This window comes from Capsicum annuum, chromosome 4 (genome assembly GCF_002878395.1).
Source record: "Capsicum annuum cultivar UCD-10X-F1 chromosome 4, UCD10Xv1.1, whole genome shotgun sequence".
Lineage (NCBI taxonomy): Eukaryota > Viridiplantae > Streptophyta > Magnoliopsida > Solanales > Solanaceae > Capsicum > Capsicum annuum.
In genome coordinates this window covers 32,038,564-32,182,742 of record NC_061114.1, presented here as the reverse complement: position 1 = coordinate 32,182,742, position 144,179 = coordinate 32,038,564, and the positions used below count along the sequence as shown (strand labels likewise).

General features: G+C 34.3%; 1 long non-coding RNA gene across 1 annotated transcript; it reads left to right on the top strand.

The window, feature by feature from the left end:
- Positions 1-64,959: 64,959 nt before the first annotated feature.
- On the top strand, positions 64,960-66,194 carry LOC124897656. Its single transcript, XR_007054457.1, has 2 exons — positions 64,960-65,715; positions 65,816-66,194. It is a non-coding gene; the product is annotated as an uncharacterized LOC124897656 (long non-coding RNA).
- The last annotated feature ends 77,985 nt before the right edge of the window (positions 66,195-144,179 follow it).

The window sequence follows — 144,179 nt, the reverse complement described above, 5'->3', positions numbered from 1 at the left end:
CATAACTTCATTTATTATTCAAATTGGTATAACAACAAAACAAAACATCCAATAAAAGAAACAAAATATATTTAGACATTAATCATGCCTACATCAGATCATCTGGTAGTGAGGAACATACGGGATCCTGATTAGGCATTCCCATAATCAGGGGCGGATCTAAGATTTTTAGTGAGGGGGTTTAGTAGTACATATACGGATTAGTTGAAGGGGGTTCAACCTCTACTATTTATATATCAATTTTTTTTTTACAATGTAAAAATAGTATAATTTTCTGACGAAGGGGGTTCTGATGAACCCTCTGGACCCTATGTAGATCCGCCACTGCCCATAATGGACTTCAACATTTTTTCAAGCCCAGTAGTAACACCCTCCAAACACAATGACATTAGCTCCTGATGGTGGTCAAATTTTTTGACACAACGAGTTAAAGCAAAAATTGTCATCGTCAGTTCATGAACCTAGCTAACTACCGCATAAATTGAACTGTTCGCCGAAACAAACTGAAATTAATGTTGGGGAACGTAAGAGTTACTTTTGTGATTACTTATCCTCAACTGAATTTCAGAAAAAAAAAAATGGCAAGTAGAATCAAAATTTTCAGTAAATATGGAAAGAATGTACACAAAGAGCAACGTTTACATACTTTTGAAAGTCTAGACTCTTGACTAATTGTATTTGAGTGTACTGTAGGTTCTTTTGTGTCATTTAAATAGTAACTGATTTTTGACAAAAAAAAATTAATTAGAAAAATAAACTGTTTAGTAATTCAAAAAGAATACTAAAGGCCAAACATATTTCTCCAAACCAATTAGAATGAGATATTTTTCTTGAAAAATGAAAGACCTGCTCTTTTTCTGAATCAGTAGGAATTGATATGAGATAATTAATTCTACTGCTATTCTACTATCACCGCCTATACGCTTGCTTTGTCCACTCCTTTGGGCAAGTTGAAAGATCAAATTTTATCATTTTCCTAGAGAAAATCTCTCTTTCTTCTTTCTTACCTATTAAAAAGGAGTTTTTTCCAGAAAAATTATAAAACAATGGTTTATTTATCTGCAGAATAAACATTGCAAAACAGTATTTATTTGAGGACATAGTGATATTTGGCCATAATTCAATTACAATGTATTTTTTACACCAAAATAGTGGTTAAGAAAAGAGTATTAATGAGTACATTATAGTTATTTCTTAGGTATTCAAGTTTACACACCAAATCATTTAGACATTCAACAGTTTGTACCCAAGAAGAAAAAAACCAGATAAATAAGAGAATAAAAAATAACTTTCAACTAGAATTTTTCTAAATTTTGACAACCACATAATACATTCCTATTATATATAAGAGAGAATAAGGTGTTTTGGTAGTCCTCACATGATTTTTTTGTTCTCTTTCATCCTTAATTGAAGTTTTTACTACTTTGTAAGTTAACACACATTTTAGTAAATTTTAAAAACTTTAAGGTTTTTTACAAGCTACTAAAAATGAAAAAGGTCATAGTGGGCCCCATAAAGCATACTCATACATATTTGAGTCTTTATTTTTTTTTAAAAAATGTTATTGAATTTGTTTCAAATTATATTGAGCTATTATCCTTGAACTATACCCAATACGACTATGACACACCTCAACTTAAAGAGAGTCTTATTACCCCCGAACTAAATAAAAGTGTAATTTTGGAACCTTTAATGCATACGTGACACATACATGGCACATGCCTATGTGGGCACTTTAGTGTGTTGTGCCACGTAGGCACTAAGGGTGTCAAAATTATACTTCTAATTAGTTCAGGGGGTAATAGAACCCCCTTTAAATTGAGGTGTGCCTTTGCTGTTTTGGGTATAGTTCAAGGGGTAATAGGATATTATCTCAATTATATTTGATCTTAACAATTAATTATAAACACATAAATTATTATTCTATTGTTCTATTTCTATCCTGATATACGCTTAATTATTGAACTAAAATATTTTTCTTATAATATTATTTGTTGATGTTATTTATAATGTTTAATTTGCAATTTAAATTTTTAGTTATCGATTAATAATTATAGTTTATTTTATTTTAATTTTACCTGTAATTTTATATTGTACATGACGACAACATAAGTAATCAACAAAGATTTCATTTATATAAAATTATATTTTATACTAAAGAATAATCATAATTAAATTTATATTGTTAAATACTTTTAAAACGTGTCAAAAATGTTATTTATAATCCTTTTTGTTAAATACTTTTAAAACATGTCAAAAATGTTAGTTATAATCCTTTCATTTCAGTCAAAAAATAAATTTCATAAAGGATAGTTAGTTAATCTAATTTTATGTGCACATATTTTTAATAGAGAATTTACCTGATAAATGATTATTTTAAAAATAAATAAGAAGTATTATTTTTGTATATATTCTGAAAATGCTGAGAGAAAAGGTAGTTAAAGAAATTATAATTTGATCTCCTAATAATTTATGATAAAAGCTCAATTTGAATAATCAGAGATTAGAAACTCAAAAAATTTCAGTAAAATAGAAATTAGGACTTTAATACACACATTTATTTTGATTTTTTTTAAAGTCTAATATTTAAATTAAGAAAAATATTATCCTTTAATTTTTCAATTCCATTTTGTACTGTACTATTTTAAAACTACTTAAAAACTATCACATTGATGTCACAAAAAAATAAAAAAATAAGAACGAGAAAAAATTTAAAATATCTATATTTTTTTAATGTTAGTTTGGGCTCGGGCTTAGCACTGACTAAATGAAACTAGTACATACATAAAATAAAAACAATCCTCAAATTAAACTAAGACAAATCAAACCCTATCAAAAAAATTCACATGCAGGATAGGGGTGGTGGATTGTTAGGGTCATTGACGATCCCTAAGATTCTAGTAGTGGAGGGGAGGGGGGAGGTGAGGGGGTATAGCATCATCCTTTTGTAGGACAACGACAGTCACCACCGCCTTCGTAATCATCTCTAAGAGGTCCTGCTTCTGTAATGTCCCGAGATTCCATCCCGAGACGTCGCACGGTTCTTATGGACCTGAAGGACCACAGGCTAACCCTTTTCTGATATCTGTACCTGTACACTGCATAATATCTGAAATAAATGCAGAAACTTTCCATAACGTTCAACACATATATACATACTCAAAACTGAAAATTAAATAATAATACATCCGTCTGAAAAGCCTCTAAACTGTCTGAACTGTGGAGTTGATTGGACAGGTCCCCAACTAACTTCATCAACTGAAAATAAACAAAATCTGAAACAATAATAGTAAACTGAGATTCGTCCTCGAAAGAAGAGGACTCACTGCTACTGCTGCTGATGGGGACTGAACTACTGAGGATAATCTGGATCCTGTGCCTCTGAACCTATGGTGTCAAATAAAACACCATAGCACAAATGCGTCAGTACAAAAATGTACCGAGTATGTAGACGAGGTAGGCTAATGCAAGGGCTCATGCATGCACAATATCTAAACTGAATAATCATGAAAAATACCGCATGAGAACACATACATGAATGCACAGAACATGAATACAATCACCGTAACTCTAGATACTAAAAATCGCATACCACTTTACTGCAGACGGAACTCACTGCTGATACCGAGATACTGAATCACTGACTTCTCTGATACTGACAACCAAGGATCTAGATGTGCTTACATCAAGGACTGTACTCTGAGCTTACTGCTTTCGACTGATAGAATTAGAGATCAACTTTGCTAACAGATTATTTTGGAAGTGATTATCAATGATAAGAAGTATGATTATATCTGAATCTGAAGAAAAAAATATTCAATAAAAATCTGATACTGTGATCAAGCCTGTCTGGCGGCATATCTCTGAATATGATATCAATCAACTGTATATGTGACCAAGCCTATTGGTCTATGAATGAACAGAACTATCTGAGTTCCTCATAAAGATAGATGACTATATCTGACAGGCCTAATTTTTGAAGATTCATTCTGAAACTGAGACTGAATCTAAAACTAAAACTGTGGGAAGTAGTCACTTAACCGACATACCCCAACCTACCACAGATGGAGTCCAACCTCTACCCCCAGTTGGGAGGGTGCCAATACCGTGCCATGGATAAAGACATTATCTTTATGTGCATTATCTTTATGTGACCCTCATCTATCAGGTGCTAAAATGAGAACGGTGGAACCCTCATCTAACAGGTCAAGCCACCTTATCTACCCTCATCTAACAGGTATGATGTCTCTCATCTACCCTTAACTAGTAGGTATGATGTCTCAACCTACGCTGGCTACGTAATTTTGGAGCACAAAAATTGTATCTAAGAATCACTCCCTCTACTAGTAGGTGAGTTCCCATCCTTGAGCTCGCTCGGTGCTAGTTTTTACTCCCAACTGAAAGACTTTGACTGAATTCTTAACTGAGCACAACTGAACTGAATCTGATACTGATCATGTTTCTCAAAAGATCTAACTAAGTTACGCGTGATTACTTAGTTCTATATTTGATGAAAAAGACATCGAATCATAGTATCTGACTGATGATACAAAGCTTGAATAGATTAGTCAAATCACTTTTGAGATTAGAATTGAATCACTTGAATACTATTAGATCTAAGCTGATTATAGGACTAAGGCTAGATTACTAGCGATACAGAGATTACAGAGATTTCGGAGATTACTGAGCTTTCTTAAGTTTCGCACTTGTCTGAGGATACAGAGTTCTATAATTCACTGAGTTCTAAGAATCATGGCTCAACTGGAATTATCGAGAAACTGACATGGGCTCTAGACAACAACTCTATTTTTGGGTATAAATACCGCCAGGACTCGATAACATAAAAGTGAGTATCATCATCCATTCATCATCACAAGCATTCATGCATCATCACAATCATTCAAGCATCTTCACAAGTAATTTAGGAATTATGCCATATGTTCATTTCCACAGTCATTAAACATCACCTTAAGCATTTAAGAATCTCAAACGTCTATTCATCATCGCAGTCGCCAAGGAGTCACTTTAAGCATCTTGGAATCATAATTATATAATAACGTAGGGGAAATATGCTACTAGATTGTACTCCCTTCAACAAGGTTTTACCTCAGCTATTTCAAACCTATATCGATCTTGACATGTATTTGGATATCCCATGGCTTGGGGAGACTTCATATTATCACGTCATAACTTACTTGCTAACCACTTGGCATATATTAAAAGCTTAACATATATCAAGAGCATATAATTAGGGGAATTTACAACCATCATATCTTGACTTGTTTACTAGGGTCTTTTAACAACCACTAGACATGACCGATTTTACACCTACTTGGGAATCTCATGCTATCTTGGCACATTTCATTCACTAAGGCATTTTATCAAACACTAGGCATGCATGGACTAGCTCACAATTTGGGGTTTCCTATTCAACATACTATAGCGGCCCTTATGCTTCAGCTAAGATCTTTATCAAATCTATGGGTAACGTTTTTTACTTATTCAACCATTTCTACACCCAAAAGTCATGAACACATCACATGGAAAAACAACTTCAAGAGGGTCTATCACAAACATCACATGAATTCGACATACTAGGGTCAAAGCTCATAAATTTTGTAGGCAAACATAAATCAAAACTCAACAACACATTAAACATCTATTTCAACTCATACAAATCATTAACAATTCATAAACATAAAAATCTTTTAGTTTTAAAAAGGGTTCTTGAGCTTCTTGGATGAAAGGGACCCAAGAATCAACATCTACATACCTTAACCTTTGAAATTGGATGAACTTTAGTGCTTGAAACTTTATCCACACTTGAAATAAATAAATTCTTGAAGCCCACACTATGAGAAACTTGATTCTTGAAGAAACCTTGAAGAATTTATGGATGAATTTTGGAAGATTAGGATTCTTGAATGAAACCTTAGATATTCTTGAGAGAATTGAAAAATAAAATGATTGAATTAGGGTTTGAATAAGGGTTGCTCATATTTATAGAGGCTCAAAAAGGTGGAAAATGACCAAAATACCCTTGCAAAAATGCCCTTGAATTGCTGGAAAAATATACTTGACGCCATCCGTGACAGGATGTCTGGTTGTGATAGGCCGTCACGAATGGTCGTCACAAAAGAGGTCCAAATTCTTATTTTTCTGCCCAGGTATGATGACGTCATCAGAAATGTCATTAAAATGTGACGACGTCGTCAAAAAGGTCGTCAGAAATGTGATAGCCCGTCAGAAACGTCGTCACTATTTTTCAACTTGACATGCTGGAATAAAATGAGGATAACTCTTTGCTCTGATATGGATTTAGGCAAAATTAGTATCGTTGGAAAGCTAATTTAAAGATCTTTTATTTGATATACAGCAAGACACCCAGTTCTCCATATATAACGAGTTATGATCGATTGAAGTTGACCTAAATTTTTACGATCACTAAAACTTGAACGATATGAAAGTTTTCAACTCGACCATGAGTTAGGGGACCTCTATGCTCTTAATTCATGCTCAAATAGATTCCTACACGATTCAAAGTATTTCATACTTGGAAGGATATTTCTGAAACATTTTGACTCGGATTTTTGCTTTACCAAATACGCTCTAAGGCTTAGATTGGAAGATGATTTTGCGGGGAATTACATTATCTCCCCTTGAGAACATTCGTCCTTGAATGTCACTTAATCGACTGAGATTACAGATCAATAGAACTTACTCAAGAAATGGAAACATCTTAGATCAGGACTACGTAACTGGAACAACTGACATATAGAGTTCTCACACTGGGCATGCATATCTGATGCATGGAATACTCGACTAATGATACTCATAGCTGAATTCTCATAATACACATGCATATCTAATGCATGGATGTCCAACTAAGCTGACTTTTGAAAGCACGGCTTGATAATGCAGTAATGACTAATGCTAACTTCATAAAGAAAATCTGAACATGCATCAGGATGAATCTAATGGAATGCAACATCATAATACCATGGGGTATCTCCCCCTTGGGATTCTATGTTCCTCTAAACACACTTCGCTAAAATACTGGAGCGGTGAGCGGGGCACCTACAGACTAGGTCATAATTGATCGATCAAGATCTGAAACTTATGCATGACTCATGCTAACACATAAGCTCAAAATAGGATAAAAGGATCTAAAAATGCATATCACAAAGATGAAGGGCTCATAACATACCCGTGTCTATATAAGGGAATCCTTCCCAATCAAAGCGAGCCTGAAGTGCATTCAATCTATTATGAGCTGAAGAATGACTACGCTGACTTCAGGGACCTGGCTTAGGATAGTCTCAAACTTTATGACTGGTCTTGCCACATCTAAACCACACATTACTACCGGCTCTACATTCACCCTTATGATTCTTACCACATTCTTCACACAATGGGCAGGTACGAGCACCACTAGTACTACTCTGGGTTTGGAGCTTGGCGCTTCCTCAAATCTGACACCCCCAAATGCAGGTGTGAGTACACTAGCTGAAGATGGAGCTAGAACTAAAAATCTCTGACCATACTGAGAACTACTACCACCTTGAGACCCAGACTGCGAGAAACTATGACTACCTGTATTGGTTCTCTTACTCACTCTTCCTCTCTCCTTTATCTTATCTGCCACAATCTATTATGCATGAATCATTATCCTAGAAAGATCCATATCTCTATTGAGCATGGCAGCTCTACACTCTTTCAACACATCACTTGATACCCTAGTTAAAAACTTACTCATACTCACTTTAGGGTCATCTATCAAGTCGGGATCATACTTAGCTAATTGGTTAAACTTAAGCCAATACTCTTTCACTATCATGGAACCTTGTCTTAGTTCATGAACTCTTCTACCTTAGCTTCTCTCATCTCTAGAGGGAAAAACTTATCTAGAAAGGAAATTTAAAACTCTAGCCAAGTCACGGGAGCTACATTTTCCCCTCTACTCTTCTCCTACATCACTACCTAATCAAGAGCAATATCTTTCAACCTATAAGATGCTAACTCAACACTCTCTTCCTCAGAAATATGCATAATCTGGGTGATCTTCTTTACCTCCTCTAGAAACAACTGCGGGTCCTCACCTACTACTGACTCAAAGAATTCGAGTGGGTTTATTTTCACAAAGCTTCTAATCCTAGCTGCGGCAGAATTCCCATCTTGCTGAGGTGGGACTTTAGCCTAATGGTTGCCATGAACATTAGTCACCGCCTGGGCTAATGCTTAGAAAGCTACCCGAAACTCTGCATGTGACACATTCTTATTTTCAGGATCTACTAGCGGAGGGGGCTGATCATCAACCCTATGGACAAAGTCTCTTCGAGGAGGCATACACTGAAATTGGAAGAAAGAAGTGGATTAGACTGAGGATCAACTTGAGCTCATGCTCACTCGCACAAAATGATCACTGAAAGAAGAGAAAATGCTCCTAAGAACATCTTGTAGCCTCTTGTACATAAATATGGTGCGCTACACACCCATGCACAAGACTCTACTAGATGCGGCTTTCAGACTCCCTAGGACACTCTTGAACCTTAGGCTCTGATACTAACTTTGTAACGCCCTGAGATAACATCCCGAGATGTCACACGATGCTTATAGACCCGAAGAACCACAAGCTAACCCTTTTTTGATATCTGTACTTGTACACTGCATAATATTTGAAATAAATACGGAAACTTGCCATAAGGTTCAACATATCTATACATACTCAAAACTGAAAACTAAATACTAATACATCCGTCTGAAAAACCTCTAAACTGTCTAAACTGTGGAGTTGATGGGACAGGTCCCCAACTAACTCAGTCAACTGAAAATAAATAAAATTTGAAACAATAATAGTAAACTAAGATTCATCCTCGAAAGAAGAGGACTGGCTGCTACTGCTGATGATGGGGACTGAACTACTGAGGATAATTTGAATCCTGTGCCTCTGAACCTATGGTGTCAAATAAAACACCATAGCGCAAATGCGTCAGTACAGAAATGTACCAAGTATGTAGATGAGGTAGGCTAATGTAAGGGCTCATGCATGCACAATATCTAAACTGAATAATTATGAAAGATGCCATATGAGAACACATACATGAATGCATAGAATATGAACACAATCATCGCAACTCCAGATACTGAAACTCGCATTCCACTTTACTGCAGACAGAACTCACAACTGTTATTGAGATATTGAATCACTGACTCCTCTGATACTGATAACTGAGGATCTAAATATGCTTACATCAAGGACTGTACTCTAAGCTTACTGCTTTCAACTGATAGAATTAGAGATCAACTTTGCTAATAGATTATTTTGGAAGGGATTATCAATGATAAGAAGTGTGATTATATTTAAATCTGACGACAAGAATATTCAATAGAAATTTGATACTCTGATCAAGCCTGTCTGGCAGCATACCTTTGAATATGATATTAATCAACTGTATATGTGACCAAGACTATCTATCAGGATGGTCCATGAATCAGCGGAACTATCTGAGTTCCTCATAAAGATCGATGATTGTATCTGACAATCCTGATTTCTGAAGATTGATTCTGAAACTGACTGAATTTGAAACTGAAACTGTGAGAAATAGTTACTTAACCGATATGCCCCAACCTACAACAGGAGAGGTCCAACCTTTACCCCCGATTGGGAGAGTACCAATACTGTGCCATGGGTAAAGATATTATCTTTATATGACCCTCATCTATCAGGTGCTAAAATAAGAACGGTGGAGCCCTCATCTAACAGGTCAAGCCACCTCATCTACCCTCATCTAACAGGTATGATGTCTCTCATCTACCCTCAACTAGTAGGTGTGATATCTCAACCTACGCTGGCTATGTAGTTCTAGAGCACAAAGATTACATTTAAGAATCACACCCTCTACTAGTATGTAAATTTCCATCCTTGAGCTCATTCGGTGCTAGTTTCTACTCCCAACTGAAAAACTCTAACTGAATTCTTAACTGAGCATAACTAAACTAAATCTAATACTGATCATGTTTCTCAAAAGATCTAACTAAGTTACGCGTGATTACTTAGTTCCGTATCTGATGGAAAAGACATCGAATCATAGTATCTGACTGACGATACAAAGCTTGAATAGATTACTCAAATCACTTTTGAGATTAGAATTGAATCACTTGAATACTATTAGATTTGAGTTGATTACAGGACTAAGGCTAGATTACTAGCGATACAGAGATTACAGAGATTTCGGAGATTACTGAGCTTTGTTCAGTTTCATACTTTTCTGAGGATACAGAGTTCTATAGTTCACTGAGTTTTGAGAATCATCGCTCAACTGGAATTATCAAGAAATTAAAACGGGCTCTAGACAACAACTCTATTTTTGGGTATAAATACCCCCAGGACTCGATAGCATAAAAGTAAACATCATCATTCATTCATAATTATAAGCATTCATGCATCATCACAATCATTCAATCATCTTCACAAGTAATTCAGGAATCATGCCATATGTTCATTTCCACAGTCATTAAACATCACCTCAAAACATTTAAGGATCTCTAATGTCTATTCATCATCATAGTCGCTAAGAAGTCACTTTAAGTATCTCAGAATCATAATCATATAATGACCTAGGGGAAATGTACTACTAGATTGTACTCCATTCAACAAGGTTTTACCTCAGCTATTTCATACCTATATCGATCTTGACATGTGTTTGGATATCCCATGGCTTGGGGAGACTTTATATTATCACGTCATAACTTACTTGCTAACCACTTGGCATGTATTAAAAGCTTAACATATATCAAGAGCACATAATTGAGGGAATTTACAACCATCATATCTCGACTTGTTCACTAGGGTCTTTCAACAACCACTAGACATGACCGATTTTACACCTACTTGGGAATCTCATGCTATCTTGGCATATTTCATTCACTAAGGCATTTTATCAAACACTAGGCATGCATGGACTATCTCACAATTTGGGGTTTCCTATTCAACATACTATAGTGGCCCTTATGCTTCACCTAAGCTCTTTATCAAACCTATGGGGAATGTTCTTCACTTATTCAACTATTTCTACACCCAAAAGTCATGAACACATCACATGGAAGAATAACTTCAAGAGGGTCTATCACAAACATCACATGAATTCGACATACTAGGGTCAAAGCTCATAAATTTTGTAGGCAAACATAAATCAAAACTAAACAACGCATTAAACATCCATTTCAACTCATACAAATCATTAATAACTCATAAACATAAAAATCTTTTAGTTTTAAAAAGGGTTCTTGAGCTTCTTGGATGAAAGGGACCCAAGAATCATCATCTACTTTTCTTAACCTTTGAAATTAGATGAACTTTAGTTCTGAAACTTTATCCACACTTGAAATAAATAAATTCTTGAAGCCCACACTATGAGGAACTTGATTCTTGAAGAAACCTTGGAGAATTTATGGATGAATTTTGGAAGATTAGGGTTCTTGAATGAAATTCTAGATATTCTTGAGAGAATTGAAAAAGAAAATGATTGAATTAGGGTTTGAATAAGGGTTCCTCATACTTATAGAGGCTCAAAAAAGGTGGGAAATGACCAAAATACCCTTGCAAAAATGCCCTTGAATTGCTGAAAAAATATACTTGACGCCATCCGTGACAGGCTGTCAGGTCCGTGATAGGTCGTCATGAATGGTCGTCACAAAAGGGGTCCAATCTATCCAGGGATGATGGCGTCATTATAAATGTCATCATAATATGATGACATTGTCAAAAAGGTCGTCAGAAACGTGATAGCTCGTCAGAAACCTTATCACCGTTTTCCAGCTTGACATGCTGGAATAAAATGGGGATAAGTCTTTGCTCTGATATCAGATTTAGGCGAAATTGGTATAGTTGGAAAGATAATTCAAAGATATTTCATTTGATATATATAAATCCACCCATTTATTAATATACAATGAGTTATGATCAATTAAAGTTGACCCAAATTTTTATGGTTACTAAAACTTGAATGATAGGAAAGCTTTCAATCGACCATGAGTTAGGTGACCTCTATGATCTTAATTCATGATCAAATAGATTCACACATGATTCAAAGTATTTAATACTTGGGAGGATATTTATAAAACATTTTGACTCGGATTTTTGCTTTACCAAATACGCTCTAAGGCTCAGACTGGAAGAGGATTTTGCAAGACATTACAGCTTCGCTCTCGTCTCCACCTGTTCTGTCAAAATCCTATCAATCTTCTCCATCACATCAATTAATAGAAAATAAATGTCAATCAAATGATCACTAATATTTTTGTCTGGCATGTCATTTTTTCACTTCAGTGACCACCTTTCTTTCATGTTTGTTCAAAATAAAGATATTAAGAAGAATAACATTTGACAAAAATAAGAAAGAAGATGAACATTACCTTGTTTCTCTCTTGCATAAGTTTGTCACTGCAACTGTTGTAAATTATTGGGGTAAAGGATGAGACAACTGTCTATTTAGGCACAATGATGAATGATTTCACTCTTACATATTTTAAAGTTTTAAATTTTAAATTGTATGAAAGTTTTTTAGGTTATATAAAGTTGAGTTAATCAGATATGCAAATGATGATATTCCACGTGATATGGTGAGGCATCGAGTGTGTAGTCACGAGGTCTCTAGTCTGAGACTCTACAACCTTATTTTATTTTTTTATCATTATTTTAGTTTTGTACTAAGTCCAACTGGGTCAGCATTTGTGTTGACTATAGTTGTAGTATTGAAGCCTCGTTTTAATTTTATACTATTTTTCAGTTAAATCCTACAATTACAAATGAAGTCGATTCTATTACTGTGTTGACTATATATAATCTTAATACCTATATCTACAATTGAAGTCAATTCTATTACCGTGTGGACTATATATAGTTTAACAGATACAATTACAATTGAAGTAGATTCTATTGCCATGTTGACTATATATAGTCGTAATACCTACAACTAAAATTGAAGTCGACCCTATTACTGTGTTGACAATATATAGTCGAAACAACTATAATTACAATTGAAGTCGATTCTATTATCGTGTTGACTATATATAGTCCTAATACCTACATCTATAATTGAATTCGATCCTATTACTGTATTGATAATGTATAATTGTAACACCTACATCTATAATTGAAGTCGATCCTATTACTGTATTAACTATATATATATATAGTGTAACATCTACAAATACAATTGAAGTCCATCCTATTACCGTATTGACTATATATAGTGGTAACACCTACAATTACAATTGAATTCGATCTTATTACCTTATTGTCTATATATAGTGTAACGCCCCGAATCTGGTACCCAGAATGCTACACGGTGCTCATGACCCCAAAGGACCACAAGCTAACCCATTACTAATATATGTACCTGTATACTATGTAACATCATGTAAAGTACGGAAATAATAGACTGAAACATGCCATAAGGTTCAAAATGGATAAAACATACTATCTAAGAGTACGGTATATCAATACCAAAATATGAACTGAAATAAACTATCTGAACATACTGTAGTCTAAAAAGCCTCTAGCTGACTGAACTGTCTGAATAAAGAGTTAATGGGACATGTCCCCAACTAACTCTATCTACTGAAATAAACTGAGTAATGAAATAATAAAGTATTGATCATGTCCTTGAAGGATGAGGACTCACTGCTAACTCTGAATGCTGATACTGAAATGCTACTGATGCTCTGGAGCTTGTGCTTCTAAACCTATGGTATAAAACACCATAGCGCAAATGCATTAGTATGATTAAATGTACTGTTATGCAAGTGAGGTAGGCTGAATTTAAGGGTTTATATGCATGAACTATGCTAATCGACTGTATAAATGAATGTGAGAATACATGTATGAATAAATGACTGTAACTGAATTCGTGATGATACTGACTACTGATAACATGAGTATTATAACTGATACTGAGCGACTGTATCTAACAGTCTAGGTTCTGATGGAACTAGTTGAGTTTTGTACTATTTTGACTTGATTGTATCTGACAGTCCTGAATTTTGTAGAACTATCTGAGTTCTATTACTGAGACTGAAACTGAAACTACAACTGTGGGAAGTAGTCATCTAATCGACATGCCACAATTAAAGCAATATAGCTGAGTTGGGGTCCAATCTGTAACCCTAATTAGAAGGGTGTCAATATCACGCCACTGGTAAGGACAAGCTGTGAGTGATCCCTCATCTAACAGGTATTCTAAGAAGAATGGTGGGACCCTAATCTAATAGGTTAAGCCACCTCATCTAACAGGTTAGATGTCTCAACTTATGCTGGCTACATTGTTCTAGAGCACAAGGATTTCTTCTAAGAATCACACCCTCTACTCGCAGGTGAGTTCCCATCCTTAGGCTCACTCGGTGCTGAATCCTACTCCCATCTGATTAGACATTAAATTAATCATACTGAACTGACTGTACTGAGTTTTCCTGAGTTATGAGACTAGCTAAATTCTACTGAACGTAGCTTGACTGAGAGTATCTTGAAAACATGACACTGGATCTAGGCACACAGTTAAATTATCGGGTACAAGTACCCTCAGGACTCGATAGCATAAAACTGAAAAGACATGACACTTCTTGACACATAACCATAGTCAAAAATTCATAGTACAATCATTGGAGATTTTCATGAAGTATTCACATGCTATAAGCTTACACATGAATAGGAATGCATGTAAACATATCAAAATTTCATAAGCCTAATCTCATGAGCATTACGTCAATCCATTACAAAGAATGACAATAACGTGGGGGTCATATCGAACATAAGGGTGGAACATAGGTTTATCATTTTGATCCTAACTGAGTCGTAAGGCATGTTTTCTATTCTCTTAGGCATTTTATCAAACACCTTGCATGCATAAATATAAGCTTAGGCATGGACATTAACTTAATTCTTCATGGTTACATAAATCAACACTATTTAGTAGATTTCAATCTCCATGCTAGCATAAATTAATGAAAACATATTTAACGATTCCAACTTGGGTATCATACACAACATCAACATGATCATAATTATTCCACAACATAAACATCATAATTTATAATTTAAAATTGGATTGTTGGGCTTCATGGACGAAAGAAATCCATGAATGAACACTTGACATACCTGGGTGGATGATTTCTTGAAGATTGGTGGGGAAAAACTTGAGTTCTTGACTTGATATTAAGAACCTAGGGTTTCTTGTTCTCGGGGATGGATCTTTGAGAGGAACCCTAATTGGGTGTTGTGAATAAATAATGAAGTTATGAGCTATTATCTGGTATAATTAGGGGTTACAACGGGTAGAAAAAACCCAAATAGTCTTTTAAAAATACCATAAAAATTGCTGAACTGGATCTACGATGGTTCATCACTGGCTCGACGGTCTGTCAGCCTGACCGTTGCACTTTGACCAGAATAGGGATGTAATGCCTTAGTATCGACGGCTTGGGCGACGGTCTATCGTAAGTTCGACGGTCCGTTAACCTTTCTGTCGCACCTTAGCCAGAAGATTGACTTACTACCTCACTTGCGACGGTTTGGGCGATGATCCATCGCTAGCTCAACGGTCCGATGGCCTGACCGTCGCTTCTAAGCAGTTCTAACAATCCTCTGTAAAACATCCATAACTTTTTACTCTGATATCAGATTTGGATGAAATTTGTATCGTTGCAACACTAATTCAATTTTTCACATGATAAAAAGTCAAAATTAGGGAAATTCTATCTGATTAAATATTAATTATTTAGGAAGTCAGCACTAACTCTTCTGGAGACTAGATTTGACTTAAAGAAAGTTCGGGATATTACATATAGTCATAGCATTTACAATTATAATTGAAGTCGATTATGTTACCTGTTGACTATATATAGTCGTAACACCTACATCTACAATTGAAGTCGATCTTATTACTGTATTGACTATATATAGTCGTAACACCTACAATTTTAATTGAAGTCGATCTTTGTTTACTATATATTGTCTTAATATTTACAATTACAATTGAAGTCGTCCCTATTACCGTGTTGACTATATATAGTCGTAACACCTACATCAACAATTGAAGTAGATTCTATCATCATTTTGACTATATGTTGTCGTAACACCTACAATTACACTTGAAGTCGATGCTATCATCCTTTGACTATACATAGTCGTAACATCTACAATTACAATTGAAGTTGATCCTATAATTGTATTGACTTTATATAATCGTAACATCTATAATTGCAATTGAAGTCGATCCTATCATCATTTTGACTATATATAGTCGTAACACCTACAATTGAAGTCGATCTTATTACTCTATTACCATGTTGACTATATATAGTAGTAACATACATGTATAATTGAAATCATTCCTATTACCGTACTGACTATATATAGTCATAACACTTATATCTATAATTTAAGTCGATCCTATTACTGTATTGACAAAATCAACATTTCCCCTTTAATCTTAACAATTAAAAAAATAAAATAAAATTCAATCATAATATGAATTAACAATTACTATGTTCCGAGTTCAACTCTAAGCAAACACATTTAATATAGAAATTTATATTTTTTTAGGAAATCTATATTTCAAACTCATTTTCTAGTCAAAGCTAATTTAATGAAGGGAAAATCATAAGTTTTTTTCCTTAGGATTTTTTTATCTCTTTCTTATCTCTTATCAAAAAAAATAAATTATCGACGTTCACTAGGATTGCCCCATACAGGTGTCCCCATCCACATTTTAGGATTACTCTCACAGATTCATACATGATACTTGATGATGTGGTAATTTTTTTACTATCACTTAAATATTTATATTTATTAATTTTAGATCGATATCTTAATAAGCTTCTTTTTTCACAATGGCTGTCACATTTTGTTGCACAATATATCCCACCAGAGTTAGTGACTGCTTTCATCCATTATTTCTCTGACAAGTTACTTTATATATACAATGTTTATGAAGTACGAATTACTCTCTGTGCCAATCGGAGGAGGATAAGAAATAGTTGGAGCTTTTTTATCCAAGAGTCGAATTTCTAGGTTGGAGATGTTGTAAAATTTATTATTTTTTGCACCAATAAAAATTGTGTTAAAATTATTGTTGTTAATGGAGATCCATGTATAGCTCAATTTGTGGTTGAGTGTCTTGTGTAATAATTTTAATTTTTATTATGTATGAATGTTAATCAAAGTTTAATGTTGCACATGCTTTTATTATATGTGTACTTGAATTTTATTTTTTATTACCTATGCACATAATGGTAATCTTTTCACATTCAAAAACTATCAAATTTTTGAATTTCAAATTGACGGTCGAAAATACAAGAAGAAAAAAATAATTGGTGTAATTTTTTCTTTATTTTTGTGGTTATTCGGCGTGACTTTTGAAATAACCAAGGTGACATTTTGGCAACCAAAATATTTTGTTAATCTATTTATTGGTTGGGTTGACCAAGATAGCTCTATAAATACGTTGGTAATTATTAGAAGAGTCATGTCACTCATCTCATCACTCCACTCATCTCTTTTTTGAATTCACAACAAAAAAAATGAATTCAAATGGGACACCTGCCCCTTCCCATAGAGAACCTGCTTCTTCACTTTTTAGAAGACAGTTTAATATTGTGTGGGATCTTGAAATACTTAAGGATGAAGTGAGAAACCTTTGTGAATTAATGAATCTGTAATGACTTGATTCTGTGAACTTTATTTTTTTTGTACTTTGATCATTTTACCCCTCTCTGTACTTGTTACGTGTATTCCATGACTCGATTTACGAGTCATGAGGCTCCTACTCTATCCTGCCAGTAGGTACGCAGAACCATAGCATGGAGCTCGATGCAATCGGCTAATTTGGTGGAAAATGGCCTAAAGTATGAACATTTACAATTAAAGATTTAAATAGCAATAATATAATTGTAAGAGTCTAATAAATAGATAGAAACACATAATATCCCAAGACTCGGTAATGTCGATACAAGAGCTGCTACAAAAGAACTACGATTACTGAATAGTCAAATGCAATTCATCTCGGAGGTGAAAGATTAGACATAATAAATAGAAGGAAAAAGGATAACTCGACTCTAAGAGCTCACCCAATATCCAAAATCAACTCTGCACGAATGTCGAATCAGCGGCGAAAACTAGTATTCGGATCTACACCAAAAAAGTATAGAAGTGTAGTATGAGTACCAAAATCATGGGTACTCAGTAGGCATCATCGGCCGACTGAGCTAAATCATGATACAAAAATAATAAGATAAAAGATAGAATAAACTAAGTTAACAAAAAAGGTAAAAACCTAAAAATACGCTCTGATACCATTTTACATAAATAAGTAAATGCATACAGAAAAATAACATAAGGATTACACAGTTAAAGCTACACGATTGGCTCCCATAAGACAATGAGTGAGAAAAGTAAATAACCCAATCCAGACATCCATAATCCTGGAGGGTACAATCGAGGAACTACGCAACTGAAAACATAAATCATCAATTTGGCATGTCATGGCCCAATATCTATCCGATGTTCAGCCCGTTATATAACAATCCTGAGTTGTCAGACTTGAATCAGAGCTCATATCATCAATATCAAAATAAATTGTCGAATTGAACTAGTGCTTATGCCATCAATTTCATAATCAGTTAAATCGGTGGTCATACCATCTATGTTATAATTAATTGCCGGAATTGAACCGGTGATCATACCATCAATAGTCAGGATCATAAGTTAGTTCAATACTCATAGTTATAAGTCAAAAAATTAAGTTGGTAAGAATTACCTATATCTATAAGCGACATCTTGGCTAGGAGCCATTAACCATATGTATGGACCGAACCATATCTATACACCACATTATATCGGTAAGCTATACTATATCCACAAGCTATATTATATTCACAAGTCATATTATATCACTAATCTTTAATTATAACTATTACCCATAACACATCTATATGGCATATTATTATTATATTCAGAGGCCATATCAATGATCATGCATGTATATAAGTCAGCAAATTATTAATCATACCCGAAATTAGCATCAATCTTACAATATACAACTAAAGCACTAAATGAATATATTCAAACTCTTTGAGTGTCAAACCTATTGATAGTGAGAGTACAATATACACAACCAAGCCCACAAGGCTAATTCAAGTCTTGGCCTAAGGTGGTCCGGAGGGCCCACACTTAATCCCTAAAGGCCCATTTGAGTAACTTCTATCCCAGATTAGGCTAAGGTATATAAGTTTAATCCTAGATGTCATGTATGCCATAGTTTGTCCTAATATAGTGATCCTTCCCACACATGAGCAACTAAGACAATTCTACACAAATGGTGGCACTAAGGCATTTTTATTAACTTAAACCACTAAGGACAATGTTAATCTAACAAGATTAACTAAGATAATTTTACCAACATTAGTAATTAAGGCATTTTAATCCTAAATATACATCAAAAGGGCTCAATTCACCTAAGCCATAATTAACTATGCTAACTACTCCTGGTCTATGATTTAATGATAGCCTAGCAGTCCAATTAAACCAAATATTCTCATTCAAACTTCCAACACCTAAATTCCACCCCATATCTAGCATGTATCATAATCATACTACGAAATAAATCAATCATGAAGAAGTTAAACCTACCCTACTTGGGCGCCGAAAAAAGCCCAAAGAATTCGCTAAATCTTTGATTTCCCCTCCCAAAAAGCTTTCACAAGGTACCAAGCTATCAAATTCATAATCTACTACTGTAACGCCCCGAGTCTGCACCCCGAACGTCACACGGTGCTCACAATCTCAAAGGACCACAAGCTAACCCATGACTGATACCTGCTGCAATTACTGAATAAAATAACTCTATAATAAATATTGAAATTAGGCTAAATCTACCATAAGGTTCACAATTGAAATCAAATACTGATAACAATAATATCTAACAATCATATCTAAAAAACTAAAAAACTGTCTGAAATAATCTAGTCTGAAGAGCCTCTAACTGAACTGTCTGAATGTAGAGTTGATGGGACAAGTCCCCAACTAACTCCGACTACTGATGTACTAATAAACTAAAATAATACTCTGTCTTCGAACTATGAGGACTCACCACTAAATCTGCTGCTGATAATCTGGGCTTCTAAGTATAGTCAGTATCCCGTGCGTCTGAACCTATGAAATAAGACATTATAGCGCAAAAGAAAAGTATGCGTCAGTACTTTAAATGTACTAGTATGCTAGGTGAGGTAAGGATGAATGCATGGGTTCATATGCATGAACAATAACTGAATGAATGGCATAAATATAAGTGAGTACGAGTATATATATATTTGAAACTGCTGCAAAATGCTGATTATGCAATGCTATGTACATAACTATGTATACTGTAACCGAGATTTCATTAACACTGGATAATGAGTTCTGAGAATTGAATGACTGATATCTGAGTTTACTGATACTAAATTATTGTTAACTGGGTGACTATTTCTGACATTCCTAATTTTGTAGAACTGAACTAAGTTCTATCTAGCTGGGTGACTGTATCTGACAATCCTGATTCTGAAACTGAACTGAGGTTTTATACTGAGTTTTAAACTGAAACTGTGGGAGTATTCATCTAACTGACATACCCCAATTCTGAATTGAGTAGGAGTCTAACCTGTGACCCCAGTTGGAAGGGTGTTAGCACTTTGCCAAGGGATAATAACAATGGCTATGAGTTAACCCTCTCTAACACAAAGCCCTTTTGTTAACCCTTATTGGTAGGAAAACTCATACAAGATGTATCAACCCTAGACTGGCAAGAAGACATCTCAACCTACGCTGGCTACGTAGTTCTATAACACAAGGATTGCTACTAAGGGTCAAACTCTTTACTGATAGGAATGTCCCCATCCCTGGGTTCACTCGGAGCTGATTCCTACTCCCAACTGAATAGACACTGAACTGATTTCTAGACTGTACTAGACTTGACTTAACTATTACTGATCGTGCAGTCTAACTGAACTGAACTGAACTAAACTAAGTTCACTGAATTCTGTTAACTGACTGAATACATTGAGTTTTGTAACTGACTGAATACTACTATACGTGACATCATTGAGACTATTCTGAAACTACTATAAATCTAGGTAAATAGCTAGATTATCGAGTATTAGATACTGCCAGGACTCGATAACATAGATAGTAACTACATAGCAAAATCTTGAAAGCATAATAAGTAGTCACTTTATCACAATCATTCTTCGAGGCATTTTATCAAGCACTTGCATGGTACATAACTTGTAAACGTGCTGACATAATATGATTGCACTATCCAACTCACATGAACATTTTATCAACATGTAAGCCTCATGATCATAATTCCAAACTCACAAATTCAAGGGTTTTTAACATGAAACCATATGAAAACACACACATGCTATTTATTTCTCATGAAACTTGTAATTAATCATGGATTAAAAATCCAACTAGTATCATAATCATGAAGACTATCAATTTCAACATGAAATTCATGAAAGAAATGAACTTGTAATTTATAAAGGGTTCTTGAACTCCAAGAGTGGAAGGAAACCCTTGGATAAATACCTAACATACCTTGATTGTAAATTCTCTAAAAGTTGTGGTGAATTCCTCGAGACTTGGGTCGTGAATTTGATGGCTTAGGGTTTGTTCTTGAGAAGATTTGAGAGAAAGTGAGTGTATTTTTCTTATTCAGGGCTGAATTGTGTATTTTTTGGGCTGATTAAGGGTGATAAAATAACCCTAATACCCCTCTGAACGCGGATTTTTAATGACTGAAAACGTGCTCAGTGACGCGGTGAGCGCCGCGTTGCGTCGATGACCAACGCGCCGCATCAAGTTTGTATTGGTTCACTAGAATTGCACTGAAAGCTGGGGAAAAATTCTTTGTCGATGCGATGGGTGACGCGATGCGTTGAGATCACGTCGACCCACTATTTTGGTCACCTAAATATAATTCAAATGAGGTTAAAAAAATCTGAAACTCACCCTAAGTGGCCTATTAACACATCTGATCATGATTCAATCCAAGGATCGATATTTTAAGGTCATAAGGATCGTAAAATAGGATCACCAACTTATGAAGGCTAAAATAATTCTAAGTATAACCACTTAGCTGATATTTCTAAGTCTAGGACCTCTTTTTAAGCTTTAACGGACTGAGTTAAGCTTAGAATTTTGCGGGTTCTTACAGATACCCATATTGCACTATTGTGCCTTGAGTCTAAGATTTACGTAAAAGTCCCATGTGGGGACCATTTATGGAAATCATATTTTCAAAACCAACGCAACGTCCCCTTATGCTCTAGGAATATTTACCCTCAAGAATGGGTGAATTTCGAGATATATTGGTGCAAAAATTGAGCCACCAAGATTTTGGAGATTTTCACAAAACATAGAGAATTCAACTATGGAAATGATGAAATCTTACTTCCAATTCAAAGAAAAATCACGTAAATGAATGATACTAAGGCTCCACAATCACCCACAATTGGTTCTCTTAAGAACTCCAACTTTTTAGGATTTTAGATTCTAAAGAATGGATAAGGGTGATGAAAAATTAGGCTAAGTGGGTATTTATAACCTTGCCAGGCACGTGGGTGCCTCTAAAGCTGTCACCACTAAAGCTCCTAGTACTACTAAATCGGTACCCGCCCCCCACAGATAGGCCGCTAAAGTGGTACCTACTGACTGGACAGGGATGCTTAAGTGATCCAAGGGCCACTAAAGCGCCCTTTTCTAAAGCACCCAAAGGGCCGATTTAGTGGTCGTACCAGATTTCAGGCACCAACTAAAACTTGGAGAATTTCCAAGTCCCCACCAACCCCTCAGGATTCATCCAAAATCCCATACGCTTAAAGAAACTATGCTACCCTATCAAATTTGATGTTTTGAATTTAATGGCGCAGTTGAAATTTCCATCCGAAGTTATTTTGATAAAAAGTGGGTCCCACACCCACTTACCATTTTCTTAATTTTTGACCAATAACTCGAAATGAGCCCGGGTGCCTCAAAATCCATACCAAGTGTCCATCTAGGCTAAAATTTACAATTTTTAAAGATGTCAGAATAGTCAGATTTAGCATAAAAGATTGTTTGACTGAAGTATTTGGTTGGTAGCTAATTTGAACCAACGAACACTTTAAAATAAGGAATTGACTCTAAAAACTAAACGAATTGCCTAGTAACCGAATTTTCAATCCCACTAAGTCGTAAATGACTTAGAGTAGTTATAGAAAAGGTCCAAATTATAAAAATAAATGGAAATATAAAAGATGACTTGGAGGATCATTACAATATCCACTACCAAAACAACTTTTGTCTGTGAAAGTAAAGGACTAGGATGAACCTGATGCCTCAAACACGTGAGGATATTGGGTCCGCATGTCGCTCTCAATCTCCTAAGTAGCCTCCTCTACTGGGCGGTGCCTCTACTGAACTTTAACTACTAGAATCTTCCTAGTGTGCAACCGCCTGACATGACTAGCCAAAACGAGCATAAGCCTCTCCATGTGGGTCAACTGCTCATCCAACTACATTGAGTCCCATCTAAGCATGAGAGATGGATCAAAAGTATATCGCCGCAATATTGATACATGGAAAATCGGAAGGTTAACCACAAAATCTGGGGGTACGGCTAACTTATAATCCACCTCACCCACTGTACGAAGAATCTCGAAGGGCCCAATATATCTGGAGTTGAGCTCGCCCTTCCTTCCAAACCTCATCACACCCTTCATGAGCAATATCCAGACGAATACCTGATCATAAATTTCAAATCTCAAGGCATGAAGTCTACGATCTTCATAAGCCTTCTACCTACTCTGAGCTTCTTTCAACCTGTCCTGAATAACCCTAACTCTATCCAACGAATCCTGGAGTAAGTCAGTACCACAAGGTCTAATCTTGATGTCTCAAACTATCCAATCGTAGAATGAGATCATCTACCATACAAAGCCTCAAAAGGCTCTATCTCAATACTCGAATGATAACTATTATTATATGCAAACTCTTCTAAGCCTAAGTGATTCTCCCACTGATCTCCAAAATCCATAACACAGGCTCAGAGCATATCTTCAAGAACCTGAATAGTTCGCTCCGACTGACCCTTGGTCTGAGTATGAAAGGTTATACTAAGGCCCACCTGAGTACCCATCTTTTCCTGAAAAGCTCTCCAAAAGCTAGAAGTTAACATGAAATCTCTATCTAAAATGATGGATATAGTAACACCATGCAAATAGACTATTTTACAAACATAAATAAGGGCTAACCTCTCGACACTGAAGGACATTTGAATAGGGATGAAATATTCCGACTTGGTTAACTGATCCATAAAAACCCAAATGTCATTTGAAACATGGGAAGTATAAGGCAAACCACTAACAAAGTCTATGGTAATCCGCTCCCACTCCCACCGGGAATGGGCAAGCTCTCAGTCAATTCACTAGGTCATGGATGCTCGACCTTCACCTGCTGACAATATACGCAATGAGCTACAAAGTCTGCCACATCTCTATTCATGCCACTCCATTAGTAATATTGTATCAAGTCTCTATATATCTTAGCTGTCCCTGGATAAATAAAATACTTGGAGTTGTGTGCCTCGTGCAAAATAAACTAAATAACATCATTAATTCTCGAAACATAATTGTGACTATTAAATCTCAAGATGCCCTCAGAATCTATGGTAGCCCTCTTAGACTCACCACTCAACACCTAATCACAAATGTTGCAAAATCTCTTATCCTAAAATTGGCAATCTCGAATCTACTCAAATAACGAGGCCTCACCTTAACACTATCCAAAATCCTCCTAGTGTGTGAAATATCAAGTAACACAATCAAGTTGGCTAATTACTAAATGTACCGTGCCAACGACATTTAACAAACTGAAATACAAGCCAAGATACCCATACACACTGCCTTATGGCTCAAGGCATCTGCTACCACATTTACCTTGCCCGAATGATACAAGATAGATATATCATAATCCTTAAGCAACTCCATCCATGTATGCTACCTAGCATTAAGCTCTCTCTAGATCATAAGGTGCTTAAGACTATGATGATCTATGAAAATATCACAATGCACACCTGACACAACCAAAATTAGGCCCTAGTCGTGTCGGGTGCCTCAAGCCCAATTGGGAATGGAGACCAACCCCAATGCCCAACCATAAGCGCCCTGCACCCTATGTCGGATGAATTTTAAACATATAAAAGATAGAACAATAATGAACCAAAGACATTAATAAAAGTCTATAAATCAAATCCAACAACATCAATCAAATATCCAACTGGTGCCAACCCTAATGTCAATATCAATACCAAGGATGACACCAATACCGACATCGCCCATGCCTATAGTAGTTCCAAAAATCCTCTAACCAAAAATAAAAAACATTCGGTCGGGACATGCCCCGACCATAGCCAAACCAAAGTCCAAGAAACACAAGTAATGTAAAGAAGTCCATATCATTAAATGCATTCTTTCGGATTATGGAAGCTCACCACTTCAATCTAACTCTAAGATGTACCCGAATCTAAGTCATTGAGCAGAAGGAGTAGTATGGTCGGTTCTTACATCACGTAGAGATACAATGCCCGAAGACGGTTAGAGTGATGATTGCTAACCTGTACTCAGGATTACTGAAAACCAAAGTAAATAACCATATGTAATCAAATACATATATACATATATACCATCTCAGGAAAGGGAACCAGGTTTAGCATGCATTTAAAATCATTACCTGAGTTGTGTAAATTTATCGTCATAATCTGTCCTGCCTCTCTCCTATCTCAGCCTACTTGTTCTTCTCTTTCTCCACCTGTTGCATGTACACAACTAACCTAGAGATATCCATGTCCTTGATTAAGAAAATACCTTTCTCTCCAATATCAAATCTCTGGACAATCCGAAAGCAAACTTGCTCATTTTATCTCTCATGCTAGAAACCACCTCCAAAGCATACCGATATAACTAGTTAAACTTCAAGGCATACTACTTAACTGATATTTTATCTTGCTTTATATTGACAAACTCTTCCGCTTTGGCTTTCCTCAACTCATGAGGAAAGAAGCAATCCAGGAAAGTATTAGAGAAATCTTCCCATAAGGCTGAGTCAACATCATTACCCCTTGACTGATCCCATTCCTTGTACCACTAGTACACCACATCTTTACCCATTCCTTGTACCACTAGTACACCACATCTTTACACTGGTAGGCGGCAAACACCATGCCTTCCTCATTATTGGAATACATAACATAAAAGATCTTTTCCATCTCATCTAGAAAACCTTGAGGATCCTCCTCCTCATTAACACCAGTAAAGGTCGAAGGGCTCAACCTTATAAATTGGCCCACCTTTGTGGCCTTAAAAGATAGAGTAATAGATGCACCACGCTCAACCCGAGAAGCTACCAACTGAGCCATCATATGGATAGACTGACGAAACTTAATATTCATCACATCAACCTAAGGAGCTAGAGGAGGGCTGGAGGGAACTGGTGGAAATCCATAATAGAAATCAGGAACTGGACCCTTAGACTGAGTCTAGACCCCATAAGTAGAACGGGTCCCATCAACATTATCCTTGGGTAGGCCAAAAGAGTTTTCATGTGCTTTAGATCATCGAGGAGGCATGATCTGAAAAAGCAAACAAACGAGGATTAGAGAAGAATTCAGGACCTCAGGCTCTACAACTCAAAATTAGAACACAATAAAGAGAAACATTCCTAAATGCCTCATAGCCTCTCTTTTATGAGTGTGGCCCATTACATACCCTTAAAAGAGACTCTACTCGACATGGTTTTATTGGCTCCCAATTGACCATGAACCTAGGGCTCTGATACTAATTTGACAAGACCTAAACTAGGGCCTAGTCGTGTCAGGTACCTCAAGCCCAATTTGGATCGAAGACCACCCCCAATTCTTAACTATAACCACCCTGCACCATATGTCGAATGAATTTCAAACATATAACAAGATAGAACAATAATGAACCAAACATATTAATTAAAGTCTATAACCAAAATCCACCAAACTCAATCAAATATCCAACTAGTGCCAACTCTAGTTCTAATACCAATACAAAGGTTGACACTAATACCGACACCGCCCATGCCCATAGTAGTTTCACAAAGCCTCTAACAAAAAATAAAGAACATCCGATCGGGACATGCCCTCGACCATAGCCAAAACCAAAGTCCAAGAAACATAAACTATGTAAAGAAGTCTATAACATGAAATGGATCTTCCTGAGTATGGAAGCTCACCACTTCAATCTGACACCAAGCTATCCCTGAATCTAAGTCACTGAGCAGGACAAGTAGTATGGTCGATTCTTGCATCACGTGCGGATACAACGCCTAAAGTCGGTTAACGTGATGAACGCCAATAAGTACTTAGGAATAAGGAAAAAAATAAAGTCATTATTCAAAATCAAAGTAAATAACCATATGCAATTACATACATACACACACACATACACACACACACATATATATACCATGCCAAGAAAGGGAAACGGGTTTAGTATGCATTCAAAACCATTACTTGGGTTGTGTAACTTTATCGTCATAATCCATTCACGGGCTATATGGGTAAAGTATTACCCCCTGAATGGGCCTTAATACGTGTAGCCACATGAACCGTAGATATCTTAGGGGCCAGGGATTCCTTTGTACCCTTCGCCCTCCATGATTAATATATACAACTGTAAACTTAAGGGATTCCCATGTACCACAGAAGTATATGGTCACCATAACCAATCCTCATGTCAAAAAACATAAGTTTCTAGCGTCTGTCCATCAGACTTCCACCTTCACAGTTAGCTATCACAACCCGCCATTATTGCCCAATTAAAACCTTTAGCACATAACTAAAATCACCAATTCCAGAAGTTATTTACCAAGGCATTATGAAGTTGTATCGTCATACCGACTATAGCTTGCAAGTAATGTCATACCCAATACTTGGGGGATTCCCATGTACCCCACAAGATTTCTAATTAAACCAAAACCACAGCTACTAAGGCCTTTCCAAACCATTCAAAAACAACCAAACCAATTTAAGTTACATTACCATACTATGTAATGGAATGATTTCAATTAAAAGTTAGTCTATGTGACAAAACTATTCTCATTAGCATTTTAACAAACATGTTGAAGGCATATAGTTGCCAAAACCAAAACCAAGTATCAATTGACCATTCCCATACAACCACATGTTCAAACCATATTAATACCATGAAAATCCATAAGAAAATATGGGAAAACATTAACCAAGTAAGAACAACCAAAACCCCCAACATCTATTTCAAAACCAAAACAATGCCATTATTATACAATGAAAAAACATTCCTTAAAATGTTCTTTTAGTTGAACTAACAATGAGGGAGGAGTAACATGCCTTATACACCAAGGAAGACGGAGAGAAACTACCCTTGAAAGCTCTTAATTGGTCACCTTAAAGAAACCCTAGCCATTTCTTGAACCAAGATCTTAAGATAGATTTAAGAGTGTTTGATTGACAATAATAGGTTAATGAAGCCTCCAAAGGTTTTTTATGTCATGGGGTCAAAAGGGTTTACGAGGGAAAATGTCCAGAATACCTCCAACTTAAACTGCAAAAATTTTCGCCGGTGGGTACGATTGGATCCCTAAACTCATAGCCACATTATACGAGTGGTACCTTCCAATCATATCCAAGACAAAAAATAGACTCCATATTCTGTCCAACATATGACTCCCTTGCCTAACACGTATCATCACCATACGAGGAGTATCACTAAGTTGTATCCTTCATAGAACATTGAAGGCAAAACACTAGACAATATACGATTGGATCTCATCTCACTAATCACATCAACATATGACTCGTATGGAGTCTTCTCATACCTTGGATAGAACTTGGCCAATATCACACTGACAAACCTATGACTAGGGTCCCTAGACTCGAACCCTTACGACTAGTATGGTATTTCATATGATCAACATAAGGCTAAAAACTTAGGAAATTACCAAGTGCCAAAACCCAGGGTGTTTCAACACCTTAAAGATAATGCCTCCAAATCTTAAGCGCAAATACTACTGCCGCCAACTCCAAATCATGTGTGGGGCAGTTGTGCTCGTTTACCTTAAGCTGCCTCAAAGAATAAGTAATGACATGATCCTGCTGCATCAATACATAACCCAAACCAACACTAAAAGCATCATAATAAATGATGAACCTCTCACCCTCATTCGGAAGAGCCAAAATAGGCATCGAAGTAAGAAACTCCTTGAGCTTTCCAAAGCTCTACTTATGCTCCTCAAACCATCGAAAAGGAACCTCCTTCTAGTCAATCTGGTTATAAGTGCTGAAATTATTATGAAACCCTCAACAAACATCTATAATAACTATCTAAGCCAACAAAGCTATGAACCTTAGTCGGAGATGTAGGCCTGACCCAATCACGAATAGCCTCAATCTTTGCCAGGTCTAACATGATCCCATCCTTAGACACCACATGCCCAAGGAACGTCATCGACTCAATACAAAACTCACACTTAAAGAACTTGGCGAAGAGCATATGATCTGTCAAAGTCTAAAATAAAATCCTCAAATATTGTGCATGCTCCTCTCTACTTCTTGAATACACAGGGATGTCATCGATGAACACAATCATGAAGGAATCCAATAAGTCATGAACACTCGATTCAACAAATCCATAAATGCAACTATGGCATTAGTCAAACCAAAAGAAATCACTAAGAACTCATAATAAGCATAATCAGTCCTAAAGGATCTTTGAGATATCCTTATCCCAAATTATCAATTGATGGTAACCAGACCTCAAATTAATCTTAGAGAACACCGCCGATCCCTGAAAATGAACAAACAAGTCATCAATATGAGGCATAAGATAATAGTTCTTCATCATCACCTTATAAAGTTAACTATAGCCAATACACATACGCATAGAGCTATCTTTCTTCTTCACAAACAAAACTGGAGCTCCCCAAAGAGACACACTAGGTCTAATAAAACCCTTACCAAGTAGATCCTGAAGTTGAGAATTTAGCTCCTTAAGCTCGACCGGAGCCATACAGTAAAGTGCCATAGAAATAGATTAGGTGCCAGGTTTTAAGATCAATAACAAACTCAATATCACGAGCATGAGAAATACTAAGCAGATCAGTAGGGAAAATATAAGAAAACTCATGAACTATATGTACAAAGTTAAGCGATGGATTCTCCATACTAATATCATAAATATAAGCGAGATAAGACTCAGAACCCCTCTAATTAAGTCTCCTTGCATGCATATAAGAAATAATCTCCATCCGCTTGTGGCTAACAACTTAATGCCCCACGATCGGGGGTATTCTGGCATAGGTTAGGTAACAATCTTAGTTAAAAAAATCCATGACTACATGATAGTAGGATAAATTGGTCATACAAAATCCACCATGTCCAATATAATAAGATCAACCTAAGCATCAATATCTCTAAGTCACAACATATTATCTGAAAACCCAATCCACTATTAAAGAATCACCCACGAGAGTAGATACACATAATCGAATAGATAATGAATCTCAAGATAACCCTAACCGTGGAGCTAAATAAGCAGACATATAAGAATAAGTGGATCCTGGATCAAATAAAGCAAAAGTTGACTGACGACATACTAAAGTCATACCCTTGACAATAATATTTGAAGACTCAACATTGGTTCTATTAGGTACTATTTACCGTTGACCACATCTACCACCTAGCTGGGCACCTGACTGACCTCCTATCCTTCCTGCCTAAGAACCTCTACGAGCACCTTGAGAACAACCCCTATGATCATACATGCTATCTTCAGCTGAGAGATGAACTGCCCTAGTAGGTAGAACAACCTGAGAGAAAGGAATAATCTCTCCTAAACTTGGCACTCTTACGCAAAGTGACCAACAACTCAAAAAAATGATAGGTTTGATGAATCATACCAAAACCTAAAGATAAACCCCTTGAGGATTGACCACAACCCGACCAGAACGATTACTAGTTCCAGATTGACCTCCATCAGTAATCTAAAGCATAGCTTAAATGAGTCTACTAGACTGACCCTGATGCTGAAATAGCTAACATGGAGGGTACCCATCTTGAGGCCACTACCTCTAAATTGAAAGCTACTGTGGCTCCCATTTAATCTACCCTAATATCACAGTATCTAACCGCTGCCTTCTTGGTCCTTGCTATGAATCTCCTCTATAATCTAAGCATGATTAAAAACCTTAGCGAAAGACCTACCCACAACAACAAAACTCTATGTAAATATGTAAAGAGGTCATCTCAATCCTCGAACAAAGCAATGAACCCTTTCATACTCAGAAGTCAAAATAAAAGTAGTATACCTAGCCAACTTGTAAAAATGATCCTCATACTCTACAGCAGACATGGAGCACTGCTCTAATCTTGTTTACTAATCTCTCAATTGATCTCTAAGGTTGCGAGGATGTATTTCTCAAAGAAGATCTTAAAGAACTGAGACTATGTCAAAGGAGAAGATCTAGTTGGACTGGAATCAAGATGACCTCTCCATAAATGTTGAGCTACCAAATCCAACTAAAAAGTAGTGTAATCCACACGAAGAGTCTCAACTAGGCCTAAATTACGGAGCCTATCCTTACAACCAATTAGAAACTTATAAGCATCCTCGCCTGGTGCACCAGAAAATCTCAGCGAAGCCAACCTCAAGAATACCCCCATTATCTTTTGATTCCCAGTATACATAGCAAGCTAGGAAACCACTGGTTGAGAAACTACTGACTAAGAAATCGTCAGCACAGGTGGGACCTCAACTCTGGGAGCTGCAGCTACATACTGTGTTCCTACCTCAAGACCACTCCAACCTATACGTTGTGCACCACTAACCAACCCCAAAGTTCGTACAAAAGCATCCCAGTGCATCGAAGAAGAAATAAACCCCTAAGGAAATTGGGTTGGTCCGTAGCCCACTGCTAGATGGGCCGAAAGAATCTCTAGCTCAGGAGCGGGAATAGGGTTTGGTAAAGGCCTCATATCCTGACCCCTATTTGGAGATATATCTTGAGGTTTCCCATGACCTCTTTGTCATCTACGAACAACGATGAGATCCCAAGGCTCAATCTTAGAAGTTTTGTCTCGTATAGTGGTAGCACATGTACTAGCCATTTGTAAAAGAGAGAAACCAAAGGAATGTTTTAGAAACCAACTCAAACTCTTAGCATGGAATGATTTGAAGAAGTGAAGACCTTTTACAAATGTCCTATAACCACCCGAAGATAAGAAATGAAGGTCATCGCTCCGATCTGCAGAACTTTACAAGACACTTGCTCTTATACCAACAATGCCAGTTGAATCTAGTCTCTAATACCAATTTATCATAATCTAATTTATGAGTCATAATGACACATAATCTATCCTTCTAGTAGGTAAGCCAAACCATAGCTTAGAGCTAGATGGAATGGGTTACTTCGATGGAAAATAGCCTAAAATCTAAACATTTACAATCAAATATTTAAATAGCAATAATACAATCATAAGGGTCAAATAGATAGATAGAAACCAACAAATATTCCAAGACTCGCTAATGTGAATACAAGAGCTGCTCTAACAAAACTATGAGTACTGAATAGTCAAATACAATTCATCTCTATGGTGAAAGACTAGACATAATAAATAGAAGAAAAAAGGGTAGCTCCGACTCTAAGATCTCACCCAAGCTTTAAAATCAACTCTGTACAAACATCGAATCAACAACGATAACTAGTACTTGGATCTGCACCAAAAAGGTACAGAAGTGTAGTATGAGTACCAAAACCATGGGTATTCAGTAGACATCATCGACCGACTGAGCTAAATCATGATACATTTATGATAAGATATAGGATAGAATAAACTTAGTCAATGAAAAGGGGCAAAACGTATAAATACACTCCGACACTGCTGTATATTTCGTGCCTCTTTTTTCTCATAAAATAGAGGATTCGACATGACAATTCTTTTTGAGATTGTTTAAAGAGTGAATAGTCACCACTTAATAAATTAAGGTGTGTTAGAGCACCATTCTAGGATAATTACAAACCAGTTATTTAGTCTATGTCACCAGAAATTCTAGTAAGGTTCAAGCTACCTTGAAAGGAAAGTGTTAGGCACATTTCGAGGTCCACAAATATGTTTTCCAATTGAATTCATATTTTATGTAAGATTCTTTGTGATAAGCAATGGTCACTTGTTTTACTAACTTAATGTTACTAAGTGGTAAAAAATATGAAGAAACATGACATGTAATTTAATTATTTTTTAGCTATCAATTATCTAAGTGATAAAATAAATAAAACATGTAAATTAGACAAGTGAGGAGACAGAAGTGACACAATTTATACGATAAAAATTTATCAAACCTAAACTATCCCAAACAAATTAAACATACAAAGTAATGGGACAATAAATTCTAAAAGCTGGACAAGGATTTATTATTTTATTATTCAAATCAGCATCCGACTTATTAACGGGAGATAATGTAATGTCTTTTCGCGAATCATGGTCGGGTCAACTTTCAATATTTCTGAAAGTCTACCCACCCCACCAACCGCCACCTAGTTTGCTTATTAAACTTAAGAGGCGTTTTAAAAAATGATAAAAACTAGTGTACCTTAAATGGCTACTCATCCCAAATTAATTTTCTAAAGACATTTGACTTTCTACTTTGGATTTAGGATCTAGACAAAGAAAAATAGGTTTTCTAATAAAACTCAAAATTCACGTCAAGCAAAAATGTTGGACGAGCAAGTAACACATAATGGTTAATTAAGCCGCCTGGTTAATTAAAGGTTAATTAGGTAATTAACATGCTAACAAATAACTACTTATTTATTTTCTAATTAGAACCTATAGACATGATATCTAAATGCCCACCAACCGATTGTATGTCAACGATTAATTAGTTAAATCCAATTGAAAGGATCCAAGTGAATAGGAATCGACATGCAAGAATAGACGAGAAATAAAATGTGAATTGATGTGTTGAGATCTATTAAAATCTATTGTAACTTAATTAGCATGTGCTGAAAATTAATAAAATATTGGAAAAATAATTTATAGCACACTGAAATTTGTTTTAAGTATTGGAAATTAATAAAAATAGGCTGAACATTTATACTATTGAAAATTAATGAAAACTGCTAAAGACTAATTATTTAATGGTGAAACTAACTTTGCATTACAGCATGAAACTGATTGCAGAAAATTACTCCCTCCGTCTCATTTTATGTGTCATCATTTTTTTTTGGTCCGTCCCAAAAAGAATGTCATCTTTCCTTATTTGGTAAGTATTTAAAGACATAATTACTTTTACCCTTATCGGTCCCACTTAATTAAGAAAAAGTTAATAGCACATTTTTTTATAAAGGGCAATTTGGTAAACATTACCAAGTCTTCCCTTATTTCTTAAACTCCGTACCGGATCAAATGGCGAAACATAAAATGGGACGGAGTGAGTATTACTTAAAGCAGAACTGTTTTTTTTATTATTTGCAGAAAAATAAATTGCAACAAAATTATCGTGGAAAACAGAACTGATTTTTTCTTATTGTTTGCAAAAAACAGATAGAAGAAAGATTATTGTGGAAAGCAGAAACTTATATTTTTATTACAAAAATTTACTATAACAAATTTACAAAAAAACAGATTTAAAGGGTTAAAACAGATTATGAAAATCCTGATCTCAATCTTTTGTTAGTGCTGAAAATTGTTATTAAGATGGGATCTTAAAATCTAATTGCTACACCGTTGTTTGAATATTCTAAATTAAATTAAATTAAATATCAAAAAATGCATTGAGAACTAGTTGAATGCATTATGATTTTATTTAACGTTCTAGAAGTCGATTTAACACATAAAGTTGAATACTAATTCTAAAACATGTTTTCTAGATGACAAACAAATTTGTTCATAAATCTAAAATAATGTTTTGCCTAAGTGATTCACATATAATGCACATAATCACATAAACCCTGCCCCTACATGTAATTTCATAATTTTATTATTACATAGTAGCAGTTTATACAATAATATTACAGACCCGAATGAAAAAAAAGAAGAAAAAAAAAGGAATTAAGTAGCCCAAAATTTTTGTCAACTCTTCGGATACTCAGAGCCAAATCGCATCCAAAAATAACCAGCAAGTGTTAGGCACTAAAATATGCGAAGAACAAAAATATAGAATAACATATGATAACATATAAAGCAAAACAAGGACATCATATTCATGAGAATTTGACACACAATTAACACAATACTTAAAAATATTACATAGAACTAACACATAAGTATGGAATGCGTAGTTAAGAGGACTAACCTACTGACGGTGACTACTACTACTAATAAGCTTTTAAGAGAACACAACAGAAGATCAGAAAGCAAGGGAAAAGAAATTTCAATGTCCCTCCGTCAATAGCCAGATCAGACTATTTGGTTCTCTAGAGAAAATAGGTACTTAAAGCTTTTTCTCTCTTTTAGTATATGGAGCATAGAAAAGACTAATTGTCCGTTAAGAATGAAAGAAGGGGTTACTTATATAGGCTAAGGAGTTGTGAACAATCCCAATAGTAAAAGGAAGAAGAAATTGATAAATCAATTAAGGGGTGATTTTCCTTAAATTAATGAGGCAAATCAATTACCGCATCATTCATGCCATGGTTACCTCAAATAAACCTCTAAAATTTATTCAATATTGAAATTTTCCTTAAATAAAAATTAGTAACAAAAAATCTTCTCTCTTTTTTTTTCCTTTAAAACAAAGACAATATACAGTCATATAGCTAATTATGGGAGAAAAATACACCTAGTCAGTCAATAAAGGATCAAAAACTTGGGCAAAGTATCAAATAACCAAGTTGTTATATATTTTCACAACGTATTTATTTAAAATAAATTACCAAATCTGATACTTCCCAAATTTACTTAATAGAAAATCACACCAAATTCGCCAAGCAAAAAATAAATTAAAGCAATTATTCTCCCAAATTATTAATGTCACAAAAACTACTAAAATCACTCAAATTCACCAGTAGATCAAAACACGAATTCTGAATTTGCACAAGTCATCCCCAATTATAAAATTTGGGTTATTCCCAATTTGATAGAAATTAGGGTTTTTCACATATGAAGATCTTAAGCTAATAAACAACCACAATCGACAAAGAATCAAATAAAAAATACTCACTCAAGCTTTGTTAATTTCAAATCAAAAATCTATTAAAGAAAATGAAAGAAGAGGTAGAAGATAATTGAGATTAAACATAAATATTTAACACCTAATCTAACCTGGGGATGGGTTCTTGAGAATCCATTATTTTCCAGCCACATGAGTCAGCGTTGGTGCTTGAAGGAACTGTTTTGGTGATTTTTTATCGAAAGCAATGGAGAATCGACATTTTTCATCGATGGGGCTAGCTGGCCAGCATGTGCTTGTCAGCAATATAGCTATGATGCTGGTTTTCCATTATTGTTATTTGGTCAGAGAAGAGATGGAGAATGGGGAGGCAATGGCATTTCGCCGGCTGGCGGTATTCGTGGTGCTAGTTTTCCACAAGGTAAAGGAGGTATGAGGCAGTGATGATGATGATGATGATGATGATGATGATGACGACGATGATCATGATGGAGATGAAGGTAAAAACTAGACCTCTTTTTGTAAATTACGAGCGTGAAGCTTTAATGAATATTAACACATTACCTAAAATATTATATTTAAATTAATAACTTATATGTAATATAAAAATGATAATATAAAAGTAATAAAATAAAATTGTGTATTTTCAAATCATGAATATGACATGTCAAAATTTATTTGATACCAAAATAATACGTAAAAATATTAATATTTAATATAAATAATCTTGATGAAAATAACAGCCTAAGAGGAGCATTGGGAGGTCAAAATTGGGTATCAATGGCTGCCCCTTCGTTTCTACAGAATGATAAAAGAATTATCGAGCAACGAAAGTTGATATAATAACAAATTTTGTCTAACCAAGAAGAGGATTTATTGTAATGAGAGCAATCGAAGGTAGTTTTAAAATGGTGTGGCCGAGACTTCGATTTCAAGTTACCTACATATCTATGATTTTACAAAAATCATGCCATGTGTAGTTTTGGATTTAGGGATGAACTATATTCCTAAAGAATGTTAATGATAAAAGATGGGCATCAACAATGATATTGTGGGTTGATGAGATGGGATTGAATAGGATTTGAAACAACTATGAGCTGAGAGGTGTGAAAATTAAAAGTAGGTGAGTTTCAAGTTGAGTTTATGCAATGGATCGATAAATAGGTAGTATTTCAAAAATAGGAGCGAAAATTATTTCTTTTTGTTACTCCTTCTCTATCACCTATGTAATTTTCTGTATGCTAGCCAACAAAGGTTAAAACATGTGCACAATAAGACCATGATAAGCAAAAAGTAAATATGAAAATAAATAAAGTGTATTTGGTATATCATTGGAATGGCTATCGGGCTTCTCAATGTAATGTTGGATCGTCTGTCGGGCCTCCTAATGCAATGATGGATCAGCTGTTGGGTTTTTTGATGTGATGTTGGATCAGCTATTGGGCCTTTCAATACAATGTTAGATCAGCTGTTGGGCTTCTCAATGCACTATTGGATCAACTGTTGGGCCTCTCAATGCAGTGTTGGATCAACTGTTAGGCTTATTGATGCAGAGTTGGATCGACTATTGGGCCTCTCAATGCAATATTGAATTAGTTGTTAGGCTCATCGATATAGTGTTGGATTGGCTATTGGGCCTCTCAATACAGTGCTGGATTAGTTGTTGGGCTTCTCGATGCAATGTTGGATCGTCTATTGGGCCTCTCAATGCAGTATTGGATCAGTTGTTAGGATTCTCTATGCAATGTTAGATTGGCTATTGGGCCTTTCGATGAAATGTTGTATTGGTTGTTAGGCCTCTCATAATGGTAACCATTCGAGCTATTGTGGAGTGATTTGTGTCATTTGTGCATGTTAATCCTGCACTCACAGAAAAACTATGAGTTTGTGACAAGGGGAAGGTTGATTTATGCCTCTAGCTCAACTAAAATATCTTATTCTCGATGTTGCTAACTGATAATGATTCTCGTCGGGTCTTCACTTGGGTAAAAAAAAAAAAAATTTTGAAATCATGTTTGAAAATAGTTGTCTTTTGAAAGTGATAAGTAAAGCTTATCGTAAAGAATATGAAATGTTGTTGAATCATTGAGTGAGATATGTCTCAAGAAAATACAACATATTATCGAAACTTGTTCACTTGTCAAGAAATTTTTTAGGACCACTCAAAAAAAATTTCCCTAGTATATTTGTCTGTCGCAAACGATCATAAAAGACTGCTTGTAAGAATTTTTAAGGTCATCTCAAAAAAAATTTTCAGTGTCATAGCTCTGCCAATGTCATGCCCTTATAGAATTTTCGAGGTCTTCTGAAAAATTTTGCCCCAGTTATAACGCTCATAAAGGGAAAATAGGAAAATTTAATTATAACGAGACCAAACTCCCTAAGAGCGCCTAAGTATTTTTCCTAAATGGGAATCAGGTCAAACATAGTTCCAATTACAATGTAATAGGGCATGAAACGTAATATCTTTGATAACGTCTGCATTATTGGACTTGGACCAAACTATGCCATCTATTTCTACAAGTATAAGTACTCCTTCTGTCAGGACTCGATGGACCACATAGGGACCTTGCCAATTTGGCGAGAATTTCCCTTTTGCCTCTTCTTGATGTGGAAAAATCCACTTTAAAACCAATTGTCTGAGCGAGAAATGTCTTGGATTATCTTCAAAGTCTTTAACCTTACAAGCAAATATTTTGGGGATCTCATCTTGTTCCATTTTTTATATTATGTTGTATAGTCTCATTATGTGTCACAGTCTTAGATTCAACATTCTTTTTTAAAAAAGTGATTTTGCTATAAGAAGGAGAAATAGAGAATAAGCTTTTATTAATGATGCTAAAATGTCTCAAACATAACTAAAATTGCAAATTAGCTAGATAATCGAGTCTATTTATTTTAAAATAAGAAAACATCAAAATCTTTCAAGTCCACCCAAGTGCTGGCGAGGCCTGGATGGAGTGGAGGTCTAGCTGGTGAGTGTAGTCTTATGTCTATTGTTCTGACTAGGGGCTCCTCTCTCCTCATTCATGATGACATGAAAATTTTCTTCCTCAATCAGAAATAGGAACCTCAAGCTTTCTAAACTCTCCTTTTTATACCTTAGCCGATGAGAGATATTTATAACCTCAAATGGTGTCTGTCGTTGTATACTGATAGGAGGGAGTACCCTTTTCTCCCTCAAGAAACTAGATAGAATGTTCTAAGTCCACCTATTCATCAACATTGAACATATTTACTTGATGGTCCGGAAGAGGATTGTTGGTGACACTCGATGCTGGGTTTTTTAACTAAATAACCCTGATGTAGATCAAATTTGTGTCTTATTTTTCAAGGAAAAAATGCCTCAATAGGATGCCTTTCCATTTCAGAATAATAGGCATAAGTCTGTACATGGCGATACCGTACAAACTTAGTATCAACAAGAACAGAAGGAATGGGCATGATGTAGCCTGCCTTTTTGAGTCGTTCATACAACTGGCCTATGGGCTTGGCTAAAGGTGTGTATTGTATTTTTTCAAATTTAGCTTTGGGTTTGTGATTTTGTTGAGCAGAAGGTTGGCATTCTTATACTTGAGCGGGTTAGGCATTGTATATAGGATAGGTAGGGCTTTGGAATTGCAGGGGCATTTGATATAGTAGGTTCTTAGTATAGTAGGGTTTGATATAAAACTGGAGTTTTAAATTTGTAAGGAAATGTTGGGTATGGTATCAAAGTTTGTGAATAAGGTGGTGGAGTTGGAATTTGGTAACTTAGAACACTGATTTGAAGGCTGGGCAGCGATCGCCGTACCTATCTCTTTCTTTTTCTTGTTCTCCAAGGTCCCTCCAGACTATGAAGTTTGTAAACATTTCAGACTAATGATACTTTTATTCTTAAGACAATCTTCCAATATTCCCCCCACCTTGATGATCTCAACGAAACTCTTATCAACAACACCTTGGGATCTCCATTTCTGTTTTACAACTCAAATTTGGAGGTTCGTACCCCTCCAATAAATCAATATCAAGATGAACACACAACTCTTCATAGATAAGAACACATAACTTTTCATAGATAAGCCCTCTCAATCCCTTACTTCATTCTAGCTGCCTTAGCCTTTCGACCATAGATTGTATTATATAATCACTTTCTGGAGGATCGAATGTATGTTGATGATAGGTAGGTGGGAGGTTTTCAACATATATGGGGTTCAAATTATGGCGACCCTATGAATGATGGTGGTACACATTTGAGTTTGAAGGCTTTTGTAGAGATAGATAAGTGCAATGTTTGGGATCTTAGGTATGTCAGCTAGGCATATATATAGGATTTGGAATATTTTGGCTATTTTGGATGTGGTTTGATAGATTTTGAATGTTTGAAGGAATTTGAGGTGTAGAGGGAGGCTTTGGATGATTATAAGGAGTTTGAGATTTCAGGATGGTATAATTGTTGGTCTGCAGCCCGAGAGTATTCAAATTAAGGGAAAGTTTGGCTAAGTTACACACCTGCGCCAACACTCCTTGTAACTCCAAAATTTTCTGTTCCATTTTCAGCATGATCTCATTTTTTCCAGCAATACTCTCCCTCTGAGCTAGTGTCATCCTTGTCCATAGTATTGTGATGATCTCACATTACTTCTTTACCCTTATGACTTACAGGTAGAGAAAGGGGAGGAGGAGCTCCTTTTGATCGGATGTGGTAGGCCAGAGGTCACAAATCAACCTTTTAGGAGAGGAAAAAAATAACAAAAAAGAAAAAAAATGACAAAAATTAAAAATTAATACGTTAGTGACACAAAGAAGTAACTAAAATAACACACAACAAACATGTAGTTTGACGTTTCCTATTTTGGGAGCCTCTTTTGAGCCAAAGGTAGGTATATCATTGTTTAATAGATAAGTATGTCATAAAATAATGTCATTTGCTCATAAATGATAAACTCCAAAAAATTAAAACTAAATTATCTCATAAATTGAAACAGAAAAAATACAAGAAAATCATAAGAAAAACTAAGACAGTCCTTATTCGATTTGTCAAATTTATGAAGTTGGGGGTACCATTGAACCTATAAAATAAAGTGTTAGCCTACTCCACCCCAAAGAGAAAATGACAACATTTGGGCATATTTATCCCTCAAAATGCACATAAGTAATGAGGCATTCTTTTTCAAAATTATCAAATCTCTTGAAACTTAGGGTCAAGCTTTCTAACACAACATCCTAGGCTTTTGGGATGCTTATTCTTTAGTAAACTGATAAACGGTTAGAATCTAGGAATAAGAGTGGTTGCATGACACGGTCTCCTAAAGTGAACAACTGGAGAGTAAAAAAGCTCGAGATTGTCGACACACCACTGATCGATCGATTCATAAGATATTTCTCGAAAGGTTTTTTAGAAAAGAATGTTCGTGTTACCAAAGAACCGTTTGTATAAAATAAAAAAGGTTCCAAGAGGAGAAAAATATAAGTGAAATAACAGTTTTTGAAAACCTGTAACACATAACACATAACAAGAAATACAATAACATATTAACCAATATAAAAAGCAAATAAATATGAAAAATAAGACAATATATAACCAAACAACAAGGAAAAAAAGAGACGGAGATAGACATGGAGAGAGATATAAAACACATAAAGCAAAAAGTGAAAGACCTGTCTGTAGAAAATAAATCATGGTGTTAAATATTATGAAAAAACACAAACATTAAACCAAAAATTCTGACAAATAATAGAATCCCACATAAAATACAAACTCGTAATGGTTAGAACCTAAGTATCCCTAACTGAGTCGCCATGCTGTCGTTCCTCATTTTTCTCCTGACAATTCGACATGACAACTCTTTTTGAGATTGTTTAAAAAGTTAAGAGACCCCACCTAATGAATTAACGTGAGTTAGGGCACCATTCTAGGCCAATTATGAATCAATTAATTAGTCTACATTATAAAATATTCGAGTAACGTTTCAAGTTATCTCAAAAGGAAGGTGTTAGGCACCTTTCGACGTCCACAAATGTGGTTCCCGGACGGATTCATATTTTACGTGCGATTCTACGTGATAAGAAAAGGTTACTCATTTTATAACTTAATGTTACTAAGTGGAAAAAAAAAATGAAGAAACAGGATGTGTAATTTAATTATTTTTTAGCTATCAATTATCTAAGTGATAAAATAAATAAAACATATAAATTAGACAAGCGGGGAGACAGAAGTAACATAATTTATATGGCAAAACTTTATTCAATTATTAAACCTAAACTACCCCAAATAAACTAAACATGCAAAGTAAAGGAACAACGAATTCTATAAGCTGAACAACGATTTATTATTTTATTATTCGAATAAACACCCGACTTATTGATGTGAGACAATGTCGTATGCCACAATGTTGAATTATGCTTGGGTCAACTTCCATCATTTTCTAAAGTCTACCTATCCACCCACCTAGTTTGTTTATTAAACTTACAGGCGTTTTAAAAAATGATAAAAACTAGAGTACTCGAAATGCCTACCCATCCCAACTTAATGTCCAAGAGGCATTGGACTTTCTACTTTGGATTTAGAATCTAGACAAAAAAAAAATAGGCCTTCTAATTAGGCTCAAAGTTCATATCAAGCAAAATACATTGGACGAGAAAGTAGCACACAATGGTCTCAAATAAGATTCTTGATTAATTAAAGATTGCTTACGTGATTAACATGCTAAGACAAATAATTACTTATATTTTGTCTAATTAAAACCTATAGGCATGATATCTAAATGCCCAACAAGCGATTAGTACGTCAATGATTAATTAGTTAAATCCTATAGATAGGATATCTAAGAGAATAGGAATCGATATGTGAGAATAGACAAGAAATAAAATGTGAAATGACGTATCGAGATTTATTAAAATTTGATGTAACTTAATTAACACAAGTTGAAAAATTAACAAAATATTGAAAAAATAATTTATAGCATGCTGAAATTTATTTTAAAGTGCAGGAAAGTAATAAAAATAGGCTGAACATTTATTAAAATTCTAAAAGCGATTTATTTACTGCTGGAAATTAATGAAAACAACCAAAAACTAATTATTTAATGCAAAAATTGACTTTGCATTATTGCAGAAAAAATAAATTGCAGCAAAATTATCGTGAAAAAAATAACAGATTTTTTTCTCATTATTTACAGAGAACAGATTGCAGAAAGATTACCGTGGAAAGCAAAATCTGATTTTTTTAATTACATAAAATTACTATAATAGATTTATAAAAAAAACTGCTTTAAAGGGTTGAAACAGATTTCGAAAATCCTGAAATCGATCTTTTGTTAGTGCTAAAAATTGTTATTAAGCTAGGATCTTAAAATCTAATTTATAAATCGTTGTTTGAATATTCTAGAAAAAAATAAATTAAACATAAAAAATTTGTCAAAAACTAGCTGAACGTATTATGATTTTATTTGACGTTCTAGAAGTCAATTTAACACATAAAGTTCCATACTAATCCTAAAACATATTTTCTAGGTGACAAAAAAAATTGTTGATAAATTCTAAATATTGTTTTGCCTAAATGATTCACATATAATGCACATAATCACATAAATCCCCTCTCCCCCCACAAGAAGACCCATAATTTCATTATTACATAGTTGCAGTTTACACAATAATATAACAGACCCGGATGAAAAAAAGAAAGAAGAAGAAAAAAACTAAGTAGCCTAAAATCTTTTGCAATTCTTTGGATACCTGAAGCAAAATTGCACTCTAACACAACTTGTCAAGTATAAACATAGGCACCAAAATATGCGAAGGATAAAAATCTAGAACGATGTATGATAACATATAACACAAAACAAGGATATCATATGCATGAGAATTTGACACACAATTAATGCAATACTTAAAAATATTACACAGAACTAACACATAAGTAAGGAATGCGTAGTTAAGAGGATTAACCTATTGACGACGACTGATAATAATAATAAGCTTTTATGAGAGCACAATAGAAGATCAGAAAGCAAGGAAAAAGAAATCCAAAGTCCCTCCGTCAATAGAAAGATTCGATTATATATTTTTATAGAGAAAGTAGATACTTAGAGTTTTTTTTTTCTTTTAGCATATGGAGCATAGGAAAAACTAATCTTCCTTTAAGAATGAATGAAGGGATTGCTTATATAGGCTAAGGAGTTGTGAACAATCTCAATAGTAAAAGGAAGGAGAATATTGACAAGTCAATTAAGGGGGTAATTTTTCCTTAACTGAATGAGGTAAATCAATTACTGCATCAGTCATGCCATGGTAACCACAAATACGCCACTAAAATCTACCCTAATCACGATATTGAAATTTCTCATAAATAAAAATAAGTAAGAGAAATCTTCTCTTTTTTTATTCTTTCAAAAATAAAAGACATTATAAGCCATATAGCTAATTATAGAAGGGAAATTTACCTATTCAGCCAAAAAGGGATCAAAAACTTGGGAAAAGTATCAAATAGCCAAGTTGTGACATATTTTCACAACTTATTTAAAAGAAATGACCAAATTCGATGCTTCCTAAATTTACCAAGCAGAAAATCACACCAAATTCATCAAGCAAAAAAAAATTGAAGCAATTATTTTCTCAAATTATTTGATGTCATAAAAACTGCTAAAATCACTCAAATTCACCAATAGATCAAAACACGAATTCTGAATTTGCCCAAGTCAATCCCCAATTATAAAATTAGGGTTAGCCTTAATTTGGTAGAAATTATAGCTTTCACATATGATAATATTAAGCTAATAAACAAACACAATCGACAAAGAACTGAGCAAAAAAACTCACTAATGCTTTGTTAATTTCAAATCCAAAACCCATCAAAGAAAGAAAGGAAGAGGTAGAAGATAATTGAAATTAAAACTTAATATTGAACACTTATTCTAACCTGGGGATGGATTTTATGGATTTTCTGTTAGATGATTCACTAGGCCTTGCCCTTTGATTGCTTTCAAAGTCACGTATACAATGTCGAACTCACTCAACAACATTTGCCATTTGGCCAATTTCTCCACGGACATGGACTTTTGGAATATGTATTTCAAAGGATCCATTTGTAAATAAGATACATTTTATATAACGTCAGGTAATGCCTCAACTTCTTGGCCAACCAAGTCAGTGCACAACACGTCATTTCCAACAGAGTGTAATGAGCCTCATATTAAGTAAACTTCTTACTCAGGTAATAAATTGCTCTTTCTTTCTTTCTGGTTTCATCATGATGTCTTAAATCCAAATACATTATCTGAGACTGATAAATACAACATAAGAGGACTTTCTTCTCTTGGTGGAACTAGAACCAGTGGACTAGATAGATAATCCTTGATCTTTACAAAAGTCCTCCGGTATTCTTTGGCCTGTTCATTTGTCGCATCTTTCTTTAGCATCTTAAGGATAGTTTCGTAAATAACCATTGACTGGGTTATGAACCTGCTAATGTAATTTAATCTTCCTAAGAAACTCATGACTTCTTTCTTTGTCTTTGGAGGAGGCAATTCTTAGATCACCTTGATTTTTGAGGGGTCAAGCTCAATGCCTCTTCTGCTAACTATGAAACTCAACAACTTTTCAACTGGTACCTCAAAAGAACGGTTGGCAGGATTCAACTTCCAATTGTACTTCTGCAATCGATTAAAGAACCTTCTCAAGTGGGCTAAGTGGTTTGAACTCTTACGGGACTTGATGATCACATTGCTCACATACACTTAAATCTCCTTATAGATCATATCATTCAATATGGTTGTCATGGATCTTATAAATGTAGCATCAGTATTCTTGATACCGAAGGGCATCACTCTATAGTAGTAAACACCCAAAAGTGTGATAAAAGCTATTTTCTCTGCATCTTCTCCATCCATCAGCATTTGATGATACCCAATAAAATAATCCATAAATGACTGCATTTCATGTCTCACACAATTGTCGATGATAATGTAGATATTGGGTAATGGAAATTTATTTTTACGACTGGCCTTGTTCAAATCTCTATAATCGACACAAATTCTGATCTTGCCATCCTTATTTGGTACTGGAGGAATATTGGCTAGCCATATTAGGTACTTCATGACTTCAACCACATTGGCCTGGATTTTCTTAGTGACTTCTTCCTTGATTCTCAAACTCGGTTTTGGCTTGAGTTTCTGAGACTTTTACGTCACAGGGTTAAACTCTGAATTAGTTGGCAACTTATGTACACGATATCTATACTCAATCCTGGCATGTCATCATAGGACCAATCAAATACATAAAAGTATTATTTAAGAAACCTGATGAGTTCTTTTTTTTGTTCATCCGTTAGATGCACATTAATTCTGATTTCTTTGACGTCTCCCTCATCACCTAGATTAATTACCTCATTCTCCTCTACGTTAGGCCTTTCCTGATCCTCATAATCTTTTAATTTCTCTGTAAACTAGTCTAGCGCCATTATTTCTTCATCTTACTCTTCTCATTCATCATCATTTGATTTGATTTGTTCATTTATCTCTTGATATGACATGATATTGATAAGTTTTAAATTATTATTATTGAAATCATAAAAAACATAGGTTATATTTTAGTAATCATATACTACAACAAAAATGGATGAAAATATCTTCGCAGTATGGGAGGCTTTTATTGAAATTTAGAAAATTACAAACGTTGGCTATAATCCACACTAGTACGAGTCTGAGCCTTTTGAAAAGCATAAAAAGTAAAAATGAGGTAAATAAAATTTAAAGGGTGGGCCTTGGGCTTCATTCGGATGACCATCGATTTTGCAAAAGTAAAATTTCATCCTTTCATCTACCACACAACTAAGAAGTCACGATTGAAGTAGAAGTCCAGTTTGATAGCTTCCTCCCTGGTTCATCTATCTTGATCTCGATCTTTTCATGGAAATATTCTATATAATATCATTTAAACTCTTCGAACAAGTTTCTTATTCCATCCTTGAGACCCTCGATTTTATGTTTTACAAATATAAGAAATGATTAGTAGAGCAAAGGTAACTTCTTCGCCAGTTTTAGACCTTTTTCTTTGTTTTCCCTTCATCTACTTCATTTAGCATATAACATAACCCATATTTGGACAATTTTTCTGGAATCACAACAGGCTCAATGATTCCATCAAAATTCTTTCCTAAGTTGCCCCCGGGCTCAAAGCCGCTTCTCAGCATAACAATAGCCAACATCTTGTAGATCGAAGGCATTGGCTTATTTAGAGTTGTGTCCTTCTCAGCTACATTCATAATCTTTACCATATAAAAATCACTCCCTCTCGGTGCTTCTTTAATCATAAGAACATAATCGTTAGGGTGACTCAAATGCTGACTTCGCTATAGATGACTACTTTATTATTTTCCTACATAAATTTCACCGATTAGTGTAATGTTGAAGAAACAACCCCTGCTGTATGAATCCAAGGCCTTCCTAAGAGTATATTATAAATTATAGCAATGTCCATCACTTGAAACTCAGCTAGGAACTCTGCATGCCCCATTTGAAGATGCAACTTAGCTTCCTCGATGGAGTTTCTCTGAACCCCATCAAAAGCTCTTACATTTGTTATGTTCTAACAAATTTTCCCTATGTCATAGTTCAATTGAGTTAGAAAATATATTAGGCAAATATTCAGACTTGATCCATCATCAATTAATACCCTACTAATGATCTTTTCTTGGCATCCGACAAAGATATGTAATGCCTTATTATGCATTAATCCTTCAAAGGGTAACTCATCTCCACCAAAGTTAATACGATGATCTCTCACGGCTTTACTTATCATGTACACTATGTTTTCGATACTTGTGCCTACAGGTATGTATGCTTCTTCAAGGATTTTCAGCAAATTAAAGCTTGTCTATGATATTGAGAACTCATAAGCAATGTCCAAATAGAAATTTGAGTGAGGTTCTTCTCTAAATATTTCATAATAAAGTACTCTTTCGACTGCATTCTTATCCAAAATTCTTCACCTTCTCCTTCCGTGATTGGCCTTTTTTGAGTATTTTTATTGTATGCATCATTAGCAAGCTCTTCTGGAGAATAGCATCTTCCTCTAGTCATTTCTTGTATGGTGATAGCTTCTACTACATATTCTTCTCTTGCAAGCACATAGAAAAAGGCTTGATGAGGTATGATGAATGAAACAAATTTGGGCTTCTCAGCAATACTCAAGGCAGCCACTGCCTTTTTTATTACTTTCACTGTCCATTTTGTTAGGGTTGACCTGTACTATAGACTTATTCACCACCCACTCATCATCTATTTCTATCATACTGGATAGTTGCCCTTTCATAGTTTGGGAGTGGGTAGGTAGAATATTTGGTGGAGCTATTTGAAGCAAAATTACCTTGTGATCAATCAAATCCTAAATCTTATGCTTTGAATTAATACAGTCCTTAGTCATGTATCCAGCACCCCCTAAATGATATGCATAATGTTGATCGGCATGGAAGAATCGAGAATTGGTATTAGCAGGTTTTGGTGGGATAGGTTGGATGAGACCTACTGTCTTTAAACTTTTGAATAATTAAGTCTAGTTTCAGCCAAAACAGTGAAACTCCTAGTGAATTTCATTTCTTGATGTAGGTGAGGAAGATTATAGTCATTTTGGTTGGTGTGATAAGGGACTTGATGGTAATTTTTATTAATTGGGGCTTTTTAGTAGGCTTTAAAATTTAGGAGTGGAGCTTGGTAAGTGCGTTGATAATTTGGCAATAGAGTTGGATAATTCTGTTGATTGATTGAAAAATTTGGTTGTGGAACTTGGGGGCTAGGCTGGGTATAAAACACGACATGTGGATTTTGTGGAGTTGGAAGGTATGCAGACGATGATAGTATTTCCCCAAACTGAACCCAAGAGATTTCCTCGACTTTTGGTTTGGACTAAAGGATACAAAGGAAACATCTTCTCTCTTTTCTTTGGGAATCCTAAAGATCCAAGTTGTGTAGAGGCTTTGTTGATCTTCCTTTTCCTTAGATCTTCCTCGATTGTTTCACCTATTTGACCCAAATCAGCGAAGGTAGCATCAACCATTGATATCATCTTATCATAAAATTCTCCTTCCTAAGATCGGGTAAATCAACAACTATTTCTTTTTTTTGTCATAGAAGGTTGTACCTTTGCTGCCTCTTTTTACCAACTATAGGCACATTCACGAAAGAATTCATTAGACTTTTGCTTGATGCGATTCAAAGAATATCGATCAGGAACCATCTTGACATTTTAGGAAAATCATTCAATAAAATCCCTAGCCAAATCACTCTATTTAGGCCACCTTTTTAGTTCATGGAAGCAAACCATTCTAACGCCTCTCATTCTAGGCTTCGATTGAAGAGCCTCATTAGCAATGCTTCATTTCTACCAATGCCTACCATTTGGTCACAATATCCTTGCAAGTGAGCAGTACGATATTTAGTACCATTGAATGTTTCAAACTTAGGAATTTTAAATTCTTTGGGAAAATTCAAATCAAGGTGGATGCAAAGGTCATCATAACCAAACCCCATTGCGTTGGGCAAACTATGTGTTTTCTTTATCTTGGCAATCTCGTCATTTATCAATAGTAGCTCCCTAATATGTTTGTCTTCAGGTGCCTTACACTTCTTTCCATCTCCAATAGTGGTTGATTTTTGGGTTTTGGGGAAATATATGGTAAGATGCTGGTATTACAGTGGCATGGAGGGTAACAGGACGGATATTATGGGTTATAAAAGGGTTTTGGGCAGTATGAGTGGAGTTTTAGTAGGTGGGAATTGAGTTTTAAGGAACATTGAAACTGGGATTAAAAGTGGGATAAGTGTTTTGAGAAACGAAAGAATTTGGAGAGGTATTTTGATAATTTGGAGTGTAGCTTTGAGGATGGTAAGCATTTGAATTATTGTCGCAGTTGGTATTATGATTTTGCCATGATGGATTGATGGGATTAGCAGGAGGTCTAGGCATAGAAGCAGAGGGTATCTCGTTTGGTTGGTTCTCATTGTTAGGAGATCTAAAAGGAGGGAATCAAAGTGGAAGCATACGGTTATCCAAAGCTGGCGTATTAGCGAAAATGGCCAAATTAGCCATATCTTTTTCTCGTTGTACTTCTTCTTAAAGTTTCTTCATTCTCTTAGTTAATTCGGCGATCATCTCACCTTATGTTGTTATCATACCATCCTTAATAGTAATTTTGGTGAGAGCATTTTTCATGCTACTACCAGTTATTCTTTTCTTTTCAATAATGAAGCGACGGTCAAGGGAGGAGTCTTTATTTGCCTTAGATCTAGTGAAGTATTGATGTTTTAACAGTTTTCAACACAGACCAGTTTCTATTTATTACGCGATAAAGAAAAATAACTCAAAGGGTAACTATGTTAGCTTCTATTTATAATAAGAAATACAAGATATTTGATGAAAGGTAAACACTTAAAAACTGCTCTTATTAAAGATAAATTAATCCACAAATTAAGTATTGATTTGGATAAAACTTTGTGTATTCACTTTTGGTAAATAATTTTGACAGGAATTTTGACTTTGCTAAATATAGATTTTTCTTCTCTTCGACTTGTTGAATTCTGAAATCTTCACAATAAATGGGAAAATAAAATACTTACAAGATAGGGGCCGAGCCTTATGTAGGCTGCCTACGTATTCCGTTAGGGAATTTAGGCCCAACATTGTTCAAGTTACATAAAGATAATCCCAAATTAATTTGAATTACATCATAGTTTGAATTATATAAAGATAAAATCCAACGTAGTTTGAATCTAATTATACCTTCTCTATAGTAGATAAAGAGACTAGGCTTGAAAAGAGCTTCCTACGTACTCGCCATGGGCTCAAGTCTCGCGTCGTTCTTGATTACAAAGACATCCTAAGGTGAAATATAAACCTAACTTCTACCCAAGATGCTCTTTGTTATTTTTCAATAACCGAGTGACGATCCTATGCTCTCTTCACCCGGACCTTCATCCTCTTTGGTTATTCCCTTTGTAGAGAAATTGTTCTTCAGTGTTAGGTTTGAAATATTATTAACAAACCATATTACGTGATGCTCAAATTTTGAGGCCCTTGTAGACACCCTAAAGACGTCAAGGATTTCACGATTGACATCAGCAGTACACCTTTTCTCCAAAGCTGTTTTTGCATCAACCTTGATGACCGCTGTACGTAATCTCTTTTCTTACTTTTCCAATTCTGCAAATTTCTTCTTTGCTGCAGCTATTTTTTCTTTGGTTTCAGCAATTTTCTTCAACAACAAATCTTCGGTCTCCTCATCGCTTACCTAGTTGATAATTAGGATTGGTGAATTGATGCTTCTTTCTGACATATTCGAAAGTCAACATTCCTGTTTAATATAAGTGAAGTTTAGAGTTTTTTCAAAAAGTTTTAGAATTTTTGATAAGTCTAAAAAACTAGGATTTTTTTGGTCGGACTTTCAGATGGTGTGTATATATTTCTGCCTAAAGGCTCTAGAAAAGATTGAAGTGGATCCATTTTTCTTTAATCAGAGCAACACACTGAATATAAAACAATTATAATATATAATAGCAAAATGATAGCACTTAAATATTCGCGTCCTAAATTGGGTGACCCTTTTACGCCAGGGATGAGCCTAAACATCAGATATTTGTGATTATGGTAGATTGATCCGAGCCATTGATAAGCATTTGTCTAACATATCACGTCACAAAAAATATGCTCGTTGATCGTTGGATCGCGAAAACCCGTCGACACATAGATGGATATCCTGAATGTGGAGTCGCTACCAAGAATTGACTCGACTAAGATATATGCATGCATGACTTAAATTGAAAGGCAGCATGGCTCTATCTTAAGTTTTTCTAAGATTTGGATAGACCCTAACTTGGATTTCCAATATGAGAAGGCATGTGGTTCCCCAATAGTAAAACTCTCGCTCACCCCACGTATACGCTGACTCTCTAAAGTAAGACGATTTGAAAGAATTTTGAAAAAGTACAATATACAATCTGTGTGTACAATATGTGTGAGTGTCAGTCTGGAGATATGAATATAATGATAATTTATATGAAATATAAACAAATATTCACGAAAGAATTAGCCACAAAAAGTTATAAAATTTCTTTTGGTTAGAACCTAGATAAATCCCTAGCAGAGTCGTCGTTTCTGTTTTATCCCTTCTCAAATTTGTCAAAGGAAAGATAAATTATTTATAAGAAAAAGGTTCTTGTCTTCTTAAATCATTTCAAAACTTTGAAAAATTTTAAAATAACTCAAGAAAATTTACAGAGTCGCCACTTAATTTTTATCGAAAAATCAAGAAAACTTAAACAAATTAAAAAGTTCAAAGGTTCAAAAATAGAAATAAACTATTAAAATAAGAGAAAATGGGTAAGGGTTCAATTAACGTCCTAAGAAGGGCTTTAAGACACTTTCAAACATTTGTTTTAAATCGGTTGATCAAAATATTTTGACTAACTTAAAAGGGTGGCTAACTTTATGAAAATATCAATTTTTATGAAAATGTCGAACTTTAATTGAGTGATTTTGAAAAAAATGATTTTATTTCGTTTAAAAAAATAGTTTGTTTTTAGCTAAAGAGAATTGACTTTGAAAAGAAAGTTTTAAACAAAATAAAAACTATTTTTAGCAACAATCATTTTTTTTTATTTTAAGGAAAAGAATTATTTTTACAGAAAAATTTATTTTCTTTATGGTCGATGTTAATAGAAATCTTAATTTAAACAATAGTAGATTTTAAGAAGAAATACTAAACCAAAATAAAAAAATAAACAACTAATAAATCATGGGAAAATCAATTTGAAGAAATCTATTTCTTTTTATGTTTAAGAAAATTTTATTTAGCCTAAATAAGATTAATTAATACATGAAAAAAAAATTCATCTTAATATGAAGGACTTGTTTTCAAAAGATTGACATAAAATCCAATTTCTGTTATTTTTTTTGAACAAAATAACTTTCTTATTATATATTTTTAAATAAAATGAAAAATCCAAATAACTAAAGAAAGGAAAAATAAAGACAAAATAAAAATAGCAAAACCTTGAGGAATTTATCTAGATCAATTAATTAAAGTGTTCAAGCAAATACACATAGAATGGATAATAAACAGAGAAGATTGAAAATTGGGCCCTTTTGGCCCATTAAAGATCTGTCCAGGTTTGGACCAATTCCATGGATTTGCAGTCCATTTTTGTGCTATGTATATCAGTTGTATATCACAATCTCCTTTTCCTGCGTTTTTCTGTATACCACTGCATATTCAGTGTATATCGGTATCAAAAACTTCTTGTTTCCCCTTCATTTCTTACTGTGCACAGTATAATAGTGCGAAGATGCTGCTTCCAACTTATACCGAACAGTATACCCGTGTTGGTTCTTGTATACCAGTTCGCCTTCTGAATTTTAATAAGGCTTGACACCGATGGAGGTTGGGTTTAACCCCATCGAATGCGAGGAATGGGAGTCCGAGGGACTCATAAAGAGATTTCATGCAATAAAAAGAAGATACAGATTAATACACGTTCAAGTAAACAGAAGGATGAATAAATAGACGGCAACCCGTTCATAGGGATAAAGTGAGGACCCAATGGTTTGAAACACTTGACATGATACATTGAGATTTACATTTTAATGGCCAGAAATAAATAGAGCAGTGTAGTTGCATAGAGGCTAATAATTATAACTTACAAATTTCAACATTTCGTGTCGGAAGAAAAATGCGACATCTTCATTTGCTTTACTTAAAAAAAAGTCACAAACAATGCATGCTTCCACATTGTCCAAAACCAAAAAAAAAAAAAATAGTGCAACTACAAACATAAAAGTGTGTGTGGATGTAGTAGATATGCAAATTTTAGTTATCTACACGGATTGAAGTCTCCAAACATATATGAATTGATTCGGAGAGATTACAAGCATTATAAAGCAGGGGAAAAGCAGCGCAACAAAGTCAAAACTAAGGGTGTGTTTGGTATGATGGAAAATGTTTTCTGAAAAATGTTTTCTTATTTTTTCTTGTTTGGTTGTACTAAAATAATGGGAAAATATTTTTTAAAATGACTTATTTTCCTCTATTTGAGGGAAAATGACTTCCCTCATGGGCCAAGGGAAGTCATTTTTTAGAAAATAACAAATGTAAATTTTATGCCCTCACTCCCACCCTTCTTTTCTCACTCCAACAACACTTAAATTTACATTACTCAAAAAATTTACATTACTCAGAAATATTTTTCACTGCTTGAAATAAAAAATATTAAAGTTCGAATTTTTTCTTGTTTCCAATGTTCGTTGAAAGTATCGTTATTTTCATGTGCATAAAGGAAAACTTACCTATGTTACTTTTGCTAATTGCATATTCCATTTTGTCATCGTTGTAGCTTGTTTCACAAGGTTGAAAAAGCTCGTCATTCAATTGTATTTCTATTGATTTTGGTATCTTGAGATTGTCCTGATGAAATGTTGAAAAGTGTCTCCTATGTTTGCTAATTAGTAATTACTTAAAATTTAATGACTTGTGATATCTTAATACTCAATATTGATATTATTTGTTATGATTAAATTTGTTCAGACAGTGATATACTAGTTAATAGTTAGTAGTATTTTCTAAAAATATTTTTTCACTTACCAATTAAGCACTAGAAAATATATTTCTGAAAAATATTTTCTACTCACCAATCAAATACCATAAAATATTTTTTGAAAAAAAAATTTCCACTCTCCAACCAAACATGAGAAAATAAGTAAAAAACCAACTTATTTTCCAGAAAAACATTTTCCATGGAACATATTTTCCAACATACCAAACACACACTAAATGCACTAAGAATTTCAAATATTCAATTATTCATCCTACGTCTTATCCTGCCTACTCAAGTAAGCCTTTATTTGGATGGTGATTCGCCATGATTTCATAATGTATGGTACAGTATAGTATGATATGATACAGTATGGTATAATATCATGTTTGGATGAACTGTATCGTTCACTGTAATTTAATAATAATTTTTTTGTTTGATTTGATGATATGATAGTATATGGTAACAGGTAAATTTATTAAAATGTTCCTAATAGAAACAAGTTCAAGTCCATTTTTTCCTGCAAATTCAAATGCTACTTTCTCTGTCAGTGTTTAGCATATTGAATAAGTTTGGCACAATCTTAGCAAATTTGATGAAATCAACATCACTCCAAGAGCTTTCATCTACTATGTCTAAGCCTTTATCGTTAAATATAACAGCAACATTACTAGAAGTGTATACGACTTAGTTTAACTGTCTTTGAATCGATACACGCTTGTAAAATCGCTAATGTTGCTGAAAGACCTTGGTTTCGTCGACTTCATCATCTTCAAAATTCATTGGGTGAGCTAGATGGAAAACTCCCACACATCCTTTCAATTGCTGCAGCAAAACTTTGTGGTTTGTTGATATCAACATTGAAAATTTGAAGCCTCCTTAATGCACCTTCTAGGTTTGTGAGGTAGCTAATATCTCTCTTCTTGTCTAAAAAGTGTTTGAAGTGATGAGACTTACATTGATGAACAGTTTCATCAGTGATGTATTTAAGAAGCTTGCCGCAGTCTTGAAGATTGAGAGCAGAAAAGTTAAGAATAAGTAAATAGTATAAAGGGTAAAATAGGATTAAATAAAATTATAAAAGGGTATAGTTAAAAAAAAACATGGGATACCACCAAATAGGTGGTTCAAGAAATTGGTGGATTCCATAGTTGAAAAAAAAAAAAACCATGGGATATCACCAAATAGGTGGTTCAAGAAATTGGTGGATTCCATGGTTATCAAATCATGGAAAAATACCATACCATACCATCCTATTTAGCAAAGGCCAAATCCATCGATAGGACCTCAAACTTGTCCCTACAATTCACTTAGACTCTTGTACCTATCAGACTCTTAAACCCTCCTAATTTTGTTTCGATTGGACATTTTCTACACAATCAGCAAAAATGTATATAAAGAGTGTGTTACACTCGCGTGACGTGGCAAAAATTACCAATAAAAAAACACGTGGCAAAAAATATATATGTGGAATTGCTGATTTTTTTCTATTTAATTATCTATTTAATAATAATTTTTTAATTAAAAAAAAAAAACACCCCCTCCCCCAATCGTCTTCTTCTTCAGCCCACCCCACCCCCTTCCGTCAACTTCCATTTTCTTCACCCCACCCCACCCCCCTCCATCGTCTTCCTTCACACACACATACATTGTCTTTACCACCCCCTCCCCCACCCCACCCCCACCCCATCGTCTTCATCCCCTTCCCCCGTTGTCTTCACACACAATTCTATTTTTATTCCTTTTCTTCATTTTTTCCGACGATCAGATTAAGACAATAAATTAAAAACTAAATTATATTCTTCATTGTCAAATACCATTGAAATTTCAAGAAGTAATATTTTAGCCACTATATTAATAATCCAAAAAATTTTAACAAGAGTTAGAGAGCAACAAAAACATCGAGTTTGGAATCTTTGCCAACAGAGATTTTAAATCGAATTCAGCCATGGACGCAAGTTATTTTATTTTGAATTGAAGAAATTCAGCCATGGACTCATGTGTTTTTCATGAAAATAAAAGCAAATATATCACTCTTCAAGTTTACTTTGGGTTTTCCAACTGAATGAGAAACCTTTAATTTCACCATCGTGATTGTTTTTGTCAAAGATGAAGGCATTACTATAATGGAACCTTGAGCCTCAGATGAACAAATTTAAGTTTAAGGAAGAAAAATGAAGAAGACGAGTTGGAGAAGAAGAAGAAGTTGGAGAAAAAAATGAGGTTTTTCTTTTGTTTCTTTTAATTTTGTTTCATTAATAATTTTTGGGGGGCTCACAATGCCACTTGGCACTATTTTATTCGAGATTTAGTTAAAAAAATACTTCTCACGTGTCTCCCGCAAGTGCATAACACGCAGTGTGTCATGTAGGCAAAAAATGCTCAATTGGAACAAAATTCGGGGGTTTAGGGGTCTGATAGGTATAAGTCTTAGTTTAGGGGTCTAAGTAAATTTTTGAAACAAGTTTGAAGTCCTAGCCATACCATACCATAGCATGGGAAACCACCATCCAAACAGAGGCTAAATGGAACTAACTTATATATTTTAACAATGAGAAAACAAAGCAGCATGTGGTAGTGCATAATAGATAGAAACCAAAGCAAATTTCTAGCAAATCTTATCGTTCTCGAACCGCTCTTCATCCCTAACCCACAAAGATAAAAAGATCATTTTTTAAATTTAAACATGATAAAATATTAGTTATCAAGAACGTGGTCGGAGGAAACACAAAGCAACCATGCTAACTACATACATGATCATGAATTTGGCGATTTATTTCTATGAAAACAACTTCCTACGAACGACGTCATTCTATTTTACCTTTCACATGCCAAAAAGGGCGAAGCACAGAAAAAGATAAAGCTACAATTATTCATATATTCAAATAATAGAATCAACATTTTTCTAAAGTATTCTTAGTCCTATTAATCCTCCTACATATTGATTTTTATCGAAATGAGGACAAGTACACATATCACACTGCACAATTCAACTAGCAGCTAAGTCAGAAACAACTGCATTCTATTCTAAGAATGGAACAGAAAGCGAAGGAAAATAATAATAATAATAATAATAATAATAATAATAATAATAATAATAATGATAATAATAATAATAATAGCTACTAACCTTCTCCGGAGCAACGAACTGAGAGGACAAATCGACAAGCGATTCGGGTGTCCTTTTTTTTGAAGTAAAGTTATGATTTTGCCCTTTTTTTCAAAAACCCATTTCGGATGTCCATTTTGATCCCAAACTAAAAGTATGAAATATGAGTATCGTTGGCTTTATTTTGACACGTAGATTCTATATTTCTTTATTTTAGTTTAGTTCAAAATCGTTCCTAGAAAGTAAGGTCGTGGGTTCAAAGTATAGCAGACCGATTTCGACATTCGAGGTAGGTTATAACTTAACTCTTTCAGACTTGGTTGAGTAGTAAATATTGGTACAAAATACATGTTAAAGGTGGGAACTAATCATGAAAAATAGTTATTTATGTGTTGTGCTCGTGTGGGAGCCTATATGTGATGTAATTATTAAAATTGAGATATTATGTGATATGTGTGATCGTGTGGGGTCCTATGTGATATTGATAGACTTGAATAATTGTATTGTGTTGCTAAAATGCCTAATATGGTACCATTGGTGTATTGTGATTATATTCATATGAAAATTCATGGATGGTGGAAATGATAAGTGGATATTGGCTAATGTGGTTGTGGAAATGTATCATTGTAGTTGATTATGGAAATACATCATGTTATTGATTATGAGTATTACATCCTCATATCATAGACATTTATAATACATTGATACCACCATGGAAACATCTGAGAAACACTGATAATACCTTTTTAAAACTTTCCCCAAGGAATGTGCCAAGGAGGAGATATTGTAATACCTTATAAAACCCTTCCCGAGGGATGTGCCGGGAAGGAGATATGGAGATACGGATTATATATGGGTTGACGAATCCCCCATGGGTCCTACTCCGGGAGGCTTTCCTCCGTCGGCGTATATGGAGGTTGTGCGACAGCTTCGTGCATCATCATCATCTTATACTTTGCACTTCTTTATTGTGTTTATGTTGTAATTGAATTTCCATATTGGCTTGTCATATATTTATTTATTCTATTTTCAATTAATTGTACCTATCTTGTAAATGCATGTTTTCCCTTGTTCCTACTTGTATATGATATAATGTATACTTGTGTTCTACCTGCTAGTGGTGTTGCTATATATGTGTTATATATATGTTAGAACTGTTAGTGCAAGTGATATGGGCTATCATTGTGGGACATTTTCTGATTGCAGGTGACAGACCCTTAGTGTGTGTTTTGTGTACTTTGTTTTCTACTTTACTCGGTCGACCTATGATACCTACTGAATACAAGTGGATCATACTCACCCCTACTGTACCCTTCTAGTTCCGATTCAGATTCGAGTGCACCACACACTACTTGATTCGATCAATATATGGAGCTTTTGAGGTAGTGGTTAACATTTCTAGCGTCGAGTCCAGATGTCTTCTATTACCTTTTTTATAGACCGTGTCTTTATTTTACTTCAGAGACAGAGTTTCTCTTGTATTTGGATATCTTATGTATTTTCTTGGATTCGAATTGAACTAGATACACTTTTATATTATTGACACTTGATTTTGGAAGTTATGACTGCATTGTTATGTTTCCTTCCGCATTTTTTATACTTGTATGGTTCGACTTCGATCTAGCTAGAAGCTCTACCTTGGGGTTATGATTGTCTTTTTCCATTTGTGTATTTGTTGGGTGATAGGCTTATTTATCAAGGTTCGCCGCGACAAGTGCCATCATGAATCTCGAAATTTTGGGTCGTGACATAATTAATTTTCAACTCTCCAATATTAGGAAAAAATAGTGAAAAGACAATTTTGTCCAAAGCAAAGACTTTTAATGAAAGACAAAAAGTTAAACAAAATTTCTAAGGTCCTTTACGCTTTTAATAGATTGTAGATATAGATATAGATTAGAGTGTTTAGTTATACTAATTTAGTAGTCTCTTTTGTGCTTTTGATTCTCTTTTGTTTGTTTAGTAAAATTGCTCCGCGTTTTGATTGTGGACACAGGCCAAATTGACCGATCCACATTAAATTTATGTCTTCTTTATTTTCTCAACTTATCATTATAACGTCTTTATTATTGTCTTTAATTGATTGCTTTATTTAGTTTGCACAATCTAGGATTCCCAATCCTAACTGAACTCGTAAGATACAATAATAATCAGAAGTGAACCTTGGATAAAAGTTCTTTTTTCCCTCCCCTAGTGGAGCCATGATTTTTATTAGAGGGTTCAAAAATGCATACATGAACTATCCAAAGAGGGTTCAAAATCTTTTATATATATATATAAAAAAAATAATTTTAACCGTGTATAAAATGTGCAACTTTTTGCCCCTGCCCACCCTTTTTGCTCTCTTAGTGTCTCGAACTCACAACCTCAGGATTGAAAGGAGAGGATTGCCCCGTCACTTTGAGTAAAAGTAGAACGCTGATAAAATGTTTTCTTGCGATGGGACAATAATTAGGAAACATAGTGAATTCACTAAAGGAACTTATTGAAAATCTACTGGTTATTCTTGTTCCTCTCATACAAAAGGATGGTACTAAAGCCAAACATCATAGAGCAAGATTGTGTATATATATTATCATCAACTACTCCTTATTCTTATACATGATTATTACAATAGTAGATTAGTAGTACAACACATTTATTTAGGTAATAAGCAGATAGGTACATCAATACATAGATATATTCCATCAGCGCCGGCTGCTTACATTATAATAACGGAAACGGGACATGTAAACGATGACGTTTGAGCCAGTTAAGGACGTTTTTTCACCGTTTTATGTTATCCTTGTTTCGTTTAATTTGGATGGAACCTAACAAATAGGACTAATTGTTTTACAGTTTGGACGAAGATTGTTTACATTAGCAGGGTTGATATATTTGTTCGGGTTAGGATCCTTGAAGTACCCACAAAGGCAATGTTTTTGCTCATTCAACTTTTTGCAGCATTGGTGAATTGGGTGGAAGAAGTAATGACGATGTTAACGACCTAATACACTTAATTTTCAGCTCTACAACGTTGCATGTTTCATCTGCTTCAATAACTTGAAATTGATCACCAAGTACCAGTGTTACAATCAAGAATATTGTAGCAAAAGAAATACCCTTCCTCATTTTCCAAATTCTTTAAGAGAAATTTGAGTTTTATGTGCTGTATTGATGAAATTAAAGAGAAGGGTGGAGAGCTGGTGAAGGATAGTGTCTCTTTTTATAGGAGTAGGGGCATGCAATTGCTATGTTGAATAAAATTGGAAACTATGTGAAAAGAAATTAAAGGCCGCATGTTGAACTTTTTAAATAAACGCCCAATGCTGTTTGGTGACCACGTACTAAAATTAAGTAAATTGGATTGTTGGGTTAGTTCGGATAGATGCGGCGTCAAATTTTTCAGTTTGTTATTTCTGAATCATAGTTCTTTTTGTTTATTAGATTGTGAAAAGATTAGTTACACATATAACATGAATTTTTAACACAAACATATAATTTTAATCAAAGTTTATCAAATCTGTAATTAATTTTGAGATTCCGTCCTTGAGTGGAGGTACGATCAAGTCTTGACCAAAAAAGGGATGTAATTTGGTTGGACATAATTTATATACGTTGATCAATATAGAGAATTATATTTTTTCGCATGTGATTATTATTTTATCAAATTAAAAATTAATATTTATTATAAAGAAATATCTATAGTTATCATATATTCTTTTTGATAAATAAGATTAGTAATAATATTATATATTAAAATAGTATAAGTAAGTATCCAGAGGCATTATTACAAGCACAACCATCAGAATTACTATATACAATAATAACTACATAACAAAACATAAAGAATTACTATATACAATAATAACTACATAACAAAACATAAAATAACATAAACTCCAAAAAGTGGAATTGAGCCTTATTGTACTAAATCCTCTCCTATCTTTTCCCATGAATTCCAGTACAAAGGGAGAAGATCTAGTTGTATGAAGGACTCAGCAAAATTTGAATGTTTATTTGTGGAAAAATCGGTTCAAATCTTTTTGAAACTTTTCAAAATTATGAAGTTCCTTTCAAATTTTTCTTCTCCAAAAATGCCAATATGAGTACTTGGGCCCAAAAAGGCACTAGGTCCACATGCCCCAAAATGAACAATAGAAGTAGCTTGTGGAGACGCCTAAAACCATTCCAAAATCGGGCAAAGTGCACGGATATTCAATTTTGATGCCATTATTTAATTTGTACTGATTTAATTGCATGTGTAATTTATTATTATTTAAAATTAGATGATTTTATTTATTATAAAGATTTTTAATGAAGTGTAAAAAGTTCAAATCATTTCCAAAGATCCTTCATAATAGTATAATAATGTAACATAACATATATTTTATTATAAATATATATATTTTACCATCAAAAGTTTCAAATGATTAATGGATCGTCACTTTTGTGTTTGTCATGCAGTAAATTTTTTCTTGCTGATAGAGACTAAGAAAGACGCACCGATTTGAATCATATTTGTAGTATGATTAATTTTTATTTAAATCTTTCCTTATTTTCAAAATTAATCGTTAGAAAATCTTTGATAACTTACTTAAAACTTTTAAAATTTGGTACTTCTTATATTTTTCTTATTCTACTGCTTTCGGATTTATTTTTAGTTTTTTCAAATCTTCTTGATTTAGAATTTTTAAACTAATGAAAAAAATATTAGTTGCCATTAATTTTGATGACTTCTAAGAAGGAAAAGTTTTACTATAAATATTTAATTAATTTTAACTCTTAAATATTAAAAAAATAGTGAAAAGATGATTTTATCTGAAACAAAAATTTTTAATGAAGGACAAAAAATTCAAACAATATTTTTGAGATCCTTCACACTTTTAATATATTATAGATAGATTAACTTTTTAATTTTTTGGCATGTGTATTATTTTAGTTTCAACTTCAAATATACAATGAAGTTAATATTAAAAAATTAAAATCTAACTTCAGACATTGTATTGAAGTTTCATGTAACTAAGGTTCATATATATATATATATATATATAACAGAATTGAGTTATTTTTTCTTGAACTATCGTGTTCATTTCTATAGATACGTGATTTTTGATCTTTCCTAAATCTTCTACATTATCGTAACCTTAGAATATTTTTTCATTTCGACATAATCTTATCATTTTTGAGTTTTATATTATTTTTAATAGGTTTTATACTGCAAATTGAAAATTATCAGAATAGAATCATATCTTAGGATAATATTTTATTTTTGTTAAAAAGATGAGAGAATTATAAAAATACTTTCCACTTTATTTAGTCTTTTCAAAAAAAGAAATTCAAAAAATAGAAACTAATTAGATAATGCTACTTGACAACTTTTCATTCATCCAAATAATATTTCTTAATTTCTTATTTAATTTTATGTATATCTTCTCTATCAAATTTTGATATATTATCATACAAGCACATACATCGTAACTAGATAACACCACAAATTCATCCTAGGATGAACACTCCTAATAGTAGACAATTATCTTGCATTCGTCTTCTAGGATGAACATTTCTAGTAGTAGTAGACAGTTATCTTCTATTCATCTCCTAGGATGAAAATTTCTAATAGTAGAAAATTATCTATCATTCGTCTCCTAGGATGAACATTCCTAGTAGCAAACAATTATCTTACATGCGTCTCCTAGGATGAACATTCCTAGCTGTAGACACATTATTTGACATTTTTATCCTAGGATAAACGCTCCTTAGTCTAAGACTTTCTTCTTTTTTTTTCTTGGATACATTTTTCAGTCCGAGATCCTTATTTCCTTTTCCTCCTAGGATAAACACTTTCTAGTTCAAGTTTTATTTTGAAGTTCGTAATTGCTAATAACTCACAAAAAAATTTCAATAAAAACTAGCAAAATTTTTTTGTTTGTTTCTTTTGTTTGTGATTTCTTGCGGGTTTCACCTACTCAGAATGATTGGATAAACCAACGAAAAAATTTTATCTGTTCTGAAACATTCAGTCTCAATGACAATCAGAGTTAGCATCTAGTGGTGTAGAACTCGGACATCTGTTTCTATCCAACTATCAATTAGAAGAACATACATTCAAGAATATTCTCAAAGTGTCATTTGAAAGAGCGTCAAAGTTTCACTCAAGTTCAAGTCTCAAATTTCAGTTTTCATATCAAAACACTCACTGAAAAGCAAAATGATATTTGAAGTTCAACACTCAAATGAAGATTCAAATCAAACTTCAAGCGAAGATGCATAGATAGGATCTAGTACTTGTATTTTCTTTTTTAACTTTTAAATTGTACTTGATATAATAATAGGAGTTGTGGGTCGAAATCTTGACATGACCTCGCTCGATCTCCATCTTTGGGTATTCCATCTCCTATCTTACTCTTTTGAACTACACATGACCTGATTTTCTTATAACCTAAGAGAAGTAAGTTGTATTAAATTAGGACCCGAGCGCATCTCTTTCCTCTTTTCTTTTCCTTTCAAATAATGATTGAATCAAACTTGTCTCGTTGTCTACTTCTTTGTCTATAGACACTTTGTGTTCCCAAATAATGAGGAAAAATTATAGATACGTGATTTTTATCCTCTCTAAACCTTTTACATTATCGTAGCCTTAAAAATATGATCTCATTTTTACGTAATCTTGTTATTTTTGAGTTTTATATTATTTTTAATAGGTCTTTATATTGCAAACTAAAATTATAAAAATATAATCATATCTTAGGATAATATTTTACTTTTGTTAAAAAAATGAGGGAATTATAAAAATAATTTTCACTTTATCTAGTCTTTTCAAAAAGAAATTCAGAAAATAGTAACTAATTAGATAATATCACTTAGCAAACTTTCGTTTGTCCAAATAATATTTTTTAATTTCTTATTTAATTCAATGTTTATCTTGTCGATCAATGTTTGATATATTATCGTGCAAGCACACACATCGTAACTGAATTACACCATAAATTCATCTAATTCATTACACCATTATCATGCACTCTCACCTTACCTAAAAATTCCTCTCACAAAAAGACAAAAAAGGATTACTAACTAATTTCTTATTCTCATTTATTAGGAAGAAAATATACACACACATAGAGAGATTATATTTTTCCTCCTCTACCTAACTCCCCCATTACACGATATTTATCATCAACACACTCACATTTATATGGACATACATTGCCTAACGAAAAACACACCATTTTTTTTCATCTTTTCAATTTTCCTTTCTGGGGACTATTAAAAGTCCAAAAGAAATGCGTCCATAACGTTCAAAATGGAGGCATATAGGTCATTTCACGTCTGCCCCACATTAAAGCCAAAATTGAATTACTATTCTACACTTAATGAAAATTTTAAGGGTTTTAGATTGAAATTTTTTCAAGTTTCCCTCTAATAATTGCTCCTTCCCCATGTACTCCTAATCAATTACCCCATTCCCTCCCTATGCACGCTAAATAATTGAGGAGTCTTTTCATATTCCTTCTTTATCTTTTAATCTCTTTTCAAAAAGACATGTCTTTTTAATTCCCTTCTTCATCTCTTAATCTCTTTTTAAAAAGGCACCCCCCACTTTCTCTTTCCCTATTTAATAGTTTCATATCTTTTGTTTAATAACTTAAGCATGACTAGTCACATCTAAGAGCAAGAAAATAGCCAACTTATTGCAATTATGTATGGCTGACAATGATTCATTGCTTAACATGGAAGTGAAGTATGACAGCGAATATGTGTTATTGTTGAAGACCTTTTGTGATGCTCGGAATCCCAAAAGACAGTATTGGAATTGTCCACTATATGGTATAATTTGTTTGTTCAAAGTTCAATTTAAACTCATCTTTTGTGTCTAGTTTTTATCCTTCTTACTTTTATATTTTAATGAATTTAATTACTATTGCAGGGGCCTCAGGCTTGCATATTTTTCCTTTAGAGAGATCTAGATATTTGTCTCTGATCGCATTTCTTCATCTCTAAACTTGTTGCTCAAATTAATCAATTACAACTGTAGTTGGAATCTCGTAATAATGAGGGCGATCCAATTGATTACGAGCAGGCTGCAACCGTTGAGGACGGTGATGTTCAACCAAAAGAATGGTATAATGTAAATGTGAATGTCCATTCGGATAAGAAAAATAGAGAAGGGAGCGCAAAAGTCGAGGTTCTAGAGGAAGAGGGGCGTAGAAGTCCAACTTAGAAGGGTACATTTGATTTTACTATTTTTTTTAAGTTATGAACTTATATTAATTCATCTATTTTTTTATAAAATATTAGTTCATCTATGTTTATTTTATTTTTGATACGCATAATTTTTGTTCGCTTATTTTTTCTATCTTGATATTTATCCGGGTCATAAAAAGCTATTGATCCTCATACATGATTTGATTGATAATAAAAGGCACAATAACTCAATAGTATATGTTGATCAATATTAAGTTATGATGATCCATATACGTTAACTAAAACTTATGCACTGTTGCTAATTTGGTTGCTCTATTGATTATATCATGGTTGATATAGTTGTTATATGTATTTGGGCCAGACCACTTTAGGCTTGATCTTTGAAATCTATTTTACTTTTTTGATAAATGGAAATCCATCCCAATTTAATAAATAAATAAAGTTATGCAACTATATTATTTGAGCTCTTATTATAATTCATCTATTCGCCCAATTTTAAAAATAAGTAAAGTTATGAAATTGTATTATTGGAGCTCCTCCTATAATTCATCTATCTTTGTTTCATTTTTTGGCACACATCATTTTGTTCTTCATTTTTTTTCCTATCTTAATATTTATCCGAATCATAAGAGTTATTCATCCTCATACATGAATTGAAGGCTAAAAAAATTCATATTAACTCAACATCTACCTTGATCACTATTTTGTTAGAATTAAAGACTAAAGATAGTACACGAACTTAACTTAAGCTCAATCAAAGATAATTTGATTCAAATTAATTTCAATCTCGGAAGAACTTAACTTAAGCTTGATGAATTATATATTGTAATTTTTTAAATCTTAATTACAAGCTATTTATATTCTTATTGCAATTGATAATTTAAAAGATTTAGCATGAAACATTGGCAAAGTTGATGAATATTCCTTGATAGACAAAAAGATTTTATCTACTCTCCCACATTGGCTACAAAGGCAACAATTGCTTTGTTTATAAGGCCAAAGGAAATAGTACTAAGCGTGGTGCAGATTGAGGTGCTTCTAAGGTCCGCGTGACGTTTGTTGGTTCAACAGAGCAACGAGCTTTCATGGCTTTGCCCACGATAATGAGCTTCAGCGTTGTGTTGAATCTTACATCTCCATCACCCTTTTGTTTCTTTTAGGTATAATCAATCAAAATAATATACGACCGATCTATCTTCATTTCAAATTGAGACTCAATTTTGTGAATGAATATATATGGTTACATCAAGTAATTGTGTTGACTATATTAAATGATTAACTAACTTAAGTTAAGTGTTTAAAATAGTTTTGACATATTAACTTAAATTTGAAGAAAATAACATTATTTCAAATGAATCAAGTTAATTTCTTGATGAACTTTCATCCAATTTTAGGCTAAATCAATTCCTTTTCGGCTATCTTGTAAGATCATGTAAGTTTTAATGTTTCAATTCTTTGTTACAAGTTATTTATATGTTATATTGTAACTGCTAATTTAAAGAATTCCACATGAAAATTTAGCAAAATTGGTGAATGTTCCTTGATAGACAAAAAAAGTCTTATTTTCCCATATAGGCTATAAGGCAACACTTAACTTTATTTGTAAAGCCAAAGGAATGGTACAAAGAGTGGTGGGGATTGAGGTTCTTCCGACATCTAATTGAAGGGCCATGGACATTTGTTGACTCAACAGAGCAACGAACCTTCATGGCTTTGTCCTCGACAACGACCTTGGGCGTTGTGTTGAGTCTTACATCTCCACCATTTTTTTGTTAGTTTTGCATATAAGCAATCATCTATAATATATGATTTCAAATGGAGACTCAATTTTCTGAATATATATGGTTACATCAAGTAATTGTGGACACTATAGTGGAATCACATTGAGACCGCTTTTTGTTAGTTTTACATATAATCAATCAAAGCGATATATGTGGACTCTATGTTCATTTCAAATTATGATTCAATTTTATGAATATATATGGTTAAATCAAGTAATTGGAGTGACTAGTCCAATAACATTGAGACTCAATACATTGACCCCTTTGTACATGACAACGAACTTAGGCGTTGCATCGACAAGTCCAATACATAATTTATGATTAGCTTAATTTAAGTTTGATCAAATATAATTTTATTTTTAATCTAAAGTATTTTTGTAAAATGATTTTGACGAAATTAAGTTAAATATAACTTTTTTTTAAATTTTATATTCTATTTTATTATTTTTTTTATAAAATTAAATACAAATTATTTTTTTTTGACTTATCTTAATGAAAATTTTTAGCTTAAGATTCAAATCTTCCCTCCAAATGATCCACTCATAACTAATAATAAATTTTTCGCTCCTTCCCCATGCATAATCTTCAGGCCAAATTAATTACCTCATTAACCAATATAAAATTGACTTATCTCTTTACCTCATCAATAACTTAAGGAAGATTGGTTCAACTTAAAAGAGCAAAATATAACCAACTTATCACAACTTTGTATTGATGAGAATGATCCAATGCATAACATTGAGGTGAGGTGTGGCCACAACTATGTGTTGCCGTTGAAGACATATTGGGATGCAATCAATCCTGGAAGATGGTATTGGGCTTGTCCCCAATACGATGTAAGTTGTTTATTGAAAGTTTAATTAAAAATTATTTTAGTGTGTAAATTTTATCATTTTAATTTGATAACCTCTATTGAAGGGCCTTTAGTATTGTAAATTCTTCAAATGGAGAGATGAAGTGCTTTGTGATTATTCGTGCGTTGTCATATCAAAACTCGTTGCTTTATTAATCAATTGCAGTTTCAGTTTAAATCTTGTAATAATGCGACTAATGATGAGCTTGCTGAAACTGTTGAGGACGAAAACGTTATCTCAAACCAAGTGAAAAATGAAGAGTCGGGTGAAGAAAATGAATGGGGGAGCATAGAAGTCATGTTTAGTCGGGATTATAGGGGAGCCCCGAGGAGAACAAGAAGAAGAAGAGGAAGAGGTGGGGTTAGACGGCTTCATAGATGTCCTTCTTAGAATCCTTATTTATGCTTTTATTGCTTCTTAATTTTGAGCCATGCATATGTATTCTGGGAGCACATCTATCATTGTTTTTTTGTTATGCATCATTTTTTGTTGATAATTACCTCTTATCTTAATTTTCTCCGACCATAAAAGCTATTAACCCCCGTATATGATTTAAAGTCTAAAAAAGGCACATAGACTTATCACTTGAGTTTGATCAATATTTGGTATGCGTCATTTTTATTCTCTTACATTGAAGGCTAAAAAATATTACACAAACTTGAATTAATCTTGATTAAAAATAGTTTTCTTTATTTTTTTTTAAATTTATAATGATATTAACTTAATCTTTATTTCAAAATTAAAATTTATTTTTTAAAAAATTCTGGAGGAACTTAACTCAATCATAAAATAAAATTAGAGGAATTTTATTTTCAGATTTAAATTTTTTTTAAGAATTTTTTTTTTTTTTGATGAACCTAACTTAAACTTAAGTACTCCCTATTTAACTATTTTTCTCCATCCCAATAAAGTATTGCATGCCTAATCAAGTTACTTATCTTCTCCATATATTTTCACTCCTTTAACACTCAACCGACTCCCTTACATTCAACCCTTAAAATCTTTTGAAACATCATTGAGTTGTGTTACTTATCAGACCTTGTTATGAAAGATATCTACGACAGTTAATGTTTCTCAAATTTGTGCCGATGAGAATGACTCAATGAGAAACACGCAAGTGAGATGTAGGCATAAATTATTATTGTTAGTGAGGATTGCTTGGAATCAAGATAATTTAGGAAGACAGTATTGGGATTGTCCACAATATGATGTAAGTCGCCTAACCAAGCTCATTTAAAACTCATTTTCAGTTTCTTAATTGTATTTCCTTTTTAAACTCATAAGTGCAATTTCAGAGGGCTCAGTCATGTAAGTTTTTAAAATGGAGAGATGAATCTATTTGTGCAAAATCATACTTCGTGATTCCACAACTTGTAGTTTGAATTAATCAACTCTAGTTCGAGTTGGAATCACATAAAAATATTATTGAAGAACCAACTGTTAATTACCATAGTGATGAGAATCTTGATAATGGGAATGTCTTCTCAAGCACTGTGAATGAGGAAAATCAAAGAGATGGCAAGTAATTTGTCTATTAGAGCTTGAAAAATCCAGCGAGGAGGAAAAGGTCAAACAATTGGAGGCAATACGTAGGGCTAAGAAGAGAGATAATTTTGTGTTGTGCCTGTTTTATCCATGTTTGTAATTATTTTTCTAGCTTTCAAATTGTAAGTTGTTGGTTATAATAATTTTGATCTATGAATCAAAATTATTTTATTAAAGGCTTACATCTATCTATTTTTAACTTTCAAAATAAATGCTTATTTGTTACTACAGGTTTTGATTCTTTGATTTTCCAACATTGATTCACTCATCAATTCACTATTTGCACTCATCAATGTTAAAAAATCAAAAGAAACAAAATAAGTGATGGTGTTCTTATTCTTGAGTCATTGTTTCAGAGAGATTGAAGGTTGGCATTAATAAGTATTTTTGTGTTGTTATTTAAAGAGGAAATAGAAAATTTTCAATTCAGAATTTATTTAATAATAATTTGAAGAGGGCTATTATTGTCGGAATAATTGATTTGTATTAAATAGTTTTATATTGTATTTGTTATTGCTAGAAAAAAAGAATGATGTATTTTTGGAAAAATAATACACTATTTAACACTAATGGGGATAAAAATACCTTCAATACATTTCTAACTTGAATCGAACTCGGGACCTAAGTGTTTTAAAGATGACACGTGCAGACCAACTTTTTTGATGAAATATGTGAGTTGTGTGTTTCTATGTGATTTGACTATTTTAACTCCCCTATAGTTGTATTATGGTCGTTCTGGAGTATGGGGGTGATTCGTATGGTTCCCGATGCATTTTGGTACCATTTATGCAATATTGTAGTTTTTGATGGCTTTGAGAGTCTTATTTTGGATTTATGTGGATATCTTTTGATCTGTACGGAGGATGGCTGAACGGATTGTGCCAATAGCTCTGGAATATCAATTTTAGGTTGGGTAAACCTTTGGTTTGGGTCTTGGTGCACCCGAGCTCATTTCAACCTATTGGTTGGAAAATTAAAAAATTAGAAATATGGGTGTGGTACCCACATTTAGTTGAAATAACCTCAGATGAAAAACCCAACTTCGCCAGAAAATTTGAAATATCGATTATAGGGTGGTAACATGTTTAGTGTGATTTTACGACTTTTAAATCTCATTTCATCCCTCGGTTTGAAAAATTATAATTTTGAGTTTTGGGAGTCAACTTTATGAAATGACATTTTTTCAAAAATCTGATATTTCTATTGAGTTTGGAGCGTCGAATGTAGTGTGGTTACATAGTTCGTTTGCATATATCAAACTCTGAACGAATCTTGAACACCCCGTCAACGTCCGTTTCGACTTAAAAATTTGGTGTACCATTTGCTAGTGCAACCAGAAAATTTAAAGGGTAAATCGTATTCCCCAAGTGCGATTTATGCCATATTTTACCTGGTACCCGGGTATAGTATAAATAGGCCTTTTATCCGGTCTTTGCTCATTTTTTCACCTTTTGCTTGTGAGTTAAACCCAAAAATTAGTGTGGGGGCTTAAAGTGAAGCTTGTGGATGCTTGGGAAGCTAGATTAATATCTATTTCTTGATTTTCTTATGAATTTAAGGTAAGAAATCACCTCTTTTCTTAGTAATTCTTGATTAAATTCTCAAAAACTCCAAAATCTTAGGGCTTGATTTTAAACCCCAATTTTACTCTTTTTCACTGAAATAATATTTTGATCTTATAATTACTAATTTTTCATCAATTTAACCTTTAAATCAAATTCGATTTTTGATTGTAACCCGGATTTCAAAAATTTTACCCAGTAAAGCTTAAAAATGGTTTTTCTTCGATTTGAACTCATTTTTGATTCAATTTGACTTGAGTTTTCAGGTGTAGGTTCCTAAAAATACGAAGAACATATTTTTAAAGTAAAGTTATGATTTTTCCCTTCTTTTTTAAAAACCCATCTCGGGGATCCGTTTTGACCCCGAACTAAAGGTAATCAATATGAGTGTTGTTGATTTTGTTTTGACGCATAGATTCCATATTTGATGTTTTTAGTGGAGTTTGGGACTATTTGTGAGGAGTAAGTCTTTGGGAGTAAAGTATTGATTGTGATATTTTGTATTTTGAGGTAGGTTATGGCTTAACTCTTTCTGATTGAACTGGATGGTAAATAATGGTTCAAACTGCATGTTAAGTGTAACACTCCGTATTTCCCTAGAATTATCCAAGTCCCAGTGCATGAGTATTTGTATATACAAATTTCAAAACACTCATTATTCTTTTTAATTTAGAGCCTGCCATTGCGTAGGAAATTCAATTAGCTTTCAATGATATAAAATTCGTCGAAATTCGATAACCGTGTAAGAAGTTATGGTAATTTTAAGTTTCAATCGTTAAACATCGCCGTTTTAACCCTTAGCACATCACGGAGATAGTCCAAATAATAATTGTCAATTTTCAGTGTGACTCCACGATGTTGGTGCATCACGGAGCAGGATAATTTTTGGTTTGGCAATTTCCAGTGGGCTTCCGTGAAGGTGGCGCATCGCAGAGGTGGCCAAATTGGCATTCCAAAGGCTTACCATGATAGCTCCATGTCACGTGTTCCAGATCCCAATCTTTCATTTTCAGTGGCTTGGCGCAATAGTGGCGCATCGCGCCAAGGCGAAAAATTGGGATGGTCAGTTTTTAGCTTACATTTTAAATCTGTTTAAGGGTATTCGAGTCTTTTTTCTAAATCTTGAACTCATCCTAAAACACAAAATTTAGCCCCAATTGGCCTAAATAATAATTCATTATTCAATTCCGCTCAAATTAAAGATCTCCTTTTCTAAGAACAAAAAACCCTAGCTCTCAAATTCAAGATTAATCCTCAAGAACGCACCAAGAACCTCAGGAAATTCATCATCCCAGGCATGTTAGATGTTTATCCATGGATTCCTTTCACTCATGGAGTCCAAATATCCTATTTTAATTATCAAGTTATAATCTTTTCAAGTTATTTGATTTTAAATTATGATTTCATCCATGAACTTCTATGTACTATTGATTTTATACCATGTTACCATGAAATTATTGATATCATTCAATCCTTCATGTTTTTATTTTATTATTTATTAAATTAAATAATGATTTAGATCTACTATGTTGAATTTATGCTATTCCTATAAGTTCCATGACATTCCTATGATTTTTTTAACCATGAACTACCAGTGTTTGATAAAATGCCTACAAGAGTGATTGATTTAATAAAAGCCTTCATGCTTTGTCCCCCAAGCTTTAGTGTCATTTTACCAATGTTGTTTTTGAGTCTTGGGGGCATTGAATACCCAAAAACCATAGCTGTTTAGGTAGTCTAGTCTCAGTACATTACAAAATAGTCTTTAGAACATACTATGAGCATTATCAAAATAGTCAGATATCAGTCAGTTAAACTCAGAACAGTCTAGCATTTCAGTGTCTTTCAATTGGGAGTAAGATTTAGCACCGAGCGAGTGTATGGATGGTGACTTCCCCGTTAGATACGCAGAGTTATTAGTAGCAGTTCCTATACTACAGAACTATGTAGCCAGCGTAGGATATGAGAAGTCACCCGTCAGATTAGGCTTGACTATCCCGCAAGGGTCACCCATTAGTTCAGGCTTGACACCCTTAGTCCTTTGGATATTATATCAGTTTAGTAGATCCACACCACCAGCGTTAGTACCCGTGATGCGGTATTAACACCCTTATAACTGGGGTTATAGGTTGGACCCCGATTAGCTCAGATTAGGGCATGTCGGTTAGATGATACCTCCCACAGTCTCAGATGCAGCCTCAGTTACAATCCCAGTTCAGTTGTTCAGTCTTTGAGTTGTTTGACCAAAGCATACAGATATCAGTATTTTTTAGTATTTCAGTTTACAGATTTTACTCAGTCCATGTTATATACATGGTCATGCATCCCCAATGTCTATAGATTTTCACGTATCTTTAGTATTTATAGACTGTCATGCTTACTTCAAGAGTGTTGGGTAGTTGCTTAGAAAGGTAGGGATGTGCGCCAATAGGGCCAGTCCCATCAGTCGTCAGTTCCATCTGATCACCCAACTCAACAAGGTGCCACTTCCAGTGTTACCAGTGGTCAGCTCTGAACAGATTATATGCTTTTTACTCTTGCTAAGATCAGGAAAATTCTCTTGATGTAGTTAATGGTACGTTGCAGTTCTTTCACTTATATGTTTATATTTTACTAGACCCTGGGGCTTCTCTTTCTTTTGTAACTCCATATACTGCCATCAACTTTGAAGTCAGTCCCAAAACTCTAGCAGAGCCTTTTTCAGTGTCTACCCTAATAGGCATTTCCATTGTAGCCAGACAAGTATACAGGAACTATCCGGTCATAATATCTCATAAACTTACCTCATTTGATCTTGTAAAGTTAGAGATGACAGATTTTGACGTTATTCTCGGAATGGATTGGCTCCACTCATGCTATACCTCAGTTGATTGTAGAAATAGAATAGTTCATTTTCAGTTCCCAAATGAACCAGTCCTTAAATGAAGGGGTAGTATTACAACTCTTAGGGGTCAGTTGATTTCGTATCTTAGATCCAAAAAGATGATATCGAAGGGGTGTATTTACCATTTTGTGCGAGTCAAAGACTCTAACTCAGAAACTACAACCCTTGAGTCAGTTTTAGTGGTTAGGGAATTTCCAGATATGTTCCCTGAGGATCTCCCCAGAGTTTCTCCCGAAAGGAAAATCGACTTTGAAATTGATTTTCTTCCAGATACTCAGCCTATATCTATTCTGCCATACAAAATGGCTCCAGCTGAACTCAAAGAATTGAAAGAATAGTTGAAGGATCTATTAGATAAGGGATTCATAATACCTAACATCTCTTCTTAGGGCACACCAGTTCTATTCGTGCATAAGAAAGATGGTTCTCTTAGAATGTGTATTGACTACCATCAGTTGAACAAAGTCACAGTCAATAATAAATACCTACTTCCTAGAATCGATGACTTGTTTGACCAACTTCAGGGTGCTAGCTACTTTTCCAAGGTAGACCTCAGATCAGGCTATCATCAGCTTAGGGTCAGAGAAATTGACATTCCAAAAATAACTTTCTGAGTCCAGTATGGTCACTTCAAATTTTTGGTCATGTCCTTTGGTATTAAAAATGCTTCAGCATCCTTCATGGATTTGATGAATCGAGTGTTCAAGCAGTACTTGGACATGTTTGTCATAGTCATCATTGATGACATTCATGTTTACTCCCATAGCGAAAACGATTATGCAGACCACCTCAGAATAGTACTTTAGACTCCTAGAGATCACCAGTTGTTCGCTAAATTTAGTACGAGTGAATTATGGCTAATATTGGTAGCTTTCCTTGGCTATATTATTTTTGGTGATGTCATTAGAGTTGATCCTTAAAAGATAGAGATGGTAAAATATTAGCCTAGACCCATCTCTCTATTAGATATCAGGAGTTTCTTGGGTTTAGCTAGATATTACCATTGGTTTGTTAAAGGGTTTTCTTCTATTGCATTCCCTATGTCTAGATTGACTCAGAAAAAAGTTAAGTTTCAGTGGTCAGATTCATGCTAGATGAGTTTTTAGGAGTTAAAGACTCGACTCACCTCAGCCCTAGTCTTAACTATACCAGATGGTTCAGATAGTTTTATTGTGTACTGTGATGCATCTAGAGTAGGATTAGGTTGTGTCCTCATGCAGAGAGGTAAGGTCGTAGCATATGCCTCCAGACAACTTAAATCCCATGAGAAGAATTACCCTACTCATGATCTTGAATTAGCAGCAGTAGTATTTGTCTTAAAAATTTAGAGGCATTACTTGTATGGGGTGCATGTAAATGTGTTCACAGATCACAAAAATGTTCAATATGTATTCTCTAAGAAAGATTTGAGTCTGCGTCAGAGAAGGTGGTTAGAATTATTAAAGGATTATGACGTGAGTGTTTTGTATCATTCGAGAAAGGCCAATATAGTGGCTGATGCTCTCAGTAGATTGCCCATGGGTAGTGTAGCTCATGTTGAGGATGGTAAGAAGCAGTTAGCTTAGGAAGTCCATCAGCTTTCCCGACTAGGTATCCACTTAGTCGACTCAATAAAGGGTATTGTGTGGGTGTAGAGTGGCTCAGAATGATCTTTAGTTTTTGAGGTAGAGGAAAAGCAAGATAGAGATCCCAGTATAGTTAAGTTGAATGAATCAGTTAGATATAAGAAAGTGGAGGTTTTCTTCCAAGGGGGAGATGGTGTGTTGCGTAGCGTTGTCAGGGTAGATTATGTGTGACTAGTGTAGGTGAGTTGAGGAAACGAATTCTTGCAGAAGCGCATGGTGCGCGTTACTCTATTCATCTAGGGGCCACTAAGATGTACCATGATTTGTGAGAGATCTATTTGTGGAGTGGGATGAAGAGGGATATTATAGAGTTTTTGGCTAAGTCCTTTACATGTCAGCAAGTTAAGATTGAGCACAATAAACCTATTAGGTCCATGCAAGAGTTCAGTATTCCCACTTGGAAGTGGGAGAAAGTAAACATGGATTTTGTGACAGGTTTACCTCGTACCCATCATCAATATGATTTTATTTAGGGTATCATTGATAGGATGACCAAATCAGCTCATTCCTTGCCAATCTATACCTTTTATTCAGCCGAGGACTATGCCAAACTCTATCTCAGAGAGTTGATTAGGTTGCATGGGGTTTCCTTATCTATCATCTCAGATAGAGGTACCCAATTTACCTCTTATTTTTGTAAAGCATTCCAAAAGGGTCTTGGTACTCAAGTCCATCTCAGTACAACCTTCCTCCCTTAGATAGACGGTCAAGCAGAAAGGACCATTCAGACTCTTGAGAATATGCTGAGAGTATTCCCAGTTGATTTTAAAGGTAGTTGGGATGACCACTTGCCTTTGATTGAGTTTGCATACAATAAAAGCTATCATTCTAGTATCCGTATGGCTCCATTTGAGGCTCTCTATTGTAGGAGATATAGATCTCTAATTAGTTGGTTTGAAGTAGGTGAGGCCACAGTAGTAGGGCCTGACTTGGTGTTTGATGTGTTAGAGAAGGTTCAGTTTATTAGAGAACTTAGGGCAGCCCAGAGCCGATAGAAATCATATGCAGATGTGAGGATAAAGGATCTCAAGTTTTTGTTTTTGGTTGAGTCATAGGTTAATGGGAAGTCTGAGAACAATAAACTTGAGGTTGAAGCATGGCAAAGACTGAGTGTGGGGTCCCATGGATCTCCTTTATGTGTAAAGATGCTACTAGTTAGGCCTAGAAGCCTCAGGGAGTATTTTATCTCTTACCTTTAAATTCACTTTGGGGACAAAGTAGATTTTTAAGTGTGCGGTGGGGAAATACCCAAATTTTTGCTCAATTTAAAACTTTTTAGGATAGGAATAAGTGAGATATTCTTGTTGGTGCTATTTTTTATTACATGATACAAGTGGGTTTGTTTGTAAAAGCATGTTTATTGATGTGAATAGCTATTTTTGAGACTCCTAGGCTTAAGTTTATGACTTTTGTTCATGTTGGCTTAATTTTGAATTTGTTCTATTGTTGAGTTGGGAGTCTATGATGATTCTATTGAGTTGAGCATGTACCATATACATGTAAGGTTTTTGTATAATCCTTGTTGCATGTGATGTCTAGAACTTGTCTAGTGTGTGTGCAAAGAAAAATAAAGAATGTGGGTTTAGGATATGATTTAGGCATTTCCTTGATAGTCTTGTTTTATACCCTCTATTGTTCTACCTTTGTGCATTATCTTAGTTAAACCCCATTGAGCCTTTAGCTTTCTCTTTGGTAACTTCATAAGTATCTTAATTCCCTTCTTTGATAGACCATAATTTGATCCAAAAAGCTCTTAGGCACTTTAATGAAAAATTAATTAAGGAGTTTTAAAAATAAGAGCGAAAAGGTGAAATTGATGCCCTAAGGTAATAGTTATTGGTGTTTATAATTGACGTGTGGTAGATGAATGTGATATAATTGATTCTAAAAATATTTCCATGATTGTTAAAAAAGAAGAAAAAAATTGATTCATGTGGTAGTAAACTATACCTCCACCAAGTGTTTGTGAAAATGCTTAGAAGGGATGGGGCAAAAACAAAAGATATGGGTGGATAAAAATAGAGTAATTTGGTTATAGGAGATTGATTTTAATTATATATTGTAGCGTATTAAAGCGCTTAGAGAGTTTAGTCACTATTCTTGGCCAAATTAGTTCCTACCCGTCCCTTAGCCTACATTACAACCCGAAAAAGACCTATTTGATCCTAGATCCATCATTCCGATATTAGTGGAGCATTACACTACGGGCAAGCCTATGGTTCATTGTGTGTAACTTGTGAATTCCTTGGAGAGTGAGCATAATTTGATTCTTGTACCCATCATGTTATTGATTGCATTATTGTGAGGATTATGGGTAACTCTCTTGTTGTGAGGGGGAACATATTTGATATATAGGGGTGATTTGTGTGATATCCTTGATTGAATAATGAGTTTTCCAACTAGGTGAGTCAATTCTTGAGGCTAGGGAGTTTTAAAGTAGTGTTTATGAGCCATCAATTGTGTAAATAACATGCTTAGAGTAGTAACTTGTATTTCGTTTAGTCATGATAGTACTAGATTGAGTGTCTTGCATTTAGTAGAAGCATAGAGTCTCATTAGATAATGAGGATTATAGTTAAGAGTTGTTCGAGGACGAACAAGGCTTTAAGTGTGGGGTGGTGATGTTGGTTGTATTTATGCATTCTAGTGTCTCTATTCTAGCCTTTTTAGCCTTATTTTGAGGATGATTCTATGATATAATGGTGGATAATGAGATAAATGTGTATCAAAGTGTTAAAGCATGTGTTTATGATGTTAAGAGTGAGTCTTAAACAAGTTTGTACCTAAAAGCTTAATTTAGAGTTCAACCAGGAAAACTAGTGTTACTAGCTTGAGCTAGGTGATGGTCTAGTTGATTCCGGTGGATTCGATTGTGTTTAAAGTGTTCCAAATGGTTTTTATGTGTATTTATATGTTAAAAAACTTTTTGATAATGCTCAAGGGTCAATTGGATCAATCTAAGGGTCAAAACAATGAATTAAAGATCAAAGTGAAATTAGCCTATGCTTAGCTCGTGTTTCTAGTTCGACGTGTTGGATGTTGTGTTGTTTTGAGCTTTAAATTGTTGTTTTTAATACTATTGGATGATTGTTTAATGGATTATGATGAATTAATAAGGATATAAAATCCTCAAATCAAGTGGGAACAACTCAAAAAGGCTTGGAATGGCTCAACAAAGGCACAATACACAGATTGATGCACTTTTGGACCCTTGGAATGTCTTGGACGCGTGTGGACAGTACCAATGTCCAACAAAGGCATGAAAAATACAAATGGATTAAGAAGAGGACCAAAATATCAACCAATAGGCGCGTGGTGGTCCTAAAGGCTATTACCATGCGTCGCATGCTCATTTCGGTGCTCCTTTGCCTTAGAAAAATTTCTGAAGACAACTTCCAGAGAGTGCATATGATTAGCATGCGACACACGCTCCATTCCATAGGAATAGATCATGCAAAGCACGCTCCACTCCACACTTGGGCATTTTAAAGCTAATTCGATTTCTATTGGGATTTGGCTTACCCTTATGCTATAAATACATGTTGTATCACGTTTTTACATAATTTTGGACGTCTTGGACTAGTTGTGGCGCTGATCAACACTTCTTTTACGGTTTATATCTCTTAATTTTAGTTTCTTTTATGGCTTGTATCATCAATCCAAGGGATTGGATGATGAATATTTCCATTAAAGGCTAAAACTCCCTATTCGGGGATTAAGACCACGATCATGATTACTTTTGTTTTGAATTAAGTTTGTTGATTTGCTTATCATTATTGATTGCTTTTTTATTCTTGTTTTAACTATTTTAAGGATTGGCTACCCTTAGAATACATCAATTGTCAACCTTGTGATCTCGGGAGAGGGAATAGGAAGATAAAACTAGGAAATAAGCAAAGTATGGTTCTTGTTTCTTTATAAAATAAGAGATTTGAATTAGCATCTAGGACAGGGATGTACTTAGATGCCTTACTTGATTCATGTGTAGGATGATATTCGTAAAGAACTTAAGTGAACTATTACATCCCTGCTCAACGATGTAGTTGTAAGGTTCAACTTAGGTAAAGGATTAGAGGTTGGGAAACCATAATCTTGCAATTAACCCTACGAATCAACAACCAAGATAAGACATTTAACGAATGAAGTTCAATAACGTAGTATGATTTTAAAGTCCAAAACGAACTTCGACAGGGTGCTCGAGATTTGTTTGGAGTTTGATATACACAAACAAACTATGCAACCACACTAAATTCGATGCTTCGGACTCAATGGCGATATAAAATTTTTGACAAAATGTCATTTTCACAAAGTTGACCCCCAAAATCTGAAATCACAATTTTCTAAACTAAGGGTCAAAATAAGAGTTAAAAGCCACGAAGCCACACCAAACATCTTACCACTCTAAAATCTACGTTCCATATTTGCTGGCATAGACTGTTCAACCATTCACTGTATGTGTCAAAAGATAAAAACAGAAGTCCAAAATAAGGCTCTTAAAGCCATCAAAAATTACAATATCACATAAATGGTACCAAAATACATCGGGAACAATACTAATCACCCCCACACCCCAGAAGTACCACAATGCAATTATGGGGAAGGGTAAAATAGCGAAATCATACTAAATCACAAATTTCACATATTTTATCAAATTTCAAGTTATTACATCATCCACCACTACAAATCTAGTTCGTCCTCAAACTAAAGGCAAATGAAATACCTGGATATACAAAGAGCTATGGATAAGAACTAAGCATATCAGACTCAACCTCCTAAGTAGCCTCTTCTTCATATCGATATTGCCACTAAACCTTAACCATAGGGATGACTCTAGAGCGCAACTGCCTCACATACCTAGCCAAAATGGAGTCCGACTCCTCAGCAAAAGGCAACCTCATATCTAACTAAACCGAATCCCAATGAATGATTGACTTATCCTAAAAAGTCTTTCAAAAGTGCAAAGTGAACACAAAACCCCGATCTGAAATGATAGACACCGAAAAACCATATACTCACATAATCTTACGAATATAGATACAGGCTTAACTTCTCAGCACTAAAGGAGACCTGTATCAAAATAAAATATGCAGACTTGGTCAATTGATCTACGACAACCCAAAAACTATCAGATCCATGAGAAGTGTAAGGCAACCCAATCATGAAATACATAGTAATCTATTCCCACTTCCACTCGGGAATGGGGTAACCTCTAAAGTAAACCAATAGGTCTCATATGCTCGGCCTTCACCTGCTGAAAACATAGGTAATGAGCCACAAAATCCTCTATATCTCGACTCAAACCACCCCACCAATAGTGCTATCGCAAGTCATGATACATCTTAATCACACCTGGGTGGATGGAATATCTAGAGCAATGCCCCCCAAGATCTACCTAATCTAGTCACCGACTCTTGGCACATAAATTCAGCTTTTAATCTGTAAAACTCCATCTGAATCGAGTGAGTCTTCCTTAGCCTCCCAACATAACACCTTATCTGAAATCAACCTTAATCCAAAATCAACAAACTGATGAGCTCGAATTTTCTCCATCAAAGAAGATCTAGCCTCTTCAAATTCCAAAACACGTTCAGGTGTCGAAATATCAAGCTTAACCATTAGTTAGCTAAAGACTAAACCTCTAAGGCCAAGGGCCTCTCATGGGCCAAAATATGCGCTAAGCTACCTATGCTAGTCAACTTCCAGCTTAAGGTATCCGCAACTACGTTAGCCTTGCACAGATGATAGAGAATGGTAAAGTCATAATCCTTAAGCAACTCAAGCCAACTCGATGCCTCATATTAATATCTCTCTTAGTAAAGAAGTACTGAAGGCTACGATGATCTAAGTAGATCTCACAATGGACTCCATCTACGTAGTGCCTCCACAACTTCAAAGCAAACACAATCGTGCACAAATCCAAATCATGGGTAGGATAATTTCTCTCATGAGGCTTCAACTGAGGAGATGCATAAGCAATTACCTTGCCCTCCTACATCAACATAACACCAAATCCAATATCTGAAGCATCACAAAACATAGTAAAGCCCACACACTCCTTGGGCAAAGTCAAGATAAGAGTTTAAGTAAAAAAATCCTTGAGCTTTTGAAAGCTCGTCTCACAAGCATCAGACCACTAAAAAGAAATCTTTTTTTGGGTCAAATTAGTCAATGGAGATACAATAGATGAGAAACCCTTAACAACACTTCGATAATAACCTGCCAAGTCAATAAAACTCTGAATCTCAGTGGGCGAAATAGGTCTCTCTCTCTCTCTCTCTCTATATATATATATATATATATATATATATATAGACCAATCATGAACTTCTGTAACCTTGGTTGGATCAGCCATAATACCTTCCTTAGTCGCTACATGACATAAAAAAGAAACAGACTCCAACCAAAACTCATACTTAGAGAACATCGTATACAACTTTTTATCCCTTAATATCTAAAGCACAATTCCCAAATGCTCCTTATGCTCAGCCTCACTCTTTAAATACACCAAGATTTCATCTATAAATACAATAACAAAGGAGTCGAGATACGGTTGAAACACCCGATTCATAAACTCCATAAATGCGTAGGGACATTAGTCAACCCAAAGGACATACCAAGAACTCATAATGACCTTATCAAGTCTGAAAAGCTATCTTCAAAATATTTGAAGCTCTAATCCTCAACTGGTGATAATAAGACCTCAAATCAATCTTCAAAAACACTATAGCACTCTTAAGCTAATACAATAAATCATAAATGGGAGAAGAGGATACTTATTCTTAACCATCACCTTATTCAACTACCAATAATTAATACATATCCGCATAGACCCGTCCTTCTTCTTAAAAAACAAGACAAGCGCACCCCAAGGTTATACAAAAGGTCAGATAAATCCCTTGTCTAACAAATACTGCAACCAATACTTCAATTTCTTCAGCTCAACTGGGGCCATCCTATAGGGAGGAATAGAAATGGGCTTGATGACCGGCTCAATATCAATAGCAAAATCAATATCACGATCTTGAGGTATTCCAAGAAAATTCATAAAAAACACATCCATAAACTCACAAACAACATAGATAGAATCTAAGAAAGAAGGTCAAATAATATTAGTATCATAAATATAAGCCGGATAAGCTAAACATCCCCTCTCAACCAATCAACAAGCCTGAACATAAGATATGACCCTCTTGGGTCCCAAATAAAGAGCACCCTTCCAAGCTATTATTAGCACACCCAACAAAGCTAAAGTCACAATCTTAGCAAAATAATATAAAATAGCATGATAAAGAGCCAACCAATCCATACCTAAAATAACATCAAAATCAACTATATCTAAAACAAGCAAATCTACCCAAGTCTCACGGCAACAAAAAGTCACAACACAAGATTGATACACCCGATCCATCACTAAAGAATCTCCTATAAGGGTAGATATATGAATAGCATGGTAAGAGGCTTACTAACAAAATCAAAACCCAAAGTAAAATATATAGAAATACAGGAGAAATCTAATCCAGGATAAAATAATATACATGCAGATCTGAACAAACGGGGACGATACCTGTGATCACAATATGTGAAACCTCTGCCTCAGGTCTGGCTAGTACAACATAGCACTGCCCACGACTACCAACTACCTTAGTGGCCCCACAACTACCCCTACAAGCTCCACTACCTCTATCCTTCACACCTCTGGTAGCACCGCTGCCTCTCAATGTTGAAATAAGAGTAGCCCTAATCACATAGTGGGGGCAGTCCTTGGCCAAATATCCAACCTCATGACGTACATAACAAGTCCGACAGTTTGCCTTAATAGGAGAAAAAACTACTAGGCCCGAATAGCCACCATGCTCTACTAAACCCAAAGATCTACTACCTAAACTCTATAAGACCACCTGTACTGCCCTACCCTAATAACTACAAGATCCTCTAAAATCTCTACCATAAGAAGACCGACCTCTAAATTCACCAAAATGGCACACCTTCTTGGCACCACCCTAAGATACTTAAGGAATACCATCTATTATCTTGACATAATACAGAATACTCTAAAAAGATGCCCTAAATACACTATCTGAGATGTAGATAGCTGAATCTTCTCAGACTCAGTGGAAATACTGTTAAATTAACACAAAAACACACCCCAGATTCACATAAACCAAGAACACCTATAAAGTAATGAAATATGCGAGAAATAAGATGCATACCTTTTGACCTCCATTGGAATATGTAATCGAAGATGAATTAGGCTGTCTTCCTCTTCTTTGCTTATAACAGCTGACAACTTATAAGAATACATCTTATATTAAAGCTAGGAGAGAGGATCTAGCCTTATTTTTATTAGCTTAAAAATCCTTAACCTAGTGCACCCCATTATGGGTTCATAAGTCTACTACAGGCCTACACTATTGCCAGCCCACACTAATAACATGAAATGGATACAGACCCATATAGAATTCGCATGAAGACACGACCTGTGAATTGTCCACCAACTAATAACATCAACCCATTTTACTTTAACGTAATAAAAAGTTAATGTTAAGTTCACATAAAATAAATAATTCTAATATTCTCCCACTTGGACAATGTTAACTTTTAAAGAAAAGTTTTGGAAAACTTATTTTTATGAAAATGACTCTCAGGCTGAATAGATAGTGGCCATAAATATTTAGTGGTGGAACGCCATCTCCAACATAGTTCAGTCAAACAAAACATCACTGTTGAACTGCAACATTACTTGCATCAATGAATGAAACAAGACCAGTCCACAACTATTAACACTGAAGTAACGTGGTAGTGTAGCAAAAAATAGCCAACATGGACTCCAAATCGAGGCTATTTCATTGTTAGTCCTTCAAATGATTTTCATATCAATATGTATGCTTAAAATTAATATGCTACCATAGAAAAATCGTCACTGTGATTTTCTGTTACAACATGTGTGAGCACTAAAATAATATGTGCTCCACCAGAAAATCTTGAGTTTCAAGGTTCAACGTATGAAACATATTACATGGTGCAACAACTAGAAAATTCACTAGGTAGAATGATATACCATATATGTCTCCAAAAGAAAGATCCAATAAAACACCAATATGATCTTATCAATATAAGACATAGCCAACATGTAAAGCAAAAGCCACAATATAATAAAACAATATTAAAGTGTGCACAATAATAATCAACAACATAAAGAGTGAGATAAACTTACTCCCACTGATCTTGAGATAGATGCAGCGATCAATCTTGTTCTCCATAAGCCCCATAAAAGTGATAATTTCCTTGAACATTAAGTACCACTGCCGAAAAGCTTGCTTCAAGCCATAGATATATTTTTTCAACTTACACACAAGATGCTCACTTCGTTTACCCAAAAAAAAATCTCGGGGTTGTTGCATGTAAACTTCTTCATTAAGATCACTATTCAAAAGACTGTCTTTACATCCATCTGATGTAGCTCAAGATCAAAGGGTTCATGTTTTTTTTTCTAGTCAACTTTTCTCTAATACAATCAATACATGTTCCTATGTCCCCAAAATCAAGAGAAGGTAAAATATTAGCCTTAACCAATTTATTAACTCTATCCTTAGAGATATGACCTAAATGCCTATGCCACTACATTCTCAATTTTTCACATAAAATTGATTGTTTAGACCCAATAATTTTAGAATTAAAAGAGTTGTATTCAAAATCAGAAGTCAAGGAAATTTTAAACAAACTATCAGATAGGATTCCATAACCAACACCTCGAGAGTTCAAAAGAAAATTAACTTTTCCATTAAGAGAATTAAAACCATAACCAAATTAAATTTATTCATTAGATATCAAATCTCAGGCTTATTGGATACAAGATACTTTTCTTCCACTTGGGCGAGAAACCTTTTGGCATCAGTAGTTTCAGGCAAGCCACTTTTGAGGTGCTCAACAATTGACCTCCTAAAGGAAAGAATGCATAACAATTGACCTCCTCATGCAAGGCTTGATCTATATCAGCCATGCCCAAAGAAAATTCAATATCTTCTTTCCATCACTTAAAGTTAGAGCTCGATAGAACCATAGCCTCAGCATTGTTATTGTTCAAATAAATAGTAACTTTTCACAACATAACATGAATGAATTTATCAAAATAGCAAGGTATAAGAATAATAATCTTATCACAACGATGAGTCCCCCATCATCAACAAGTACAACCCCTTTGGGCAGGGCAAGAAAATATTTTTAATATTAGAAACCTATCCCCCTTGGGCAGATAAATTTACTAAAATCAAAATATTTTCATATAATGGGGCTCATCACAGTACTAATTTAAAACACACAATAAATCTACTTTGGGAAGATCATTGTACGTTTTAACTTAGTGATATCCCTCGAAATGGATTAAACAAGTCCCGTAAAGTAAAGAAAATAGGTCACTTTGGTGTACACTATTTAGCCTAATTTACAAAACAAATTCAATCTCAAGGATTCAACATGTCATTCATTAATTTGCTCATGTGACACAGTAACCACACAATTAAAAATATTATAAATTTGATTTAGTTACAATTCAAATGAAACCAAATTTAAATAGAATAAATAAATAAATAACAATTCGACATCTTTTACAAAGAGTGGCTTGAATTTTTTTAATTTTTTTATAAAATAAATAACTTTTTATATTATTTAATCTAGCATATAGAACTAAATAAATGAATGAATATTTAATTACATAGCAACCAGAACACATTCTTAAGAAGACTTTAGTTTAGCCAACTTTACTTCAACCAACATCAAAAGATAAATAAAATTAAACACTTTATAAACAAGAAATGTAGTGGAAAAACACTTGGATAAGGCACATCTTTGATAGAATCTTTCTTAACATCATTTTTGGGACACAAGTGTAAGATTAACTTATCACCTCCCACTACAGGGACATCTCTGGGATTATAATTTTTCATCTGAAATCTTTTCAAAACACGATCAATGTAGTCCTTTAATGAAAACCCCAAATGCCCAGAACAAATGATGCCTCTCCTAGATCTTTCATATCAAACACTTTATTCAATGAATGCTTAGTTTCATGCAACAATTCCAAATTCAAGTCATTCATTTCATACCCACACTTGCAAGTCATTCATTTCATACCACATCATATTCATATTTTATTCAAAAGCATGATAATAACCATCCAAAATATTTAAACATCAGGCGTTCTTATTTCAAAACATATGAAAATTTGTGCAAACTACTCCTTTTCAATAGTTTATCATACGGTGATCATCTCTTTCATCAATCACATGCAAATTCTTTATTAGAAAACATGAGCATTTGTTAATTAAGGAAAACACCCCTCTCATTCATTCATAAAATAATAATAATCCATAACATTGTTAGGATAATAGATTTCACAACAAGAGAGGTAATCATTCAAATCATGCTCTCATATAACTTTTCAAACTAATAACTCATGTTCACATGAAAATAATTTAAGTTTAGGGAAAAAAACTTCATAGTTTATATAAGATTTCATCATAAAACAGGGCTTACAATGCTTGCTATTCAACAATTTCAAAATTCATTTCATGTATGAATTTAAATACCTTAAATGCTTGTTTAATTGATAAATTTATGTCCACGGAGTTTAGGATAGTCCCACATACAAGAATTTTTGCATTTTAAGATTCAACTATTTTGGTTCCCCCTGTAACATAGTAGAACCTGTATACTTTAGAATGAGTTGGATAACCAATGTAAAAACAATGCAAGTTTCTAGGTTCAATTTTTTTTTCTGAAGGGTTATATATGTTTAGCTCCGCAGGACATCTCTAAACTCAAAAATGATTTAAACTGGGATTTCTTTTGGCCCATAAGAGATTGTGATTCATATATTAATCAAACTATAGAACACAAATTAAATCCTGTCATTACCTTACAAAAAGCATAACACTTCACTGTGCAATAATATTACCAAAGTCTAATTCGAAATCCCATCAAATTCCTAACAACAACCTTTTTTTGGAATTATAGCTCCAGATAGTTTTCTTTTAAAATAACAACACTAAAGATTAATTTTCATATTTTCACATTGAACAGAAACAACTGTTCCATTACCCATAACAATAACCCCCAGAATCCAAAAAACACGCCGCAATTTCTAAAAAACAAATTCAATTGATTTGATTTCGTCCACTTTCCCAAATCCAATTGATTAGGCCATCGCCTGACTCTTAATCATATGTACACCTTTTGAGATGTTCAAAATCAGTTAGAGTAAATGGAAAACGAATATTGTCAGAAAATAATTTCAGCAGTAAACCTGAAAAGAGCTTGATATCTTATGACATTGTGGAGCCTACAAATTAGTATTATGTTTAACAACCTATGTCTAATCTAGTACTCTATCCACAACTTATGTTAAGCCAGTGCAATTGTTAACCGAATAGTTGCACGTAAAGGTGTTAACAAGCTTTATATGTTCAAGCTATATGTGTTATCACATGAGCTTAAAGGTATGCCGAAACATGGCTAATAAAATTCTTGCACAAGTCAAGCTACAATTCAACTCAACAACAATGGATTCCTACAATTTCTCAAACACGTGCTTTTTCTAGTAAAACAAATTTCTAATGCTATCAAAAACTTCCACTTATTTCATCTTTTAAGGCTTTGCCAATTATTCAAAGAACCAATAAAATTTGAAAATAAGTTGCATTAAGAGCATATTATAATCCCAGAAAAAGAGCAGAAAAAACAAAGATCCATAGACGTTCCAAATAATCTATCTAATAACCATCTCAGTACTAAATCAACTGTCTTTCAAATATTGCAGTCTATTTAGCAAGTGACAGTGAAGATTCATATAAATTCGATCCAAATCAATCTACGAGATGTATCAAGTTTCAACTTTAATAGATCACATCATATTTGCTTAGTGATAACATCAATTAACACCTCTACTTCGACACTTTATCATAAAAAAATGCAGCAGAAAAGAAAATTAAATTACAATCATATCGAGGTTCTCGAAAAATACATCATAGTAGTCAGTCACAAGGTTTAAGATATTTGTGAAAAGATCTGATATCAAGTACTATATTAACATAGAAACAAACCAAAAATTCACATAAACCAAGAACACCTATAAAGTCATAAAATTTATGAGAAATAAGGTACGTACCTTCTGACCGCCATTGGAACACGTAATTGAAGATGAACTAGGCTGAGTCTTCCTCTCCTTTGCTTATGATGAATACCAACTTATAGGAATACGTCTTATATTAAAGTTAGAAGAGGGGACCTAGCTTTATATTTATAGGCTTAAAAGCCTTAACCTAGTACATCCCCATTATAGGCTCACAAGTCTACTACAGGCCTAAACTATTGCCAGCCCACACCAATAACACAAAATAGATACAGGCACATATGGAATCCGTATGAAGACACGACCTGTGTATTGTCCACCAACTAATAACATCAACCCGTTTTACTTTAATGTAACAAAAAATTAATGTTAAGTCCACATAAAATAAATAATTCTAACAAATACTAGTATAGGAATATCTAGACAAGGCATAAAATCGTGCCTCATACTCTGCTATAGTTATGGAGCCATACTCTAGTCGGTCAAACTCATCACGCATTCGATCTCTCAAACTATATGGCATAAATCTCTTCAGAAAGGCTTCAGTAAAATGATCCCAAGTTAACTCAGGAGCATCAAGAGATCTACAACCAATAAATAACCTACACTAATCTCTCATAGCATCCCTCAATTGATAGGTAGTATAAGCCACTTTATGAAACTCAAAAGAACCTAAGTTATCAGTTTCTCCCGACAATCAATCAAGAACTCCTAGGCATCCACACCATAGCACCACTAAATTTAGAAGGACCTAAACGAGTAAATCTCTCAAACCTTATTTGATCATTAAAAGACATCACAATACTCGTAGTAAGAGGATACATAGTAAATCTAGCAGGCTGAGATCCAATTTGAGGAGGTAGCATAGACGAAGGTTGAACTCCTGATCTTTAGACACCATACTCAGATATCAGTGATGAAAAAAAGAATACGACTTAAGGTCTGAGAAGTACCCAAAATAGAAACAGGTGACACAGAAGGATCCATACTCTAAATAAGAGGAATACCCGACATAAACAAAGGATAACCCTTTAAATAGGTCAACAAATGTGCCAATAATCCCTCCAACACTGGGGAAGATAAACTTTGAAGAACTGGAGTAGAATCCACACCTCCAACCTACTCAACATGAGAATCAGGAGAGAGTACCCTAGCACTCCTTCTAGATAAGGCTGAACCACGGGCCCGTCCCCTCTCTCAAATCCATTCAAGACTTGAGGCTCGCTCTCTAGACTGAACTCTCTCTTTAGAAGTAGGCTCCATATCTCAGACCTTGTGAGGCCTAGTCAACACTATCTGCATGGAAAGAGTGAAACATAACTCAAAACATAAGGTATGAAAGAACTTCGCATAGCAAGGAATAATATAAGGGAAGTTTCCTATAAACATCCTATAACCTCTCAAAGATAGATATAATCTTCTACTTACCAATCCATGAGACTCTATTAGATATCTTATTTTTACTCCATTGAGACTAATGAAACTTGGATGATCTGACCCCAATGTGTCACGACCCAAAAACATAAGGGTCATGATGACACTTGTCACGACAAACCTTGACAAGCAGGCTTATCATCCAAATTTATACACAAAGGAGAAAAGACAGAAATAATACTAAGGTAAGGCTTCTAGAATGAAGTCGAACTAAACAAGTATAATAAATGAGAAAAAAAACATAATAATATTGCCTTAACTCCCAAAATCAGGTGTCAAAAGTATAAGAATACATCTAGTACAACTCGAATCCAAGGAAATATATATGATATCCAACTATGAAAGAGAAACACTATCTCTCAGATAAAATTAAAGACATAGTCTATAAATAAAGGAAGTAGAACACATTCAGATGCCTCAAAATCATCAACTACCCTAAAAGCTCCAATAATCGCACGGGTCAAGCAATGTGGGGTGCACCCGAACCTAAATGTGCACCAGAAGTATACATTAGGAGTGAGTACGGTCCACTTGTACTTAGTAGGTTTCATAGGCTGACCGAGCAAAGTAAAAAATAAATCATACAAAATACACACTAAGGGCATGTCACCTGCAGTTAAAACATATCCCATAACGGTAGCCCAGATTATTTACAATAACAGTTCTAATTCAACACATATATTGCAACAACATATCAAGATAGAACACAAATAGACATTCTATCACATATAAGTATAAAAATAGAAGAACATGTATATACAGGATGGTCAAGTATAAGTAATTTTATATAGAGCAAGTAGCCATAAAATAAGTCAATATGGAAATTCAATCACAACACTAACACAAAAAAGTAAATGCAATGTATAAGATGATAACTTTGATGATGATGCACGAGGTTGGCACACATCTTTGAGGTTGACACACAGTCATCAAAGTTGATACACAGTCATCGAGTTTGACACACATTCATTAAATTTTTTGGCATAATCCTTGGGAGAAGATCCATAATATCCAATATCCGATACCAATGTTTATTATTTTCCAGTATTTCTCATAATTCCAATATTTCCAGTGTTTTTCAAAGAACATACATAGCATAAGACATAAACCAAGTACATATACATGACAACAAACATATGCATAAAGAAATAAAAAAATAAGTTAAATGATGTGTATGATGATATGAAAATGATGATGCAATGTTCAAAACTATTCAAAATGAGTATTTCCACAACCAATCTATAATGATATATTTCCATAACCATGTGACCCAATATCCACTTATTATTTCCATTCGTCCATGAATTTCCACATGTTTCATATGGAAAAAGTATAAAAATATATTAAAATACACTAAAGGAACCACAATAGGCCTTTGCAACAAAGCAATACAATTATACACATATATTCAAGGCTATCAACATCATATAGGACCCCACATGGTCATACATATCACATAATATCTCAATTTCAATAATTACACCACATATAGGTCCCCAAACGGGCACAACACATAGATAGCCATTTTCAAGATTAGTTTCCATCCTTAACAAGAATTTTTACCAATATTTACTACCCAGCCCAGTCTGAAAGGGTTAAGCCATAATCTATCTCGAATGCCGGAACCAGACCGCTACACTTTGATCCTAAAGTCCTACTCCTTATGAGCGATCCCTAATCAACTAAAGCCAAGAAATATAAAATCTACACGTCAAAATAAAAACAACAATATCCATATTACCTACTTTTGGTTTGGGGTCATAACGAACACCTGAAATGGATTTCAAAAAAAGGACAAAATTGTAACTTTACTTCTAAAAACATGTTTTCCATACTTTTAGAAATCTACATCTGAAAACTCAAGTCAAATCGAGGTTCAAAATAAAGAAAAATCATTTTTGAGCTTTACCAGGTAAAACCTTTGAAATTCATATTAAAATCAAGAATCAAAGTTGTTTTGAAGGTTAAATTGATGAAAACTAGTAATTATAGGATTAGAAACATTATTCAAGGGAAAATGAGTAAAATTTAAGGATAAATCAACTAATAAGGATTTTGAGGTTTTGAAAAATTAAATCAAGAATTAAAGTAAGAAAAGGATGAAATCTCAACTTAAATTAATAAAAAAAAAATTAAGAAATATACAATAATCTAGCTTCCCAAGTACCCGTAAGATTCAATTTTAAACTCTAATATTATTTTAGGGTTTAACTCTCAAGAGGTAAGGTAAAAAGTGAGCTACAATCAGGTAAAAGGAGCTATTATACTGTGCAAGTTTACCAGGCACAAAAAGGCATAAATCGCCCTTCTGGAATGCGATTTACCCTTTATTGGCCAGGTTGCACCAACAACCCGGTGCACCACATTTTTAAGTCCAAAACGAACTTCGATGGGGTGTCCGGGAGTTATTAGGAGTCTAATATACGTAAACGAACTATGAAACCATACTAAATTAGATGATCTAGACATAATAGCGATATCAGAATTTTGAAAAAATATAGTTTTCACAAAATTGATCCCCAAAATCCGAAATCATAATTTTTTAAATCAAGAGTAGAAATGAGATTTAAAAGCCATGAAACTACACCAAACATGTTACTACCCTAAAACCAACGTTTCGAATCTACTGACGTAGTCCTTTCAGGCATTCATTGCACAAATTAAAAGATAAATATATAAGTAAAAATTTAGGCTCTCAAAGCCATCAAAAATCATAATATTACATAAATGATACCAAAATGCATCAAAAACCATTTCAATCACCCCACACCCTACAAATACCACCAGGCAACTACAGAGATATGAAAAACAGTCAAATAATTAAAAAAATTACAAATTTCACATATTTTAGGTTGTTACAACTATTTTAAACACTATGAATCAACTTGTAAGCATAAATGCGTATTTAATCAATTTTTGTAAGTCGAAGAGCAAAGGAATCAATTCAAAGGATTGCTACAAAAAACCAAAATGACTTAAAAATATTAGTAATTGGTTGTATGGTTTGTTGTAGGTGTTGGCTTTTTAGACAGGTGCAACAGGGATGTAGGAGTACTAAATAAATAGATGTATGGTTTCTTGAATCACTCATGAGAGTAGTCTATAAATAATTAAGTAGGACTTCTATAATACATATGATCTACTATTATAAAGGATGATAATAAACTGAACTGGTAACAAATATAATATATAATAGTAAACACCAACTTCAAGTTGATAGCTCCCTATGATAGCGGTCTACAAATAATTAAGTAAGTCTCCTATAGTAAAATCTATCAATTGTATTATCTATAGGACAATGCAATAACTAAACACAATTACATCTGTAAAGATCGACACAATAAAGAACCAATTTTTTTTATCATTGAGTTGCCAAATATATTATCCATTAAAAAATTAACCCTTAAAAGCAACAAACCATTAAAATAAAAAATTGTCTGTTTCAATTTACAAAAGTACATGTTCTAAATTGCCTTCACTTACACTACTCTCATTGTTGAGTTCCTCAATAAAGCCCATCACATCCCCTTTCTTTTCATTACTGTCTTATTTTTCATTTTATTCATCTTTCTTCTTGTCCTCTTCTATTTCTTTATTCTCATTTATTTCTCTTCTTCTTCTTCTTCTTCTTCTTCTTCTTCTTCTTCTTCTTCTTCTTCAGATTTTGTCTCTTCTTTTACCTCTCCTCCTCTTGTTCATTTATTTTTTCTTCATCAATTGTCTTTTTTTTCTCTTTTTTTTCTTCTTCTGATTCTTTTCTTTTATTTTGTCATCTGCTGCTACAAGATCAGTTACTACCTCTAAGATTTCTTCTAGATTTACCTGACGTAGGACACAAGTGGGATTGTCCACATGTGCTGCATTATTTGCAAAGGATTACAAAAATTATAAAAGTAAATTAATTAGGAGGAAAAAAACTATGTTACCTTGATCTTGTTGCTTTTTCTTGTTCTTCTCAATTCTCCCCAACCTCTCATATCTGACATAAGAAGCAATATCTACCATAGTTTTCTCGAGCTAAGCAACACGCTCCCACAAATCTTCATTATTAGAAGTTCTTAGTGTGGTCTTTTGTCCACTAGAACCATAATAATCACAATCACAATCACGTGTGAAACTTAGGACTGATTGTTACCACCCAAATTTTCATCTTCGTCCACAACCTTTACTGATTAAGTGAGGGCGGTCACTCATTTTAACTCATCCTTTAAGGCATCAATGAACGTGTCATCAATTTCCTCCTCATATGGCTTAAATATTTTTGTGTAGGTCTGCTTCATCTTACGTTGGTAGGGGGTAAGGTATGGGTACACAATCTATAAAAAATTATAAATTACATGACATTCATTAGTTTAAAAATATTAATGTATAGTAATAAGTAAATTTTTACCTTTGTATTATTTCCTCTATACTTAAATGGGTTGCCTAACATTATCTTGTCATTCTTCGACGTGTGCCATCTAAGTAGATGGAGAATGGACAAAGGAGAATCCAGTGACTTCTCGGTATACTTTCCAAGATAAGGAAAAGTCTCATATATCCAAACCTTCAATCAATAGAAGCATAAATAAATCAATAGGGTCTATGTATTATTCCATAAATTATTAAGAGTCTATAATTAATCAAAAATATGGTAGATGGTAAGTACCAAAAATTTCTAAGGAAAGTTGTATAAAGTGTATAGTGTATTCTTCTTCTTGCTTCTTTCAGCTTGCTTAAATCAATCTTTTTCTTTAAATAGCTCAACGCCTGCCCAAACGACTCTTTGCTCCATAGATAACTCTTGAAGAAATGTAAATCAGTTGTCATCTCGATGTGGTTTGAATCAACCTTCTTTGGCAGATCCTTTGTGAGCAACATTGAGTCCACAAACCAAACTAAAGAACGCTTCAACTTTCGCTACTTACTAAATCGATTACCTTTGATCAAGCTAGTCAGCCTTGCAGTAGTGATACTCTAGTTATTCGTCACCCTAAAATTAAAATTTTCACCATTTTGGAGGACTTAATTCATTTTTGATCCATGAAGGTATGCTGAACAATTCAGTCCCATAATTAGAGCAAATTTCTTTAAGACGAAACAAGTTGGCTTGTCGTTCACACAGAATCAAAGTTCATGCAACTTTCTATTTTTTTGATACTTCGCAGCAACGTATAATGGACCATATATCCATTAAATTTAAAATATTCTGTCAAATGTCTCAAGTGTCAAACAAGTTTTCTTAAAATCAGCATTGAGCTTTTGTTCAAGTAGAATCCTTATAAACTCCCAATATTCTGCCATCTTCGCTCTTACATATATATTTGATGGAAAAGAACCTAAATCATCCATCCACAAGGCTAGGTTGTACAACTCAATGGAGATATCTCTTGTACAAATTGGCAAGGACAGGGGCATCCTCCTTATATCCACTATTTCTCCTATTGCCATCTTCACCGCTATCACTTTCACTTTCTCGTTCACTTTCTACTTCATTATCTGAAATATCATCACTTTCCTTTGTACTACTGTACTCATATTTCAGACTCGGGTTTTTTAATTATAGCTTTTTTTCTCTTCAAAGTTTTGAAAACTTCTTCGGTTTTTCGCTTCCTACTGCTAGAAGCAGTCAAAGCAGCCAATTTAATTGCTCTGTTAACTTTATCCATTTATGATCTACAAACAAAAATAAATCTGTAGTGGTTAATTTATCGACCCATATTCTTAACATAAGAAGATAAATGACTCAAATCAAATATGCAAATTAAGTAGCAATTGTTCTAGAAATAAAAAATGCAATTGATAGTAGCAAGAAGAGTATTAAAGTGGATCTAACTCAGTAAAAACATTCAAAATGAAAATTAATAAAAACATAAAAAATTAAAAATTTTATCCATTATCCATAGCAAAATACGGTTAAACAAGAACAACACATTTTTCCTAAAAATCCAAAAATCACAACACAAAAATATAATAAATTAAACTTACCTGAGCAAAAGAATATGAGGGATTTTGACTTGTTGAGGAATAATGGAGACAAACGTTTGAACTCTCAATAGGTTCCAAGAAAAATCAGGAAGCAAAACATTTGAAGAGAGAGAGGAAAGTTATTGGATTTATTAACTGAAATTTTTTAAAAAATTGAATTTTGAGGGACCTTGTTGTAGTTTTACAAACTTGTATTTTATCCCAAAATTTTAAAAATATTAAACAAACGCATGACCCCACAACCCTAACCCATCTTATCTTTTTTCATATCTTAACCGTAGAAAATAAAGGAAAAGATATTCTCATTTTTTGATGCAAAATAGAAAGAGAAAAATTCTTTTAACTAATTATTTAAGGAGGTATTATGCAAGACACCCTCTCACGTTCTCTCACCTACCTCTTATTTCTCCATCTACTCCTCACTTTCTTCAACACTCGTCATGTCAGGCTTCATGAAAATTGGACTTCGTACTAGTGTTCTTCCGCGATTCAGAATTATGTTGAGCCGATCTCACATTACCCATGATTCTGTGGTACATTTATCTACATTTTTATATTTTAAAAAGGGAGCCTTTTAAATAAAATATATGTATTGAAAATAGATCTAGCACAATTTTTAAATTCATTGTTACAGTGGTTGCCCAAAGAGGCTTCTCAGTTCATTCTTCCACGCCCTATCAAGGTTATGATCTACCACAAAGGCAATGAATGAAAGGCACATGTTGTCCTGGGTAACAAAAACCAAAGGAGAGTTTTTCATGGATGGCATAAGTTCATTCAGGAATCTCCATTCCATAAAGGAGATATCCTTAAAATACTCATTTACGAAAAGATTGGGTGGGTCATTGGGAATTATTGTTCTGAACATGGACCCTAGGTATAGTGCCGATCCTTCTCGGCATTATAGACGATATTATTATACTTGTGTTATTGGTTTGAATATTCTCTCTATTTTATATTTTTGGCAGTGTTTTCATTCTAGTTGTTGAGGTTTGTTGATTATTTCATTTTATTTAAAAAATATAATTGATATCATTATATAGTCTCATATATAATTGACGTCTAATTTGAAAAACAATCCTTTTTAATTTCCCTCCTCATTGAATTATCAATAGTGCACTACTATCAACAGATATAAAATTAGACGTGCTACTTTGAACATTCAACAGTTAATGCAAATCAGATATTTCATTTTGCAAATTTCAAATCAGACAAACAATGAAAAAACTTAGCCATATAAAATGATAGTAATATGGAAACTAAAGTAAACAACATCAAATGGGATTCTTCTTCCAAATTAGACCAAAATCAACCTAAGTATGTTGCCAGATAACAAAAATGGTGGTGGTGAACTTAGAGGAGAAACAACATCATCAGGATCTATTTTAAAATGCTCATACAACAACTTTAACAACAATTCCATCCTCTCTCTGACAACATTAAGTTGACTCCACAATGACCCCAAACGATCTTCTGTTCTTTTCAATTCTTTTTCAGATCATCAATTTTTTTGCTTATTTGTTCCCTATCCTATTGCATAGCATCATACATTTCTCTAGTGTGCCGGAGTAGGGTTTGAACTTTAGTCAATACCAAACAATAATAATTAGTACGTCTAAAAGATAAGTAAATTATAGTGAAAAACTAATAGAAAAGATAGATAATTACAATTGCAAAAAGGGCCTAAAATGCCATTCAACTATGTGAAATGGTGCAAGAATGCCCTCCGTCTACGTATTGGGCCTAAAATTCCCTTCATGTTTACCTATTGGACCTAAAATGCCCTTTCCGTCTACCTATTGGGTCTATTTTGCCCTTTTATTTAGGCAAATTACATGAAATGACATTTTTATATACTATATCAAAATTTTATATTTTTCATTTTTATTGCCAACTTTCACGATGCCTCCATAAGAATATATGGTATATTTATACCATAAAAATTCATGATATAGTTATATATTATACAAATTATATTTATATCATAAAAATATATGATATATTTATACCATATAAATTATATTTATACCATAAAAATACATGGTATATTTTAGATATAAAAAGCTTATACCGTGTAATACTGGAAATATATATTTATATTTAATAAATAATTTTTTAACAAGAAAAGTACTTCCGCCATAATGAGATATACCATGAATATTTATTACATAAATTATATCAAAAATATAATAATAATTTGACTTTTACATAAATTATATTTATACAACAAAAATACAGGGTATATATGTACTTCCAATATAATAATTTTTATTTCATAAATATTTATTCATAAAATATTATGGTTAACCCATTACATTAGAATTAAAACTACACAATAATGAAATGGTACTAGATGATTAACATACGTGAAAACAAAACGAAACATACACTAGCAAACAATAGAATACTTAATTTATTTAAAAATATTTGAATTTTGAATATAAGAGAGAAAGATCTGAAAGCTTTGAATACCTAGCAAATGAAATAGAAGAAAGCTTTCATAAAAATAAAGGTTGAAAATAATAAAAGTTAATCAGAATATTATTTACATTACAATTTAGAATACTTCAGAAGATCAATCAATATTAAAATTTAAAAAATATATAATTTAATTTGAAAATTAAAATATATTCTTTAATAATTTTTTCCTAAATCGAACCTTATCTTACATTTATATTCATTTATTAATTTTCTCCTTAATGTAGCCTCAAGCGAATCAATGGAAAGAAATTAAAAAATTTCTTGACTACTTATTTAAACATGAGGTCTTATTTAGTTATTGAGATTTCTTGTTTTTTTCCCTTCATTTAATTAAAGGAAAAACACTCTGTATGATTTCCTTTTTAATAGAAGTATCAATAATGAAAAAAAAAATCTTAGGAACTACTGCTAACTGCAGAAAATTTGATCTCGACATAAAATCTTACATAATTTTTTTTAAATAATGGAATCAAATCTCTTTTACTATACAGGAATTTAAACCTAAAAATAATGAAGTAAAAAAAGAAAAATAAATTGATTAATGAAGTAGGAATGACAAATCTTAATAAAATTAATTATTAAGAGTTAAATATAATGTTTAAATTATAAAAATTATTAAGAATTAAATGAGTGAATCATCTCTAGTTTTGTTTATGTTGTTATTGATTTTTTTGAATTTTTTTTATTAATGATAAAAAATGTAAAAATATAATCTCAAAAGAAGATACAACACCATGATTTAAGGAAATCAAATCTATTGTCTATACACAAATCAAATCTCCTAACCATACAGGAGTCAAATAAAATTTGAAATGAATTATAGAAAGTAGAAAATTTATTTTTACTATGCTAAAAAAACTAATGAAAATAAAATTCCATATGAAGTATGAATAACAAAATCTGATAAAATTATATCATTCATAAATAAATGGGATAATATATGTAATATGCAGCCTCTATAAAAGTGGCAATTGTCGCAACATTAACCTCATCCCTTCAACGCCTAAAAACTTATCTATAACTGGAGTATTGGAGCTGAGCACTGTGAGTCGCCATTGATCGGAGTCACTACTGGAGTTGAAAATAAGTTTTTCAATCTAGTAGTCACATTTTCAACCCTCATGATCATATTCTCTTGTAGGTGCAAAATTGATCCACACAACGAGTTAGTAGTGCAATGTCAAGTCGTAGTTCTTGAATTTGATTTTGAGTTGGATTCTTATTCTATAAGGCCATTTTGAAGGGATACCAAAAGGCAGTATTATTGGAATTGGGATTGGGTAGAGACATTGTAGTACTGCACAAATAGGAAGAAGAATTGGATTTTCAAATATAGATACGAACATAAACATAGATAAAAAGAAAAATGAACACATAAAGACAAACCCTTAGTAAGAAACTGCAGTGTTGAAGTTGTAATCCTCCTGGAGAGATGAAGCTGATCATCAACAGCATAATAGGCTTTATATAAGCATTATCTTTCAAAAGAATATTTACTTTAGGGTTTAAAGTATACCATGCCTAACTGCATTGAAAATATAAAAATATGCTTTATTGTACTAAATGTCTACACTGAGTATTAACAAGATAAAAAAATTGAAGAGTGATTCAAACTAAAGAAACAATTACTTTCCCTCTATATCTATTACAATCAAAACCCTCAAAAATAATTTAGAAGATAAAACAAATCTACATTCAAGATATCAAATGTTTGAATTTTCAACGAAATAGCTACATCAAATAACTTAAATTATTTCGAGTTATTTTTTTTAAAAAACTTTTTACTATTGATAATCCTTTAAATAAACTACAAAAATAACTATAATATCATAACTTAAAGATTGGTTAAAGCAAAAGTTTGACTTTTCAAATTCCCTTTATTAGAGCTTGGAATTTTTTTTGAGTTCTTTTTTTGTGAAAATTTCAGTCTTCCAAATTAAATATTGATTGTGATACAAGAACTCAAACATTTGCATAAAAATGAAGGGGAACTATTTCATTTTGTGTTCAAATTTAAATTTTTAAAAAGACAAAGTTCTAAAAACTGAGGGTTCGAACCTAGTCTGCCCTGTTGAGCAAAGTAAAACCACTTATTAACGCTATTCTCTTTGATATACTTCAATTTTTTTCAGTCTTTGCTCTTATTGTGAAATATATTTTGGTAAAATTTAGTTTTTTTTTGAACAACAATTGAAAATGTAATAATTTTTAAATGGTTTGACTCTTGGACCAATAAAAATTTTATTTTCTTTCACTTGTTTATGAAATCTTTTCTGCTCTTCTATTTAAAGCAGTAGAAGAACATCCATAGAAGAATAATCTTGAATTGCAAGTGAAAATGACCAACCTACAAATAATCTTGCCTCTTTCAACCCTCGAGCTCCTCCCCCCTCCCCCCCAAAAAAATTTATTCTCCCGTGAATCTACTTATGTTGTTGTATTCTCAGATGACTAAAGTCAGAATACAGGTTGATGTCTTAACTCAAAGTATGGATAGTTTTGGCCGTAAGAAGGATCTCCTTATCAGTTATATGTAAATAATGATGGATAAAATTATGAAGCCGCAGTTATCAACTTTTGATTCCATAGTTTTTATGTTAGATAATAGTCTTAAAGGGAGTCTTTTGTTTCACCGTCATCCCGTCCATCAAATAATGTAGTACATTTCTATTTTATTAGTTAAGCAAAAATTTCAAAAAATTCAATCCAACTATTTCATTTCATAAACTTCAAATCAAGACCTTTAGAAACATAGTCACACATAATGATAATAATATGAAAAAAAAACAACACAAAGGGATAATTCTTCCAAATGACACCAACAACAACCTAAGAATGTTCCAAGTTTATAGAATCATGGTGGTGAACTTGGAGGAGAAACAACATCATCGGGTTCTATCTCAAAGCGATCATACAGTCCCCTTAGCAATAATTCCATCCTCTCTCCCACAACATTAAGTTGATTCCAAAATGACCCCAGACGTTCTTCTATTATTTTCAATTTCTTCTGCAGGTCATCAATTTTTTTGATTATTTGTTCACGATCTTCTTGCATATCATCATAAATCTCTCTAGTGTGTCGAAGTAGAGTTTGAACTTTTTTCTACTAACATGATTTAATTTAAAAAAATTAGCATGTATATAGGTAAGTAAATAATAATTAGGAACTAAAGAAATAGATAGCTAATTTCAAGTCATATCTTCATATCTTGAGCAATAATAACTCAAATATTTTTCGTTGGTGTGATCAGAATAAATAAATGTGGGGTTTAAATAGAAAAATTAAGAATGATGAAGAGGAATAGTTTTTACATTTTTTTAAGAGATAATAATCTAGTACCCCCTCAAACTATGACCAAAGTTGCTATGACAAATTCCAAATTCACATGGGTCCTATTACCCCCTGAACTCAATTATAGCATATTTTTGTCACCATTTTGTGCTGACATGACACCTTGATTACATAAAAATAGAAATCACGTCAAAGGTGCCACATCAGCTAAAGAGGTGTCATATCAACTAAAAAGGGTGAAAAAAATATACTAAAATTGAGTTGAGGGGGGTAATAGGACCCTCGTGAAGTTAGAATAAGTCGTAGCAAATTTGGTTATACTTAAGGGGGTACTAGATACTTTACTCTTCTTTTAAAGATGAATAATGAAGAATTTAAATCAATCACTCCTGAGCAATACTAGTTATTGGAGTGTCTTGAAAAGTGAAAATTAATTCAAAGTTTTCCCATAATGCAATAAATATTCCCACTATAATTTTGAAAACATTTTTGAAAAAAGTTCTACTATTTAGAATAAAATAAAATTTAAAAAATAAAAAAATTATGCTACACATAAATTGTCATTCAAAAATTTATTTACTTTTACTTCTTTTCAAAAAAGAACTTCTCCCCTTCCGTGTATATATATATATATATATATATATAAGCAACCTTTAATTCAAAAGTAAAAAATGAGCAACCTGGAACATATTTCTGACACTTCCAACACCCGAAGCTCTCCCAACACCCCCGGCCTGCCCAACCTTCACGACACTGTCAATCTACATGGGTCTTCCAACCACTCTAGCTCTTCCAGGGTCCAAGTCTCTTTGAATCCTTAATAAAATTATGATTAAGTGGATCTAATTCTGGTGTTGTACACTCAACTTCATCACTTTAAAATAGAGGTTGATGCCTTAACTCAATAAACGGAAAGTTTTGGACGTAAGAAGGATGCCATTATCAAGTACATAAAAAAAATTATGGACAGAATTATGATGCCGCCTCCAAGATCCTCCCTTCCACCTCCAAGTTCCTCCATCTCAGCCCGCCCTCTGAAGAGAAAATAGATATTTTGTAAAGAAGTTTTAAATTCTTTTATGTTATTTAAACTTTGTCTTGTTAATGAAATTGAACGTTATGTTTCACCTTTCATTTTATGATTCGTGATAGTACATGATAAGTCATCTATCCCTTCCATCGATGAATTGAATATAACTTAAAAGAAAATTTTTATCAATAAGTGCAGAAATTTAAGAAAAATACAAACCAAATATTCATTAAAAATGTCACGATCTAATTTACGAGTCATGATTCCACCTACCAATTTCCACCAGTAGGTAAGTCAATCTAATAATACGGAGCTAACATAATGGGTTAATTCGGTAAGAAAGGCCCAACATAGGTAAAATTTAAAAAACATCAATTTTTATCCCGAGGATTCTATATAGATTAAGAAATCATACAGATACCAATAACAAAACCCGGTAGAGCTTGTACAAGAGCAATTAATAGTATCAATACAACTACAAGTCTAGAATAGTTAATATATCTGTCTCAGATATTAAAGACTGAATACAAGAGATGGAAGGAAATTAGGTTACTCAAACTCCAAGAGCTCACCATATCTTGAGAAATCAATCACTATACAAACTGTGATTAACTACAAAAAATAATACTCGAATCTACACCAAAATGGTGCAGAAGTGTAGTATGAGTACTAAAACAATAAGTACTCAGTAGGCATCATTTGCCGACTATGCAAAATCATGATATAAAAATGATATAGTGCAAGATAATCATAACTAAATAAAGGTACAGAATCAAACCTGAATAATCTCCATCATTATTGTATATAATAAGTAAGCAATTCAAAATAACAGTATAATATAAGGCATCAATGCATGCCAATATCATTGCGCATAACAATGGAATATCGAAAGTGTCACAAGCTAAGGCTACCTCCTAGTCGTAACAGATGCTTAGAACCATAAATGATCCCAAGCTAACCCATATACTGGCATACTGTTTGAGCAACATATTTAATTTTTGTGAACAAGCTAAATTTGCTGAGTGGAAGCATAATCATGAGAAAATCTAAATAAGAATAATACTGATAAAGTTTACAATATGATACATCTAAAGAAAGAACTTGAATTACATATCATGACCCTGACTGACTATATATGAAGCCTCTACTATACTGATTATAGATAGCCGGGACATGCCTCCAACTACCACTAATCAATACATATGGGTAATCAAAATACAACACATGAACTGTAATGGACTAGAGTTCTCAAAATAAGAGGACTTATCTGTTGCAGGTAAAAGCTGAGAACTATCTGACCCTGGTGTGTGGACTACATCTGGTACCTTTATTATGAAGGAATATAGCCACAAATACATATATGTGGTTAGTTCTTTGAAATGTACTAGTGTATGGAGACATGCACTAAATTATGCAAATATTTAAAATATGCTTTATAACTGAGGATATAAGCTATTAACTAAAATATGCATTTAAAACATGGTTGTACATAAAAATGGTAAGGCATAGTGAGATTTATAAGTTCATGAGATGAAGCTAATTTTGTAAGATAGGAAGCGATAGAGCATGAATACTGTATGTAAATCTCATGTAAAGCTGAACATGTAAAACTGAACTGAGGATCATGTATGGATACTGAGTATGGAAACATAAACATGTAAAACTGAGAATGCAAGACCAAGTATAGCATGTACTGACATGATCTGAATAGCTGAATAATCTGTAAAACTAACTAAATAATTATTGAAATCTGATTACTTGGTCAAGCAAGCCTAAACTGAAATAGTCTGATTGCTAAATGAAACTGTGGGAGCTATTATGTAACTGACATGCCTCAATCTGAGCTATTGGGGTCTAACCTATAACCCCAGTTGGAAGTGTGTCAGTATCTCATGAATGACGATGTGGATCTACAAGGTTGATGTCCTAAAGGACGAGGGTGTTATGCCTAACTGACGGGAGACCCCTCATAATCTACGGTGGTGCCTTAGGTCTAGAATTTAGGGACTTCTACTAACGACACATGCTTATATAATGGGGGAGCCATCATCCCTGCGTTTGCTCGATGCTAAGTATTACTCCCAACTAAATGACACTGGTATTATTATTAGTTTAACATGATATGGTACTGTAATGATAAGTGCTCAACATAAATATCATAATCAGAATATGATAATAAAACCATGGTCTGACTTACTTGTTACTTGAAAAAGGAATCATATAAAAACACATAGGTATCGGGTATTCATAACCCTCTAGTACTAAATATGTAAAACCCCATAAAATTTTTAGTTCAATTTAATCCCATATAGCTTGTAACAAGGGGTCTCATACTTAGAAAAATTTAGCTACGTGTTAAGACTTAGAATCATTTTTAACCTTCGTAATTGGATGATCTTATTTTTGATCCTTACGACCTTAGATTGTCAATTTTTAAATTGATTAATGATCAGGAATGTCAATAGGTCATCTTGGGTGAGTTTTGGAATTTTTGGACATCATTGGGTCATGTTTAGATGATGGATTTTAACATCATTCTCAGCATGGAATTGGATCTATTCATGCTATGCCTTAGTTGATTGTAGAAATAAAGTTGTCTATTTTTAGTTCCCGAACGAACCTGTCATAGAATAGAAGGGTAGTACCACAACGTTTAAGGGTCAACTTATTTCATACCTTAGAGTGAGAAAAATGATATTCAAGGGGTGTGTCTATCATCTGGTGTGAGTCAAAGACTCTAGTTTCGAGACTCCTAAGCTTGAGTCAGTTCCAGTCGTAAGTGAATTTCCAGATGTGTTTCTCAAAGATCTCTGCGAAGTTTCTCCCAAAAAGGAAATTGACTTCAGAATAGACCTTTTTCCTGATACTCAGCCCATCTCTATTCCTCCATACAGAATGGCTCCAGTTGAACTTAAAAAATTGAAAAAAATAGTTGAAAGACCTCTTAGACAAAGGGTTCATCAGGCCTAACATATCCCTTTGGGGTACACCAGTTCTATTCATGTGAAAGAAAGATGGTTCTCTTAGAATATGTATAGACTACCGTCAGTTGAATAAAGTCATAGTCAAGAATAAGTACCCACTTCCTAGAATCGATAACTTGTTCAATCAACTTTAGGGTGCCAGTTACTTTTATAAGATAGACCTCAGATAAGGCTATCATTAGCTCAGAGTAAGAGAATGTGACATTCTGAAAATAGCTTTCAGAACTTGGTATAGTCACTTTAAATTCCTAGTCATGTCATTTGGTCTTACCAATTTCCTAGTAACTTTTATTGACTTGATGAACCGTGTGTTCAAGCAATACTTTGACATGTTCATCAGTCTTCATAGATGATATTCTTGTCTACTCCCGTAATGAACATGATAATACAGACCACCCCAGAATAATATTACAGACTCTCAGAGCCTATCAATTGTTCAACAAATTCATAAATGCTAATTTTGGCTAAGATCAGTAGTTTTCCTTAGCCATATTATTTTTGGTGATGGCATTAGAGTTGATCCTCAAAATACCAAAGTAGTGAGAAAATGGTCCAGGCCTATCTCTCTATTCGATATCAGAAGTTTCTTGGGTTTGGCTGGCTATTACCGATGGTTTGTTGAAGGATTTTTATCTATTGCATCCCCCATGTTCAATTGACAAAAAAGAAAGTTAAATTTCAGTGGTCAGATTTTTGTGAGAAGAGTTTTCAGGAGTTGAAGACTCGACTCACTACAACCTTAGTTTTGACTTTACCCGATGGTTCAGACGAATTTATTGTATATTGTGATGCTTCCATAGTTGGCTTGGGATGTGTTTTGATACAGAGGGGTAAGGTTGTGGACTATGACTCTAGATAGCTTAAGCCCCGTGAAAATAATTATCCCACCATGATCTTGAATTAATAGTTGTTGTGTTTGCCTTAAAAATTTAGCGAAACTATTTATATGGGGGTGCATGTTGATGTATTCATAAACCACAAAAGTATGTAGTATGTATTTCCTTAGAAAGACCTAAACTTGCGTCAGAAGAAGTAGTTAGAGTTGTTGAAAGACTATGACATGAGTGTTCTGTATCATTTAGGAAAGGTCAATGTAGTGGCAGATGCCCTCAGTAGGTTGTCTATTGGTAGTGTTGCTCACTTTGAGGATGGTAAGAAGAAGTTAGTTCAGGATGTTCATCAGCTTTCTAGACTAGGTATCCGTTTGGTTGATTTGGCTGAGAGTAGTGTATGGGTGCAAAATAATTCACAATCTTCTTTAGTTTTCGAGGCAAAAGAAAAGCAAGACAGGGATACCAGTTTAGTTAAGTTGAAAAAGTCAGTCAGAGACCAGAAAATAGAGGTTTTCTCTCAAGAGGGATATGGTGCGTTACCCTTCCAGGGCTGACTTTGTGTGCCAGGTGTAGATGGCTTGAGGCAGCAAATTCTTGCAGAAGTGTATGGTGCATGTTTTTTCATTCATCTAGGGGCCACTAAGATATACCACAATTTATGAGAGATCTATTGGTGGAGTGTGATGAAGAGGGATATTGCAGAGTTTGTAGCTAAGTGGTCAACGTGTTAGTAGGTTAAGATTGAACATCAAAAGCCCAGTGGGTCTATGCAGGAGTTCAATATTCCTACTTGGAAGTGGGAGGAAGTGAACATGGATTTCAGCTGAGGACTATGCCAAGCTCTATATCAGAGAGTTGGTTAGGTTACATGGTGTCCCATTGTCTATTATTTTAGATAGAGGTACACAGTTCACCTCTCACTTTTGGAAAGCATTCCAAAAGGGTCTTGGTTCCCAAGTCCACCTTAATACAACCTTTTACCCTCAGACAGATGGTCAAGATAAAAGGACTATTCAGATTTTAGAAGATATGATGAGAGCGTGTGTAGTTGATTTTAAGGGTAGTTGGGATGACCACATACCTATGTTTGAGTTCGCATATAATAACATCTATCATTCCAGTATTCAGATGGCTCCGTTTGAGGCTCTTTATGGGAGGAGATGTAGATCTCCCATTCGATGGTTTGAGGTAGGTGAGGCCACGTGTAATACCTCACATTTTGGGATAGAAAGAAAATCATCATATATATGCGTAGATGATTCAAAAGTAATAAATCCTATGCAAATATGACATGTTAATCATTGTAGTAGTGTGGGGAATTGAATGAGTTTTCCGTCAACATAAGATTAATCCAAAATAGACACTCGGTGAAGGAGTTATGGTTAATTTAAGTCCTAGTCATAAAACACCATCATTCCTATCTTTGGTGCATTCATGAAGAGGGTTTAAATGATGATGGTCAATTTCTAGTGAGACTTCACGATGGTGGTGCATCGCAGAGTGGGCCAAATTCCTATTCGTCAATTTCCAGTGAGCCACCAAGATAGTGGCGCATCGCGGTGGCCCATAAGATCCGCTTCCCAGTTTAAATTTTTCCAATTTCATTTAGAAGTTAACAAGGGTAGTTTGGACTCTTTTTCAAGTCTCTTAAAACGTCCAAATAGGAGATTTAGACCTCTACAAGCATAATATATGACATTCTCAAGACTTCTCTCAAAACAAAAACCCTAGTTCCTATACTTCTTTTCCAAGAACTCAAGATTCAACCGTGGGTTTTTGAAATTAATCAAAGATTTGAAATCCCCAAACCGTAGGATTCAAAGATCATCCAATATTCTTCATAATCAAGGTACACAGAAGTTTTCTAAAATCTCAAGGGCATAGAAATCATGTTTTTAAGAAAAGGGTTTTCGAATTTATGAATAAATTCATGTTTTAGAAGTTTTGATGGTATTATTTTAGTCTTTAGGCCTTCCTCCAAATTGATTTGAATTGTATATATGTATGTATGCATTGTAAACCATGAATTGTGAATTGAGAGCATGAGATATATAATCTCCCTCTCTCATTACTTTATTATTTGATTTACAAGTTATGAATCCTTACATTTTATGGTTTACAGAATGATTCAAGATACTATTTATCTTATGTGAAATTCATGATGATTAAGAATGGAAGAGAGGAATGCCTTAATAATTTTAAATATTGAGATTGATAAACAAAGAAACTTCAGGAATGTTTTTGAGAAGTTGGCCGCTATTTGTTGAAATTGTTGAATGAATGGAAAACCTTTGCATGATTTTTGACTTATGATTTGAGATATGAATATTCTTACACTATATGCATCATAAAGTGGCCTGAACATTGTTTTAGAATTAAATAATCATATATAGCTCAGAATAGCAACTTGCAAGTCTTGGTATGATGATACCAACTCAGAAAAAGCCATAACAGACACAGACTAATACAAAAATCAGGCTTTCATATTTTAGAATTTCAAAATGATGCATGTTTAGAAAAGGCTAAAATAGGGCATAAATAGATATTAGGTGGTTCCCTGAAGAGGGCATAGGTTCAGATAACTCATTGCCCAAAATTGTGATTTGCTGATCCGGGTATATTAAATTATGTTGGCCTAGTGCCGTGTGGTGTATCAGAATCAGAGACTCCATCCTTTGCGGCATACTTGGGTTGGGGGTTCCCCGTTGAGTCAATGACAGATTTCATATAGCTCGTGGAATATCAGAGTTGTAGGGGAGTGCCACCTAACTCAAAAGTAATACAAAGAACAGACAGTGCATTAACAAGAATGACTTATGATTTTCAGAAAGTGCCCATGTATTTTGAGAACTGCTTATGCATGATGTTTTAACAAATTGCTCTCCACTATTTTACTTATATAAAAGTTTTATTTTGGATTACTTTGCATACCAGTACATCTGTATTGACCCCACTCCTCCCTCGAGGTTTTGAGGCTCAGTCTAGGGGTCTAGAAAAGAAATAGATTTTATCAGACAGAGTTATAGTATCCAGTTGGTGAGCCTTCTTTATTACAGAAGTCCTGTTTACTTTTAGAAAACTATTATTAGATATGGTTTTGGTCTACTGGGGGCCTTGTCCCAATTTTCAGAACAGTTTTGAGATGTAGTAGAGATTTCACAGACTGAATTAGATCTTATTTAGATGTTTTGAATTACCATTTTTCTTTCTTATGTCTTGAAATACATAGTTAATGATCATGTTTCTGTATCAGATTTTATTTCTATATTTTCTTTTATGATATAATCTTGTGCATGATTACCAGATCAAATAGAGAAGGACGTCTGGGCCTTCATGGTTTGGGATGTTCGTCACGGCCAGACCCTATTTCGGGTCATGACAAACTTAGTATCAGTGGATAGTTCATGGTCCAAGGTTGTCTGCAAAATTGCATCGGGTAGAGTCTTATTTATTGGTATGTAGCATGCCATACTTATAAGCATGAGGCTACAAGGCATTTATGAATGTCTCTCTCTTCATATTTTAGTTCATACAATAGAGTTAGAATATTTCTCTTTTATACTCTAATTTGTGCTATGGTGTCGCCCATACAAAAGTAACAGTCATTCCAATTCTTTCCTTACTCTGATGTTCTCAGACATGTCTTATTATTGGGGTGATTCAAGTACGGAAGTTTAGAGTGTAAATGACGTGGTTCTTTCTGATTGAGCCATATAAGATTTTGAAATTGTGCAACAACTTGTGAAGAGTCTGTTAGTGCCTCAGAGTGTATTGATTCTAGTGTGAACTTTGATTCTGATAAAATCATGCTTTTCAGCTTGCGGTATTGAGTGTATTCAGTCCTTTTCAAAATTTATGTTGCTAAGTCACACTTAAGGGGGATGATGTGTAGCAAAATATTTGAACTGTATTTCCACCCGAGTAGTAGTATAAGTTAAGTGTCGGTGTCATGACCTATTGGTAGTGATATTGGACCAAGAAGTAGGTGATATGAAGTCACAAAGTTAGAAGTCAGAGTGAGGGTGACTTTTGTGTAAATAAATATTTTAGTTGAATAACCGATGTTTGAGGATGATTTACCCCTTTTTAGTGATAAACTAATGTGGTAGCTAGTAACATGTGTGGATTATATAGTAGTCTATGGGGGAAGTATTTGACTCAGATTTTTTTTATTTATACAGAGTAAGATATGTATCCTTAGATCATTGATTGTTTTGTGTCAAGTTTCTGTCTATTGTAATCTTGTTATTACTATGTTGTTGAAACTAAAAGTCTAGTGAAGCGGTGTGACGCTTATTTCGATTCACTAGCAACTTATTGTCCATTTTGTTGGTTCTTGTGTTGGATGGAACTGGGGGTTTAGAGGCATAATGGCAAGAAAAGTGGTAAGGATGATTTAGTGAATGCATGTATAGCCGAATATTTTGGCATGAGATTGAGTTGGTATTAAAGTGATACGTCCTTGTGTGTTAGTTTAGTAGAAGGTATAAAAAGAGTTATTAGCTAAGGTGAGTTGTTGTTTGCTCGAAGTATGAAAATGGCTAGATTAGCTAGTAAGTTATAATTATAGACATAAGGTTGTTTGTGGAATTTGAAGGTAGTCTAAATGTACGCTTAGGTAAGTAAGTGTGATGTGAGAAAGCCATATAAGTAGATAAGATTGTATGGGGTTATAATATAAGATTAAGGTTGATCATGTATATTATGTGACTCTAGCCCCTTGACTTTCTTTTCTTTGGTAGTTGTAGACTAGTACTACTTGTGAAAAGGTATGTAGTAGATTTTGAGGCATAGCAATGATGTCATGAAGGTGGATGTGATTATTTCTTGGTTAATGATACTAGTTTTATGGAAGCGATCTAATAGGCTTGAACTTTGCATGCAAGAGCTTAAGTTTATTTGGTTCGTAACGAAGTATGATGTTGTATGTATGAAGTAGAAGTATGCCAAGCTGATATGAGGTTGCAGTATTTTTCTAAGGCTATTACATGTTGTGTGTGCCTAGTGGTCCCGTTGAGTTGCTAGATGGAGAACAACTAGTTAAATGGTATATGATGTTCTAAATAGCCAAGTTAAGGAGTTTTGATAGAAAATGTTAAGCCTTTTGATATGATCTTGATTCTTATAGTAGAGAGATATAAGTTTGGAGTTGTGATGCTGGTAGACTGACAAAAGTAGTATGGTCCGACAATGGTTTGGAGATATCCATGTTTAGTGTTAGAAGAATCTGAGTTGGTGAATGTTTAAGCTGTTATATGATGAATTTTAGGGATATATCAACCTAAGGGTTGAATCTTAGAAGTAGGTATTAGCATTGGTTGTTATACATGAAGATACCGTCTTACAGGGTAAGTTTAGTTTTATGTGTATTGTTATATCCCCGACTCTAGAGTAAAGTAATTTCAGTTTATACCAGAGTGTATATAGTGGTTCACATACTTAGAGTAGTGGCTTATATCTAAGGGGAAGATGATACAATGAGTAACCAAGTCAAGTTTTTAGATGATAATAAATGTGCCAGTAAGTTGTGGAATTGGCCGTGAGAAAATAATGCTCAATCTATTCTTATTTTAGCAGTTTACTTTAGTTATTCCGATATATACTTATGCTTTATGTCCAGCTTCATGATCATAGCTCGTGTTCAAGCATATGATAAGGAATCATGTACTCTCTTAGTTCCTAGTATGATGCGTTCCCAGTTTGTTTAGCAGTCAGAATCGCTTCCGCAAGTTATGAATTCCAAAAATTTAGATCATGTAGTTCATTACTCTTGTGCACATGTGATACTCTTAACGATCAGTGAAAATTCAGATTTATATCAGGTACGTCCTGATATTAGATCTCTTTAATAAGTCCATGCCGTGAGTGCTCTATTTTTCTCTCCTCAGTAGGGTATCAAGTTACACTTAGTATTTCCCTCATATTCTGAATTTTGGTATTCTAATATTTTCAGTGACCTTTTCTCTTAGGTCAAGATAGTGATGATGAACAGTTGTCTAGATGGGAAAGAGTAAACATTTCTTGTTGATAAAAGATGGTTGTGTGCTTATTTGAGTAAAGGCAGTAATTGTGAAGTAAGATTGAGGCCAAATCTTTGATACATGTCAAGGTTAGTTGAAGTTTTATGTGTAATATTTGGTAAAAAATTGTTGTATGCTTGTTTTATGTAAGTCTATAAGTTGAAAGAATTTTGGGGTGAAGTTTCATGTATGACTTGGTTAGTTGAGAATATTTTATGTGTATTATCTGAATAGTGCAGGGAAGTTGTTATGGATAGAAGTATTAGAGAATATGAGAAATATGCTTTATGTGTGGTTGTTTAGAAGTGCACATGTAGGTATGAAGATAGGCTTGAATGTCATGTTTGTATGCATATAGATGGATGCCTTGAGTGTTTATGAATGTCTAATATGAAGTTAAAGGTGATTGCTGGAGTGGCAATAAGAATTATGCAGGAGATGAGGAATTGTGAAATGCAGGGTGTGCTAAATTCATGATTCAGACTAGTACTACAATATTATGTGGTGCGTTTTGTGATTGGGAGTTAGGCTTGAAGATGATGAGGGGATTTAGTTCAGTTTAGACATTAGTAGATGGAAATAACAGCGGCCATGTGAGAAAAATAAGTGAAATCAATGAGCATGGTATTTAAGAGGAAAGTATAGTTGAGAGAGTATTTATGAAGTGTGGCTTAACTCGAAAGTAAGAAGTTGCATTACCTAAGGTTTAGTAATTCTATCCTAGTTTATGAGTTATATGTCTATATTCCATGCTATAGAGTAGTGTCATTGTTGTGATTCCTTAGTTGGATGTCTTGTATAACTCATGTCAGAGATTCTTTTCTCCCTGACGCTACTAGAACTTCTTTAGAAAGAGTGTTGAAGAGATACTCTAGCTAAGTATAAGTGTCCTGTATAATTCAGTTTAACAGTCAGGAAAACAAGTTACTGCGGTTTTCCACCTTTTCACCCAGTCCTACTATCTGAAGTCCAATGCGTATGACCATCCCAAAAGATAATCTATTCCATCCGTGTAAGTTGCGAACTCAGTTCAGTCCAAGCATCATGTTTCAGATTCAGTTATTTAGTCATGACTCAGTTCATAAGAGTTCAGCATATAATCTCAATTTTTTCTAGCTATTTTAGCTCAGACAGTATAATACCTTTGTACGATCTAAATCTAGTTGCCTCATGATTCATACTTACCTAAGTTATCACTTCCAAATCCAATGTGTGTGATTTGAGCATAAATGCTTCGGGGGGGGGGGGGTATCCTAAACTCTCAGCATGAATCAGCTCCTTAAAACAAGTAAGGGCAAGTTAGCTCAGAATTTAGTTTTGTGATAGAAGTTTAAATATTTTAGATCAGTTATATCCTTTCATAGAAGACACATCAGGTCCACGTTATTCCATACCTTTATGTTTCAATATTCCTACCCATCATTCGGGGATGAATGGTCCCAAGGTGGATATAATGTAACTCCCTGCATTTTGGGCTAGAATAGAAACCGTCATTTCTATGCGTACATGATCCAAAAGAAATAATCCTATGCAAATATGGAATGTTAATCATTTTAGTAGTGTGGGGAATTGAATGAGTTTTCCATCGACATAAGATTGGTCCAAAACGGACACTCGGTGAAGGAGTTATGGTTAATTTAAATCCTAGTCGTAAAACACCATCATTCTTGTCCTTGGCGCATTGCAGAGAGGGTTTAAATGACAATGGTCAATTTCCAGTGAGACTCCATGATGGTGGCGCATTGCGGAGTGGGCCAAATTCCCTTTCATCAATTTCCAGTGAGCCACCACGATAGTGGCATGTCGCGGTGGCCCATAAGATCAGATTCCCAGTTTAAATTTTTCCAATTTCATTTAGAAGTTAACAAGGGTAGTATGGACTTTTTCTCAAGTCTTTCAAAATGTCCAAACAGGAGATTTATACCTCTACAAGCATAATATACAACATTCTCAAGACTTTCCTCAAAATGAAAACCCTAGTTCCTATACTTCTCCTTTAAGAAACTCAAGATTCAACCGTGGATTTTCAAAATTTATCAGAGATTTAGAATCCCAAATCATAGGCTTTAAGGATCAGCCATTATTCTTCATAATCGAGGTACGCGAGGTTTTCCTAAAATCTCATAGGCATAGAAATCATGTTTTTAAGAAAAGGGTTTTCGGATTTATGAATAAATTCATGTTTTAGAAGTTTTGATGGTATTGTTTTGGTCTTTAGGCCTTTCTCCAAATTGATTTGAATTGTATGTATGTACATATACATTGAAAACCATGAATTGTGAATTGAGAGCATGAAATATATAATCTCCCTCTCCCATTACTTTATTATTTGATTTACAAGTTATTAATCCTTACATTTCATGGTTTACAGAATGATTCAAGATACTATTTGCCTTATGTAAAATTCATGATGATTAAGAATGGAAGAGAGGAATGCTTTAATGATTTTAAATGTTGAGATTGATAAACAAAGAAACTTCAGGAATGTTTTTGAGAAGTTGGCCGCTACTTATTGAAATTGTTGAATGAATGGAAAGCCTTTGCATGATTTTTGACTTATGATTTGAGATATGACTCTTCTTGCACTATATGCATGATAAAGTGTCCTGAACATTATTTTAGAAAGAAATAATCATATGTGGCTCAGAATAATGACTTGCAAGTCTTGGTATGATGATACAAACTCAGACAATGCCATAACAGACATAGACTAATATAGAAATCAGGCTTTTATGTTTTAGAATTTCAAATGATGCATGTTCAGAAAAGGCTAAAATAGGGCATAAATATATGTTAGGTGGTTCCCTGAAGAGGGCACGTGTTCAGATAACTCATTGCCCAAAATCGTGATTTATCGATCCGAATATATTATATTACACTAGCCTAGTGTCGTGTGGCATATCCAAATCAGAGAATCCAACCCTTACGGCATACTTGGGTTGGGGGATTCCCTGTCAAGTCAATGGCAGTTTCCATATAGCCCATGGAATATCAGAGTTGTAGGGGAGTGCCACCTAACTCAGAAGTAATACAAAGAATAGACAGTGCATTGACAAGAATGACTTATTATTTTCAGAAAGTGCCCATGTGTTTTGAGAACTGTTTATACATGATGTTTAACAAATTGCTCTCCACTATTTTACTTATATAAAAGTTTTATTTTGGATTACTTTGTGTACCAATACATCTGTATTGACCCCCCTTCTCCCTCAATCTAGGGGTCCAGAAAAGTAATAGATTTTATCAGAAAGAGTTGTAGTGTCCAGTTGGTGGGCCTTCTTTATTCCAGAAGGCCTTTTTACTTTTAGAAAATTATTATTAGATATGGTTTTTATCTATTGGGGGCCTTGTCCCAGTTTTCAGAATAGTTTTGAGATGTAGTAGAGATTTCACAGACTGAGTCAGATCTTATTCAGATGTTTTGTATTGCAGTTTTTCATTCTTATGTCTTGAAATCCAAATTTAATGACCATGTTTCCGTATTAGATTTTATTTCCACATTTTCTTTTATGATATGAATGTTGTGCATGATTACCAGATCAGATTGAGAAGGACTTCCGGGCCTTCATGGTTTGGGATGTTCGTCATGGCCAGGCCCTAGTTTGGGTAATGATACCATGGTAGTAGGGCCAGAATTGGTCTTTGATGCCTTATAGAAAGTATAGTTGATCAAGGAGAGGCTTATGATTGACCAGAGCCGATAGAAAACTTATGTAGGTATTAGAAGAAAAGATCTTGAATTTGAGATTCGTGATTGTGTGTATTTCAAAATCTCTCCCATGAAAGGGGTGAAGAGATTTGGTAATAAAGGGAAAATTAGTCCCTGATATGTTGGTCCTTATAAGATTCTGAGTCGTTTCAATAAGGTAGCTTATGAGCTTGAGTTACCTGTAGACTTAGCATCAGTGCACCTAGTGTTTCACATATCCTTGATAAAGAAGTGCATTGGTGACTTAATAGTTGTAGTCCCTATAGAGAGTGTAGATGTTCAGAATAGTCTCTTTTATGAAGAAGTCCCATTCGAAATCCTTGATCATCATATTGTAGACTAAGGAACAAACAAGTTCCTTTCGTCAAAGTTCTTTGGCGAAATCACTTTGTCGAGGAAGCTACTTGGGAAGCAGAGGCAAACATGCAAACCAAGTATCTTCACCTCTTCTCTGTAGACTTAGACTCAACCTAAGGTAACAACCTTCCTTAGATTTTCTATATTCCTTACTCATTTACAGCTGCATAACATTCTTATATCATTCATGCATTTATGAAACAGTTTAGTCATGTGTTATGCCTCTAGAATTCAGTCATGCTTCAGTTATGCATGTCAATGTAGGTGCAGTTCCTCAGTTCATCCAGTCTCATTAAAGGATAAATGTTCCCAAGAGGGAGACATTGTAAGACCCCATAAAAGTTCTAGTTTAATTCAGTCCCATATAGCTTATAATAAAGGATCCCAGACTTAGAGAAATTCAGCTAAGTGTTTAGACTTAGAATCATTTTTAGCCTTCGTAATTGGATGATCTTATTTTTGATCCTTACGACCTTATATTGTTGATTTTAAATTGATTCATGATTAGGGATGTCAATAGGTCATCTTGGGTGAGTTTTGAAATTTTTGAACATTGTTTGGGTCATGTTTGGATGACCAAAACAGCAAGCCAATGTAATCTCGATGCATCACGTTAGCTATCATGTTGGCGCCATCGGCACGACACGTTGTCTATCGCATCAATACCATTGATGCAGCACATCAGTCATCACATCACTGGGAATATTTTGCTCATTAAATTTCGACTTTCTAAGGGCAATTAGGTCCTTTTCCCCTTACCCAATTCAGCCAAAACACATTAATTATTCACAAAATCCTCTAAAGAAATAAACCCTAGTTCATCAAGCTCAATATCAAGTTCCAAGAAATCCCCAATAATCTTCATGAATTCCATCACTCACCGTGTTAATCCTTGGGTTTCCTTCCACTCTTGGAGTTCAAGAACCCTTTTTAACACTACAAGTTTTCAGATTCATGACCTGCATGTGTAAATTGGGTAGTATTCATGTTTGTGTTGTTGTATGGGTGTCAATTCAAGATGTAATTATAAGTTTCATAAACATAAGATAACATGTATGTTGATTGCCGTAATTCCCATGTCAAAACCCTTGAATTGTGAATTGATTGTTGTAGTCATGATGCATTAACATGTTGTTCATTCTTATATACAAGGTTATGCCTCCTAAGTGTTTGACAAAATGTCTAAGTGTAGGAATTGTGCATTATGATCTTTTGGTGATTTTTGCATTGAACATATGCTATTACTAAATGTTTAAACTATTACCATGCTTAATTTATGCCTTACTAATGTTTGATAAAATGACCATATGAGTAAATCATGCATGGTAACCTATTGTTGCATTATTAAAGTTGTGAAATGAGTTTATCTATTATGCTATCAAGTTTTGGGGGTATTTATTACCCGAAATCTAGCTGTTTACTTAGTTGTAGTAGTTATAGAATCATCCCAGTAAGGGTAAAGAACAGTAGTACTCAGTTAGTTAATAGAACTCAGTGAACTCAGTCCAGTTCAGTTAGTCAACACGATTAGTGTTAGTTCAGTCAAACCTAGTACAGTCTAGTAATCAATTCAGTTTTGATTCAGTTAGAAGTAGCATTCAACACCGAGCAAACCCAGAGATGGGTCCATTTCTACCAGCAAAGGATTTGATCCTTAGTAGCAGACCCTGTATTACAGAAGTGCATAGCAAAAGTAGGGTAAGTCGTCCTTTTGCCAGACTAGGGTTGACATAATCATATATATACTTCATGAGTCTTTCTGCCAGATTAGGGTTGACCCAGCCTTGTTAGTATCCCATTGAAAGGTGCTAACACCCTTCCAACTGGGGTCATAAGTTAGACCTTAAATCCGTCTATATCGGGGTATGTCGGTTAGTTGAACACTCCCATAGTTACAGTTTTAGTGTGAGTATTCAGTAAAGAACTTAGTCAGTTCTACATAACCCTAGCTATCAATTATTAGTTACTCAGTCATCAGAATTCAGTACTCAACTTCAGTATAATCTTAGATGCATGATGTATACCGATATGCATAATATTGTATGTTCAGTAGTTACAGTTTTGCATGTACTCTCATCCAGTTACTTTATGATATTTATTAAGTCAATGATCAACTCATACATATGAACCCATGTATATCAGCCTTAACTCACTAAGCATACCAGTACATTCTATGTACTAACGCATACTCTCTTTTGCGCTATGATGTCTCATATCATAGGTTCAGACACTTAGGCTCCTGACCGTACTTAGTAGCTTAGGCTATCAGCAGCAGTTATAGTGGTAAGTCTTCATACTTTGAGGATAGAGTTTACCTATTTTTGTATTTCAGTAGTTCAATAGTTATTTTAGTCAGAGTTAGTTGGGGGTTTGTCCCATCAACTTCATACTCAGATAGTTAGAGGCGTTCAGACTAGCATAGTTAGTTATTCAGTTTTCAAATGTTATTATCTGTTATACTTAGTTATTATTATTTTAGTATTTTGAGAACCTTATGGCATTTTTAGATTTCTTCCGCATATATATTTCAGTATTATATTCAGTGCTCACAGCAAGTACCAGTCATGGTTTAGCTAGTGGTCCTTCAGGGTCATAAGCACCGTGTAACGCCCAGGGTGCTGTCTTGGGGTGTTACAAAATGATACTTTAAATATAATGACAATTCTTAAAATAGTAATATAAATTTAGACACCCAAAACACAAAATATTTTAGTTAACTGATAAAATACATGAATTGGAACATGGGGATAAGATAAACTTGGAAAGGACAACATCTTTACATGATTTAATTTATAACTTGATAATTAGCATGAAATCACTTGAAATGACATGGGTAATTGAAATTTAAAACATGAAATAACTTAATTTACATGGGAAAGGAAGTTGACATGTCTTGAATTCAAATTTCTAAGAAGACATGGATTAAGTTCATGATTTACATGGATATTTTCACAAAACAAGATTAGAAATCCATACTAGAACAAAAAGGTGATTTTGGGACTCAATAGATGGAAGAAACCCATTGATGAATAACCTACATACCTCAATGGTTAAAGTTTTGAAGAAGGCTTGAACTTAAAAACTTGAACTCTTAAATTCTTAGGGGAGGGAGGGGGGTGTTTATTCTTCGTTCTGTGGAAGGGAGAGGGTTTCTACACGAGTTATTTTGATGATAACAGGCAAATAATGCCCTTTTAGGGCTTTAATCCATCACTTGGGTGCTTGGGTGAAGAGGAAATGACTAAAACATCCCTTGCGTTGTTACTTATGACTGCAGGATACATATCCTCCATGTCGCGGAGGCTAACACAGGGCCTAAAGTCTACGTTGCGGAGTTATTACTGACCCTTACTGTTTCTCACAAAAATTGTAATAACTTTTCACTCAGGTATCAGATTAAGGCAAAGAAAGATGGTGTGTCAGAATCTCAAAGAAAGAAGATCAAAGTTTAACTGCACTTGAGTAGTGGTTCCCACTGAACAAATACTATATTATGTCTATTTGGAGATCCTCGACAACAATGAACTATAAATATTTGTGGATATATTGAGTCACCTCCATCATAGAAGGAGCCAAAGCATCATTTTTGGCTGGACCAACTTTCATCAGTGACTGGGTGTGAGATGATTTGCCTTGGCGCACCACCGGAATTACGCACCTATCCATCACGCACCGGTGCATGGAGTGAAGTGCACTAACTGAATCATTTGGGGATTAATTTTTCGGCATCGGACATTTATTTCTGGTGTACCCCAAGTGTTTTTTTGGTGATCCCAACATTTTTCGGCAAAGTGGCATTAGTTTTTGGTGAAACTTATTGTTTCTTTCTCACATTGCTAAGCATGACTCTTTTTTTTCTTCCTAACCCTCAAGTACTAGTAAAGATTTTGGCAATCAATACACTTTCTGGCAATAGTATATTTTTTGATGAAAAATAATAGGGAAGTAATTCCAGCAGTAGGGTAAAAGTGGCGACAACAGATTTTGACAACCAATTTATGCATCAATTTGCTGAAATCTGACAAAACGATAAGAAAACATCCTCACTCCATCTTCTTCTTAGACTAGTGCACTCGTTTCACTCATTTGTAGTTCTTTTTTTGCTACTTTATTTGGCCTAGGTTTTCCATCTTTTTATGTATCTTGATTTCTTATTTGATTTTCTTGATTGTTTCGGTGGGTTTACTGTAGGTAGTGTAGTGCTTGTTATGGTTTGTGAGTATCAATTCTGCTTGTTGTTTTTACTTGCATACATATCTATTTTTAGCCATTGCTAGTCATGTTTTCGTGTCCTTTACTTATTTTCTTCTATCATTTCCCTTTTTGAGTGGTGATTGGGGCAATAGATGGTGAACTAAGGTTATGTCATAAGGTGGGTTTGGGATTAGGATCTGGTCTAGGTTTGAGTCTAGGGTTAAGAGTGAGGAGCAGTAGGGTTAGATGGGATAAGGGTGCTTCCATGTTGAAAGTTGGGTCGTAGAACATAGGAACACTTCAAGGTAAGTCGATAGAACTTATAAAGATTCTTAGAAAAAGGAGGGTTAGTATAGCTTGTGTCCAAGAAACTAAATGGGTAGGCGCTAAGGCGAGGGATGTATACAGATATAAGTTGGGGTACTCGAGTAGCTTGAGGCATAGAAATGGGGTAGGTATCGTAGTAGATGATGAACTTAGAGAGCAAGTGGTAGAGTTTAAGAGAGTCAGTGATAGGTTGATGTCTATTAAGTTAGTCATTAGAGGGTCAACAATGAACGTTATTAGTGCCTATGCTCCACAAGTTGGTTTGGACAAGAAGGAGAAAAAGGGCTTTTGGGAGGTTTTGGATGAGGTGGTAAGGGGAATCCTGAGCACTAAGAAGATTTTTATGGGAGAAGATTTCAATAGGCATATTGGGTCTTTGTCGAGAGGTTATGATGATGTGTATGGCGAGTTAAATTTTAGGGAGAAGAATGGAGGTGGAGCTTTTTTTTTGGATTTTGCTAGGGCTTTTGGTTTTTGGATAGAAAATGCGAGCTTCCCAAAGAGAGAGAAACACCTTATTACTTTTTGTAAATCAGTGGCCAAGACTAAGATTGATGTTTTGCTCCTTAGGAAGAGTGATAGAGTGCTATGTAAAGACTGTAAAGTCATTCCTAGCAAGAATCTTTTAACTCAACATAGGTTGTTGGTGAGGGTCTTGGTAATTAATAAGGGTAGAAAGAAGAGGATTATGAAGGTTTGACCCAGGATTAAGTGGGGTAGCTTGACTTTAGCTAGTGGTTTAGAGATGAGGGAGAAGTTAAAGAGTAGGGAGGCTTGGGAGAGTAGTAGGGATGTGGATAGTATGTGGGAAATGACTGCTAGTTGCATTAGAGAGACTGCTATAGAGGTGTTAGGTGTCTTGAGAGGACGATCTGGTAAGCACCAAGGGGATTGGTGGTAGAATGAAGAGGTTAAGAAAAAGGTAGCCTATGCTAAGTTGGTTGAGAGAAAGAAGGATGAGGAGACATAGAAAAATAAGGATAAGTATAAGGTAGCTAGAAGAGAGGCTAAGTTAGTGGTTACGGTGGCTAAGACAACAGCTTTTGAGATCTTGTATGTGGCTTTAGAGGATAAAAGAGGGGATAAGAAGTTATATAGGCTTGCCAAGTCCAAGGAGAGGAGGGATGATGACCTTGACCAGGTGAAGTACATCAAGGAAGAAGATGGTACAGTGTTGGTTGAGGATTCCCTTATTAGGAAAAGGTGGCAGTCCTATTTTCATAAACTTTTGAACGATGAGGGGTAAAAAAGTTTTGTGTTGGGGAGTTGGACAATCTGAGAAGTGTCACAATTATAGTTTTTGTAGGCATATTAAGGTTGAAGAGGTCAAGGGGCCTATTCGCAGGACGAGTCTAAATAGGACGACGGGGCTAGATAAAATCCTTGTTGATTTTTGGAAGAACACTAGTGGGGCAGGATTTGAATGGTTGACGAGGTTGTTTAACATCATTTTAGGGCAGAGAAGATGCTTGAAGCTTGGAGGTAGAGTACGATGATTCCATTATATAAAAACAAGGGAGACAACCAGAGTTGCAATGACTATAGAGGGATTAAGTTGTTGAGTCATACTATAAAGGTTTGAGAAAGGGTGATAGAGTTGAGAATGAGAAGGATCGTGACTATCTTTTAGAATCAGTTTGGTTTCATGCCAGGTCTCTTAACTACGAAGGCCATTCATCTTTTAAGGAGATTAGTGGAGCTATTTTGGGAGAGAAAAAAGGACTTGCACATGGTGTTTATTGATCTTAAGAAGGCATATGATAGAATTCTCAGGAAAATTTAGTGGAGGTTCTTGGAGGCTAGAGGGTTCCCATGACATACATTAGGTCGATTCAGGACATGTATGGTGGCGCAAAGACTCATGTGAGTATGGTAGGTGGAGATTTGAAGCACTTTTCGATTTTGATAGTATTACACCAAGGATCGACTCTTTTTTGTTTGCCTTGGTGATGGATGTTTTGATGAGACATATTTAAGGGGGTGCCTTGGTGTATGTTATTTGCAGATGATCTTATATTAATTGATGAGACTTGGGGAGGAGTTAATGATAAGTTAAAGGTTTGGAGATAGATCCTTGAGTCTAAAAGATTTCATTTGAGTAGGACCATGATAGAGTACTTGGAGTGTAAGTTTAGCTTGTGTTGCAGGAGGTTGACGTATTTGTGAAGCTAGTCTCTCAGGCCATTCAGAAGAGGAAGAGTTTTAAGTATCTGGGTTCTATGATATAGGGCAATTGGGAGATTGATAAGGATGACATGTAAGGATGGCATGTATTATATTGGGGCAGGGTGGTTGAAATAAAGGATCGCTTCGGGAGTTTTATATGATAAGAAGGTGCCCCCGAAGCTTAAAGGTAAGTTCTACAAAGTGGCAGTCTGATAGACTATTTTGTATGGAACAGAGTGTTGGCTAGTTAAGAACTCTCATATTCAAAAGTTAAAGGTGGCGGAGATGAGGATGTTGCACTTAATGTGTGGTCATACTAGGAAAGATAGGGTGAGGAATGTGATTATTCGAGAGAAGGTGGGAGTGGTTTTAGTAGAGGACAAGATATGAGAAGTGAGGTTATGTTGGTTTAGAAATATGATGAGGAAAGATTCTGGTGCTCCAGTACAGAGGTGTGAGACACTGGCTATGGATTATTTTAGGCAGGATAGAGGTAGGCCGAAGAAATATTAGAGGGAGGTGATTAGGCATGAGGATATGAGCCTTGATTGGAAGGTTTTGAGGAGTGGATTACGGTTAAGGGTTAGGGAGTGAGAGGGCATCGGTCGCAATAGGAGGCATTCCTTATTTGTGTATGAAGTTTCTTGTTCGTGGGCTGTGTGTTGTCTATGGTTTTGGATTTATAGTTTTAGTAGTATCTTGTGGCACTAGTATTATCTTATGGCTAGCAGTAGTTTATTTTGCTTGTACAAGTTTATATGAATTTATGTTTTGTTGCTATACTGTTATTGGTTCTACACCGGGGGTCGATCGGAAACAACCTCTTTACTTCTCCTGAGGTAGTGGTATGGTCTATGTACACTCTACCCTCCCTAGACCCCACTAGGTGGAAATACACTAGGTATGTTATTGTTATCGGATTAATACGAAATTGGTATTGTTGGAAAGATAATTTAATTATCTATAATTAGTAGGTCTTGAGATTCAAAATTCCATAGGTATAAAAAGTTATACAGGTTCAAAGTTGACCCTTGTAAAATCAAATACCAAAATTTGGCTGAATCAAAGGCTCTTAGCTCAACTTTTCTCTAAGTGATTACTATGAAAAATTTTCACCTAATAAGCACTATTCAAACTAGGATAATTATCATGACATATGTATTGACATACAAATCTTGGGATTAGAGTTTACACACGTAGAAATGATGGTTCAATGTCTAGCTTGAAAATGCGGGGTTTTATAGGAAACAACAATAAAATATAAGGTATCATTGCATGCCAATATCATCTAGCATAAGGAATAAATAATTCCAAATTATAAAGCAACACAAGTTCAATCACAAGTAAAAAGTTGGCACCCAAACACCATACCATAATATAGGCACCTATCTCATCATTACAGCCTATTCACTCATTATTAGCTAGTCAACGCTTATTACTAAATCAATTACTTACTAGTCATCATATAACCTCTAATTATTATCCATCCACTATTCATCACATAGTCATTATTCGTGGATCATCAACTAACCATTATTTATTCACTAGCCAAAGTAGTATCTAGTCAAGATTCACCACTAGACCGTATTCTCCAATTAACTAATATTTATTTCTAGCCAACATAATCCCACTAGTTACCATTTAACAAAATACCAGTAATCACCATGAGTATACTTATTCATCGCTCAAATAATATCTCTTATTAACTAGCATCATGCAATACCCCGTACTTATCCAAGCTCGATTCATGTCTTTGTTGCATGCTTAAAAGGATTAAGGCTTGAAATTTTCACTAAGTGTTGGGGACTTAGCCATTTTAAGACCTCCTAACTTCAAGGACTTTTAAGTTGACTTTCCGTACTTTGAGATGACGGTTTTTGATTTAATTCATGTTCAGGGGTGTATGAAGCGTGTTTCGGGGAAGTTTTAGATTTTTTTGACAAAAATTGAGGCACGTTTGGATTTCGATTCCAGAACCTCACCGCAATTGTGGTGCGTCGCGGTGGGTATAGTGATGGGCCATTTACCACATTGTGGTATCCCTTCAAATGACATACCAGTTACAAATTTAAGTTTCTGAGGGGCAGTTAGGTTTTTTTCCATCGCCCCAAGTCATATAAATACGAGATTAAATGTCAGTTAGGGCATTATTTGCCCACATTCTCTAATTTTAATCTCAAGAACAAACCCTAATCACCCCCCCCCCCCCAAAGTTCATCCATTCCATCAACTTCTCTTCAAGAAAAACTAAGAATTTAAGTTCCCTAATCCAAGAATTTTCAAGAAAACTTTCAAGATCATCTCAAAGGCTTTCAAGGTCAAGGTTTCTCTACCAAGTCAAGTCTATTAAGGTATGTGGGGTTTATGAACAAGGATATTCTTTCATCCTTGTGCCCAAAACTTATTTTTAAGTTAAGATTATGTGATTTGCAATTAGTGTTCATGCCCAATCTATCTTGGTTTGAGTTTATGGATTTATAAAGTGATTTAAGTATTAAAGTGCATGCTTATTCTCATCTATTTATGTTTTAACTTAAAGATTCTCTATTATGATTTGTGTATTATAAGTTTGATTTGAATATTGATTAAATATTTTTAATTAATTTTAATCATGATATTTTGTTACAAGTTGTATGAAAGAATGCGTGAGATTCAAAGTCTTTAAGTGCATCAAGGTTACACATGCTCGTGTTTTGATTTAGATGACTCATATTGTGATTTTGATTTCATTATCTTGACTGAAATTATTGAAGTATTTTAAGAAGATTATTGAGCATGAAATATTTTTAAGAAATTCTAAGAATTTAAGCTTATATTATAAGTCCTAAGTACAAGTTTTTTTAAGATTTCAAGAAGACTATGCTCTTAAGTTACCTTGGTAAGTTATACCAAGATTTAAAGTAAAGATTGATCTTTTGATCTTAAGATAATATATGGAATCCTCATTTGTTCGTCCTAATTATGATTTAAAGAAAGATAAGCATAATTGGTTCTTATTTTATGAACGCTTATACTATTTTAAGGTGGATTTCCTAAAACAATGAGTATATAAGTAATATGGGAGTAGTATTTTGCACCGAGTTGGATATGAGTCCTAGGTCACATGCCCCATAACTACGTGCCATCGCATGCTTAAGTCTTATTGTGGGTTAAGTATAGTGATCACTTAAGTTATGGTTCTTTTCCGATGGCAACGGTAGAATAACTCTCCTCAATATGGGTAAGATGTTGGACTCCATGATAACTCACATGGTTTATGTCGGTTAGAAGAACCTCCCAAAAGAAAAAGTAAAGCTTTAGGACTAAGTCTTATGGCTCACAAATTTTATCCTTATGCTTCATTACTCATGTTTATGATTTTATAACTTTTGTTTTATTCAAGCTTAAGGTGAGTCATCTGTACTTAGCATGCATTATTTTAAAGTCTATGTGTACATTCAGTTATTGTTTTACCTATGCATTCACCACCACAAACTCAACATATTTCAAAATTACTAACCACATATATGTCTATATGCTACATTTTTTCATAATATAGGTACCAGTTATAGCCCACAAATCATATTAAGAAAGTGTGCAACTAGTAGGTGATGAGTCTTTTTGATTCAAGGGCTCAAGTCAATCATAGTTTGAGAAGCATATTATTTTATTTATTTAGTCATATTGATTAGGGATAGTTGAGGATTATGTCCCGACTACCTTAGTCAATATTAGTAGAGGCTTCATAGATAGTCAGTAGAGTTGATGTATTTGATTCCATTTTTTTTTGTATAACCAGAGTTGTACTCATTTTAAATAGTTTTATTTTGATCGTGTTCAACTAAAGACATCTTTCCATGTGTTACTTCCAGTCTTATGTATTTTAATCAATAGCTCAAGCATCATGCCAGTATAGGGTTATCTGGGGATCACTTGTGGTCCTAAGCATCGTGTGACATCTAGGGGGTAGTCTCAGGGTGTTACGAAATTGGTATCAGAGCATAGAGTTCATGTGTCCTAGGGTGTGTATGAAGCTGTGTCTAGTACAGTCTTACGGAATGGTACATAGACGTCTGTACTTTTCTTTGAGAAGCTATATAGAATTTAGGTAATTTTTCCTTTCTTTCATTCTTTAGATCATGATATAAATTTTTTCTCTTTGAAACTTCTGTCGATTCATGTGTTACTTCATTCTCCATCTATGACTTTCTAAGATAATAGGAGTACTAGATTCCAATTTTTCTGAAGATGATGCTCTCAAATTACTATCAGTAACTTCAGAAGTCACACTAGGGTCTTGAGGGGAGCTCACTAGTGTGTTATAAGTCCCTTAGTTGAAAGCTTATGTCCTCATCCATATGAGTTATTCAGTTAATATAGAACAAGATACTTATTTAGATTCCTCATTAACCCTTCAAGTCAGATAATGCTCATGAGAGGAGATAATATGAATCTATGTTGTTAGATAGAGTTTATATTCGAGGGATATCATGACATTGAGTGTTATAATTCTTAAGCAGTAGAACCTTCTTATAGTTAGAAGTATGTGTTTAGAAGAGTAGAGACAAAAAAGGTGGTAATGAAAGTTGATCTAATGTATATAGATAAACTTTTACATACAATTGAGTTAGTAGTAAGGTAATAGGTCCTTCTGTTTTAGTTTAGGGGTATTGAATGTGGTACAAGTCCCTGGGTTAAAGGTGAAGAAGGAGTTATTGATTGTATTTATTGTGTTAGAAAAGTATAAATTATTAATGAAAGTATTTGGTGGTTGAGTATTGCGAATTAGGCTTCTCTTGAGGTTACAAGGAGTTTAGTTGAAACTTACAGAGCTATGAAGTGAATTTAGGTGTATAGATGGGTAATAGTAGTAATGCGTAGATGAAGGATGTGCTAATGGATTATAATAAGATAGGCCATACGAGCATGAACAATTATTGTTATAATGAGGTTCCAGTGAACTAGTGTTTCTTGATGTTTAATTTTATAGCTTCCAAGTGAGAATAGTATATGAGGTTGGGTTGTTGATCATGTATAGCACTAGACACTAAGTTTGAACAGTGGATGACAATCAAGGTGGAGATAATGATTGCTTGGTTAGTGATGCTAGTTATATGGAAGTGATCTAGTAGGTCGGAATAGTATATGCAAGAGTTTAAGTTCATTTGTTCGCAATTAAGTATGATATTGAAGGTATGATATAGATGTGTACCCAAGGTGATATGGGGGTTGCATTATTTTTTAAGATTATTAAAGAGTGTGTGTGGTTAGTATTACGCTTGTGTTGCTAAACAGGAAGAAGGCTAGTTATATAATAGATGGTGTTCTTAATAGCTAAGTTAAGGAGTTATGGATAGGTGATGTTGAGTCTTTTGGTATGATTTTGTTTCTTGTGGTTTAGGAAAAAATATGTTTCGAGATATGATATTAGTAGGCTATGATGGAAGAAGTATGGTTAATTACAGTTTGGGAATATCCATGTTAAGTGTTAGAATCTAAGTTTGAATCTTTGAAGATTAAGCAAATAGAAAAAAAGTTGAAACTCTAGATAGTGTGAACTCAGGGTATGGTGATACTCATAAAGATTCTAAGTTGGTAAGTGTTCAAGTTATTATATGATTGTTATTGGGCTATAGAAAGTTAAGAATTGTATCTTAGAAGAAAGTACTAGTAGCGGGTTCTGCACTTTCAGATGGAGTCTTTCACGTTGAGTTTATTATATATGTGTATTGTTATATCTCGGGCTTTAGAATAAAGTGGTTGTAGTTTAGTTTAGGATTTATTTAAAGGGCCCTATAGACTTAGAATGATGGCTTTAAGCTAAGGGGGAGATAATAGGGCATGTAACTAAGTCAGGCTCTCATATCCTAGTAGTGGTGCTAGTATGTTGTAGAAAAGCAATAAGGGAGGATGATGCCCAACCCATTCTTATCTTAGTACAAAGTATAGTATTTCATTCATCACAATATCTACGTATGCCTTATGTGCTAGTTCCATGATCATATCTCATATTCACACACTTTCTATAGAATCATGTACGCTTGTAGTTCCTAGTATGAGGAGTTCCAGTTCACTTAGTAGTACAAATCATATTCCACAAAATTTATGAACTCCAAACTCAGGTCATGCAACTCATGACTCATGTACTCATGATTTACAGTATGTTTAGTTTAAGGTACTCATGCTACACTCTTAATGATCAACAAAATTCATATTATGTCATGTATGTCCTCAGGTTAGCTCTCTTCGATGAATTTATGCTTTTTATACTCTATTTCTCCGGCATCAGTTAAGTGTCCAAGTTATGCATAGTATCTTTAGTTCCTCATGTTCTAACCTTTCAGTGACCTTTCCTTAGGTCAAGATAGTGATGATGAGCAGTTGTTTAGATGTGACAGAGTAAATATTTATTATTGATGAAAGATTGATGTATGCTTATTTTTAGCTAAGGATGTAAGTGTGAAGTAAGAGTGAGGCCAAGTTTTTCATACATGTCTTGGTTAGTTGAAATTTTGTGTGTTTTTTCTTAGGGTAATGCTTGAAAGTTGTTATTGATAGAGGTTTAGAGAATATGAGAAAGATGCCTTTATGGGTGTTTTCCTAGAAGTTCATATGTGGTTATAATGAAAGGCTTGAATGCTATGTTAGTGTATAAGTGGATGAATTCATTGCGCGTTAGTAAATTCCTAGTAAGAGGTTGAATGTAGTTGTTAAAGTGGTAATAAGAATTATTCTTGAGATGAGGAGTTGTGAAAACGTAGGATGTATTGAAATCATGATTCAGACTAGTATTATAGTGCTATGTGTGCACTTTGTAGATTCAAGTAGGCTTGAACATAGTGAGAGAATTCAGTTCAGCTCAGACTTCAGTCGATATAGTTATCAGTGCCCATGTGAATATTTTAAGTAGACTAAAGTAAAGTACAGTTTTGAGGTGGAATCTATTGTTGAGTATAAGCTATTAGTCATGATTCAGTCTATAAGTGTCCCCTGCATCATCTTAGTCTTTCCTTAGTATTTCAGACAAGTTAATATCATTTGGGGGATGAACGATCCCAAGGGGGAGATGTTGTAGTACCCCAAGTTTTCATGTCCTAAACCTCTCATCTTTTCTTCACGAAATTAGATCCATCCTAAAGTAATGGTTACTTATAAGTTGACTCCCTCGTTTCTATCTCAGCCTTATAACTATTCTCATGTCATTGGATGTATTCAAGGAATCAGTTTTGTTCATGATATTCAGTTTATGTATCATATTTCAGAATAAGTTATGCAATCCTGTTCCAGTTCATACATATTCAGTATATGATCTCAGTTACCTTAGTGCAGTACTCTCAGTCAAACCAGTTTCATTCGAGGATGAATATTCCCATGGGGGAGATATTGTAATACCCCATACTTATTGTAGCTCATCTTAGTTGCATGCTTAAGGGCTTAAGGCTTGAAATTTTCACTAAGTGTTGGGGACTTAGCCATTTTAAGACCTCCTAACTTTGAAGATTTTTAAGTTGACCTTACGAACTTTGAGACGATAGTTTTTGCATTATTTCATGTTCAAGGGTGTAAGGAGTATGTCTCGGGGGAGTTTTGAATTTTCAAGCATGTTTGGATTTTGATTCCAGAACCTCACTGCGATAGTGGTGCATCGCGGTGGGTATAGCGATGGGCCATTCACCGCATCACGGTGTCCCTCTAAATGGCATCCCATTTATGAATTTAATCTTCTGAGGGGCAGTTAGGTCTTTTTCCCATCACCCAAGTCATAAAAACATAAGATTAAACGTCAGTTAGGGCATTATTTGCCCATATTCTCCAATTTTACTCTTACGAACAAACCCTAATCATTCCCCCCAAGTTCATCCATTCCATCATATTCTCTTTAAGAAAACCCAAGAATTTAAGTTCCCTAATCCAAGAATATTCAAGAAAACTTTCGAGATCATCTCCAAGGCTTTCAAGGTTAAGGTTTTTCCACCAAGTTAGGTCTATTAAGGTATGTGGGGTTTATGAACAAGGATACTCTTTCATCCTTGTTCCCAAAACTTGTTTTAAAGTTAATATTATGTGATTTGCAATTAGGGTTCATACCCAATCTATATTTTTTTGAGTTTACGGATTTATAAAGTGATTTAAGTATTAAAGTGCATGCTTTCTCATCTATTTATGTTTTGACTTAAGGATTCTCTATTATGATTTGTATATCATAAGTTTGATTTGAATAGTTATTAAAGATTTTCAATTGAGTTTTAAGCATGATATTATGTTATAAGTTATATGAAATAAAGCATGAGATTCAAAGGCTTTAAATACATCAAGGTTACACATGCTCGTGTTTTGATTTATAAGACTCACATTGTGATTTTGATTTCATTATCTTTACTGAAATTATTGAAGTATTTCAAGAAGATTATCTAGCATGAAATATTGTTAAGAAATTCTAAGAATTTAAGCTTATATTATAAGTCCTAAGTATATATTTTTTTTAGATTTCAAGAAGACTATGCTCTTAAGTTCCTTTGGTAGGTTATACCAAGATTTAAAGTAAAGATTGATCTTAAGATAAGATATGGAATCCACCTTTGTTCATCCTGATTATGATTTAAATAAAGCGAAGCATAATTTGTTTTCATTCTATAAACGCTTATGCTATTTTAAGGTGGATTTCCTAAAAGTATGAGCATGTAAGTAATATGGGAGTAGTATTTAGCACCGAGTTGGGTATGAGTCCATGATCACATGCCCCAGAACTACGTGCCACCACAGGTTTAAGTCCCATTGTGGATTAATTATAGTGATTACTCATATTAAGCTTCTATTCTGATGGAAAGGGTATAACAACTCTACTCAATGTGGGTAAGATGTTGGACTCCATGATAGCTCACATGGTTTATGTCGGTTAGAAGAACTTCCCAAAAGAAAGAGTAAAAGTAAAGCTTTAGGACTAAGTGTTATGGATCACAAAGTTTATCCTTATGCTTCATTACTCATGTTTATGATTTTACAGCTTTCATTTTATTCAAGCTCAAGGTGAGTCATCTACACTTAGCATGCATTATTTTAAAGTCTATGTGTATATCCAGTTATTTTTTTACCTATGACTTCAACCTCACATACTTTGTACATTCCAAATGTATCGATTCACATATATATCTATGTGCTATATTATTTCATAATGTAGGTACCAGTTGTAGCCCAAACATCATAATCAGATAGTGTGCAGCTTCTAGTTAGCAGGTGATGAGTCCTTTTAATTGAAGGGATTGATTCAATCATAGTTCGAGAAGCATCCTGTTTTCTTTATTTAGTCGTATTGATTAGGGATGGCGGGGTGTCATTTCCTAACTACTTATAGGCAATATTAGTAGAGGCTTTATAGATAGTTAGTAGAGTTAATGTATTTGATTCCAGTTTTGTATTGTATAACCAAAGTTGTAATCATTTTATATAGTTTTATTTTGAGTGTGTTCAACTAAAGACTTCTCTTTCATATGTTACTTCCAATCTTATGTATTTTAATCAGTAGCTCAATCATCATGCCAGTATTGGGTTAGCTTGAGATCACTTGTGGTCCTAAGTACCGTATGACGTCCAGGGGTAGTTTCAGGGTGTTACACATCATTGATCCACAAATCCTCATTACACAATTAATCAACATCATAAACTTATTTATCAATAGCAACTAATCATCACTATCGCTAAACCCATTATTATTAACCAGCATAATGAAATAATCATCCCTATTAATAGACATCAATGCCACTAGGACTCTTTACCACTATGGTTCACAAATCCAATAGTCACTATTAGCCACTTAAGTAATATCCACCACTAAGCATCTTTCATCCTTAAATCTACAACTATACCACTTTATACCTCCACCAATTAGAAAACTATAACTGACACCTCAAATATCGATATTATATCCACCTACATAAGAACATAAATAAATATATAATTGTCATACATAGGGCTAGACGGATTTAACCGGTAGGTATACACATAGGCACACATCAATAATTATATCCTTTGGCCTTGCCGGGCATCATCATGTCATCATAATATACCCCGAAATCGAACTGGGTATCAATATATCATCATAATATCCTCTGTCCTTGTCGAGTATCAATATATCATCATAATATCCTCCAAACTAGTACCGGGTATCAATATCATCAACATATCCTTCGAACTTGTAACGGGTATCAATATCATCATCATATCCTCTAGACTCAAACCGGGTATTAATATCATCAACATATTCTCCCGACTCGAACCAGGTATCAATATGATCAACATATCCTCCAAACTCAAACTGAGCATCAATATCATCAGCATATCCTTCGGACTAATTGGATATCAACATATTATCACAATAATATCATAATAGGCAATCAACACCAATAATAAGAGTAAGCCCCACAAGGGCTAAAGTAAATGACAAGCCCCACAAGGGCTATAGTAAAGTGCAAGCCCTACGAGGGCTAAAGTAAATGACAAGTAAGTAAATGAAAAGACCCACGAGGGATAAAGTAAAGTACAAACCCCATAAGGGATAAAGTAAAAGAGAAGTAAGGAGGAGCATACCTTTATACCTTATAATTCATCGTCGAGGACAATTTATCCATAAATATATGAATATATATATATAGCATGAATATTACAGAGTATTAATGGGTTCAACATGATTAGTAGCATAACTTCTCATGTAGTCAATAAATTATCTTTTAGAACCCTTGGTATCATGACTCATAATATTAGCAACTAGAAAGTTTTCTAACATAATCACTAGTTGGGTTACTAGACAAAACAAAAAATCAGTCCAGTATAATCTTTGGGGTATCTTTACGCATAGTCAACAAGCATGCCTTATAATAGCATTAACATCATCATTTCCAATATAGACAATGAGAAAGATTTCCAATACAATTTATTTGAATAATTATTAAGCATGATCATAACTTGGGCAATAGTTAACGGCCAAAACACTAGCCTAAATGATGGCTTAATCAAGAGTATAGTCAAGGACTCATCATTACGAAATCCATAATCTAATCATTTAGACCTTGGGCATAACCATAAGAAATATCATGTACAATGGCCCATTAGTAGCATAATCATTCGCCTACTATTGGCCTAAATATATTTTATCACTAGTATGAACAATGGCTAAAGCATTACATCCTCCATAATTTATCCATAGCATGGTCAATAATATCATTTATGACTTAGGTCATATTTAGAAAAGGGCATATTTAATATCACTTTGATTAGCCCATGTCATGACCCGAGGCTACCCCAGTTGTAATTGAATTCAGAAGAGATTCATGGAGATATTTCAACTTAAACATAAAACATTCATAATTTAAAACCAAAAGGGATTCTTGGACTCCATAGGTGAAAGAAATCTATGGATGAACATCACACATAACACACTAGATGATTTAATGAAGATTCTTGGGAATTTCTTGAGATTTGAAGTTTGAATTCCTTGATTGCTTGATAATGGGTTAGGGTTTGTTCTTAAGGAAAGTGGGGCTTCTTTTGAGAGGATTTATGATTGACAGAGCAAATAATTTTCTTTAGGGAGCTAAATTTCATGTTATTGACTAATTGGGTGAATGGAAATAACCCAAACGCCCTTAATTATCGAGGAATAAAAAGCTGGACTGTTTGAAAGAGGATGCGTCGTAGGCGCTAGAGCTGTGCTCTATAGGGGGCTCCATAGCGGTGCACTAGAGGGAGAACCGCGGCCTCATCCAAACACAACTCCCATTGCAAAATTCCAAAAATCACTCAAGACACACTTTGAACAACCCCGATCATGAATCATCTTAAAATCAATGTTCTGAGGTCGGGAAGATCAAAAATAAAATCATCAAAATTTAGGGGCCTTAGAAATGACTAAGTCCCAACAGTTAGTGAAATTTCTAAGCATTGGACCTCTTATACATGCAATTGAAAGCTGAAATAAGCTAAGACTTTTACGGGGAGTTACAATATGTCCCCTTTGGGAATATTCATCCTTGAATGAGACTGGTTAGGTGAGAAAATTAGGAAAACTGAGATCATAAACTGAACATGCATGACCAAAAACATGATTGTAGAATTGAGTCTGAAACATGATACATGAACTAAATCGAATGTATGCAATGACATGAGATGGATACCATAGCTGAAACTGGGAATGAAAAAGAGTCAATCTGAGGAAAATCATTACCTTAAGCTGAATCTGAGTTCGCAGGGAAAAGATGAGGGTACTTGGTTTGCATATCTGCTTCTGCTTCCTAAGTGGATCCCTCAACGATTGATTCCACTAAAGAACCTTGACCTAGGGAACTTCTTTGTTCCTTAGATTGTGAATGTGAGGATCAAGGATCTCAACTGGGATTTCTTTGTTGGAAAGACTATCCTGAACATCCATACTTTCTAATGGGATATTAACATCTAAATCACCAATACACTTATTCAATAGTAAAACATGGAACACTGGATGTACTGATGCTAAATCTGTAGGCAACTGTAACTCATAAGCTACCTTCCCAAAATGACTTAAGATATTAAATGGGATAATATAGCAGGGACTAATTTTCCCATTCTAGCCAAATCTCTTCACTTCCTTCATGGCTGATATTTTCAGATAAACCAAATTACCAACCTTAAACTCAAGATTTTTTTTCCTCATATCTCTGTAGGATTTTTGACGGCTTTGGGTTGTCTTCAGCCTCTCCCAAATCAAATGAACTTTCTCTATTGCATCAAATACTGCATATGAACCTATCAAATCAGCTTCACATACCTCAAACCAACCAGTAGAAGATCTGTATCTCTTTGCACAAAGAGCCTCAAATGGATCCATCTGAATAATGGAGTGATAACTATTGTTATAGGCAAACTCAATCAAAGGTAAGTGATTATCACAACTACCTCTAAAGTCAATTACACATGCTTTAAATATTTCCTTTAAGGTCTGAATGGTTCTCTCTACCTAACCATCTGTCTAAGGATGAAAACCTATACTAAGATAAACTTGGGTACCAATACCCTTCTGAACAGCCTTTCAAAAATGAGAGGTAAACTGCATACCTCTATATGATATAATAGATAACAGAATCCCATGCAACATAATCAACTCCCTAAGGTAGAACCTGGCATAATCCTCAGCTGGGTAAGAAGTATGAACTGGCTGGAAATTAGTTGATTTGGTCATTCTATCTATAATGACCCATGTCGAATCATACTGACGATGCGTATGAGATAACCCTATCACAAAACCCATGTTCACCATCTCCTACTTCTAAGTAGGGATACTAAACTCCTATAATATGCCACTAGGCCTCTAGTGTTCAACCTTAACCTACTGACAAATTAAACACTTAGCTACAAACTCTGCAATATCCCTTTTCATACCACTCCACCAATAGATTTTCACAGGTAACGGTACATCTTAGTGGCTCCATGATGAATGAGTATCATGCACCATGATCTTTTGCAAGTATTCACTGTCTTAAGTCAACAACATACGAAACACATTATTTACCCTAAGAATGAAATACTCCATCTCCCCCTTGGGAAAAAACCTCCACCTTTTAATCTCTAACCACCTCCTTCAACTTAACCAAACTAGGGTTTCTATCTTAATTTTCTTTTACTTCTGTAACCAACGATAATTCCAAACCATTCTAAACCCATATACTACCTTTTACTGAGTCAACCAACCAGATGCCTAATCTAGAGGGCTGATGAACCTCCCTGACTAACTTTTTTTTTCCTTCTCAACATGAGCAACACTATCCATAGAAAACCTTCTAAGGGCATCTACCACTATAGTGGCCTTTCCTGGATGATACAACACACTTATACCATAATCTTTTAACAACTCAATCCATATTCTCTGATGAAGATGTAAATCTTTCTGCGAGAACACATAATGAAAGTTTTTGTCATCCACGGACACATCCATATAAGCCCCATAAAGGTAATTTCTCCATATCTTCAAAGCAAACACAACAACTACCAACTCAAGATCATAGGTAGATTAATTCTTTCACAAAGCTTAAGCTGTCTAGAGGCATAGGCTAAGACCTTACCTCTCTACATCAGCACATAACCAAGACCAACTTTGGAGGCATCATAATAAACTATAAATCCATCTTAACCATCTGGAAAAGTCAATATTGAAGTGGAAGCGATTCGAGTCTTCAACTCCTAAAAACTCTTCCCACAAGAATCTACTACTAAAACTTGACTTTCTTCTGAGTCAATTGATACATAAGGGATACAATAGAAAAAAAAACCCTCAACAAACCATTTGTAATAGTTGGCCAAGCCTAAGAAACTCCTGATATTTAATAAAAAGATGGGTCTAGGCTAGTTTTTACTACTTTGGTCTTCCAAGGATCGACTCTAATGTTATCACCAAAAAATAATATAGCTAAGGAAAGCTACTGATCGTAGCCAAAGATCACACTTACTAAATTTGGCGAACAACTGATGAGCTCTAAGAGTCTGCCATACAATTCTGAGATGGTCTACATGATCATTCTCACTATGGCAGTAGACAAGAATATCATCAATAAAGACTATAAAGAACATGTCCAAGTACTACTTGAACACCCTGTTCATCAAGTCCATGAAAGTTGCAGGGGTGTTCCTTAGTCTAAAGGACATAATTATAAAATTGAAGTGGTCATATCGAGGTTTGAAGGTTGTCTTCAAAATGTTACATTCTTAGTCTCTAAGCTGATGATAGTCGAATCTGAGGTCTATCTTAGAGAAAAAACTATCACCCTAAGATGGTCGAACATGTCATTAATTCTAGGGAGTGGATGTTTATTCTTGATTGTGACTTTGTTCAACTGATGGCAATCGATGCACATTCTTAGAGAACTATCTTTCTTACGCACGAACATGACTGGAGTACCCCATGGGGCAACATTGGGCCTAATAAATCCCTTATCTTAGAGATATTTCAACTGCTCTTTCAACTCCTTAAGCTCAACTAGAGCCATTCTATAAGGTGGAATAGAGATAGGTTGGGTATCCAGAAGGAGATCTATTCTGATGTCAATTTCCCTTTTGGGAGAAACTCTGGAAAGGTCATCAGGGAACATATTTGGAAATTCCCTTAGTACTAAAACTGACTCGATACTAGGAGTATCAGAAATAGAGTCCTTGATTAGAACAAAATGATAAACACACTCCTTAGAAATCATTTTTCTTACTTTAATATAGGAAATGATCTAACCCCTAAACACAGAGAGGTACTACCCCTCCATTCAAACACTGGGTCATTAGGAAACTGAAACTGAATGACTCTATTTATGCAATCAACTGAGGAATAACATGAGTGCATCCAATCTATGCCGAGAATGACATCAAAATTAGTCATCTCTAACTCCAAGAGGTTAACTAAGGTGACTTTCTAGGATACTATGATCGGACAATTCATGTATACCTGTCTGCTATAATAGAGACACCTACTAGAGTAGACACTGAAAAGGGTTCTACTAAGCACCGCTAGATTGGCTGGGGCAGTAAACCGCTAATTATTCTGAGCAGCTACTAAATGAGATAAAGTAGTAAAAGTAGCTCTGAACTCGGTGTGAGAGACATTTTAATTCAGGGGATCTTCTTAAACATACGGTGGTGCGGGCTGATTCCTGTTCCTTTTTTTGTTAGTTCTTTTGAGAGGAATTGTCTGTAAATAGAATGAAGGATGAGTTAGAAAAAGAGTTTAAGTAGAGCTCATGCTCATTTACATAATATGAATACTAAAAGAAGGGAAACTTCTCCTAAACATTTTTTAGCCTCTTGCCCATAAATGTGGCGCACTTCACACCTATGCACAAGAATCTACTTAACATGAATTTTTAGACCCCCTAGGACACTTTAAAACTCTAAGCTATGATAAAAAGTCTTGTCATGACCTGAGGCTACCCCCTAGTTGTGACAACGGTGCTTACGGTAATAAGTAACCCCAAGCTAACCCATTAGCAGGTACCTACTGTGAGCATTAAATAAATATGAACATAATACCTCTGAAGAAGATAAACTGAGTAGGAAACATATGAATCTAAATAATGAAATACCTAATAAATTATAAGTCTAAAATAGCTGATAAAAACTTAAAGTAGCTGAATGACTATCTAACTGATTATCTGGTCGTATGAAAGCCTCTAAATTGACTGAAGAGTTGATAGGATAGGTACCTAACTAACTTCAACTGACTAAATAAAATAAAATATAGAAATAACTGAATAAACATAATATGTCCTTGATGAATGAGGACTCACTAATACGGCTGCTAGATTATAATGAGTTGTCTAACTGCGGTTGGGAAACTGTGCATTTGAACCTATGATATAAGACATCATAGGTCAAACAAGAGTATACATACAATACTTGAATGTACTAGTATGTGAGATAAGGTTAGGCTAATATACATAGGGTACTGTGCATATGAAATAAGGACTAACTAAAAATAATGAGATAACTGAACATTAATGTATGTAAAATGTAACATCTGAGAATGCAAGACCAAGCATAAACATATATCTAAAATAATCTATTAATTGAAAGACTGAAATCTGAAAGTTGAATAACTGAAAAATTGTATGCCTTGGTTGGGCAACCTGAATTGAAACTATACGGAATATTGAACAGAGACTGTGGGAGGTATCATCTAATCGACATGGCCCAATTTGAGTAATTAGGGTCCAACCTATAACCCCAGTTGGAAGGGTGTTAGTACCATTCCACGAGTACTAACATTGGCTTATGGATCCACTAAACTAGTGTCCCGAAGGACTAATGAGTCACCCTTAACTGGAAGGTGCTCTAATGAGATATATGTCACCCTCAACTGGAAGGTGCTCTAATGAGATATGTGTCACCCTCAACTGGAAAGTAAACACGTTGTCAACCCTCAACTAACTATAACCATGTAATTATACTGATAAGAGTCATGGATTAATTGTCTGAGTACTTGAAAAGCTGAATTCATATAAATAACATAGGTATCTGGTGTTCATAACCAACCAACACTAAATGGAATCAATTGTAATGCCATACAAAAGCTTTAAAATCATAGTAGGGGATCATTGTTCAAAACCCAACACTTAGGCATTTCATCAAACATGTGAGAGTCATGAACTTAAGCATGAGAATGGGTAAAGCATGCAAGAATAACTTGATTACAAGACTACAATCATGACTTAGGGACTTAACGTGAAGATTACAACATTTAAAACATGTAATGGCTCACCCCACTTGAAAAACACTTATAAATACAACTTGTAATTGAATTCATAAGAGATTTATGGAGATATTTCAACTTAAACATGAAAAACTTATAATTTAAAACCAAAAAGGATTCTTGGACTCCATGGCTAAAAGGAACCCATAGATGAACATCACATATACCTCACTAGATGATTTCGTGATGATTCTTGGAAATTTCTTAATATTTGAAGCTTGAATTCCTTGATTTCTTGATAATAGGTTAGGGTTTGTTCTTGGGAAAAGTAGGGCTTCTTTTGAGAGGATTTTCTCTTTGGGGAGCTGAATTTTATGTTATATACTGATTGAGTGAAGGAAAATGACATAAATTCTCTTTATTATCGGGAACAAAAGTTTAGATGGGTGAAGGAAGGCACGCCATGGGCTCTGGAGTGGTGCAATGGCGGGGGAACCACGGGCTCCAGAGTAGTGCACTAGAGGGGTCACCGCGGGCTCATCCAGGTGTTGCTACTATTTTGGGGATCCAAACACACCCATACGCTCATTTGAAATTCTAAAACTCACCCAAGACACACTTTGAACAACCTTAATCATGAATTAACTTAAAAATTAATGTTATGAGGTGGGGAAGATCAAAAATAAAATCATCAACTTGTGAAATTCGTAAGTTTTAGACCCCTTCTGCATGCAATAAAGAGCTGAAATAAGATAAAACTTTTATAGGGTATTACAGCCTAACCAATACATAATCGTAATAACATAATTAATAGCTTGACATAATCTACAAGGTATACAAAGGAATCATTACATAGGCATCATTCTTGATGTCATTTCATATAACCAACAATTGCCAATAATCATCAATATTGCCTCAAATGGGCACCCTTTAGTCAATTACTAGGCGTAAGGGTTTAAGGGAACTAATCACGAATCTTGTATTAAGGTTGGTCAAGAAGCCCATATCTAAATTCCCAAAATTCATCTTAGTCAATTTCAACCTCGTACTAGGCTAAGATATCTAAATCAACTCTTAGATGTATAGCAAGCCACAATAAGACCTAAGGTAGATATTCTACTCAAGCACCTTTACTAAGTCCAACGGAACCAAGGCAACCTTTCGCAGTATAAGCAACTAAGGCCAATTTACTCTAAGTATGAGAAACTAGAGCATTATATCTAAGGTTGAGTATTATAAGGCATTCTCATGCTAAACATGAGTAATGAGGTCTATTCCACCCTATATAATGGGAAACAAGTCAAACTTTCCATTTCTAAATTTCATATAGCTTAATTGGTCCAACTAACCCAAGTCTTGTATTTTATCAATCCAATACTTAAAACCCATTGCAATCTAAAAATATATCACAATTATATCAAAATTTAGCTCAATCTAACAAGGTGTAAGCATAACCTACCTCAAATTCAAAGAAAGCCCACAAACCGCTAAACCTTTGCTTTTCCTTTCTGAGAAGTTTCTTTAAGGTGCCAAGCTATCAAAAGAAATAATCTATATATCCTTACAATAATTTTGATACCCATATTGAACCATTTTATTTTGGGTCCAAAAACGACACCAAAAATTCCAAGTGGGTCCCATATATGAAAAACACATTTTTGAGACCAAACCAATTGTAATACCCCCAAAATTTTCCTTAAGCTTAATTTCATCTCTAGAAGGCTAAGAAATGACTTACTAAGTGTGTAACATTTGAACCATATAGAATTTCCCTAATTTTGACTTTTTATTACGTGGAAAATTTAATTAGCTTTCCAATGATATAAAATCTGCCCAAATCCAATAACCGGGAAAGAAGTTATGAAAAATTAAAGTCCTAGTAGTAAAATAACATCATTTTAGTGCTTGGCACATCGCGGAGAGGGTATATTTGACAATTGTTAATTTCCAGTGGAACTCCGCGATAGCGGCGCATCGCACTAAAGTTATAGGTCCTAACCAGTGGGACAACATGATAGCATCGCGTTGTGGTGACCCCTAGAATCCCATTTGTCAAATTCCAGTGAGCCACCACGATAGTGGCGCGTTGCGGTGGCCCATAAAATTGGGTTTTCTAGTTCATTTTTTCTAGCTTTATACAAAAGTTACAAAGGGCACTGTGGACTTTTTCCACACCTCTTAAATTGTCCAAACACCTGATCTAAGGTCATTACAAGCACCTTATATGACTTTTCTCAAGATTTTTCTCAACAAAAAAACCCTAAGTACCCAAAACCTCTTCCAAGGATCTCAAGAATTCGCCATAGTTTTTTCAAATTAAGTCAAGATTCAAGGTTCCCAAGTCAAGGGCTTCAAGAACCCTCATCCAAAAGTACGAGAAGAGTCTCAAGTAAGTTTATCCACCAAAGTACATAACCTGAGGTATGTGGGGTTTGAATAAGAACACTTCTTTCGTTCTTGTGCCCAAAAAATTGATTTTTATAAATGAGTTTCATGTTTTTACAAGTCGGTCTATACCCAAATTATATTATTTTGGGAATATGAATTGATAAGTTGTTCAAGTTTTTGAATTGCATGATTATTTCTCTTATTTATTATTTGAATTAATAATTCATGCTATAAATTGCACATTCCTATATTGATGTGCTATCTGCAAGTGTTTCCAAGATTGGTGTCATGAATTAAGATTTATTATGAAATTGTGATCCTTTAAGAATATACATGCCTTAAGTCCAAGGATGA